Source organism: Phaethon aethereus (assembly GCF_964289735.1).
Source record: "Phaethon aethereus genome assembly, chromosome: Z".
Taxonomy (NCBI): Eukaryota; Metazoa; Chordata; class Aves; order Phaethontiformes; family Phaethontidae; genus Phaethon; species Phaethon aethereus.
The window spans coordinates 10,891,556-11,026,989 of NC_138577.1; the positions used below are offsets into that span (position 1 = coordinate 10,891,556).

Below are 135,434 nucleotides of genomic sequence, written 5' to 3' on the forward strand. Positions count from 1 at the left end.
TTCGTGTTAAGAGATCCTTGTTTCTGTGCACCTTAGAAATAGACAAGTAATTCTGATGCCTCACAGGGTGGGCCCCTGTACCATGTTCAGGAGAGCTGAGGTCAGTAGGATTTTGTACATATGCAGTGAACCCCAGAATAAAAGAGAAAAATAAAAGCCACCAAAGTGAAACAGCCAGCAGTACAAGAATCATGGAGCATGGAGGAGTCTGGAGCAAAGCCCTTCAGACTGAAAGGGGGATACCAGTCCAGGGAGATATGTAGGGCTGACTCAATGTGTAGGGAGCCTGTGAGCAAGGCCCCAATTCAGCAAGCCACTGCCTAAGCCAGTACACTGCAGTAGGGCTTAAACAGGTGCCCCCAGGCTTTGCAGAACTGGTACCTGAACTACTAAGCCAACAGAGGACAGGGGAACTTGCTCGAGCAAGTCCCAAGGGGCAGAGGGTGGCAAGACAAGAGCGAGACTGGGACAAAAGCCTGAAAACAGTGACACAGCATTTTGAACAAGAGTGACAGAACCCAATAGAAGTTAATTATCCAGACCTTTTTGTAATGGTCCCTCAATCACACCTGCATCAAGAGATGCCCAGAGCAGCCAACTGAAGCTGTAAATCCCAACTGGCCTGTTACAGCCCTGCACTTCAACAACCACCCAGGTGGAAGAAGCTGCAGACAGAGCCCTTTCACTGCGTCCTCCCAGCAGGAAGCACATGGAGGCGGCCGGTGGCAGCTATAAAGTTGTAGTTGTAGTCAATCGCAAAAACAGAGAGACAAGTGCATTGGTAACCTTGAGTGATGACAGGGGAGAGAGAGCGACCACTGAAGAAACTCGTTCTTCCTCATGCTATCTTCACATCTCATCTGACGAGGGATGACCAGCAGTTTTGCAAGCTCTGGGCACAGCTAATCTGCAGTCACATAAGCATACAGCACAATGGAGCAAACCCTCAAGGCTTCCATTGCTCAAGCACTTCATTACCAGCTCCTCTCTGAGCATAGCCAGCCTTTGGCATTACTGCTGGCCAAAGCTCATTATAACAACTTTTGCCTCTTGAGCACACGATTAGAGTTTAGCTCTGATCACTACTGTAGCATAGTTTTTTCATAATCCACCAAATACGCAAAAGACAAAAACTGTGGAGAAAGCCTTTAAATGGGATCCAGTCAGCAGAAAGTGATGCACCCTCCTGTTTTTGACTTCAATGAAACCTTTAGTTGTGACATTGAGTAGCAGCGAACACCACCAGTTCTCCGGTTGACTATACCAGCACTGATCAGTTTATCAAACACGCTGGGTGCAGACACAGGGCACCTCCACTTGCTGATCTGTTGACATCCACTGTACAGTATGGATGTGAGGGAATTGCAGCTTGTGTAGCCTGTGCAGGAATGGAGTCTCCACTTCTGAGGCAGCCAGCCAGACACTGAAGTTTATGGTAAAAGCACAGAGTGATCTTCCTACAGTGAGGTACAGGTTTTCTTTTTTATTATGACTCGTATTTTTCACACTAGGCAAGCAGCTTTCAACCAATTGTTAAAGGTGAACTAGGAAGAAATGTTGAGAAGAGGAAGGTGATAAAGATTACAAAAAAAGGTTAAACAAATCTCCTCTACTCTGAAAAGCGACTGTTATAAAAACAGGACTTTACTGAATTTGAAGAAACTCTAAAGTTAGCAAGAACTAAAAAGAAAACTCCAGATTAAGTCTGCACTGGGGTACAGAGAGAACAGATACAGTTAGCATAGGAAATACACATACATTAGAGATCCTTGACCATGTATTAACGTCAATACACTGATGACTAATCATGCCAATTCACAAAAGAAAGGTAGCCTCATGGATCAACACAATGCAGTACTGTACTTCAGTTAATTATGGGTATGCATGCCCACTGAAGGCCACAGCAAGTTAAGAAGTGTTCCTGTTTTCATGCTCTTAAGAACAAATTAACCTTACAACTGGGAAGGGACATCTTGTATCAATCACACCATCCTCTGCTATCTGCATGAGACAAACTCAGCCCAAATTCCAGATGTCAGTCTGAGTTTAAGAACAAAGATATCGTTTGCCAACTCAGAAAGTAAAGCCAAACATGTAATGTCTAAATCACTTTTCAGAAAGGAGAAACTATTTACAAGGTAACTCTGAACACTGAGCCCTGTGTGCAGACAGGCTGGTTTTGCATACTATCTGTGGTTTCCCACTGTTCCATTTGCAAGCTGCATCAATAATTTTGAACAGTTTTACCTTACAGTTAAAAATGTGCACTGTAACATTTGAAGAAGGCTGTTACTACTTCACTTGACAGCTTCTGTGATAGTTCAGGATCCAGTTCTGTTTCTGACACAGTTCATGACAGAAACAGTAAGCTGAGAAAGGCTCTGTTAAATGGGTGGAATTGCAAGAGTTGTTAATGAACATCAGACCCTGGATTCAGAACAAAAGACAGCAAGTATCAGCAAGTCCTGATTTTTTTTCCCAAGGCTTTGGATCTTATTAAATATATTTGGAAAAAAACCACAGTTCACTGTAGGACATCCAACCTTCAGGCAACAAGTTGTGATCACCACACATTGTAAAATACCTTGTGTAGTTTGTGCATCATATACATCATAGGCAATGGGGAAGATCCAGCATTTGTAAAAATGTACACAGTAACAGAAGCAAGCACTGATAGATGTCACAGGTAACACTGATCCCAAGACAAACTAGTGCATTGATTTGAGTCTATACCACATCCTGAAAGGAACGGAACAAGTCATGAGTAACAGTACAAACCTGTTGCAACTTCAACACGTACATCTTAGAAAAAGACAATGCATGTACCCAGCCCTAAGACAGTGACAAGTTTGTGAGAACTTGACAAAGATCGAAGTACCAGAAGAGGAAGGCACATTAACCTCCGGTTGGTCCATTTCGATATTATTTTTATGAGTCAGTGATTTATATACCCTGAGACTGTGGGAGGCCTTGAAGAGGAAAGGAGACCAGATGAATGGGCAAATAAAAAGTACAAGTTTAATGAGATTAAGATTCAGCACCTGAATTTTCCCTTTTAATAAGGGAATCTAGAAAAGCAGTTCCTAAGAAAACAACCTACTGACTCCTAGATTTTTGTTCTGAGGTCAAAGAATCAACATCTGTGACTACAGAGACATCACACTATACTGCAAGGGTTTTTACACACCCTCTCAGTTTCAGTCGAATGACCAGAATTCATATACAACCAAGTGTTTTACTTGGTGGTTTTTTGGGTACAGAAATGGTCAGACCCACATCTTCCCAACTCTGCCAACCCTGGCACCCTGTTTTGTACACCTAGATTTGTGTGCACTTTCTTAGGCCATACTGCTCCCAGCAGGATACTAGAGGGAAAGGCTGTTAGAAAATGGTACTCACTTTTTAATTAGGAAGATTACTTTCTGTCAAAAGCATTCTTTGAATTAACCAAGTACCACAGAGTTTTGATAAAGAAACCCAGCATCACAAGCAAAAAGATACTTCCTAATTTAAATCCTTGAAAATTAACATGAAGAAAAAAGAATGATCAGGATACCTACTTGATCTCTCTGAAAATGTTTCTGATGAAGCCCTTTCACAAGTACCTCCTGAGGAATGAGCAATTATCCCCTCTATGTTTTTAAATTCCTCAGGAGTCCCAAAAGCAATACCAAATACTGTTGGGCTTTCACCCTTTCTCTTGTGACCCCTTGCCCATCCTCACTACACACCAGAGTGCCCGCTTGCAGAGCCAAGGGAGAGCATACACACAAGATCCCTTCAGACAAGATGTGGCTGTATTCTCCTTTCCACTCTTCCACTCTCCCTTGTCTGCAACACAGACAAATTCCTGGTGTCTGTGCTTCAGAGACATTCAAATAAGTTACTGAAGGCACTGCAACACTCAGAAATGCATTTCAAGTTGAGGTCACACCATGGGCTCTGGCTGTGGAGTGGCCAGCAGCGCACATGGGGATTTTCACTTGGCTTTAAGCTGGACAGCATGTGCCTGGCTAGTGCAGGAGTCCAGGGCTCAGCACGGGCTGCCCAGAGATCAGCTCTGCCTGCACAGACAGCTCTGCAACAGTGTTCCTGGGAACGAGCTGTATCCCAGTTCAGTAATTTAGACATAGCAGCAATTGTGACCAAGGTAATTAAGATCCTCTTAGACACCTTCCAAAAGTGGGTTTATGGAAGATAAGGGTATCAGACCACCACAAATAGATCTCAGAGCTCCCACCTAGCTGCTGAAAGATGCTGCTGCTTTGCTGAGATGCAGCAACTGACAGCCCATCTGTTCTTGTTTTTTTGCAAACAGAATAGGTGACCTCCATGAAGATTCTAGGCAAGCCTCCTTTATTTCACATCTTCACCAGGTCAGGGACGTTAGTTCATAAGGTCAGTAAGTGCCTCTCAGCTGAGGGGCAGAAATAAGACACCAAACCACCACTTGACAAAACTGGATCATAACTTTAATCTGTTACGTCTGCAGCTACAAGCTATATACAAAGCAAGTGCTCGGGTGAAGGAAGACGATGAAATTCTGGAGAATAACAACTGATACATAAGTATCTTAATCCTTCAGATACAAAAAGCTGCCAAAGACTTGAAATGGAGGCAGCAAACATATCCCCATAATGAAGTTCAGGAGCCCCCCTCATTAAGGGAGTCATAAGAGTCAACCACAATGTGAATGTAACCTTTGTGGACAGACCAAATCCAGTAAGATCATTGGGCATTCTTGCAATGAATCTTAAAAATGGATCTATGTGGAACATGAACAACTGAGACTAGGAAAAAACACCTATTAACTATTCTTTGGTAATTTACTCACCTTGGACTAACACCAGCAGCACTGATAAGGGAACCAAACAAATGAACTCGCTGCAATCCCAGAAAGCACCCAAGGAGAGCACTAGCAATTCTCCCTGGCTGACTTGACTGCACAAGGGAGAAAGCTGGAGGAATTACCAGGAATTATCAGGTGAGCACCACCCTCATCGCTATGCTCAAGCAAAAGTAGCTTCTGCTTCCTTAGGAATGTCCATCACATAACACCCAATTGTTACTGAGGGATTGCTACCCAGTACTTACAAGTTGGGTATTACTGTACCCATAATTAAGTCACTAGTTTGAATACCTGTGATTATGAATACTGAAAATGTAACACCCAAATATACTGAAATTAACATGGTAGTCTACTGTAAAGAGCTAGAGTGGTAAAATTAAGTGCTTCCAACACTCACCAGCAGCACAAAAGATCCCACATGACTGAAAAGTCAATACCTGGACAAAAAGTCCAAAGGTTTGTTAGGATTAAAGTTCTTTTCTCTCCTTCAAGTGCCTAATGAGCGATAAACCAGAGTCTGTTTCCCCCAGATAGACCGTTATTGTGTAATGCCATCAGTCAAACATGTACGAGTGCAGCCACCCAGTTCTACAGTCTGAGCCAGCCTCAAAGCCAGCCACTTTGATGGGAAACCCCTGCTTTTCTCACCGTGATCCTGGATTTCAATTCTGATATCTAACCCAGTAGGGCAACAAAATCCAATCAAGTAAGAAAACCTGGTTTCTTCTCCTATCACTTGTCTTTGGACAGTTGACATATCATCACCTTTCTCCACCTCAATTTCTAACACTGGACCAAAAGTGACATATGACCAACCCTACAACATCCTCCTCTCTAATCTGGGGAGATTGATTTGATGGGTAGATGATTTGGTGGATGAATTAGAGGCTCTGCAGAAAGATCAGCCTCCATGTTTGGAGGCTGAAGTTCAGCCCATACAAATACCCTTTTTTCCCACCTCACCCAGACTTGGAATATGCTTTAATTAATAGATCAACCTCAAGGCTAGGATTTCCAGACCAGGAGTTTTCCTTTGGCACTGGTGACTGTTGTCAACAACTAGTGACTGTTGTTTCAGCAGAACTGGGGACACTCAAATAGACTCAGATGTCTATTTTTTTTTTAAGCAAAGAAAAACGAGCAGCACCTCAACCCACCCCCCCAAAATGCAGAACATGTTCCCTGTGACAGACTGATCTTACAGAGTAGCTGCAGGAGCAATCTTAGAAATACACATCCTGCCATACTTCACCAAGACTTGTTTTTCTCTCCATACTTCCACTTTTCAAAACCCCTAAAATAACCAAAGCAGTATGCTGCCATCACAGAACAACACAGGCATCATTACAACGTCTTTAAAAAACAATTAACAACTCAAATTTTATTTAGAGACCTCCTTTGCTACCCCATGATATATAATTTGCCCCTTTTCAGAGAAAAGGCTGAACAGCCACACACAGAGTGCTGTGAACTGATTCAGTTTTAAGCAACCAACCCACATGGGAAATAGAATTATGAAACACTGCAAGAAGATCCATTTGTGAAGCACCCATATCAGTGCTCAGTGTGAGGAAGTTATACTTCTGGGTCTGGTGCACATCTGGGAGAGGTCTTCTTTTGCCAGGATTTCCACCCACATGGGAAGGAACTGCATTCCTTGCAGGATTTCCATCTATGCCTCTGCTACCAAGTGGAAACTAAGCCTGAGGCTCACTGCTTGGCATTACTGATGAAGATACTGAATATAAAGATGAGAGGGATCTCAAGGGCACATGCAGACTAGCTTTAGGCAGTCTGACAGGAACTGCATAAAGGACTAGAGCTATTGTGCAGTAGTGGCTGTGATCTCCAGCAGAGACAGGAGAACGGAGCATCTCCCAGCATTGTCTATCTTCTCAGCTTCAACCAACTGCCCATTTGGCACCAAAGCAGTGAGGTACAGGCACACTCTGCTCTACTGGTGACAGGAGCAGCGGAAATGTATTCATCCCATCAGAGGACAGAGGCATCAGAAACAAGCTGAGAGTTAGGTGCCTGCAAAAGGCTAGCAGGTGCACCCTGGAGTCCTGCATTTTAGCTGACTATTAGGTAAGACCATCACCCTGGAATGCACAAGTTTCACAGCTGGACCTGAAGGGCATCAGACCTATTCTCCCCATTCAGTCCCACATGAAGTTCAAGGGACTTTAAACGCAGAAGGCAGCAAGGGATTTAGGGAAAGACTGAGACTCTCCTATAGCAAGCAGGATGACAGCAGATGCTAGCGCAATGTAAGGTAACAGCAAATTATCTTGCTACATGGAAAGCTTCTAGCTTGTGTTAAGTCTGAGATGCAGTCTTTAACGTTAGAGAAAAAAAACCACTTTATTTATTCCATTGGCTTATTAGAGAAGATGGCCAACCAGAACAGCTAAAACTTTAGGGTGAAGTTTCCACAAACTGGAAATCAGGGTAAAGTTTCCACAAACTGGGACAAAAAAGGTCCTGGATTTTAGGCAGTTTATGAAGAACCCATGAGCTACTGCAGCAACATGCTCAGGAAGCTTCGCTCAACTGGAAAATGGATAGATTTAATTCATTTTGAATGACAAGAACACTCATGTCCCTAGTCTCCATTTCCTCTCAGCACCTCTGCAGGCTCTCAATGTAATGTCACCCTGCAACAGCCATGCTTCAGAAAGCAAACTCCAGTTGTGCAAGCTAATACCTGGGACAGGCAGAGAAGGAAGAGAAGATCAATTTTTCCTCCTGGCACTGCTGAAAACTACATTTCAAATACAAACAAACTTTTGAGAACTCCTGTGCTTCTGCAGTTTGGGCTTGCTGGGCAATATCCCTGGGGTATCCATCCCTGGGCTCCAATGAGTACATCTTAGAATTACTGTATTCCTCTACGTATAAACAATGTCATTAGACTTGTACTTTTAAAAAATAAGATCAACCCAGGCCAGGGCCAGGCTCTGCAGATAAAGTAGTAGCTTATCTCTTATAAATATTTTTAATATTTTTTAATTACAAGTAGTCCTCACTCCAGGTAATGTAACTGACACAATGTACCTGCTCACACGCAGCCCCTAGACTTTCACAGAAAGCCCAGGAGCAACCACTCTATAAGAAAGGAATCCTACCTCACAGCAAAGTAGGGGAGGGGGCACGTGGCCAAGATAGCCTAAATGTGGGGGAAGAGTCATTTGGAGTAAATACAATAAAAAGGGGTTTCAAAAACCCTTCATATAAAGGATCAAGGAGGTTAAAGCAAAAAAATGGTTCAAAAAGATGTACAAAACTGTTGGAGACCAACAGAAAACTGCCAAAAAATAACTTGCATTTAAATCAGAAATCAATGGCATCACACAATTCTCTTGTTAAAAAAAAGGAAAAGAAAAGTGGAAATCTGTGTAAAGATCAGCATTTTATAAAGAGATGTCATTAGCTCCAGAGACCAGCGTAGTTCCCATGAAGTCCTGATGGAAGGGGGCCTCCTGCCACAAAGAGTTTTGTTCCAGACGAGTCGTAGCAGTGGGTGTAAACAGCATTTGGGAAGAAATTTATGTCAGAAAAATAATTCCTCCAGGTTTCATCATGATTCTGTTAAAGAAAAGTTTAGATTGTTATTGTTGCCAAACAAACCCAAAACCTTGTTTCACAAAAGCAGAAGGCAGCTTCCAGAGCCTAAAAAGGGATCTTTTCTGTGACTATTCCCTGAAGCTTCAGACAGGTCAACCTGAAGATACTAGAGTTCCCTGAAGCTTTTTCCGAGGACATTTGGGCCAAACATTGAAGGGGCAAGGTGAAGAGTAGGGAAGATAACAACTTTCATTCATTTTTAAAGTTACATCACAATGATACAAAAGATAATGGAGAGAAATTGGACAAAGCCATTAACTGCTTTATGATAATATATAGGAAATTGAACTCAAGTGCCTCCATGCATTACCTCAGGAAGACAGTTTCTAAAATTGCACACAATTAAATTCTATCTCTCTAACTTTTGAGTACCACACTAGAGTAGCACGCTTTTGAAGGAAGAGAATGTATTTTGTGTTTGAGGTTCTGAGAAGTGGAAGTTAGATGACATTTGAAAATACAGATAGAAAATCTAGTTCATTTATGAATTAGTGCATAAGGAAAGCAGTCAGTATGCCTTACACTCAAGCAACAAACCATTCAATACTTTTTCATAAAGCTTTTGTAGAAGGCAATTCTGCAGTACTTCTTGCTTTTCATTATTACAGTCATTGGTTACATGACCACTATTTTACGGGACACATTTCATACAACAGTTCCCATTGCTACACAAAGAACTGGTTTGAGTCCTATGGCACTCCTGTGTAAAAGGTCTCCTACAGCTCCAAGCTACTCACCAGCCAGCCTTTTCCAGTAGTCAACTTCAAAATTTCACTTCCTCCTAATTTCTGCTTCTGTCCATAGCAGGTACTTGGGGGCTTTTCATCCAGGAATCTCTGGGCTCTGATATCATAAAACAATAAGGAACCTTGCCCCGTTCCCACTGTGATGATATGCTCGTAGAAGCTCACTGAACGAATACCTGTCAAACAGAGAAGGGACATACAGCACAGTAAGGAAGATGGATGCATTGGCTCTGCAGTGCTGTTGCTAAGATTTTCTTTAAGAGGAACTACCTACTACTATTCTCCACAATACAGAAGCTTTCCCACTGCTATGGAGCAGTATAGATAAATCCCATCAATGCTACTGAAACAGCAGCTTCAATTACATACACCACTTCTCCTCTGGGGCCATCAGCTACACTGGTGGTATACAATAAGAAGCTTCATCCTCAGCAGGCCCCAGCTCTGCCAGATAGCCATTTAGGGTCAAGAGCAGCTTTGTTCTGTCTGCCACGAGTCTCTAAGTGAACACACCATGAGCGAGTACACGGCAGCATCAGAGGAACGAGCATCACGTTGGTTTCCTCCATGAGCTCACACCCTATCTAGCTATCTGCCAAGTTGTGACAAGTGACCATGTGAGGAAAATTACTGTCCCAGCAGCCACCAAGTGCATTTTGCTGATCAACAAACTAGCTGTAAGCAAGTATAACCATAATAATCACAGGTCACTTTGCTTCTAAGACAGATTGGGCTCTTCAATAATTCTGAAGCTATCCTTGCTCAAACATTCTCATGCAAGCACACCTTACTCTTTGTAGCTGGCACTTTCAGCACTTCACCCAGCAATGAAAACAGACTTAAGAATACTACAACCTAAGCAACACCATGTTATGTCAGCACATGGGAAACTACAACAAGTTTCAAGTCCAAACAAAACATTCTAGCACAATTCAGTTATGCTATTAGATTGAGTAATAGGAGCACATTTTGTTTTCACAAAATCTGAATCTGTAGCCTCAGCTACACAAGGATCCCTTTGAAACAGTCTTGGGAAGACTCTCTGTGTAGGAATTTGCAATTTGGACAATGTCCTGTCATCTCATCTCTATTTATTGTGCAAAAGATTTGTTCTGTGTAAGCACTATACGCTGAACAACTCTTCCACACAGATTAAACCCCGCCACAGCTATGCTTTTCCATCCTGCACAACATAACACCAGGTTATAAACTCCAGGGCTTTTTAAGCCCTCTTTAAAGTGCCACCAAATTACAACCTAAACAAGCATTCAAATAGGAGGAGAAAAGGAGTTATGCCAGCTACATCCACATGCCAACAGCTCTCTCTGCACCAAGTGGAACTGGACGTCACAGAATTTGTAACGTACCGGAATACACCCAGCAGGACATGTGACATCAGACATCTGAGAGGTGTGGATGCAGACAGGGAGTTTCCCCTTGCCCCTTCTACAGAGTTCTAACTAGAAACACATCCTCATCCTTCCGCCTCCACAGCGTGGTGTTACATCCACAGCCACCAGCATCTGTGACACGCACTTAAAACAGGCAAGGCCACATTGTTGTATTCCAGTTGTGAGGTGAAGTCTTAGCCACAGGCTTAATAGGTAGGAAATCACTGCACAAGTCTCACACCTGCTGAATTAGATTTATCAGATTCATTTAAGAATCTCCACTTTAATTCAGAGAACTACAAATGCAACTGAGCAAACTGGGGACATCCCTCCTCCTGCCCCTCTCATTACAAGGGCTTGGCTCTGGCAAATACATGCAGGAAGCTTTAAGCCCCCTGCAGTCAGCAAGAGCAGTCACTGGGGTAAGAGGAAAAAGGCATGAGAGGGGACTGCTTCTTAATTTTGCTCCAAAAGTGCTCTTCACAGGCAACCCAGCAGAACACTTAACAGAAACAAGTGATGGAGTATGAAAGCAGATGGCATATACTTTTCAATGCGATTTTTTAATAAAAAGCTATAAAACGTAGAACAACTGTGGATCCTTCTCCAATCAAAAATTAATTGAAGGCATCTATGATGTACCCACTACTAAGAGGACGTTTAGAACAGGTTTTCAAGAAAGCACTTCAAATTGGCTCCTAAGGGGCTGAAGTACCTTAGATTAATCATTCCCATCAAACTAAAATCACAACCTGTGCCTAGAACTGATCACCGTAAGCTCTTTAACATAGCCAGCACTCTGCCATCTCTGGACCCGGACCATTTGGGTCAGCAAATTGAGTCTCACTCCTGAGAGGCAAGGAGGCTCTACAAATCCCAGAAGGAAACAAAGACGCAGTAGCATATCCTACACAAGGAGTAGACCGTAGAGTAGAGTCCGTGCTGTGCAACTACATTAACATCGCTACCTTCAGGACATAAAGTGAAGGGCACACAACACTGCACTGCATGCCAGCCAAGCAGAAAGGAGTTGCTCTTGCAGATCAAGAAGTGGAGTCCAGGGCCTGCACTTCCCTGTACAGCTGCTAAGAAAAGCATCACTTAGAAGATGCACTAGAAAGCATTAGCTACCTTCTCATGTAGGGCAGACAGGGTGACATGGGGTAAACACCAGCACCAGTCCAGTTGTACTAAGCAACAACCATTCTCTGACCTGCTTTTGTATCCAGCACTGGTGATCTGAGGTTAATGTGGACTTACAATGTTCAGCAGGTGCATTTGGAAGAAGAACAGGCAGTCAGGTTAACACTTCAAAGCACTTAAAAGTCAACACAGATTTTAGTCCACAAATCAATGAACAGCCTACTTTCTAGAGGTGCTGCACCGCTTCAAGTCCCAATGAGATCAACAGAAAGTTGAAACACTCGATATCTTGGGAATTAATATTACTTAATGCCTCCACCACCATGCCAAAAAAAGAAAAGATCCACCTGCTATGCAGAACAGAAAACAGCACTGAACAAAAGCCTTCTCCAGACACAAACTGGAGATGCCCCAGAGATTCTACCTACACACAGATCATCCCCCTGGCAGGGATGATCACATACTCAAGGCAGAAGCTTTTAGCCACCAGCCACCTCTGGGCACCACACTCCAGTGTTTTGGTATTTCTCCCCTATGATACTGAAGGGTGACAGGGTCAGGATCTCCACAGAGCCCTCATCGACAGCGGGTCAGCACAAGGGCTGTTGCTGGTAAGACGTTCAGTTTGACAACATGAGCTGGTGAAGCACCTTTTCTCATATTATAGAAACCTCTTCCGTACTGAAAGAAGCAGACCCGGACATTTATCTAGGCAGCGCTGTTCAAACTTCAGTAACCACATAAGTAAAACTTTCCTAATCCTTGCCTACATGCATTTTCTTTTGATAACTTGCCCAATGAAGAGATGACGCCTAGAGCCAAGCTAAATAAGGACTGCAACTTATTAGCCTGGGATGAATATGGTTTAAAATGAGCATCACAGCACAGTGCCTTCTCATGCTTGAAAATAAAGGGTATAGGAAGAAGCTTATGGGACCAGACACCCTACAAGCCCTCATGCTTGGCTCTGGTGTAAGGTTCAATTTGACATATTGCATCCATATCAGAAAAGGAAAACTACACTCAAATCTCCAATTATTTTTTTAAAAGAGTGAGTTTTCATATATTTCAAACAAATAAATACACACTAAAAATTAAAGAGTCTCACTCAAACTGTAAAATTATAAAGCAAGCATTCACTCACAGCACAGACTCCCAATATGATAGCGTAGAGCAGGCAACATGCTTTTTTCCCTGTTCACCAGAGAAAAATGCAAGAATAGACAGTATTAATAGTAGCACAAAGACTAGATTTGCTTTGAGATCAAGTAAAACAGAGTAAGACACAGTAAAATTTAAGTAAAATGTACACTTTTAAAAGTCCAGTGATATTTGGATGGTGTGCAATTTAGTTGATCATGAAAGCACTAATGTTGTATATCATTAGATTTCAGAGTTGCTTTTAAGTTTGGTTTGTTGGTTGCTCAAAGAATACTGTCATTAAAAAAACCCTATATATACTGTTAATGATTTAGTCTATCACATGAAAAATCCTTCCTATTTATTAAAAGCTTATCTTACTGCTGTCTGAATTGCTACTTCTGCAAGCAAACCATTTGAAGCACCCTTTGACAAGTTTCTTACCACTGCCTCGTTCTTTGGAACAGACGGATTTAACATTGTGAGAAGGCTGCCTGGGATCCAGAAAGGAGACATGTGCCTGTGATCCTACTGCATACACTGACCACTCCTGACCATAAGCCAAACACACGTTCTCCCTGCAGTATGGCAACTTTGTGGAAAGTAACTGGAAACAGAAAAAATAAAAATCAACCCGTTATGAGAAAAGAGTTAATAGAGAAATCCTGTAAGCTATGTTCAAGGCAGTTGTAGTGAAAAAAACCAAAATGCAGCTAAAAAATAAGTTCACCACAAAAACAGAACTCTAAGGGAAAAGCAACAACCTGATGCAGAGAAAAAAACCTGAAGGAGATAGGATCCCTTATCTGAACGAAACTGAGATTTATAAAGTCTGAAGCCAAGTATTATGCAAAGAACAATGAACATTTTGGCAAATGGTTTTAAATCTAAGCTGCTGTTATTTCTTCAGCAGATGTACATAGACATCCCAGCTGAAAAAGTTTACCGCCTACACTGGCATAGATACATCTAGGTTTGATCTGCAATTAAACCTACTTAAGTGCCACTTCCTTTATGAATGCTGCTTATCAAATACCCATCATACTCTACTGAACTGTTCACTTCAGCTCACCCAGAACCGGAAGAAAGTTAAGAGCACTTCCCACCCTCCAAAATAAGGGGAGTGGGGAGTTTTTATCCTCAAGTTCTAATTTTTAGGACATTTTATTTTACATAAAGCTTTTAAGTGTTTTACAAACACTGCTGCTCTTTCTTCAAGCATTTAAAGGAGATGAAGGACAGCGATAGCCTTTAACTGCTAGGCAATTTTTAAAATTTAACACAAACAAACAGAAAAGCACCTTTGATAGTGTGTGCTCTGCTTTCCAAAGATGAAAATACCCATCTAGGGACACAGCTCCCAGTTCCTATTAAAAAAAGACAGCAAGAGAGTTAGTTTCTGAATTATAGATGTTCTTACAAACTCTCACACTCTACTAGGCAGGCTGCATACTCCAGATTGAACTCATCCAGAATCCTGTACTTGCTTATCAAGATAGGTTTCCATTTTATGCTGATCTTGATAGAACACAATACAACACAAATGTCCCAGGTATAATAAGAATTAATAAAACAGTAAATATCAAAAAATAATTCTCAAAAGTATAAATTTTGTTAGATAACAAAATAATGAATTATTAGACAGTACAAGCTAGAGTTGACAGTTCTCTTCAGCAGCTCCCACACTGATTCTGACCCTGCATCAAACATTTCTTTCCAGGCACTACCCTTCTGAAAAAGATACATGAAGTTTCCCTCACAGAGGGCTAATTAACAGCTATAGTGAAAAACAAAGCCCGCAGGAGGACCGTGCTTTTGACAGCACACCCACCTTCACTTCAGACGTTCTCTGTCCTTTGAAGGGCAGAGAGAAAAGGAGGCAGAAAGAAAAGTGGAGGATGAATTGCTACTCCCATCTGCCACAGTACAGTTCACCTCTAGCAATAACAAGAGATCAGCATGGGGGAGGTTAACATTTACTGTTTGTCAAACGCCAACAAAATAACACCAAAGCAAGCATTGGTGCTTGCCCGTGTGTCAGTCACCTCACTTGCTGAGCAATCCAGTGACGATTCACCCATCAAAACAGGAACTGCTTGAATGTTAGCTGGTCTTCACAAAAGGGGAAGGAAAGCAGCAAGAGCACTCAAGAGTGGGATTCAAGGTGCAAGAGATCTTTTGGTGCTTTATCTGCTTCTTGTAAACATCCCTTGTCTCACCCACTTTAGAGTGCAGGTCTAAAAATCAAACCCACAAGTAAATTGTTCCTTCTGAAAACACATTTTTTATTTTTCTACTGGACTTCTCCATTCACTTGGGGCAGAAGCAGACATAGCAGATAAAGACAACCATCTCATATGAGAAGGATGCAAAAGGATCAGGGAAAAAATATTAGGTTGCTTCCCCAGTATTCTTGATTTAGATTACTTTTTTTTCCTAATACATATGAACAGTTCTAGGACTTCTCATCTTACTGACCTTGTTCTTATTGTTGAAAGCCAATGCTCGGACTTTGCAGTTGTCAGGATTGGTGTTCTCCTTGGGGATATCCTTCAGGGCCCTGTGTGTTATGTGGGCATAGACAGGAACCTGAGAGAGGTTACGCCTGGAATCACTTTTGGACAATACATCGTCTGTGACTTCCCAGAGACCCATTGAACCATCCCGGGAACCTGAATAAACAGTCCATAAATAAATAGTCCATTTCACATATAACTCCTCTTTTTAAAAAAGGAATAAACAATAGGGTCTGAAAGAAAGGAAGGATACTATTAAATTAATCTAACTGAACACACTGTTGGTGCCTATATATTTATTAACAAAAACATGATTTTACTGATCTCTAAAATTCGTAACATTGTGAATTCGTTGTCAACTGGTTTGTCTACATGGTTTCCAAGCAGCTAGATCACCTCATCTGTTTTCAAACTAATTAGGATGCATCAAAAACTACAATCCTGTACAACAATCACTGTTAGAAATTCACACGTAGAATAAACTCAGAGGCGACTGAATAGCCTATGCATTCAGCCTGGCTTACCGAGGCTGAGATTGACAGTCCATTAAAGTCAATATAAAAACCTTCAAGCAAACTCAGTTGAGGTTATGCCAACTTGGGTTCATTTGATTTCTGCCACTAAGCTTATGGTATGTACACACATTTGTGAACTGAACAGAAACAACTATTTCAAACCACAATTTGTCCCAATTTGTATCAAGTCTATCATTTAAATTATTTTTCTTAAACCCATGCAACCTTTTGTTTATAGAATGTAACAGGAACTGAGGCTGAATAAGCAAGAACTCATTTTATTTTTCTACTGAATTTGAAGATATTAATCCAAAATATGAATCAATAAGAGTGACAATACTGGATGAAGCAAGCTGAAAGTCTTTGGTTCGTAGATCAACACAGGCTTAATCCAAGGGCCTATACCCATCCCTCCTGGTCTTACTTACTTCTGTCTTAACTCAGCTCTTCTTGAAGGTATGGAAGAAATGAAGCTGTGAGGGTATTGTTTAGTCTCTGTGAGTAGTTAACAAGGCCCAACCTTGAGGGAAGGAACAAGACAACCACAAAGGGAATGCAGCGACTGAACTTTGAGTGAACGATCCTATTTAACATCTAATTAACATCTAACTGGCATAACAGAAACCCACCATGGGGTAGGGTAAGTCCCCCATCCACAGAAGCCCCTTCCTCCCTGAGCATGTGCAGCAAAAAAAGAAGGATGCTGTGGCTTTAAGTGGAGATGAGGCTTGCAAGAACTAATGGGAACAACAGTGACTGAGCTAACTTGCACAAATACTGGTAACTGTTGCTCGAAATGTATAAATGTTTTCCATGTGTTAACCAAGGTGTGCTGGCTTTGTGGACCTACCACGTAGCAACCAGCTCTGTGCAGATTTGAAACTAAAGCAAGTATCTCAACTCTCTGCATACTAGGTATTTGGAACAACAGTTTGGGCAATCCGGGCGGCACAGCCATACAGCCTTGCGCAGATCATCTTGCGGACTCTGACAGTGGAGAATCTGACCGGACAGGACTCCAGCGCGCACTGACCTATTGATAGGGGACTCCTCTGAATTTCCTCCCAGATCCAGGCAATGAGCAACTCACTCTCTGCACAGCAGGTGAGAGAACCCGTATTTGGGACAACGCTCTGACAGATTTTACATATACCTCAATTTCTTCCCTACACAATGTGAAAAAACACATCCCTCCTTCTCTCATAGGCAATTCATGAGAAACATTTCATAATTTGAAGATGCCAGAAAAAACTAAGTATCTGTATCAGACTATTAAATTTATAGGCTTTAGCACATCACAGGGAATAAGCTGCAAAGACAGTTATGCAAAACATCTTGTTGCAATACAATACGGGTAGTTCAGCACAGCAGAGATGGCTTTGCCCCCTTACAGATACATTCAGTCATTTGCCACTATCACAGCCAAATACAAAAGGAGCTTCCCAATGGCACTTCCATAGCAGCAGGCAGCACATGACACCACACCCTGCCACTCAATTTACATGCTGATGGTTTTTAATGGCCCCTAATCTTGTTTGTTATGGAGACTGAATACTCCGCAGTAGAATTTCTAAACATCTTGATATACTTTAGGAGGAAGCTGTCCCTTGTAATAGCCCTAGCAGGGAAAAAAGTCAGCCTGTGGTGTTCAACTGGTTAGACCTGAAGCCAAGAGGTGTTCCATCACTCTGATCATTTTTTTGATCAGCTGGTCAGCTTTTCATCTACCAGTACCCCCAAGTCCTTCTCAGCAGGGCTGCTCTCAATCCCTTCATCCCTCAGACCGGACTGATAACAGGAGTTGCCTTGACCCAGGGGCAGGACCTTGCCCTTGTTGAACCTCATGAGGTTCACAGAGGCCCATTCTTTGATCTTGCCCAGGTGGATGGCACCCTGCCCCTCAGACGTGTCAACTGCATCACTCAGCTTGGTGATATTTGAGTTGGAGGTCTGCAAGGATCAATTTTTATATTAAATTCAAAATCTAATTCCAGGATTGGTGCTTTTTTTTTTTTTTTTAAATCTTACTGAACTAACAATTTGAGTATTTGATTTTTAGGTGAGACTGATTTTCTGTCACCTGCAATTTGACATCTCCTTGTACAGAATACTACACCCTGTCAGCACAGAAAGATAGTAAGCTACTACATTAATGCAACAGCTTATTAGTATTGCTACCTTTACCTCAGTAATACTTCATGAAGTTGTACTCATTATCCAACTAGTTAGTAAAAGTCAGTTACTGACCTTTTGTATTACAGCCTTCTGTATGAAATGCCATAGTATATGTGCATATACACACAAATACATACATACACACACAACTGTACCGATAGCTTGACAAAACAGTTTTCACAGGATTTCAGGAAACAAATATTGCTCTGCTGTATTCCAACACCCCTCTTGAAATTATCCTTCTTGTGTGGAATCCTTCCCTGCAACTCACCGTGTTTAGAGATCCTCTCATGGCAACACCTACTGGAAGGGCAGTAATATTCTGTCTAATACTAGAAGAATCAAATCTACACCAGGGCCATAAAAATAAAACAAAGTGAAGCAGTGTACTAAGATCAAGAAGGTTTTACATAGCCAAGACGTTTCAAATGTGCTGATAAAGGACCTTGCCTATAAACAATCTATAAAGTGCTATACATGACTATAAAATTCGAGGCGGACACACACACAAAAAAATTGACTTTACCAGAAACAGCCATGGTATCACTGATCCATGCAATTGAAAATATCCAGTCCTTATGTCCATCCTAAAAGAAAAAAAACAAAGACAGAATTTTCTGTGACATTACAGAATCACAGAATCATATAGTGGTTTGGGGTGGAAGGGACCTTTAAAGGTCATCTAGTCCCATCCCCCTGCAGTAAGCAGGGACATCTTCAACTAGATCAAGTTGCTCAGAGCCCCATCCAGCTATATATATTAATATATATACATATTAATCCTCAAAGCCAAGTTCTGCCTCTGGAATAACACATACATGAGCTCCACTGGAGAAGGGGAAAATCTGAACAACTCTTATCATCTTTTAAATTTCTCAAAAGAGCTTTTGCACTAAAACTAGTTTCAGTGGTCCACCACAGTGGTGGTGAACCAGTGGTTCACCACAACTAGACTTTAACATTTAGGATTCTGATACATTTTCAGCACTTAAAAGTAATCTGAAGTAGACCTGAATGCGAGTGAGGAAAAAGAAATCTGATCTCAGAACCCTGAGAATCGTCTCATATGTTTGTGTATTCACTCATATTTAAGATATCTTGTCAAAAAAAGACAACTTAACCAGGAATGTTTTTAAGCTTTCAGAAATTAACTTGCTACTACAAGACTCCCAAATCCTAATTTTGCTCTGAACCCAGGCAATACAATGTAGTAATTCTTGGAAGTAACAATAAACCTTCCCCAAATACTCCTACTTACATCTCCCACACAGACAGGATCGAGTGTAGGCAGACGATAAATTGCAAGACTGTTGGGGTTGTCTCCACCTGTGGCCAGAAGGGTCCTCGAGGAGTTGAGCTCAATGGCATGAATACCACATCCCTGCTGGTTCACCATGCCGGGTTCACGATCTTTCAGAATAGGAATCTTGGTAATTTGACCAGTCTGGACATCCACTACAAATAACTGGGGAAAAAACAAAGAGATTGAAGTCATCATCGAATAAATAAGAAAAACCAGATGGTCAAATATCCTCCCTATTTTGAATTGACATTCCTTTTAAGTTGGAATCCACAGATGCCACAAGTATGGCTGAACGGCATACATGCATTCTTAAAACAAGTAAACTAACTTAATTACAGTGGGTTTTATTTCAATCATCCCATTTGGTTTTCACAACAATAGAAGACAGAAATTTTTCAATTTTAACAAAACCCTTGAATTTAAAAACTCTTTTCCTTGTTCAATACCATGACAAAACAATACTGTGTTCCAGTTTCCCTGTACAACATTGAGAAGGAGACCCACCTCAAAACAGCCAGTAAGCCACAGGGGCCTTAGCACAAGTCTCCTGCCTCCCAGATAAGATACTTACTGTGAAGTTTTTGCTTTAGCAAACTGACACTTTATAAATTTATATAATTGGAGTTTATTTTCTGGTGACACAAGAATAGTAATTAAATCTAGTACTGCCAGTGCAAACATCTACAAAAGATATCTAGCTACATACTACATCCTGCAAAAAGACTAGAAGTTGGAGCTCTGTCACTGTCTCCTTGGCAGAAAACCCAATTACAAGTGAGAGCCTTACAACTCTTCAAACAGACATCATTATACCCAGAGTTATGTCAGTTCAAATATATATGACCACAGGGTTACAATCCAAACCAGAAAGAAGGTTTAATTGTCTGCTGAAGTGCACTTTCATTTGGGAGGCTCTTGTGCTGGATCATTTCACAGATGCTTTTCAGGGTGCAGCTGCACTAACATTCAGATAGGTGTAACAGAGGGGACAAAGCCCTGTGAAGGAACATGAGTGAGAAGCAAGGAAATGGGAGGATCTGAAGCTGACTTGGTACTACGGAAAGTGATGTAGAATCACAGCCCAAGATTAGAATTAAATTCCACACACCCACCTTCCCATCCCCCTGCTTAAGTTTCTTCCTTCTATAACCAAAGAGCTTTGTCTCAAAGCATCTGGAAGTGAACTGAAGATGGAGAAGACAATAACAAAAATAGAAAACTCAAGGCAATTTAAAAAAGACACACCTCAAGGAAACTGTTCTGAAATCCTTTGTCAGACATTTCTAGAGGGACAGAAATCTAGGGAGTTATACATAGAAGTTGGTTTTGGTGAACTGTCAAAGACTGTAGTTCTGTTCTTTAATAAGTGTAAAAAGAAAAACACCCAAAATTTAGCAGCATATCTATTACTCAATGTAATGAACTAGCAGAACATTAATGTCAAGTCAGAACCTGATAAAGTATGGTATGTTAAACTCATTCTGCAGAGAAAGCTGAAATCCCTATTTGTGTGTTGTGTCTAGAATTTTGCATAATCTTCAGCCTGCAACTGATCTTTCTCTGCAGGGAGCAGTCTTGCACAAACAGATGACTGTTCCTACAGGGACTGAATTTTCATGTTGTGTTCTTTATTTCACATGCAGGTGTGGAGTCAGGCAACAGCTGAAGTGCAGCTGAGTAGGAGGGAAGCACTCCTCACTTCTCCCAAGCCTTACAATGCAGTTCCCTGCCCCAGACAGCCAGTAAAAACATGATGCACAGAGCAGCCCCTCTGCCCTAACCAGTTCCCTGAAAATTAGCACCTGCATTGTAGGATCAGGACCAGTAATCCCCTCTCCTCTTATCCATCCTCGTCTTTCCCCTATGAGTGCATATCCTCTTTTCCTCCTCAGTATTTCCTTCCAGCAGAAAGGCCCAATTCCCTCCCCTACCCTCCAACTACTGAAAAAACCCCACAAAATCAAGAGTTAAGTATCCAAGATTACGGCTTGCAAGTGTCATCTGCAAGTCCTAAAGCTGGCACCAGAAGTGCTGATTAGGAAAATACATCCACAGCTCAGGATGTCCACGGACTGAGAAAAATCATGCTTCAGCTGTAAAAGATTCACACTTTGAAGATCATCTCAACATGTATGAAGACTGAAATTAAAAACCATTTCACATTCTCCAGTCTGACAGCACTGTCATACGTCCGTGTTTGATATGAGGTTAATAAAGACTTACTCTAATGCAAAGTTCCTTTAGCTAAACTCTAAACTAATTGGGCTGAAAAGGTAAAGAACTTGGAAGCACATAATTCTGAAGCATCAGATTCTCACGCTTCTGCCCTGAATCATCCACCTCAACATCATTTTGCTGTAACAAGTTTCCAAATTAAGATATTCTGAGAAGCAGCAACATGACATATTTCTTGCAGTGCTTTCACTTGCTTGTACCCCACTATAATCCATTGTCAGCTCTTGAATTGCTTTGTCGTTGCCTCACTTTTCCCCTCCAGTTCCACAGTATTACTGTGACCAGAACAGCAACTGCTCTTAGGGCAAGAAACTTCACACAGTTCAGGGACTGGCTTTGTAGTTTCATCAGTGAAGTTTTAAGCAGTAACTTCTTTCCTTGCTTGGTAAGGAACTTGGCACACTGTGTGTGGTTTAAAAACGACCACCACCATCCTAGAATAAAATCATCAAGCACTATCTGCGTATGTTAGGACTCTTGCATCACCTGGGGCAGGACACAAGGCCAGAAGCTCACACTTGCAAGCTGCACCATTGATTGCCAAGAAATCTTCCCTATACATCCAGCAAACAGAAGCCAGGAGAAGACAAACAGTTGTTAGACACTTCTAAAGCCAAAAATGGAGAAATGTTAACAAACAAGATAGGCACCCAGATAAGAATACAGAAAGTTTTAATACCTTTTTAAGAGTTCTAAAGACACTACAGTAAACAAAGTACAAAATACCTGACTGCTTTTAAACAAGTGCAGACAAAACCGCAGCATACAATGATACCAATCCGAAGGAAAAACAAAAGTTGGCCTACTTCTTCCAAGCAAACTGGTACTTTTGCTACTCTTGAAATAAGTACATCTGCAAATAACTCCAAAGCACCCTGGACTCCAAGAGTCTTGACAAAGTCCTGATAGCTGAACTATACATTAATTTTTTTCATCTCAAGCAGGAATAAGAACTTCTTTTCCAGCTAGTCATCATACAGAAACTAAAAACCAGCCACAACATTTTTTCCTGGATGCAGTAAACTCCCACCAACCTCCAAACAGTGAACTGTGCATATTTGTCCCTTGATTTTAAGCTTTGCACATAATTTGGTTCTTCCTGCTAGTAAAACGTATGCATGTCAGCCATTAGCGTGCCAAATAACTTGTCATCCAGGATTTACCAAACCAGTATTGCTTTGGCCATCTGCCAGAAGTCCAAGGACCACATGCCATCTGTAAGGAATGGAGTAGACTCGGCTATCATGTTCTCTGCAGGACAACCTTGTTCTAACAAGGAAACAGGCTGGATAACATGACAGAGACACATTAATCTTCCTTTTTTTTTTTTTTTTTAAGCAATTCAGAGGTACAGCTTGTAACAATGCTCTCACTCAAGGATCAAGGCAGACAGGCATGGCTAGGTACTATAGTTGTCACAGCCATCTGTGAATCTTTATGATCTGGCCCTACTTTTCACACCCTATCAGATTACTAGCTGTATGCTTATTTTTCCTTGGTTTGCAGAAGTAGTGAGAAGTCATTTTGGCAAATGGCTCCCATACAGTTACTATGTGGCTGTCCCCTTTTCAAACTGCTTACAATCAAGTTAATCAAGAAACTGCCCCACTTCATTAACTACGGAGCTTCATTAATCAACTTCCCAAAAGTAAAGACTGTGGAAGGGAATTGAGTATCTGAGAACCAGAGTGAACCACAATATCCATCCTTCTCATATATACAATACTGAGAGCGGGACAGCTTGCCAGGTTCTTCTGTCTGACCTGCCTTTCAGAGACAACAAACAGTTTAGGGGGAAAAAAACACCCCAGCCAAGCAAAGTTACCAATTCATTAAATATAAGTGCCCTTCCCATGCATCTTTAACTGAAAGTATTGACTTTATACAGCAAGAGTAAAAAGCAGGCCTATGAAATGCCATTTCAAGGCAGCACACAGACTCTCTCATGTCCTCTGCTGCAGGGGCAGCAGCAGAGGACAGCAGATGAACAAGCAGGCCTATCTTTTAGTTGATCATACAAATCAGTTGGAACAAAAACAAACGGTGCCACCACGAGCTTCAGCAGGTTTTATTACAGAAGCAGGACATACGTAGATTTATGAGGCACAAAGAACATGCACAAAAGACTGCTTATTCTTCACCCAAGAACTGCTTCACATACTACTCTCAGAAAACATAGGCACAGTCCTGTCATTCATACTAATATTTGAAAGAAACCAAAGATAAACACATCGCCTAGCTAAAAATAGGAGTCACTAAGAGAGAATCAATGGTGAAGAAGTTTCACATTTGGCTTAAGCCAATCTTTGAGAATCCACGTGCTTCTCCCTCACCCACCCAAACAGTCTCACTGCTTCTGTGACAGAACTAGTGCTCAGGTAGCTGCAAGGTCAGCTGGATCACATCTCTGCCTTTGGTGAAAGCTAACCCTACAAGAAAACCTGTCTGAACACAAAGCAGCCAGCTGATCCAGCTGACTCACCAGCCACATGAACATCAGTGCCAGTAAGAACAAGCAAGTGGGATCATCCCATTCTGCAACAGCGGAACTCCAGCCCAGTTTAAGCCAGTCCCAAAAATTTCACCCACAGCCAAGCTGGAAAATGACATCATTGTTCTCCTTCAAACTTGTTTTTGCTAACAAAACAACAAAAGCAAGACAATGCTTACAGTGTCATTACACCAGTACCATTGCTGGTCACACTGAGTAACACTGTTTGTTTTTTTCCACAGTTCTTAGTCGTGTCTTTTATTCAGATTGTAAATATCTTTCTTTTCCATGTTCATAAAACACTTGGCATAAGGTTCTTCCATTCTATGGCAATACAGATTTACTAATACATGCCAAGCCCCAAAGAAACATGGACTCTTTAAAGACTAAGCTATCAAACTGGTATATCTCCTTTCCAGTGGAGATCTGAACATGCACTTATCATAGCACAAAACCTACTCGCAGGTTGTGCGGTACAGGCAACGCAAGTGGATAATGGCCGCACATGTCCTCCTTTAAAGGGTCCAAAGAGAAACAATCCGGGATATGAAGAACCATCTGAGAAGTGAGCAGCCGTAAAAGCAGCCACCAAGTTGACTGACTCTGAATTCGTATTTCCAGAGACAAGACCACACAGTCAGGCATTCCACCTTGCTATGAAACTCTGACGCACTACTAGCTAATGGGCACACACTTTGATGTCATTGATTTTGCTGCCAAAATCACATTTTTTATTTGTGTCTTGTCCTCCATGTTTAATTTCAGGAGGCTAGAACAGTTAACACATGTCGACAGATGGCAAAGGATGGAAAAGTGAGAGACTTAGCCTGCTAAAGGGCATCTCTACCACCCACACCATACCTGGCACGGAAACAAACAGACGCTGCAGACAGACATGGGTATCACATGCAGTTGGCAGAAAACCAAATAATCTTGAGAAAAGAAACAAACACCTGGCTATTTACTTACAAGCCACTGAAAAAAAGGTGAACGGAAGTGTCCGTTACAAGCATCAGACATTTATTTACACTGACTTTCCCCGACTGTTCAGTGGAATCTAAGTGGAATTATAAACTGCAGGAGCATGACTTCTCATTCCCTCTCTGGGATCAGAATGAGCAGTCTTCATGATTTTTCATTACATGTGCAAAGCCAGAAGGTATATTAACTTGCAAAGCAGTAGAAATCATTTTCCCCACAGAGAGACCATATTCATGGGTGGAGGAGTAACTGTGCATTGTATTCTCACCACTACAACCCCAGGACTACAAGACTAGGTTACAATTGTATGAGATGCACAGAACAGACGTTGGGTCTGCTGAACAAGTTAAAAGCCTCTAAGAAGAAACAAGAGCTGGTGATTTACAGCAGGGCGACCAAGGCAACATATGAATCCACCAAAGAATGAAAAAGTATCAGCTAGCATTCAGAAACCAACACATTCATGTCTTGGAAACGCCACCTGAGAAAACAGAAGAGAGCATTTGGTAAGGAAGTTTTTAAGCACAAATACATCTACCAGGCCTGCCTGGGCAAAAAAAAAGGCAAACAAAAATATTAAATTCCAGGCAATTACGTTCTCAAGCAACAGGAAACTAATAAGCTTCTTATATTTAGGGAATGATCTAAGGCTCTTGTATGTTTTCATCCTCAGCATCACAATTAGCAGAAGAATTATGTCCTGAACACATACACAGAACTCAGGGAACGAAAGAAGGTACAAAATTATTATTGGAACTTATTTTTAGAAGCTTCTTCATAGTTTCTTGAAACAGTAAAAAAAAAAATCCATAAAAAGAAAACTTCAGCAACCTTGTGTTCAGTGTTTTTCTTTGCCATAAGCTTGCCTCCTACATTAAGTTTCAAAGTTTCTCTAGGAAGCTTTAACAGAAGACATTGACTGCAGACAGTATCTTCTTCTGAGACTTCTTGGTATCAGCCTTCGGTAATTAAGATGCTGTGGTGACACACCCTAAATGTCTGCACCTCCCAGAGTTTGCCTGCTCATTCATTTGAATTTGAAAAACATTAAGCAGCGCATTGCATACAGGATCAAGGACTCTTGCAAACATGAATCCTGTCTAAGAAAAGCCCAAGTGACTCTGTTTGGATTTTTATAGACACCTGAATGCTTGTATAGGTTCCATAATTCTAAATCTATCAGAAAAAGCATGCACCTTTAAGAAACACAAATATTTGATTTACAGCTGACCAACTGTGACCGTCAAGATCCACTGGAGAATAATAAAGTTATTTCATATACACAGTCATATCAAGGGGTATTTTAAAGGATAAAAAGCTACCCCAAATAATTAAACAAGTTATAATCCTCATTAAAAATGAGGAATTCACAGTGAGTTCCATATTCTTTTCAGTCTTTATAGGGACTAGTACTGTCAGGTGACTAAAAGCAAACCTACTCCTCTATGACAGGAGTGTATTTATGTTTTGTTATTAAAAATAGTGAGTCCTTCTGGCACAGCATAGCCAAGGGCAATTTATAAATTAAACGCTAAAAGCTCTCAGTGCCACACTCAATCTTTGGTTAAAATAACTGCTGTGGTTTTTGTTTTTCTGTTGCATTAACTTTTAATTACGTGCAATTCCCATGCAGCAAATGCCATTAAAGTCAACAAAGTTGTTTTAGATTTACTCCCAACTTAAATGCCACAACTTCAGCATATGCAAATCTTCTTTATTAGGTAGCTTACTCAGGAGATGAGAGAGAAAACCTTATAATTAAAGTGTAGAGTTTAACACTGTATTTGTTCAAATGTAAACACAAAGCAACCAAGCTAAAGCTATTACGGTATTCATATTTCATATACAATTTTTCACAATGCTGAAGTAACTTCTTTTATAATCGTATTTTGCTTAATAAAAGATGACGTCCATCTGTAACGTTAAGTCTAGCTGTGGAAGCACACACTTCGTTGCAATGTATGCAGTGGGAACAATACGGTTATGGAAACAGTATCATTGAATCCCTCTTCAGTTCTGTGATTGTTTGTTCCCAAAAAATTTTCTGCAAGGTTGCATTAATAATGGACTTGCCCATTTATCTTCACTGCAGAAGCGCTGGAACTACACAAGTTACAAAACACAGCAAAATCAGTGCAGCTCTATAAAACATGCAGTGATCTTGCTAGAGTAAGCAAGATTTTTGGGAGCTTGTGTTTCAGCAGGAGTTTGTCTCCTGTAAGGCGTTCCACGAACAGTGCTGGCTGCTGACCAGCCGAGGCGATGAGCACATGTGGAGAAAGAAGGCAGACAGAATCTATTTCAGGCTTATTCTTGTTAAAAGACTGTTTTGTTATACAGCTAGGCCCTGCTTCTTAAGAGCTACTGCATGAAAGCCTCGCGCTCTGTAACTATGAATAATAACTGAACATCTGAAATGAAAAAAAAACCCAACACTGTCCCTTGCAAGTCAAACCACTGAGCGTGGCTTCTGTGCAAAAAAATCTTGAGGCAAAGAGGCAATCACACCAACTGATATACTTTGAGGTTTAAGACCTGCTTGATCTACACATGCCTTATAATGCTTGACTCATTTCTGTGGCACTAACCAACTTCCAAAGAACAAATTTGGGATTTTGCACTAATTCAATCAGAACTTCATGCTTGAAATTGCAACCTCAACCAATGAAGTTGCGCTACTAACTCCGGCAGAGAGAACATTACCTAAGAAGTATGATCTACATTTATTAATCACATAGGACATAATGAGTCTGAGGAGGTCTCCATTTTTGCTGAAGGATATAATGGTACATAAACAAGAGAAGTTATATTAACAATTGAAAACACATTCAGAGTGAAAAATCACAAAGTGAACAAGCAAAGGATAATGCTGAAGAACTGAAATTCATTTTTTACATTTGGAACATTTCTTGCTATTCTGACAAATATCTAGAGTTCAACCACAGTTTTTAGTTTTGTAGCAACTTTTCAAAACCATCAGCACAGAACCATACACAAAACCAAACCACGTAAGACTGAGCATATGTAAGAAAGAGTCTTCCTAGGGACTTCTGGCAGGCATGTTAGCTGCCATTTAGAAAAGCTAGTGTTGTTCATTAACTTTCCATTTGCAGGAGAAGAAGAAAGATCCAGTCCTCACTGTTGCTCTCCATCCCACAAACAGATGTAAATTGCTCTGTGTGATTAGACAGATGCTGCATCGAGGTACAGGCCTCGCATTCAGCTTCGCAACCATCTGCACAGTGACATATTTTCAGATGACAACGGGTCATCATCAAGCATTACCTTCATTCAAAATTAATTGTGTGCGATTTTGACTCTGCTCCTAATTACTTCCTAATATTTTCCTTGGCAGCCTACATACTTTGATTATGGTAAGCATCATTTGGGAGTGGAACAATTAACAGAGGGACGAAAAAAAAAGAGGTGGCACTCACGGTGTTGCATTTTGTCCCACACACCACTTGTCGGTGATTCAGCCACTGGGAGGCAAACACTTTATTGAGGGTTCCAAGGCGAAATTCTCTCTCCTTCAGGAGGCTGGGGAGCTGCTGGGCTGCGTATCCGTGCAACAAGCGGTGATAGCTGGAGTCATTCTGCATCCTGACCTCTCTACCTTTCAGGTAGTACACCAGAGACCTTTTCACCGGGGGGAGTCTTTTCCTTTTGTGACCCGAGTGATCCCACCCATACTGTGGACAGTAAACATGGAAATTAGACAAAGCGCCTAGAAGAAACTTAAGACTCGACCCTTCTAAATTCAAAGACATTCCCCGGAAAATACTGAAGCCTTCCAAACTACCCTGTGGATGCAGATTAACTCGGAAATGCTGACATGACCTTCAGCAATGTAAAATTAAACATAAATACTTGCTAAAAAAGTAACACTGCGGTGATACTAGGACCAGCCCACACCGGTTCGGCACCGCCGAGCCCCCACATGTTCACAGACACAAAAGGAAGTCGAGCGGCGATATAAGTTGGGAAGGGCAGCCCGGCAGACCGCCGCCGTGAGCTCAGCGAGTTCGGGGTGACACCGCGGGGGCCGCCCGATACCCACCGGCCTCCCCCGACCCGGCCCGGGGTGCCCCCGCAGCATCGCTCAGCCCCGGGGGCGCGGGGAGCCGGCGGTTATCGGGCCGAACGGCTGTCCTCAACGGGGGCAGCGCCGGGCGGGGCGGCAGGAATCCGAGCGAACCCCCGGGACAGGGAGCGGGGACGCGGACGGGCAGCTGCCTGCTGTATCGCACAGACTTCCATCGCCACCGGGGCTGGGACTACCCCTCCTCACCGCCACTACTCCCGCCTCCCCCCGCCCAGGACACCCTCTCTCGGCAACGGGACCCCCCCTCGCCGAAGCCGTGCACTTAGACACGGCAACTCCCGGTCAGGGTCACCCCCCGCACCGGGAACAAGAGCTGCGCACGACCCCCACACACCCCCCGGCCATATACCCGTTCACCACTCCCCCGGCCTACCTGCTCCCCCTGGAGCCCCCCGGCGGCGGCCGCCGCCGCTTTCCGCTTCCTGCTAACTGTTTTCCGGGCCATAGTAGAAGGAGGAGGAGGAGGAGGAGGAAGAGGAGGAGAGGCTGAGAGCCCGGCCCGGGCCCCACATGGAGCAAGAGGGGGAAGCGGCCGCCGGGGGACGGGGCATGTAATTGCGGGGAGCCGGGCCCAGTCACTCCGCCGCAGGCCCCGCCGACTGCGCTTCACGACATTTTCTCCGGGATGGCTTGTGTTGGTTTTTTTTTTTTTACGACAGTCGCGTCGCACCTTTGCGGCGGCTCCCCCACCCCACCCGCCAGGCTTGTTTCCTAGCAACCGGAGGAGGCAGGGCGCAAGAGCTAGACCGCCCCCTTTGCGGTTGCCAAGGCAGCGGGGCCGGGCCCCCTGGGGCGGAGCGGGCCCCCTGGGGGCGGGGCGAGGCCCCCTGGGGGCGGGGCCCCAGGGGCGCGGCGGCGCCCCCTGGCGGCGCGGCGGCGGAGCTTGGCGCGCCGTGAAGCGATTAGCCGAACGAGGGGGTGCGGCATTCAGCCCGTGTTGCAGGGGAATTAACGGGCACGCGGGATACTTGTCTTTCGTTACGCCGCTTTAAAAGCGATGTGGGTGGGTGCGCGCCTTTCCTTATGTCCACACAGGTGATACGCACTTTTTTCTATGCTTATAGAGTAACCCAGACCCAAGGATGGCCGTTTGGCAAGTGACATTGCAGAGAAAAGCAAAAGGACGAGGAGGAAAGAGTGTGTGACGTGCAGGCAGACTGCAAAAAAAGCCAGCTCCTGACCCCCTGAGATCCCCTGGTGCCTCAAGTCACGTGAAATCAGCAAACATACTCTTCCTGATAAAGGCGGCATTTCTTTTATGCCTTTTTTTTGTGTTTTCACCTAAAAAACCTCAAAGACAAGAGTACTATGAAAAGCCAAACAGAAAAAAAAACCTTGTAAAAGAACCTCACAGACTTCCCCACTCCGCCCGAGGATAAAAGGTCCAAGGGATAATTCTAGTTTGGCTGTTTTCAGTCGCGATTTGCCATGATTAATCCCCCTCACCACATCCTCCCTCACAGACACAGACAATTGCCAGCTGCATTTTTGACCAACCCCCCCCATTTCAGACCAAGGCCCTCTCAAGAGGCTGAAAACCCGCTGCCAAGGCTGCTCCTGGGGCAAGCGCTGTGCTCCGTGCACCCCGGTGGGACAACCCCCCAGCCGCGCTGGCTGGCGTCGAGGCGGCCGTGGCTGCCGGGGAACGGGGCTGAGGCGTGTGGGGCGAAATGCTCACTCTAGGGTCGCCTCGCCGCCGTCATCCAGCCCCCGGGGGAGCCTGTCGCAGCGCCCAGGCGGGAGAGCGACTGCAAGCGCTGCCGGAGCCTCCGGGAGGGGGCGGCGCCGGGGGTAGGCCCGCGGCTGGGGAAGGGGCAGGCGTCATCGCCCTCCAGCTCCACCCCGCCCCTCGGGGAAAGAGGCGAGGCTTCCCTCGCCTTTGCCCCGCCCCTCGCCCGGCTGGGGTGACGTCACCACGAGCACCTCCCGATTGGGCCGGCAGGGACAGGTGACCTCGCGGTGTGACGCCAGCGCGTCGCCGGGGAGTCGTAGGCGGAGGGCAGGTAGACAAGATGGCGTCGCCCGGTGGTGGGGCTGGAGGTGGCGAGGCGGCGCGCGTTTTGTAGGGGCGGGCGGTGGGCAGTGGCCGCGGGGACAGCTGGAGCCGCTAGCCGGGGGCCGCCAGGCGCCGCGCAGGTAACGAGCGGGCCGCGGCCGGGGGTGCCGCTCCCTCTGGTAGCAGGGCCTGGGGCGGGTGGAGCGCAGCCGGCCGCTCCCTGGGTCTTCCGTCCCGCCGCCGGGCTCAAACTTGGCCGACGCATCTCCTCGCCCGGGCTGAGGTACTCTCCGCGCCCTCGTCGTGATTCAGCAGATGTGAAGCGCCGGCGGGGGGGCTGCGGGGCGGCTGCGGGGCCGGGGAGGGGCGTTCCGTCGGCCATGGTGGGGAGCGAGGTGGTGGGCGCTGCCTTAGCGTGCGGCCTTGCTCCGCCTTCGCGGCCTCTCGCTGCTGCTTTTGAAGGCAGCGTTAATGGAGGTGAGAGCCTGCAGGGTCGGCTCAGAGGGACAGAGTCCTGGTGCTCGGTCCTGGGCTGGACGTGGGGAGCTGAGGGAGGTCAGGCAGCTGGGGTGACACTCCTTTCCCTACACTCTCCTGCTTCCCAGCAGTTTTGGGGGGCTGCCTGAGTCAAGGGAATACCTTTCTGCTTAACAACCCTTGATAAATTTGTCTTCTAAGAGCTGATTGCTGTTGAAATTTAAGTAAACGATTAGTGTCCCTGATCTTCAGAATCAAGTTGCGCCCCATGGTAACCTAATCTTCTGGGAAAAACTGAAACATCTTGCTTTTGTTTTGGGGAGAGAGGCATGTGTGTATTTTGTAAAACCTGCCTACAGGTACTTTGTTAACTTCTGGCTCTTCCCTTGAGAAAACCATAGTACTCATCTTCCCTGTGCCACTTGTGACTTAGATTTGTACTGTGTTCATTCTTTGGTTGCATCTTATTGTAGGCTGAAGAGCCAAAGTCTTGTTTAGTTCATGGGTCATAGTCCTCCACATCTCTTTTTATGCTTATTACCTGTTTCTGGATCTTTTCCAGTTAGCTGTTCTGCTTTTGAACGGGGAAGAGGATCTCTTTTTCTCTGCGTTTAAGATGCAGACATACCATGGATATATATACACTGGTGTGAGAATACTTTGGTTTTGTAGTTTCTAACTTCCCGATATTGCCTTGTGTTCTGCTTAGCTCAGTGCTTACCAGAAGTAAAACACTTAGCACTTTTATGAAGCTATATTGTAATTCAGGAATTGTCAGTTTTGATAGCTCATAATCGTGTAATTCTAAAGAGAAAGTTAGGATTGCTTTGGTTTTTTAATTAGTAAAAGAAATTACAATAGATGGAAATGAGTAATCACCTTATCAAGTGTTTTTATTCCCCACGTCACTTAAATTCCAAACAAGTAGAAATAAGGTCTTCCAGAAATCTTACATTGATGCTGTCTCATTAAAATAGAGATAAGCAGATGGACTCTGGCACTTGGCTGTGCAATTAATATAGCTGCCATCCTGGACTCAGTGAAAATGCATTCATGTCAAATTTAAGCATATTGAGGTGGATGTTACTGAATGATGAGTGAGTATTGCCAAATTAAGGAACAGCTGAGTTATGACTGGTGATATAACTTCAGTGGCTGTGCTACTGATAGAAGGCATAGTGCGTCTCACCCTGTTACAGGGTCAGGAGACTTTTGTGGGAGCTTGGTGAGGGGAATCTTATACCAACTGTGATCTCGGGTGTTCAGGAAAAAGAGGAAGAAGCAGTACTGCAATTAGCCAGACCTCTTAACCACCTTCGTTCCCTTATCATCCTCAGAGCATGGGACTATCTGCCCCTGTGCAGGCACTCCTGAAACTGCTGGCTTCCTAGGACTCACCCTGCATATCTGGCATCTCTTCTCTGCAACAGCGTTTTTTAGGGAAGAGGGGAAAAAACTGTTTTGGTCACCTCCTCTCCTTTTCTCCATAAAGAACAGAGCTATGTGTGTAGCACTGTAGTAGCTGTGGGGAAGGGAATGGGGCTGAGACGGTACATGTGGTAGCAGCATAGCAGTTGGACTCATTTATTCAAGGCTGTGCGCAGGATGGTATTATATTGCGGAACCACAGTAGCACTGCTGCTTAATTACTTCAGTTTTTTGTACACACAGAGCTGTGACTCAAAGGTGGCAGTGATGCTTTAGATCACCTTTGCAATAGGTGACAAACCTTTTAGGCAAAACCTTAATTCTGAGGACAGGAGGAGAGAAAACATGTATTCTTTAAACTTAGCTTTTGCAAGCTCGTGGTTTTAGTCTCAGAAACAAAAACAAAAGTGATTGCACCTTTCTTGGCTCATTGGCTGGATCTGGCCTGCAAGTTTGATGCTTCTTCCGCCACCTGTTGAGTGCACTGCGGAGCAAAGGAGTCAGGAAGAAGTTGCTTCTGCTAAGGTCAAACACTGCATAAGTCAAGGGAGAGCTGAAACAGTTACCTGAAACTTCAAAGGTAAAACCAAAGAAATCTCAGATATAAGATATGTGAATGAATAAATGTTAGTTTCTCTTTAATGAATTGAACTTCAATTCTCAGAATATTTGAAGAGGATACTGATCAGTATAGAACAATATACTGATCAGCTGGGAGACTTGTATAGTTTATGTTGATGGATAGAAAAACTTTAATTGTGAAAAATCATCAAAAACATGTGGAAGAGCTCAGTCTCCATTGTTCACATGGTGTTTTGCAGAGCCTGGTACTTGTTATCCTAGAGACAAAAATCTCTTAACAGAACAGGAGTCGGATTTCTGGACCAGTCCAGCAGACCACCTCATCTAGCTCTGTCACAATGTCAGCCAGAGCTGGTGCTGGTGGCAAAAGTGCTATAATGCCACAGAAGGCATCCCGTTACTCATCTTACTCCTTTTTAGTTGTATAAGTTTATGGTTTTGTGTTGCTTCCACAAACTTCAGGGTTTGATAATTCAGGACATTAAATACTGTTACCAGTATCCAGTCTCTATATCATAAGCTTTTGATATCAGTCTGTTTCTGTATTTTATGGTTGGTGCTGGGTAAAATATTTTGATAAATTTATCTGTGAGAAATTTAGTTTTACTTATTAAACAGAACTTCTGTCCAGCCTTCTCGGACTTCTTTTTTCTAATGTAATCACTCCCAGTCTTTTCAGTCATAAATTTCAGCATTTCAGCTGTCATTTTAGAAGGATCTCTACCTAAAGGCATTACTATCTATTTAAAATTGATCTGTGCATTTCAGATCAAGGTCAGTAAAGAAGGTCTAGTGGAGCTGTAATTTAAAAGCTCTGGAAGATGTTTTTTGAAAACTATTGTTTGAAGGGAAGGCGAAGAAGGGTTGTTTACAAATTATAAATAGCTTGCTTGTTTGAAAAAGTTCATCTTCCTGGGTGTATTGAAGGTTGATTTCTCTTCCCTGTATTGTGTTTGCTTGCTCTGAAAACTAGGAAGGCAGTGCTATTGATCTTACAGTGTATGCCAATCTACATCGGGATTGCAGTTGATCAACACAAGCCTGAGCTCACAGTTTTTCTGTTAACTACTTAGGTAGGTAATCCTCTCTGGTATTCAAGTGCATTGCTTAATGCTTTGACTCTCTGACTTGGTTTGAATAAGCTCATGTTCTGTGTCCCTAATGACCTTTTGCAGTCAGTCTAGTTTTGTATTGAGGTTTCTAAGAGAAATTGAACATCAGGGGTTTCTCCTTCTCTTAAATGATCAGATTTATTCCAAATCCTTGCTTGTATAGGAAAGGCATTTTCTAAAATGTTAAGAAATATTGTCTTTCCTGTGCTTGGGAAGTTCTGAAAGAACAGCTTGTATGTCCAGATTTGCTTGTGTGGTGGGTTTTTTTTTTGTGTGTTTTGTTTTTGTTTTTCTTCTTTGAAAGCTACAAGGTCTTTTCAGAATCCTTTAAGCTTGCAATATACTTGAAACACTGAAGTATTAAGGAGGAACAGAATATCATTGCAACTTGGCTTTCAATCTTCTTTTCTAGAAGGGAAAGTAGATTGGTTCAATATACCATGTTGCATTAGTAGTATTACAGTTCCTAACTAACTGACCAAGTTCAAATGGAAATTCTGAGCTTGTATTTTCTCAGCTGCGTTTTGTGTCAGGAACTCTTACACCAGAGTAACATTTTAAATGGGGAAATCAGAAGAACATGAGTCCAATGAAAGAAGTAGTCAGTTCTTCAGCTGGAAGATGGTCTGAATATGAATATACTTAAGCTACTTAGCTATTGGTAGTTGGTATCATGGAAACTAGTAATAAGAGTTGTGAGCGCCTGGTTGGTCTGGTCTACATTGCTGGAGATCAGCATTCATGATAACTATCTACTAGATCATGTGAAAGATTTGATGTATGCCCTTTCATAATGTATATGCTTGTGCTTGCACCATTTGACGTCTCTAGGTTAGCAGCAGATGAAGCAGTGACTGAAATGACTGGTGACATTTATTCGCCAAGGTTGGATTTCTAAGAGTATGCATATTACCAGTTGTGCGATGTCAAGTGTTAGCACTGTGCTTAATCGAGACCTAGAGATGTGCTTTTGCGCTCAAGTTGATTTGCTTCTGAACTCTAAAGTAAAACTAGATTCCTAGTTTGTAAACTCTCTGCAAAGAAATTATTAAAACATATCTATTGCCTTTTCAGATACAGCAAAGCTACACTGGGTTCCACCCTAATGACTAATACCATCATGTGGTGTCCTTGCACAGTAATGTATAATAATTTGAAATAGAAATATACAAAGCACATACATAGTAGGGAAAGGAGTTTATATGCATAGAATCACCATTAATCATCTGGAATAAAGTTGTGTGTGGTGAAAAGCTTTTCTGTGCTTTTATGCTGCATTCCCTCTGAGACAAGAATGTGTTCTTAATCTTTTAATTAAGTATTAGGTCACCACAAGCAGTTTGTTGCCAGTCTGTTTGACTTCTTGGTAGAAGAAAGCTGAAAGATTATTAAGTTCCATTCTGTGTTTATAACAGTATAAAAAGAAAGGGCTTTATTGTGCTTTTCAGAAAATACCTTTAGGTTCTTTATTGGGAAAAGAGGGAGGGAGTAAGTTAATGTATCCCCTAAATCAGGTGTGAGTTAGAGTTTTGCAAATGAAAATGGCTGGAAAAATTATGATAAGATAAAATAACTTTGCACTTGAGGGTGTAATGAGCCATGAAGATTTTGGGGTGCAGATTTCTATGTTACATGCCTCTCAGATCTGCAAGCTCCTTATAGACCTAGATTTGTTAATCAAGCTGTAATTCTATCAGTGGTCATTGGCTTCCAGGGCTCTATACCGGCAACTACTTTTACAACTAAGCATATGACTATTTGAAGTATCATCTTCTAGCTACTGTTTGGAGGATAATTTTAAGAAGATGTTTGGGTAAGAAAATTCTTTGTCAAGTTTTCATCAGCCAAATATTTGTGTTAACATTTTAATCTGAAGAACTGTCAGACCTTGAATTGGCGGGACATGCATTTCAGGACTCTCACAGCTGATAAGGAATCTTGTGTTTGCACAAATGCAAATGCAATTCTTTAAAGCCAGTGAACTGCCTGTGGAAGAACAATTGCTACATTCTGATTAGTGCCTTAGCCCCGGGGCAATTTTCAAAATATCTGCACTTACAGCCTTCCTTCTCGTTCGTGGAAGGGTGATTAATACATGATTTCTGTTGACTTACCTGGAAATCTTTTGATAGCTGGTAAAATGCTTGTAATGTATTCCTAGACCACTGAGTGCCTGTGCTTAGTAATGTACTTTCTTTGCAAAGAACATGTGAGTAAAGACAGTAAAAAGCTTGTTGCTTTTAACTAACACTATTGGATTTTTCTTCATTTGTATGCAAAGGTAAAGCTAGCAAATTCAAGTATGGACATAAATGTAATACTATTCTGTAATATCTTCTATATAAAGATGTTCAACTAGAGAAGCCTTAAATACAGCCTAAAAAACCCACCAGCGTATGAGATGCAAGATAAATGAACATAGACAAAGGTGAGGAAGTTGAACGTGGCATGAATGGCTAGGTGGTCTAAGCTACTTTTGGACCTGGGGTTGGACTGTAGAAATACACATTTGGTTGACAGAATGGCTGTCGCATCTGTTTGTGTGACGTGATAATGTCATCCTTTTCATAGCTAAGCTTCCATATTGCGTATGCAAGTAGTACACAGTTCTGAATGACTGTCTGTCTCTTGGGATGTTCTGTATGTGCCACAGTATTGGACTGATGAAGAAGTTCTGCCTTCTACCTCTCTGCCTTCTCTCCCCTCTCCTAAGGAGTTGAATGCTTGAAACACACCAGTATTTAGTGCAGGGATGTACTATACTCTGGATAAATTGATTGTACCAAGTAATGTAAAGATCTTTTCTCCCAACTCGAAGGGAGAGAGAGAAGTTGTGTATCCATTTTACTACAAGCCTTCTTCAAGGCATATTTCTCCTGTAATTTGACGTTACAGCAGGAATGTAAATGTGATGCTCCTGTTCTGTCGTTAGGCAGCACTGGGTTTATTTGCTAAAGTGAGCTGGATTGAATCAGGCATATGGATTATGAAAGAGGCAGGCTGGAATTGATTCTCACATTGCAGGAGAAAATCTGATACCTCGGTTGAGGAATGGTCAACCCATAGTCTGTCCATTATCCTTCTTTAGGAAAAAAAAAAAATCTTCCTGCTTTGTCATAGTAATGATGGCCCACTGAGAGAGATCTCTGTATTGTTAGCAGTCCCATGTTGTTGCCAGTCTGTAAGACATGTGGAGATGAAGAGCTGTAGATACGACTGTATGGTCATGGGGCAATCTCATCCAGCAACCTATTCTGGTCTAGTTATAAAATAGTAAGGCTAGATTGCTGAAGCTGAGTCAGATCTGTCAAAATGTCCTGAGGAAACAAAGCTAATGTGTCTCTGAAGACTGCTTTTGCACATAAAATGAGTGGTTTCTATTTAGTTATTCATTGCTTTAAGTGTTTCAGGGATTGCATTCATTACTGTCACTGCTGCAGAAATTTCTAATATGTAGGAAAAAAGTTTATACAACTGAGCAAGACTGGATATATAGTATATAACAACATTGCAGACTTAAATGAATTTTGAAGTAGTAACTTAGAAATAAAGTTTGGACTAAATCCAATTTCATATTATCAATCCAGAACATTCTTAAGGCTTTTATAGTAAGATGAAAAGCTGAATATGAGTGATTTTGATAGGGAAGATTGAGGGGCTAAAGATATTGGTCCAAACCTGAGAGAATGCAGTGGGATTCTTGGGGTAGCTGTGGATTTGGAGTTCAGGAAATGCAGGTTCTGTTCCGACTTTGTTGCTGGCTGAGCTGGATGGTTGTGGGCTGTCTGCTTCAGCTTTGTGCCCTGCTCCTCACACCTGTGAAAGTGGGATAATTTTACTGCTGGTTAAGTGCCTTGGCAGCTATTTTGAAGTCTCATGCAACAACTAGGTGGTGCTGAGGGTATAAGGGAATTTTGGCAAAACTGCTTTTCTGCTCTGGGAAAGTTAATGAATGAAAACGGTGTGTGTAAGGGTGTTCAATTCCTGGCCTTATGAATATCATGTAGCCTTCTTAGGCTACATCTGAAAGCAGTGTCTTTCTGTGGCCATGGTTTATTTTCCATTCCATTTGAGCATGAAACTAGTTCAGTCTTCATATGGTTTTACCATTGGGAGGCTTGTAATTGTCCATGTGTCTGTCACTCCCAGCACCCTGTGAGTTTCTGGATTTTGCTCTGTACATTCGTGATAGAAAGATCGTTCTGTGTTTGTAGTGAAGTGCAGGCTTCCAGTCTGCACTAGTCCTTAAACTCATCTGCTCCAAACATGAACTACATGTGTAGGATTGCAATGTTGGGAGGGCAAACTGAATTGCCATACACAGAGAGAAAGCAGACCTTTTTGCTTTTTTTTAAAGTGAGGAAACGTAAATCTTTAAATACATTTTATGTGGAAACAATTGGAATTAAGGTAGCTGTTATTTTACGATGCTTAGGGATCTACTGAGTATCTTGTCTGAATGTAGCTGGTGACCGCTGCATAGCAGGGAGGGAGGAATGACACCTGTGACATGGAAAGGCTTTCTGACACAATATGTGAAGGCGAGTGTGGCAACTGGAGCATCCTTGAAAGCTATGTCTCGGAGTCTGGGTAGTTACACTGCTTTCCTTCTCAGAGGGTGATTGTCTATGTGTTTGTGTATCTTCACTGCTAGTAACCTCAACTGTGGCAGTTGCACACAAAGTACATCTGTTAAACAAAGTTCATTCTGACTTTGTCTTTAACTTGTTGCTTGTGGCTTCCATTCCTGAACTTTTCAATCCATTGTTTGACTATAAGATGAACCATATTTCCATTTAAGCAGCCCTAAATAGAAGGGCCTTTGCTGTTTGAGAACTCCAAAACCAAGAGATTGCAAGGAAGATGTTTCTACTCAGGACTGGAGTGTTGCCTTCAGGTGATGTTGGCCACTGAAGTCTTCTAACATACAACACAGCAAGCAGCTCATTTACTTACCATAGTCTGTTTTTGTAATATATCCATTATAGCTGAGGGCAACCTTAGTTTGACTTCTTTGCTCAAAGGTAAATTTCTACTTTTCTGCACTAAGCAAGCCCACACAATTTAACTTCCTGTGTTTCCAACGAATTCAATTCCAGAAGTCTACTCGAGATGGGTACCACCACTTTGCTGAGCCTGTTCAGGTGTCTACTACTGTTTTCATGTATCATAGTTGTGGGATTTTTTTGATAGCCAGCAGTGATACTTCTGTTCCTTTGTGTTTGTAAAGAACAGAACTTAATCTTTGCTAGCAGTTCTAGTCTTCTCTAATGTTAACGAGCCTTTTCAAGAAATAATTAAGGTGTAAGTATTCACCTTAAAACTGTTTCTTGCTCTTTATGCTCCAGTTCTGCACCGATTCCATCTTTGTTTAAAACAAGTGGAACTTGCTAACTTAAAATGGGACTTCTCGTAGTGGAATTTAATTTGGTGTTGACGACTGATAGTGTTTCCCATCTAGGTCATCTTTTTAATGCAGTCATTCGGTCCTGTTTGCACTGTGTGGAAAAACATGAAAGCAGGTTTAACTGGTACTATATCCGCAGATGAAACAAGATTGGTTCTTATTTAGGCATTACTGCAGTGGGACCATATTTTTGTTTGCTTGATTCACTTTCTTATATTTCAATTTAATTTCTTTATGTATTTCTGTATATGCTTATTTTCTTGTCTCGGTCTTGATAAGGGTTGGATGAAGACAGATACTTGTTGGTGTAGCAGGAGTGACACATGAACTGAGGACAAAATGAGCTAGCATTGAGAAGCTGAAACTGTACCAGTGACATGTTGATGGGTGGAAGTAAATGCATAAAAAAGTCAAGTAAGGTGGGAAGAATGTCACATTTGTAGCACCTAAGATGGAATTCACAGTTCTCAAATTAGCGCTGCCAAGACAAAGGCAAACTAAGCTTGAGAGGTATGTTTTGGAAACAGGAAGGTTTGAGATGGTGTGAGTTTTATGTTGTCACTTGGCAGAAAAGTGTTTTGGTGAGCATGCTATTCCAGGTATGCTGTGATTACCTCTTAGCTGCTTCACTAGTAGGAAGCTTTTAGAACTGCTTTCATGTATCTCAGAGTAATTTACAGTGAATAGGGGTGTTTCTGGAAAACAGGCAACACTCAGAGGTGGAACTGAAAGAGGATAATTAGTTGGACATAAGGAAGAATTTTTTTACAATGATGGTGGTGAGACACTGGGGTTGCCCAGAGAAGTTGTACATACCCCATCATTGGAAGTGTTCAAAGCCAGGTTGAATGGGACTTTGAGCAACATGATCTAGTGAGAGATGTCCCTGCCTGTGGCAGAAAGGAGGGTGGAATAGATGGTCTTTGAAGGTCCCTGCCAACTCAAGCATTCCATGATTGGTGGTTTCTAAATCAAGTGAATTAGCAGGGAACTTTGCATTCTCAGAATGTGGTACGCTCAGTTGAGAGAAATGAGGAATGTTAGTGGAAAACAGGGATGTCAGATGTCTGGAAGAGTTAAGCACTTTTAACCACATTGTGAGAGGGATCCTATAGAGAGTGGGAGAAGGCTGCTGGTGGCCTTATGTGTATTTAAACTGCTTGGACTGAGGGTTTGAAGCAGTGGCTCCCATGCCGAGTTTTGGGTTTTAGCCTGCTTGCTGCAGGGCAGGCAGAGTTGTTTTATAGGTGGAGTAGTTAATTTAACAGGCTGTATTTTCTGTCAGTACCATACTGAGTTTTGCTGGGAAAATATTAAATGTGTGGTGAGAGTGGGTAGCGCATGTGACCCTGGTATAAGAGGAAAAATTGATGAATCTATAGTAGTCTAACACTGGTCCCATTATTCTTGTACAGTGCAGTAGACAAGTATTTTGGCAGAGTTCAAATATATGAAGTGGCAAGTGATGTTTGACCTGCTGGCAGATTTTATTTTTCCATTTTAAAACTTATGTCCAGCTTGATTTCTTGCTATATGTTTTTGTCTGTTTGTAAGTAATTCCATAAGCATTTGTATGTCACCAAATTTTTAACCAAAAACATAAGTATCAATAAATAGTACCGCTTCTCTCTTCTGAGCTTTAACAGGGAAAAGGTGACAGTTGTATAGCTTTCTTTGGAATTGTTTTTTCCGAACTAGAGTCATTTAATCATGGTAGTGTGTTTAAATGCATTAAATTCCAATTATTTAATATTTATCAAAAAAATACAAATTGCTTTCTGCAGTAAAATAATTTGAGTTCTTCTGTCGGTATTGGGAGTAAGTCCTACTATGGTCAACAGAATTGAACTTGTTCATAGGTAATGTAAGATCAGCTACCTGTACACCTCCCTTGGTCAAACAGTGCAAGACAAAACAGCTTAAAACCTCACAGATTCTGTTATTTTTGGATTAAAAAGGGCTTGTTCTGATTAACGGCGAAAGATGTTTGTTATGTTGGCAGCTTTTTCGGAATGTTTGTCTAGCTTTCCTCATTCATAACTGGGACAAGTCTGAAGTATTAATAATGTTCAAGTACTTCAGAGTCAGCTTGTTACATGTAAGTATCACTGCAACAAATAGAGCAGCATTTTAATTAGCTTATGCTGCTCTGGGTTCCAGGCATACATTTTAAATGTGCAGGATATTCCACTGTTTTTTCATACATCTTTATCAAAAGAACAGAATAAGTGGGATATTTTGTTGAAGCTAGCAACTTTCTCGAAATAGCAGTCTCTCTCATTTGAGAATGGTTGTATTGAAATAGTAGTTTTTTTCTAAAGTCCTAGGATTAACTAGAAAAATTAGTGCACATACCTGGCTCTGGCTAGTGCTAAGATTGCTATTAAGGATTTGACTCATTCATAGTAGTATGAAGGCTTGTGCTAATTAAGTTGAAGTAGCTGGATTTGTTGTTACTAGTTGTTTTCTGTCTGACTATTTTAAGTTCTCAGAAGTGGTAGGTATTTGCTATCCAAACTTTAGATACAGGAAAATAGTTGCTGTGCTCATCAAATCTGGAACTTGTTTCACTACTGCATTGTGAGATTATTGTAACCCTCATTGGTGGTACAAGTGCTGGATCATCTTTTCTGTCTTTCATAGAATGTAGGAACTGCACAATGTATTTATATTTTTAGCCCATGGTTTATCATGCAAATGTCTGTCTTGCTTCTGTTGTATCTCAAGGAGCGGAAGATGGTCCTGCTAGTTTATCATCCTTTCCTTGGTGATGTTGTAGCTTCTAAATTAGTGAAGCTGATCTTGAGAAGCCAAAAAAAAAAAAGTAAACTTTTTTTTTTCCTGTTTAAATGATCTTTAAATAACTTAGGTAACAATCGCTAGTAGGAACAACATGCTAAAATCCACATCCGCTCTCAGACTTGACAAAACCTGGGCTATCTTCTTGTTTGCCCCCCCCCTTTTTTTTTGGTTTGGTTGTTTGTTTTTTTTTTTTTAAATCAGGCTGGCGTTAGATGTTAGTTGCAGGTGGTTTTGTCTTGTGACAGGGGTCTCTTTTTTGGAAAGAGCCCGTTTTAAAAAGGTCACCCATTTGATGCAGCAGTTAAATGGGAACTTAGAATAGGTGCATCCTTGTACTCTTGTTTGGCATGTCAGTCTCTGACCAAAGGAAAAGCTTGCACTGATCTAAGTAATTTTCAGTTTTCTTATGCTCTTGCCTATAAAACTTCTAGTTCTAGAGGTTTGTGTGGTGTATAAGCTTCAACTTCATTGGAAACTTGTATGGCTGGTAACTGGTTCAGTGGCTGAAAAACTGGCGCATTAGTGTACTACATTTTCTCAGCCATTGTAGGGTTTTTTCCTTATTGCTGGGTGAAATGTATGGCAAATTGCCTTATGTCCCAAATACAGTCAGGATGCTGAAGGAGGAATCGAGCTGTCTGTTATGAGTTTAGACCCTTAAACCCTTAAGCAGCCCAACTAGTATGTACTTTTAAGTGCAGTGTCTTTAGTGAACAAAGCGGGACATGACATGCGGATAGCTGCATAACTACAGGTATCTAGTATTAGTGCAGTGAATCCATAAGGAACAACAGAGTGAGAGACGCCATGCTCCTCTGAGAGCGTGTGGAAGAACTGCCTTCCGCTTTAACTTCCCACTGATTGATGTGTACTGAGCAGAAGGTTTAATTGCCCACTATGTCATATTAAGCAACGGCACCATTTGAAGAATCAATTTCTCCTAATGTTTGTCACTGCTAGGAAGATGCTATCCAACATCTGCATCTAAAGCCCCATAATGGATATTATTGCCATTGCTAAAGTGTGTTGTCTCAAAATCCAATAAAGTGATATGCACACAGACCTACTCTTCAGGGGTTCTTTTCTCCCTGTCCTTCCTACTCATGTTTTCTGGAAACGTTTTAAAAAGTGTTGATTTATTGGTTCCTGTCCCTCTGCCCCTCAATCATTGCACCGGAAATAATAAACTAAATTAGTCTGATGTTAAAGGCTGTCCTTCAAAACTTAGATCTCTTGTCACAGTTGTGTGGATTGTTGATTCATGAGCTGTGTATGCAGTAGAGATACCTCATCCCTTCTTCCCTGCACCCCCTGTTGTCAGTAAAATCCCTGCTCTGCATTTGGTTAAATGCAGGGTGACTACTTGTCTTCATCTCAGGGCATAAAAGTACATGTCATTGGATTTGTTTTAGCCAGTGGCCATTGAAAATTGAATGGAAACTCCATACCTGTATTTGCTTCAAGGAGGCTCTGGTGTGTTCTTGTTGATCTTAAAAGAGACCAAGGACCTTAATGTACCTTATTTCCTAGATTGCAGTAGAACTTGAAAGGAATTACTATAGATATTCTTAAAACTTTTTTTTGCTATTAAGGCTAGTGAAAGTGATGCTTTTTACTCCCCCCACCCTGCAGGACGTGTAGTTGTAACATGTCAAATCCAGTTTTATGACTTTACCCAAAGAGCCGTGGTCAGTGACTCAACATGATTGTGCTTTATGAAAGGGGAGTACCTCCATGCAGCTGACTGTGTTCATTGTTTGCAGAACTTAGAGGTACAAAGCCAAAGCACTTGCTGCAGATTTTGGGGTGATGTCATCTATTTGGAGACAGCAGTAAATGAAAACGGAAGCTGTTTTGTATGGTAGTAAACTTCTGTGATCAGCTTTTTACTGTCAGTCTGCGTAAGAGATCTCAATTGTGTAGCAATGATTGAATACTTAAGTGGGAAGCTTTAATAAGAAAATCTTAACTTTTGTTTTATCTTAGCAATAGGCACTGTCTACTTCTGTTTTTGTTGTATGAGGCTGTACACAGAATCCTGATGTTGGTTATAGCCTTTCACTTGCACTGAAACAAGCAGTTGCAGTGAAAACTTAAACTACTGTCTAAACCTGGAATATATGTGACACATTAGAAATCAATCACTTGAATCAAACTGCTTTTCATTGTTTCTCAGTGTAAAATCAGTTCATGAATGTAATATAGGGACAAAAAAAATCTCTTTTTGAAGTTTTTTGTCTTTCTGTAATTGTCAGAGAGAGTGGATGCATGCTCAGTTCTGTGTACTTAGACTACACAATGTATATTAGCAGGCAAAATGGAAGTTGCAAGATCAGGTCTCCTATGAAAATCATAGATGTGCTCAATTGATTATGGTTGGTAACTTGAGGCATTTTGGTTTCCTCTGACCCATAAAAAGTACGTTCCTTATTTACCTGAGTCTTAGGTGGAAGTTACTTCAGAGAATTCATGTAGTCTGGGATCTAGACTTACTCGCACCCCAAAATGAGGGTTATAGCAACCAGAGAACTTTTTTTTTTCCCTCCCCAAATAATTAAATTGGCTTGAGTTATCACTGAGAAAGCTGTTCCAGGTACTATTAGTGATAGGATGCTTCTAACTTGACCAGTCAGAGCTCTTTCAGAAGAAAAGGGGTATAGCTGTAAACTTCAGGGAAAACACCCATAGGAGGAACATGGAAATAATAATTAAAAAACACGTCAACTTCCCAGCAGCTCCCTGTGAGTCATTCTCAGTAGTAATTGTTTTTTCTCATCTGTTGATGAGTCTGTCCCTTTGGTATTGCTTGACTGTACCAAGTCACACTTCTCTGTGTTCTCCTTGTTGTCTGGCGGCATAGCTAAGTACTTGTTCAGGTTTAAGTGGTGACGTGCCAGGTGGACTGTCTTGGTCATCTCTATGCTGTCTGTTCAAGCCTTTCTAGCTTGTCATCTCTCTCTGTGCCAGTTGTTTCTGTCATCAGTTTTGTCTTGTTACTTCTGTTAACTACATTACTGTGTTGTTACTTTGTTGTTGTTTCACTGCTGTGTTCCCCCCCCCCTTCCTATCTTCACTCTGAGGTCCTCTGCCCTCATCCTGGGCTCTGCTATACTGTGTTCCTCTGGCTAGCTTGTTTAAAGAATGTTGCCCTATTGCCTGTATGTTTTCAAGTGAAAAATGAATGTACAGAGAGGGAGGGAAGAGCTCACATCTGGTTGCTTCAGTGGCTGCTGACAGGTAAGTAGCTTATAACTTTTAGGTACTTGTAGGCCACCTCTTCAGAGAGGTGGCCAGAACCAAGGAGGTCATGGAGCTAAGGAGGTCTACATTTATAGGAGACGTTGTAGGTGATTACAAGAAAACCTTGTTGCACTATGTGACTATCTTGTTTCCCTAGCCCAGGAGAGGAGTTGAAGTTTACATGCAGTATGTTCTTTATCAATTTAAAAAGTGCCGTACAATGTCAAGACCAAAATTTTGCCCCCATGCACCATTTGTCCTGTAGTCATCCATTAGCTGCTTTGGAGTAAAGCTTTGGGAGCAAGTTCTTTAAATTTCTAAGAGTGATAACAAAGGTAAGCAAATGTATACTGCACAGTGTAACAGCTTTGACTAAGCAAATACAATCCAGGCCCAGAAGCATAGCAGTAATACCAGTAACCTTCTAACTCGCTGCAAACATTTTTTTTTTTCCCAGCCAGCAGAACAAAGCAACAGCAGGATGCTTGTAACAGTGGTCCCTGAATAGCCTATCAAATCTGATTAGTCAGAGGACACTATTTTAATTAAACCTTCTTTGGAAAGGAGGTGATGAAATGTGGCTGGCAGCCTTTTCTAGCATTACTGTGTGCCATGCTTAACAATGCTGCCTGCTGACAGTGCCTTCTGCAGTAATGGTATCTTAAGAAGTGCATGCTCACTGTGCATCAGGAAGAGCTAGTGTGCTATAAATTCAAATGCTAGCTGAATCTGAATTGTGACTGTTTCTCTGGAAATGGTGCGCTTCATGATTAGCTTGCTATTGATGTGCCATAGCTAGTTCTGTAGTTAAAATAAGGTCTTGCATGTTGGCAGAGGAATCATTTTTCCCACTGCACCTTGAAGTTAATGCAGGTGCCTGGTGTGCTTTAGGATTTTACTACAAGATTGCCAACAAAAGCAAGATACTTACTGCTTATGTGGGGTATTTTGACACTGAGGACATGTCCAAGGCTTTATGCAGCTCCAGATTGATATCCTACTGCAAAACTCTCTGGATGCTATACGTGCGTATCTTCGGTTCTGTGGGATTCGCACCCATTGCTACTGTCCCTGGAGCAGATTGATAGTGTCGTTGTAACTCAGTGTTCAGGTACTTAAGATCAGCATGTGAGATGGTAAACTTAGTATGTCTTTGCAACAGCCTGCTGGGAGAGGGGATATAAATTATCGTTCTAAAAATGATCTCTGAATTTTCTTTTCAATGTCTGTTATGTAGGTACAGTCTGGAGTAATCTGCTTCTGGTGAATGAGGCACACAGCATAAACTGTATTGCCTGTAGATAACTGGTGCTGCATTGAAAAAACTCCCTTGTCAACTGAGTTGCCAAAGTGAGGAAATTACTTCCTCTCATCAGAAGCTTTAAAATCCTGTAGAAATGGAGCGCTTGCTTTTCAGTCTGAGGTAGTAACTAGAAGAAAAATTAACTCGGAGAAATTAAAGGAGATGTGTAGAGGCCTTGTTCCTAGTTCAGCTGCACTGTAATAGTAGTGGATGATGGGCAGTCATAGTACATGTGCAGATGGTGCCTCGCGGTCTCCAGTGACATACAGGGGACTGGTGAGGTATGTGAAGACTGTGATTTCACATGTGGCCTGGCTTTTCCAATAATAACAAATCAAGTTGACATCTTAATTGCTACTCTTACAGAGGAACTAGCAACATAGGAGCTTGCCTGACAGTGTGATCTGGGTCTGAAAGGTGCACCCTATTTCATGGGGTGTGGTCTGCAGTCTGGTCTCCCTCTCTGCAGCACTGGTACTGGTAAAGCCCATTCAGCTTTAGTAGTTGCCATGCAACTGTACCAGGTGGTCTTGTGGCTTTGCCCTTGACAGCCACAATGTTTTGTTTGCTTCTGAGAAGCAGTTACCGGCTTGTGCCAAAACCAGTTCTCTGGCTTAGTGGAGTGGTTCTGGACATCATGCCAGTGTTGAGAGAGATGGTGAGATGTGCTGAGAAGAACCTGACAAACATTGAGCAGAATGATACGTGGCTTTTATGTACAAGATGTACCTGGAACTGCCCAGCATGACTCACTTCCTCATAGCCTAGTGTCTGATCTCTGTGTCTGATGAAGTCTGGCTGCACCAGGGTGGTCGTCTTCGTACAGCTTTGGCTTTAGCTGTGTGCTGAATTCCCATTACCCAATAGGGTTGGTTCACCTATTGATTTCAACATAATGTTGAAGGAGACCTTTGCACGGCAAAAGGTACTTTAGGAAAGTACTTGAAACTGGGTCTTCCCAACCCCAGTCATGTCAGCAGCTGCCAGGAGGAATAGCTAAACTGTCTGTGTAGTCCTCACCTTATGGCACCCTTCCTCTAAGGTAACATTTGCAATTGGAATCTGCGATGGAAACAGTGAGGCGAAGAGTTAAACTTTGATTGAGGAATGATGGGTGTGAATGTTCAATCTGCTCCCAGGTTGTGCTGTGAGCACTGTCAGCCGCTGGTGGGAGCGTACCAGATAAGTTTGTGTTTTTCCAAGGATGGCTGTTGGGCATTTCAGCCTATGGGCTGGAGAAAGAAAAGGCAACTCTGATTCTTTGTCATGTGTAATGTACTTATTCAGTAATTTCAAAGAATTACGCTGTGGTGTCTTGAGGTAGATCTTGTAATGTATTTCAAATCTAGGAAAAGAACAAGTTATGTTCTTGAACACACCATGAGCATCCTGGAGCAGGGTTTTAGCTGACAGCTAATTAGACAGCTAATTCTATCTTAAAAACAGCTCTTAGGACAGGCCTGCTCTGTGTTAAAAGCTGGGTAGGCACTTTTGTGTTTGACATCTTGGCCATGTAGGATTTGCATCCAAATTTTAAAAGTTGTTAGTAAAATTCTGTGGGCAGTGGATGAGGACTATTGTTAGTGTTCTTTCCTTTTGTGTATACAAAAAGGTCTTCCTAATGGTACCATTTATCGTATACCTGTGTCTGTGCATTACCCAGTGTGTCTAGACAAGTGCCACGCTGGCTAACTGACTGCATACCCAATATGATAGTATCTCTTTTTAGAGTAGCAGGGATTAAACTGAGGAGGATCAGTGTGGTATTTCCAGTAGGAAGGGCTATTTTTAATGCCAGGGGAGGCAGGGTGTGCTCTGTGGGACTGGGACAGCGCAGCCTCTGAGCAGAGTCATGTGGAACTCTCTGCCTTCCTCATCAGCCTGTCTGCTTCTCGGCTGTGGTGGTTTTTTTGTTGTTTTCATTTTGCCATTTAGATTGTCAGGCCCTGGGCTAAGTTATTTGTCTGCTCAGTCAATTCTTAAGGCTATAAAATAGGTTTGCTTATCTATCTTGGGAGCGGGATAAACACCAAGTGTCTGCAACGTGTCCCATGATCTACAGCTAAGACTCTGCAGAACGGCAGAGAGTTATGCTGTGCCACATGTATGAAGTTGTTAAAGCTGTTTTAAAATGTTTTTCAGGTTCTAAATGGCTTCTAAGAAGTTGGGATCTGACTCTCATGGTAAGTGAAATTTGGTATCCTTGTCTTTTCACCAGGATCAATCCTACTATTGCTGCTGACTAATGTCCCAGCCTAGACAGTCCATTGAGACTAATGTGTTTAGACTCTGAGTAGTTTTTTTATTAGGAATGAAGTGCCCTGGCTTCCTTCTTGCATAGCTGCTTGCTGATGCTGTGCCTGTTCTCTGGTTAAGCTGAAATTCAGCCTGTAACTGTTCCCCACTCCTTCATGGTAGAATAATACTTTCCCCCACATCCCCCTTCAAAATCAAAGCTGAGCTGCAGTTGTGATACTCATCTGATGTTTGCTGAAGTGGACACTAGATATGTAACTCCTTTGTATGGAAGTCAAGTGACAAGTTGGACTAAAAGTGGAGCTTTTAATGTCTCATTGAGCTATGCTTGCTTTTTGCTCAGCAGTGAATATTTTCTTGAATTGGACTAATCTGGTGCAGCAGGCAAATGAAGAAGAGAATTTCTGTGTAATGTCATACAGATGATTGGTATCATTAAAATTATTTGCCTGTATATGTGCTTATAATTTAGAAAATGAGTTGTAATTTGGAAGGATTAATATTTCTGTGGAACATTTGTTGTACATAATGTAACTTCTTCAAATTAGTAATAATTTAAGGTAGTACAGGGAGGTTCATGTGAAATCACAGAACCCCTAGGTTGGAAAGGACCTTCAAGATCATCAAGTCCAACCATTAATCCAGCGCCACCACGTCCCCTAAACCATGTCCTGAAGCGCCACATCCACACGTTTTTTGAACACTTCCAGAGATGGCGGCTCCACCACCTCCCTGGGCAGCCTGTTCCAATGCCTGACCACCCTCTCAGTGAAGAAATTTTTCCTAATATCCAATCTAAACCTCCCCTGGCGCAACCTGAGGCCATTTCCTCTCATCCTATCGCTAGTTACTTGGGAGAAGAGACCAACACCCTCGTCACCACAACCCCCTTTCAGGTAGTTGTAGAGAGCGATAAGGTCTCCTCTCAGCCTCCTCTTCTCCACACTCAACAACCCCAGTTCCCTCAGCCGCTCCTCATAAGACTTGTGCTCCAGACCCCTCACCAGCTTCGTTGCCCTTCTCTGGACACGCTCCAGCACCTCAACATCCTTCTTGTAGTGAGGGGCGCAAAACTGAACACAGTATTCAAGGTGCGGCCTCACCAGTGCCGAGTACAGGGGCACAATCACTTCCCTACTCCTGCTGGCCACACTATTCCTGATACAGGCCAGGACACTGTTGGCCTTCTTGGCCACCTGGGCACACTGCTGGCTCATATTCAGCCGGCTGTCAACCAGCACCCCCAGGTCCCTTTCTGCCGGGCTGCTCTCTAGCCACTCCTCCCCAAGCCTGTAGCGTTGCATGGTGGTGTTGTGGCCGAAGTGCAGGACCCTGCACTTGGCCTTATTAAACCTCATACAGTTGGCCTCTGCCCATCGATCCAGCCTGTCCAGATCCCTCTGCAGAGCCCTCCTACCCTCCAGCAGATCAACACTCCCACCCAACTTGGTGTCATCTGCATACTTACTGAGGGAGCACTCGATTCCCTCATCCAGATCATCAATAAAGATATTGAACATGACCGGCCCCAGAACCGAGCCCTGGGGAACACCGCTTGTGACCGGCCGCCAGCCGGATTTAACGCCGTTCACCACAACTCTCTGGGCTCGGCCATCCAGCCAGTTCCTCACCCAGCGAAGAGTAAACCTGTCTAAGCCATGAGCCGCCAGTTTCTCCAGGAGAATGCTGTGGGAGACGCTGTCAAAGGCTTTACTAAAGTCCAGGTAGACAACGTCCACAGTCTTTCCCTCATCCACTAGGCGGGTCACCTGGTCATAGAAGGAGATCAGGTTGGTCAAGCCGGACCTGCCTTTCATGAACCCATGCTGGCTGGGCCTGATCCCTTGGTTGTCCTGCAGATGCCCTGTGAGCACTCTCAAGACCAACCGCTCCATAATCTTCCCCAGTACAGAGGTCAGGCTGACAGGCCTGTAGTTCCCAGGATCCTCCTTCCGGCCTTTCTTGTAGACGGGCGTCACATTGGCAAGCCAATTTCTAACATGATTTTTTATGTTATAAAAACTTTTGCTTTTAGAAACTCAGCCTTGGTCTTCCTGGATAAGAGGGGTATAGAGGGTCCTGGGGAATTCCATTTTTCCTTGAGCTTTTTATTTAGTCTTGCAAGTGTAAAGCTGAATTACAGAATAAGAAATACCTCACTTAATACATGGTTAAGGATTAATAAAAATGGCCTATTAAAATGTAATTTTTAGATGGTATCCTTTGCTGTGGCCCAATGATTGTGCTGCAAGACAATTAATTTCTTTATTACATAACTGCCAGCTCTTCAGCAGTTTTTCTCTTGTATATGTGAATAGTCCCTATGAACACTCTGAACTGCTTGTCTTTTGAGTCTGTGTTTGTTTCTCTTCTGCTTCCTAAACCAGACTAGCAAAGACACTGCTTGGAGCTAGAATTCAACCTATCTTAAATATTTGTGAAAAGAGTACAGTGCGGTGGAACATGCTCCTGGCTTCAAAATAATAAGATCAAAACAAATGGTGCTGTAAGCTGGCTGGTTAACTTGTTAACCCTTTTGTGTACCCTCTGTTCCTAATGATAGCAGTGACACTGTAACAGTGCTGTTTCTGAGCAGTAGTGGAGCAACTTCCTTGGCTTATGTCTTAAGAAATCAGCAGGGCAAATGTTTCAGTCTTCGTCAGGGTTGTTAAGAATTAATCCCTCCAAGTAAATCTTGGCTTACTGTAAAGCATCCACAGCTACCTTTGGCTCAGTGTCTCTGGCAGGCTGATGAAATCTGTCAATATAGTTAATGCATTCCTTGTACTTATTGTTGAGCTGCTTACTGGAGGTTAGAGGACTATTGTTGAACCACAGAATGGCAGAGGTTGGTAGGGACCTCTGAAGATCATCATGTCCAAACCCCCTGCTCAAGCAGAGCTACCTAGAGCAGGTTGCTGAGGATCATGTTCAGATTGAAGGTGAAGAAGGTATGGATGGAGAGGAAGGAACTCTTTTACTGTCTTGAAGGGTATTAGCATACACCTTTAACTATGCCTAAGTGTGTAACTTCAAATGCTCACCTGTAATTTGAATAATTGGAAGTTCAAGCTTAGGTTCTAGTAATTCGTGCATCTAGAAATGCAGCTCTTGTCTGTTGTGCAAAAGGCGTGGGTTATACCAAGTGCAATACTTTAATATTGCTGTTGTATTGTCACTATCACTATAGAACTTACAAGCTTTTAACTCCAGTTTCTGAAAATTACCTAAATCTGGTTTGTGTGACCACAAAAACTAAGTTCCACTTGGTTTCAGCACATGTCCCCCTTTATAAGCAGTAAATGGTTTCATCTGAAATGTTTCCATTTTGCTACCAAACTTGAGGACACTTCTATGAGTTGGCCAGTGGTTTCTGCCTTACACTGAAGTGGTCAGAAATCTTACTCTTGTAGTAGGTCCTTGGGCCAGAAATATCATATAGTGTGCAGTGTCAGAGATCAGACTGACAGGTACAGTTTTGCCAAGGCTATTCTCAGAACTTCCTTTTAACTGCTGAAAGGATGAAGTATCTAACAGCCATATTAAATAACAGTTTAAAAAAAAATAATTGCTTCACTTGAACATGTGACTATTGAAACAGTAGCTTGCATAATGCTTCCTGTACGTAGGTTTTGCTTATTGCTTTAGAATTTGCCATTTAAAACAATTTGCACCCCTACCCATCAGTGCATTCAGGCAGAAGGGTCATCCATTTACAAAAAGAGGAGGATTCTTGGGTTTCTGGACCAGATTTTAACTTCACTAGACAAGTACTGTTCTGATTGGGCTGGAACAGAAGGAATGCTATGTGCATCAATGTTTTGCTTCAGAAGGACTTTTTGCCATCAGGTGTCCTAAAACACTGGATGTGTTTTTTAACATGTGCTTGCGGGTTTTGTAGAAGTGTTGTATTCAAGATGAGGTTATAGCAGCAGTCATTGTTAAAAAAAATTCAATATACAGGGAAGACACTATAAGGTTTTTATTCCTTAGTCTAGCTGTTGAGGTAAAACTGGCAGCTGCCAGTGCAGCCCATGTAGTCTACGTGTGTTTAGGTTTTTTTACTGTACCAAAACAAAGAGTATTGCTACGTAAATACCACAGTGTGTGCTTGTACCCTCTGAGGCTAGTATCTATTTCAGGCAAACAAGAAGGCTGTGCAGGGGGAGGTATCTACCACTTGCTGTGTCAATAGGTCTAATAAGACAAGTATTTGCACAATGAGCAATTTTGGGCTCTTAGATCGGTGCAGAGAGGTAATCCTGCTTCGCTTGGGTCATCCTGGTTAGAGCAGGACTCATGCCAGTGGAACTAAGCAGGGCATAGTAGCAGCAGCCTCTGAGCAGTCGGGAGATCGGGTTGTCTCTGACCTGACCATGATTTCACACTCTTGGTGCAAAAGCTGCCACAGTTGCTATTTTTGCATAAGCAAACTCTTTGGCATATCCAGGTTCTCGAATTACCAGCTCAAATACGGTTTGGTGGCTGTGTTGCAAATTGTGGTATTGGTGGCCAGTGAGGTGCCATCTGGATGCTGTGCTGTGTAATGCTTGAATGAGTGCTTCTCAGTAAGGATCAGTGAAAATACTATTATATTGTGCCTGGAGCATTTTTTCATCCTGGTGGTACAGGTGGGATGTAGGTTATTCAGCCTGATGGTTTCAAAGCTGGAGGAAATACCACCTGTGCCCTAACAGGACTCTGGGACCAGCCAGTGTGGTGCATAGTATGAGAGCTCAAGTGATGACAACACCTAAATGTTTAACTCCAAATTAACAGGATGTTCCTGTTTTTGAAAGCTGCTCAGCCTTTTGGAGCCTGTGGCTGCCTTGTTGTAGATGAGTCAACAGTGAAGGAGCACAAACAATACTTAAACTGTCATTCGAGTATGAAAATGGGTCAGATAAAAATGGCAAGTCACAGCTCACTCAGCAAGAGGTTAGTCACTGAACACCATCTTACATGTTGCCACTAAATCGTTTTGGATCTGCAACACTCAGAAGGAAGTTACAAATGAGTGTTAGAGGAACACTTCAGATTGTTATACACAGCCAGAAACCTTGCCTGTAGTTCCAAAAGGGTTAGGCCAGTGATCCAAGAGACGCCTTTCAGTTAATCAAGAAACTGAGTGCAATTTTTTTTGTGAGTTTTGTAGTACTTCTTCACAGCAGTTCAAGGAAAACAGACTTATAGTCTGGCTCCTTGGAGGTGTTTGATCTCTGAATGATTCTGCCCCACGAGTTTGCAGAATGCCTGAAGACTTCTGTCCTGAAACACATTTTAAATACTACGTGTAAGTCATAAATATAAAGGACAGATGGAAGACCATGAAATAGGTCTGAGGCCCCTCGTTGCAGTGATCACAAACCAGACAGGTGATTAAGTTAGATTGACATGTTTCAGAAAATCAGAATTGCTATGCCAAATAGTCTTGAGGTACTTCTCTGTGTTTTGGTTAAAGTGGAGTTTCTAGACTTTGGGCCACTGTGCCCTTGTGACCGCTTCTGCCCAAATGTTACTTCCTAATTGTATGTCAAAACCTGGATTTCAGTTTGTCTTAGCTGCTCTAAAGCTGTGTCATTTTTAAAGCCTATTTTGAATATGACAAAAAGTGATTAATCTTATTATAGAGGCACAACAGACATACAGTGTTCAGGAGAGCTTCAGCTTCCAGTTGTGTAGGCATAGTCTTGTCAGAGGGAAGCTAAGATGTTGGGTATATTGACTTCAAAATCTGTTCAATTGTTGTATTGTGTATTTGTTGGGGTTTTTTTTTAATAGTTATGGCCTAGAACATCAAAAATAAACACACAAAAAACCCCCACCAATACCAAAACTGATGCAATGAAGTCCAAGCAGATTCAACGTGTTTCTGATCAAGCAACTTGGTATTGAGTCACCTAGTGTAGTTGGGGCAGCACAGATAAAATAGCTCCCAAATACAGAAATGTGAGTCTTAATTGAATGTGTTAAACTTGCGAGGTTTTTTGATATAATTTCTGTTTTTGATCTTAGGGCCTTTCAGTTATCTTGATGACGTCCCATTTAAGATAGGAGACAAATTCAAAACCCCAGCAAAGATTGGATTACCCATTGGTTTCTGCCTGCCTGATTCTAATCAGCTTGTCCGAGAAGCCCAGGTAGGTGATGTGTTTTGCCATTCTGCTCTCTTCCCCCTCACCCCTGGCCCCCAACATGTGGTACTGTAAATTGCAAGTAGTCACAGTTTGCATATGTGTTCAAATGTTAGTCTTGTTGGTCCTGTAGAGTCGTATTTGTATGCCAGGCAGCAGTTGCAGAGGATCTTTTAGAGCATATAGAAAGACAAAAATATGATAGGCCATACAAAAAGCTTCTGCTTCTTATCACTTTAAAAAGCCTAATAGCATTTATTTTAGTCTATCTACTTCAAAAAAACAACAATGTTTTTGTGTAATAGTTACAGGTATAAATGTTACTCTGACTAAATTTGAGTAGCATTTTTACGAGGAAAAATGGTAAGACCTGATACACCCATGCTATAGCGCACTTGCAGAATCTTGGTTGAGGGTAACAAGTGTTTCTATGACCTTATTGTATGGGTTCCTACAATAGCATGGTGAAGAAATAAATTTCCAGTTCTTGTTTTCTCTGCAGTTCTCAGTGGGAATTATTTTCCAGCTGTAGGGCAAACAGGTTACAGTTCAGTACAGATAGCTTCCAGGTCTTTGAGAAGCATGTCTCTGTTACCATAAACTCTTGGCAGCATAAAATCCATTGCTTTAGTGTAATTGTTGAAAATCTAATTTCCAAATGCAGGTTGTGATACAGGAAATCTAATTGAACTATATTTTCTCATTTGGATCTGTGATTTTCCTTGACCAGTGCCAACTGATAATTGTTTTCACTTCAGCTGTCACAGATTGCTGTAGATGGTTCTACTGTTTTTTTCTGCCCTGTGTGTTACCATACATCATGGCGTTTGCATTATAATTATTAAATGATTACCTGATTGTCCTGTTACACGTATTTCCACCCACTTAAGCTGATGTGGGGGAGCTAAAGGAGACTCTTAACATCCTATTGCTGGCTTCATTGTGCTATGTCTCCATTTTCCTGCCAAGCTGAGGCTCAAGTATAGCATGCTGATTGGACTGTAATGGCTTGCATAGTATGATGTCATTATGTAAAATAGGCTTCTTGCAGTGCAATTTGACTTCTTTACATCTGTAGTGAGAGCTGGTTAAAAAAAAAAAAATGCAGGGAAGCAAAATTGACCAAAGCCATATATTTTTATACAAATAGCTCCCAATTTTTTAGTACTAAAAAAAATACAGCTTTGGCCAATTTTGGCCATATATGACTGTATACATATACACTCACACAAAACTTGACAGCTCTGCTCAAATAGCAAAGAGTGTGTAATGAGTAGTGCCCAGTACTTCTGCCAGTGAGTTGTTTTTCAAAGGTACCTTGCTGATAAATTGTGTATCACTCCTGTTGGAGTCTTGGAGCTAAGGGAAGGAAGAACTGTTAATACACTTGAGACGAGAGGTTTCCAGGGTCTCACTGGAGCCCACTGTAGGATGGGGTGTTGCGCAACTCATAACAAGTCCCAGAAAAGCCTAGTAGAGGCCTAGCAAGCCTTGCTGGCTTGTTGTTCTTTAGAGCTAGGGATTTGTATGACCTAGTAGTCCCGTGGCAAGAGCACTCTTGTTTGGTTATGTACCATTACCCTGGCAAGGATTTCTTATGACTTCTTGTGAGTCACAGGTAGGTTATACCCTGGATGTAGCTTGTAGGCTGTGTTTTCTGAACATTTTGTGAATATTCAAAGAGCATTTGAGGCTGTTCATTCTTCATAAGATATTAGAGCTTTAGGTAGATCTAGTCTGTTCAGAATTTTGTCCTCTCAACCAGGCCGCTACGGTGGCCAGTAAACTGGTAGCTTACAAAATGCCTTACGAAACTGAATAGCTTACAAATGCCTTCCTGTGTTAAGCTGGCCCTGAGAGAGCTGATGTTAAATGAGAAAAGCTTGCGGGAGCCTGTCATGCCAGTAACTGCAGCAAAATCTGTTGCTGCAGGTAGTTGTCATCATCGATGTGGCCAGTATATCCCTTTTGGCTGGTGAGCTACTGGCACTGGTGTAAGAATACCAATGCCTCTTAAACCAGTGGGTGTAAAACTCGTGATACCAAGTCCCTTAGTATTTGTGGAACTTGTGCGCGGGGGTTAGTTCAGTGGTGCCAGACCTGGGTATGATTGTCCATCTAGTAATGCATTCGACTTCCCCTTGCTATTGTCTATTCTGCTGGGAGGAGAGGTGAGAGGGATGCAAAACTGATCTTGGAATGATCAGCAGGTCTAAAGTGAAATTAAGTGTAGGAAGGAGACAAAGTATGATATTCTAACCCAGACGGCAGCCAGATTTTGCTGCTTGAGGCAAAATGAACTACTTCTGGTGTCTTCTGGTTTTGCCAGTCTGTAGGTTACAAAAGATGCTGTGGAAAAAAGTTATGCCTGTCCATGGTAATTCATGTAGCTCTTACTCTATATTACTTATGTTGCTGTTAGAAGTAGTGGCTATGATCCTTATAATTTTTTTTTTTTTCTCTGCTTTCCCCTCTGCCCCTGGTCAGTATGACTTCTCACTGGAAAAGAAAACAATCCAGTGGGCTGAAGATATCAAAAAAATTGAAACTGCCCAGAAAGAAGCTGAACGCAAGGCAGAAGAATCGCTAGCAAACTCAAAAGCAGCTCCAGAGGACAGCAACAAAATGGGGTTCTCGGAGGGACCTTGCCCTGAGGCCATGCCACCTCCTATTAACCCCATACTTGCTAGCCTGCAGCACAATAATATTCTTACTCCCACACCAGCCAACAGCAGTGCTGTGAAGCAAAAGGTTCTCAGTCCACCTTGTCCAAAAACAGACTTCAACCCAGCTGATTTTGAATGTGAAGAAGACCCATTTGACAAACTGGAATTAAAAACTATTGATGATAAGGAGGAATTAAAAAATATTCTTGAAATTCATGTTGGTACTACTGGGCCAATTGTTGCCCAGCTGTTAGATAATACTTTGCCCAAAGGAGGGTCTGAGTCTGTGGTGCAAGACGAGGAAGTTCTGGCATCTATAGAAAGGGCCACGTTGGACTTCAAGCCCCTTCACAAACCCAATGGCTTTATCACTTTACCACAGTTGGGAAACTGTGAAAAGATGTCCTTGTCTTCCAAAGTGTCCCTGTCCCCTATCACTTCAGTGAGCAATATCAAATCCCTATCCTTTCCTAAACTTGACTCTGATGAGAGTGATCAAAAATCATCAAAGCTCACAAGCACTTTCCACAGCACTACCTGTCTCCGCAATGGCACTTTGCTCAGCTCTTTGCAGACCTGTGCTCAGAGTAAGGCTAGTGAACTGAATGGACACCATATGGTTGGTCTTTCCGCCCTAAATGAGGACAGTGGCATGGAGACATCGACATTATCCTCTTCATCCAGGCTGCCTTACCTGGCTGTGTCGACAGTTTGTACAGAAGACGACTCATCTCAAATCACAGCAACTATGGTAAATATGCAGTGGATTAGATTTGGGGTTGCTGGGGAGATGTGGAGGTGCGGAGGCAAGTGTTGCTTCTAAAATGTCCTGTGGCTTTTGGTTTTAGTTTCATTTAATGGGAACAATGTGGAGATCCTCTTAATTTACACAGCAAATTCATCAATCCAGTAGGTCTTCATGCTGGCAGTTCTGAGACTCAGGTTATTACTCTGCAGGTTTCTCCAAAATCTGAAGTTTCTAGGTGTGGTGGGCTGACCCTGGCTAGACAGCAGATGCCTGCCAAAGCTGCTCTATCACTCTCCATCTCGGCTGGACAAGGGAGAGAAAGTATAACAAGTAGTTCATGGGTCATGATAAGGACAGGGGGAGATCATTCAGCAGTTACTGTCACAGGCAAAGCAGACTCAGCTTGGGGAAATTAGTTTAATTTATTACCAATCAAATCATAGTAGGTTAATGAGAAATAAAACCAAACCTTACAACACCTTCCCCCCACCCCTCCCTTCTTCCCAGGCTCAACTTCACTCCTGATTTTCTTTCCCTCCTCCCCTCCTGAGCGGCACAGGGGGACAGGGAATGGGGGTTGTGGTCAGTCCATCACACCTTGTCTCTGCCGCTCCTTCCTCTTCAGGGGGAGGACTCCTCACCCTCTTCCCCCTGCTCCAGCCTGGGGTCCCTCCCACGGGAGACAGTCCTCCACAAAATTCTCCAGCATGAGTCCTTTTAGTCCCGCAGGCTGCAGTTCTTCATGAACTGCTCCAGCCTGGGTCCCCCCATGGGCGCTGTCCTTCAGGAACAGGCTGCTCCAGCCTGGGTCCCCCACGGGGTCACAAGTCCTGCCAGCAAACCTGCTGCAGCCGGAGCTCCTCTCCCCACGGGGCCACAGGTCCTGCCAGGAGCTGGCTCCAGCGTGGACTTCTCACGGGGTCACGGCCTCCTTCGGGTGTCCCCCTGCTCTGGCGTGGGGCCCTCCCCGGGTGTGGGTGGAGATCTGCTCCCCCGTGGAGCTCCATGGCCGCAGGGGCACAGCCGGCTTCCCCAGGGGATGCCAGGGAATCTCTGCTCTGGCACCTGGAGCCCCTCCAGCCTCCTTCTGCACTGACCTTGGTGGCTGCAGAGTTGTTCCTCTCACATATTTTCACTCCTCTTTCTGGCAAAGTTGTGCAGCAGTTTTTACCCTTCTTAACTGTTCTCCTAGAGGCGCTGCCACTATTGCTGATGGGCTTGGCCTTGGCCAGCAGTGGATCCACCTTGGAGCCGGCTGGCACTGTCTCCATCAGATATGGGGGAAGCTTCTATGAGCTTCTCACAGAAGTCCCCTGTAGCCCTCCTGCAACCAAAACATTGCAATGCAAACGCAATACATTAGACCAGTTCTGGTGATTTTTCTTTTAGGTCTTCAGCTGTTGTTGTTTGTAGTTGCACACATTTGAGCTAAACACATGAGATCATCTTTGTACAGTCTTATATTCTGGCTTACCGGACTGAGATATATTGGATTCTGAAGTGCTACTAAGTTTTGAGTTAAATCTCTTCTAGATTCATTCCTTGGCTTGCTTATTTATTTGCTGGAAGTAAGGGGATATGCAGGCTTTTCAAGGAATAGAAGCAATAATACATTAAGATGTGCTGTGTCATTCAGAAAAGAAAACAGTGCTTGCAGATGACCTGCAGTGAAACAAATGTCGTTTTTTTTCTTTTTTTTTTTTTTTCTTCCTGAGATCCTTTTAAAATGGTGGTGGTCTGAAATCTGGTATTTACCCTCTTCCTTGTGAAGTGGGGTGGACGGATTGCTTGGTAGATACCAAAACCATTCTTGAAGATCATCTCAGATCACTTAACGTTACAGTTAGTTACCATACCGCTCTGAGATGGGAGGTTGACGCTTTGTTTCCTCAAACCTAGAGCAAGTTCTAAAATTACTTTGAGGACACTTAACTGCACGTCAGCTGTTGTCTTTGTCGCTTTGTGAGTAAAAGCAGAGATTTGAGTAAGCTTGTGGGCTTTTTTTCCAAAACCCAAGATCTGGACACCAATACTCATGAAGCCTAGTAAAAGCTGTATAGTCAAATCCTTTAGCTGGCTCTAAAATAATCTGGTTTCTTCTGTCCAATATAAGTAGTGGTTCTGTGGTCTTACTGGCATACTGTGGGGTTTTTTTTGTGTGAAACCATGTGCTCTCCTGTTGTTCTCTCACGTGTTTTCAGGCTTAGGTAAATGCACTATTACTTGTGAAATACAGTATTCTGACAACTAATGTATTCATCAGGGCACAACATAACAGCTGTTTGTTGATCACCAGAACAAATTTAATACAGTAAGCTTTGACAAAATCATATAATCGTAGAACGGTTGGGGTTGAAAGGGGCCTCTAAAGGCCATCTAGTCCAACCCCCCTGCAGTGAGCAGGGACATCTTCAACCGGATCAGGTTGCTTAGAGCCCTGTCTAACCTAACCTGGAGTGTTTGCAGGGATGGGGCATCTAGCCCCTCTCTGGGCAACCTGTGCCAGAGTTTAACCACCCTCAGTGTGAAAAATTTCTTCCTTAGATCTAGTCTGAATCTACCTTCTTTTTAGTTCAAAACCATTACCCCTTGTCCTATCACTACAGGCCTCTTTTAGTTTAAAACTTTTAAGTTTTGGTACTTAAAGGAGGCTTAGAAGAAAGATGGGGACAGACTTTTTTAGCAGGGCCTGTTGCAAGTTTGATTTAAGTACCAAAGTTGTTTTTTTACCAAGTACCTTCCCCCCCCCCCCCCCCCCCAAGTTACATAAGAGTAAGCCTGTCCTTTTTAGAAAGCCTCAGGACAATTATATGTCCCAGTGTATGCCACAGTAATTTGATGTATAATTTTTTCTCACAAGACTAGAAATCATAATTTTGGGTTTGACGTTACCATTAGACTTTATGGTTTACCAGTTAATTTTTTACAATTTTTTTACTTCTAGAAATTTCTCACAACAAGGGTGGTGAAACACTGGCACAGGTTGCCCAGAGAGGCAGTGGATGCCCCATCCCTGGAAACATTCCAGGTTGCTTGGACGGGGCTCTGAGCAACCTACTGTAGTTGAAGATGTCCCTGCTCACTGCAGGGACTTAGACTAGATGACCTTTAAAGATCCCTTCTAAATCAAACTTTTCTATGATTCTATGAATTCAATGTAGAATTTTTTGGATGGAAATAAACCTGTGATTTCTCTGTGGCTCCACTGATTCTGTTTTGGGTGGTCCCCTCTCCTCTTTTTTTGAAGCTCACTGGTTTGCTTTTTGCAGCATTGGTAGAGGGAGAAATGACTAGTGAAGAAAACAGGTTGAAATTAAACAAAGCTGATCAGAAATGTGACTAGTATAGTGCATTTTATTTACAGAAATCTCTGTTTATGGGAGGATGGGGCACTCCTGGTGGACCATTTAGAACATGCTGCTGCAGGAGTGTGGTGTGTGTGGGGACACCAGCTGCAAGCAGGGCTTCTGGCCATTATAGGAAGTCCCTAAGAGTAGGCACAGTGTGCAAGCACATACTGAAAGCACTGCATATCTGCTTCTTGAAGGGCAATGAAAGACAGCTTTGAGACATCAGGGAGCACGGCTGCTGAGTGATCAGTCGTGGCTTTGTCCTGTGCCATTCCTTTAGGTGTTTCCCTCCACCGCTGGAAGTCACTGACCACAAGCACAGGTTGTCAAGCTCGAGTAGAGGGAGGAGGAGATGCTGGTTTTCCCAGACTATTGAATCTCTGCTGTCAGAAGCAGTTTTGGTTTTCGTGGCTGCAGCATCAATAACAAAGCATCATCTTTCAGTCTGATAACCAGCTGATTTCAGGGCTACTCCAGACCCCCATTCCAGTGTATCCCATGTTCTAGTGCTTTTTGCTCTGGCAAAAGTGCCTGGATAGGGTGTGCGCAAAGAGCTTGAAACCCTTCTGCCACCAAGAGGAGAGTGTCCTAGTGTAAACCGGTCCATCAGACTGAATATAATTTCTCAGGTTTTGTCTCCTAGAAGATAAATTCTTACCTTGGAGATGAAAATGGTCAGAAATGCAGAACAAAACCTTGTTAATGGTGGTTTGGGGTTTTTTGCAAATAAATGGTATTTGTCAAAATCCTAATAGATTTCTCAGAACTGTTTTTCTGTAAACAGGTTTTTTTGGGCCCAAAGGCAGCCTTTCTGAAAAAAGTAAACGAGCTTTCAAACTATGTTGCCATATTATGTATCAAGAAATGCAAAAACCTGAGGTTCTTGGTCCACAGTGATTTCTTGCAGTCTTTTCTATTCCTATTTAAAATGCAGGGTGACTTTTAAATGGATGAATTGAAATGTACAGATGTGGTGGGGCAAAGTTCTGCCTTTGCTCTGCTGTTATCTTGGGCGAAGTAGTATAAAGCAGTGGGGTGGTTCTGCAGAAACAGAGCAGGCTTACAGCAGGGAACGTTACCCAGCCTTGTTAGCACGCAGGGAATGGGACCAGGCGTTGGGCATTGGTAGAAAAATCACATGCTCTTTATAGCCAGTGTGCCATGTTGTGCATGTTTGGCATATGAAATGCAGTGCTTTGGAAGTAGAAATGGGGTGTATGTTTCTCCTGCCCCTTCTCATGGTCAAAAAGTCAAGAGAAGTCTCTAGGCAATGACTTCAAAATTATCACTCATTCAGGCTGCACTGGGTCAAGAGCTGAAAGGAGCCAAGGTGTTACACTGAGCTGTATGAACATGTAGTCGTTACAGAGATGGAATAAACAAATTTACAATTATTATGAGGGGGGACACATCCTTCTTGGAGTATAATCTGTTTGTAGAGCGCTGAGAGAAGAAACGATCCTTACGATGGCTTTTCTGTAACTACACACAACTGCATAATGTCTGCATATCACATGTGGAAGCCTGATCAGACCACAAGTCTCCCTAGTGCAGTAGACTTATTCCCAGATCTGTCCCATAAAACCCTTCTCTTCCACAGCTGTAGCAAATTCTGCTCACTAGCACATAATCTTTATAGTCATCTTATTTGTGTGCTCTCCAACAGGTACACCCAGACTACAAGGAAACAGAAATCCCTGTGGTAAGTTCCCAAATACCTGCATGCTAGCACTGGATTCTGTTTTGGAAAATCTCCACAAGTAGTGTTCCTTTGAATACAGAAAATCACAGGTGACAAGTAAACTTGGGCTGAAAGAAGCAATCTTCGTGCTTCCTCTGAGGTACAGGGTTTGGCTCTGTCATAAGGACTTCCACTGTTGCAAAGGTTGGGTATTGAAAAGATGTTAGTCCCACCAGCAGGAGAGGGTATATTGTGAAGAGTCTGTGTTGTTGATTGTTGTTGAGGGTAAAGAGAATATGGTGGGAGTCAGACTATGTGCGCTGCTTGGTTTCATCCTGACAGTGAGTAACTTCCCAAGGGAAGTGCAGAAAGCCGCTCGGATCAATTATGTGGGGTATTCTGGTTCTGCACTAGCCAGAAACAGGATGTGGGGATGCAGAAGATGACCATCACCTCTGCCTCTGGGTTTTCCCCTTAGGTAACACACCAAAATTTCCCAGTGTCTAAAGTGCCCAATAACACCAGCTGCACAAAGCGGTCAGGTGGCCCTGCTCCTGAACTACAGCAGGCCCTCTCCGCTAGCGAGAGGCAGTGTGTAGAGACGGTCGTCAACATGGGGTACTCGCCTGAAAACGTCCTGAAAGCCATGAAGAAGAAGGGACAGAACATAGACCAGGTAAGAGCTTGTGCAATGGAAAAGAAACCCTTGATTGGATGCTGATTCTGCTGAGAAACAACCTTGGGTTTACACAATGGATGGGGGGGAATACTTCTGTTCTAACAGGGGGTTGCAGCCTGTAGCTCACTGTGGTATTAACCACTAGAAGAGTTGTCACCTGGCAGTAAAGGCTCCCAAAACCCAAGAAAAGGGTGTCAGTGCATGTTTCTGATGAGAGACTGCTTGAGTCAGCCACACCTCTGTGCTGAGCTTGGGATGGGCCCTTGGCTCCATGTGAAGCTGGGAGAGGTACAGAGCCTTCCCAGGAGCCACAAAACCATCTGAAGGAAGCTTAGCAAGGCTCTATGCCATGCTTAGTGCCACGTGACAAAAAAGCCACCAGCTTCCCTTGTTCTGAGCACAAGAGGTTACGATGCTGACGTCTCTCCTTGTAGAGAGACTGGTCCCTGCAGGCTTAAGACAGCCCTGAAAGCTTCTCACAAGGCACCACTGAGCGACTTCGTTTTGTGCGCTCTACTTCTGGTGCTTCCTGCCTCGTGCGTTGCCTCAAACACTTGCTAAAACCAGGTCACAGAGCATAAAGCACTGCAGGGTGAAGGGTGACTCTGGGTCTTGGATCCCCTTCAAACAAACATCTTAAAGCGGGGAGAGCATGGCCAAACTTTCCGTGCTGACCCTAGGTAGCCTGTGTGCTGCGCAGAACATGGCCTGGTGGGACTGTGCCTGTTGCCTGGGGAGGAGGAGTGTCCCAGTGACTTCTGCTTGTGGAGCTAACCTGCTTGTCCACTACCTATGCATCGAGAGTGGTTTAAGCTGTGTGCTGGGCTGAACTGTAGTATCAAATGGAAAAAAAGTTCCTTAGGAGGGTGGTTTTAAATCCTGCTGTATTTGCAGGCTGCATTCTTTTGCCTTCCTAGCATCATCTATCTGACCCTTCCCTGTACCTCTCAAAGCTGAGGACGGATAAGAAATTTGGCAGTGCTTTCTGGGGGTGTGAGCTGGGATTTGCAGCTCAGACACCAGTACGCCGAGTTGATGTTAAAAGGCTGACTGCTTTCAGACTGCATCAGCTCTTGGGGCTGTCTGAGACAAGCTGACACATCTCGACTGCTGGACCTACAGTTTCATTTTAAAAACTTGTACTATAAAAAGCACAGTTAAACTTCTTCTCAGTGATCAGGCACGGAAGGCTAAAATAGGCTTCTGAGACTGTGTTGACTAGAGTGGAAGATGATGTTCAGAGCTGGTGGGAGAGCACAGGAGGACAGAAGGTCTTGTTTGTTTTCTCTAAACAAGCTGTTGCATAAAGAGCATCTCAACTCTGCTAGGAAGGACTTTATCTTGGTCCCAGATGAAGCTTGGGGTAGAGTCATAGTTGGCCCCTCTGCGAGTACAGAGATGGTATTCAACCGTGCGCTGCAAATGCCATCCCACAAACTTAGTTTCTTTTCTTCATTCCGCACAGGTTTTGGATTACCTGTTTGCACATGGACAGCTTTGTGAGAAAGGCTTTGATCCACTTCTTGTTGAAGCAGCTTTGGAAATGCACCAGTGTTCAGAGGAGAAGGTGAGGATGCAATGTGCTGCAGAATAAAGAGAATGGGCCATGGTGGGGAATTCCAGCAGCAGTTCCTCTGGCTGATGTAATTCTGGCTTTCATGGTAATGCTGCCTTGTTTCCAAACTGACTGCTGAAGAACATCCTTGCAGTGATAAAGCGAATATATGTTAAAGTGTTCAAATTCTTCTGCATTGTTTTATCACTCTCACTTGCATGCGTTTTTATGAGGACGGGATTTTTAAAGACCTTGTTTATTCTGGTTGTAATGTTTTGAATGCAGAGTTCTTTTGTAGGCAAGGTGTGTGGTACAGAGACAGTTAATTTCAGAAGCAGCAAATTATCTTTCAAACCGTGCCAGCCTGCCCTGGCCGTGAATTTTCTCCCTTGTACAAACGCATCTGCCTGGCTGGTCAGCAAACAGGGTTAAGGCTCGCTCTGGAAAAAGCTGGAAAAAGTTTTTTGGGGTCTGGTTTGTTTCCTGGCTGCTTTACCAGCACTGAAGGTGCAGAGATGGGAGCAGGTAGCCAGGGCAGAGGACATCAGGATCTTTTAAAGTCTGATAGCCTGTTGTGTGCCAAGTTGTATGAAATCCTAAGAGGTGCAACTCAGCCCCACCCCTCACACCCCCCCCCCCCCCCCCCCGCCAAAATATATATGCCCTCCCACCTTTCTTGGACTTAGTGATGAGTTTGCAAACTGAGGAACAACAGTGTGAAGATGGGAGAAGTGACTGATTTCAGGAAACACATTTGCTATTAGCTTAACCCAATTATTGGAAATGGCTAATCTCTTGATTGCTCATTTCAGCCTGCTTGCTTGTTTTTGGTTTTTTTTTTTTCCTCTGGAGTGGAGCAGAGGCACTGTAAATGGCAGAGGGTTCATAAAAGTCTGATCAGCTTATTTACTTCTTGTCACTTTATTTTTTCAAAGCTCAGGGAGGATTTGTGGTTCACGTTGGTAGTGTTGTGCACAATGGGTCCAGCAGGGTTTGTGCTAATCCCCTGGGTTCACCCTGGATCTGAGAAGCCAACTGATAGCAAGGGCTACTGTACTGTTCCCAAAGTCAAAGTAACTTCAAAAAAATTCAGAGGCAGCAGGAGCTTCTGGATGGGGGAGCAGGGTGCCATTAAGCAGCATTTTTGGGAGCCCAAATTAGGCCAGGCTGATAAATTTCCTACTGGGAGAGACAACCCTACAGACTGTGCTTTGGTGCCCTTGCAGAAGAGGATTTTGGAAATTCAGGACTGTAAACACAGGGACTGAAGGTGAGGCCCCATGGGCTACTGCACCCAGAGCTCTGTTGGATTTCTCCAAACAGAGCTGGAATGGGCTGTACTTGGGGACGAGGAATCCACACCGTGTGGTGCCCAGTCGCTGAAGACTGGCTCTGTGCTAAACCTCCACCAAGCACTGATCCTCTTTTCTTTTGTAAATAATGGACTGTCTGTGTCTTTCAGATCACAGAACTTCTCCAGCTAATGAGTCAATTTAAAGAAATGGGCTTTGAACTAAAGGACATTAAGGAGGTCTTATTACTACATAAGAATGACCAACACAATGCTTTGGAAGATCTAATGGCCCGCGCAGGAGCCAGCTGAAAACACATTCCTGGATTCTTGGCGTGCAGCGGAGCAGGACCAGCCCCACCACCTTCACATCCAGTGTGACTTGCTCTCGGCAGGAAGGAGTCCGGCTTTTCACAAACATGGGAGAGTGACTGAACAAGCCTGCCTGCGTGCATCATGCCAGCATTTCTCTTTCCACTGAGAGCCAACTTGCTTTCTTAAATTAAATTTTTAAAGTGTCCTTTCCTAAGTTTCCTTTTTCCAGCTTGGCCACGGAGAGTTTAGACAGCCCAACCTCTACTGGAATTGTACATAGGTGGAGACAGGAGTGGTATTCCCCCCTCACTGTTGCACTGGAGTTGGACAGAAGAATTCCAAGTTGGTTCTGAAACTAGAATGCTTTGGTTCTTTGAAGCTGCTTTCACCGTGTCTGCTTGTACTGAATTACTTGACTGTGTCACAGCCCAGATTGACGGGTTAAATTTGACCTTTAGTGCAATGGAGTTTTATTTTTTGGTTGAAAGTTAGTCTCTGACTTAGTAAAACACTGGTTCAGAAACTGTCGCTATGCATAAAGAGAGAAGCTGTTCCGCTTGTGTTTTTTTTTAACCCATGCATCCAACACTTCTGCCAGACATGAGCATCCAATGCAGAGTTGTGTGTAAAGTTCTCTTAAAACAAGTAAACTGTGAAGTCTGCCTGGACCGGCATCTCGTGCTGGTTCTCGAACCTGAAGGCAGAGAGCTGGAGCTCGGTATTCTTAATCCCCCAGGCTTGTAGGATATTTAAGACAATGCCCTGCTAGGAAGTCAGTTATCTTTTTGTTTTACGTAATACTCAGTGTGATGCAGGAGGTTTCTTTCAAGCACTTTCTTTAAAACAAATATACTCACTGCATTAGTTCAATTTCTCACACTGCTATAGAATTGCATAATAACATCTAGTACTAGAAATCAGGGTTTGGGTTGGTTTTGATAGTTCAGAGTATTATGTTGTACATTGTTCAAGTTCTTTAATACATAAAATATCAGCAGTCTTGAGGAGTCTTTTTATTTGCTAAATATTTTGATTCTGCAGAAGAACAACTAATAAAACCCTCAAATGTAACTCCCAGTGTCATGGTTCCCATCTCTCATGCTCTTTGGCTTCAGCAGATGAAGTACATGCTAGATCCTGCCTGCCCAGGTGCTGCCCGCTCTTGTAGGCACACGTGAATGCTGTCTGTATTGGGCAGAACGGCCAGAGGTCTCCGGGCAGACGCCTGAAGTGGTGAAACGTGCTGCTTTTTTCTGTGGTTTATTTTTGTTTTGTCGCAAAAACCAAGCCTAGGGATCCTGACTCATAGTGGAGCATGGAGCTGGGACCGTTGGACTTTGGGAGAGGAAAACGGCTCAGCTCATTCGCTCAGTTTTTCAGGAGGTTTTAGCTTATCTGGATCCGAAAGAGATGGCATTTGTCTCCATTATGTTGTTAACTTCATGTGACTGAAACATCTAATTTGGGTCCAGTGTTAATTCCTGGAATTCTCTGTGAGGTACTCAACTATGTTAGTTACATACCCTTACTTAAACCAAAATGATGCTGAAGAGAGATGGTAGCTGGCAAGTATGTAGAAGATAGGAGATGAATGATGAGTAGGACCAAGGCAGAGTGCCTTGCATCGTATCCTGTAGCATTGAGCTTCACCAGCTTCTAGTGGTGGGGCTGAAATTAAAACTTGCAGAAGGACATTCAGCAGCTGCTGTTTCTGTGGGTGCAGGTAAAGCAGCTGCCCACCTTTCCTTCCCAGGTGAGAAATGCGACAGTTTGAATAAAGGAAATGGAGTTCCTGATTAATCACAAAAGTTGGAAAAGAAAACTCAAACTGCTTTACTGTCACTGCTGAGAGCACTCAGTTGTGTTGCTTGTTTCAGTTTTCTCAGAATCAATAACCAAATGAGTTTCAGTCTGGTAGCAGGTAGCCCTGAAGGGGCAAGAAGTCTTTGCCGGCAGAGAAACAACTGTTTAGACCAAACTTCTGAATAAAATAATCTCTGGTTGTGCTAATGTGTGTTAAGTTTTTTTCACAGTGCCCCCACAGGGGCTGGCTCTTAACCCGACTACAGTAACCCCTCTGCTTATGGAGATAGTTGTAGAGGTGAGAGCAGAGGGCTGAAGACAGGAAGTGATACCTGTGAAGCTGGTCTCCTCCTTCCAAAGAGACATACCCATCTGTGCCTTCCCTGGTGACACTGGTCTCGCTTTGGCAGTGAGGCTTCTGGATTTACGTCCCTGGGTGCCTGAAGGCTGGAAGCGTGTTTCTGGCACGGCTTCTCACAGAAGGAAACACAATGGAGTGAGGGAATTAACTGGATGGCTTAGGAGAGACAATTCTGAAAAAACGTGTAATAAGTGACACAATGTGATGAGATTTGAATATTGATTTGGGTGCCGTGCATCGTTAGTGACTCTGGTACTGTCATTCTCTGCTGTCAAGTTAGGAACAAAGCTCAGCCTGGATGTGGGGAGGTCTTGCTGCCTGGTGCTAGCTGCTGCCAGATACCGAGGTCTGGATGCCTTGGTGGAAAGGCTTGTGAGGGGAAGTGTAGAGGCACAGACACCTGGAGGTGCCTCCTGATGGCTCTGGAGAGCAGCAGCCAGGTAAGGGCTCTGATCCTGAAGAGCCGTCAGTCACCCACACAGTAGCCGGGGCCTCGCACTCTGCCTGCAAATGGCTGGAGACCTGGTGGGATGAGAAGGTGCAGCTGTGGTCGCTGCCTTGTTTTGAGGGTGACTTCTTTCTGGGATCTGCCTGCCAGGCAGCAGGAGCTGCAGCATGCCCCGAGGCCCTCTTCAGCCACCCTTGTGGCTCCTGTAGTGGCTTGGTGCTGCTGGAGCAGCCCTGCACAGTGCAGGTCATCAGCACCTCTTCCATGTGGCCTCTGGCTGGGCAGTTCTGTGCTCGGGGGCCCAACGGCGTCTGCCAGCAGTGCTTGAGGACAGCTACGTCAACAGGCCAGGTTTGGAGGGGATCTTGTACTGATTCCCAGCCCCACTTAATCTTTTACAATCAAATGAAGGGGTGTTTTGATCACATTTACTTTAAAAAGGATTTTACCAGAGTTCTGTAGTAAATTGAATTTTATTTTAAATAATGTAAATTATTAAAAAAACAATCATCTGCCGTGAGCATTAATAGTCATTGTTGCACCAGAGTACAAAAGTGAACCCATTTTAGTTCTGTGTTTATTGGATTGTATGTGGCCAGGCTCTCTTAATCTCTTAGACAAGCTGTAACAACAAACAATTTCACATACGTTCCCCAAGTTGAAACGAAAACCATTCCTATGAGATGTTGGTGCAGTATCAAACAGCAGGAAAGGGATGGCACTTTTAAAATGCTCATTTAGCATACTTTCACACGAGAATTAAAGCAGCATCTAGGTAATAACCTTAAGAGGGAGAGAAAAATGTTACCATTCTTGACAACAGTGTTGGTAGTTTCCGTTGCATACTAGGAGCCCAGTTTTGGTATCTCCTGGGCATGCAGCACTTCAGGCATGTCCGTAGTCCTGTTATGGTGCAAGGGTGGGTGGATTTTCATAGTCGGGGCTGCTTTTTTAAAATTTATTTAAACTTTAGCCAAGTCTTATGTTCAGTAGGAAAAAGTAAAATTCTGAGAACAGAATGATAATGAAATCTTACAGTTAACAATGTATAGTCTTGTGGGTTGGATGGAAGGCTCCAGTTTAAAAAAGATTTTAAAAGGTTTTAAAAAGACCTTGGAAAACAGCTTTTTTCTTCTTGTTTTTTTTGTCATTTCTCAGTGTTCCTGGCCGTTCCTCCAGGGACCAAATAGTTCCTGCTCTGGGAGCTTGCACTGGGGCTCAGATCTGCCAGACAGACTTGCCTTTTTCACAGTATACAGGACCGGAATCACAGTCCAAAGTGCCAAATTTAGTAGCTGACTTACATCCCATCTCCTCTGCTCAGGGAGATTTTTGGTCACTCATCTGTCTTGTTACAACTACCTCTGAAAATACCGAGGTTAGGATATGGCCCTGTTGGTTGTGCGAATGGTTCCTCCTTGTGTGTTGCTTTAGAAATGGCCAACTTGGGTAAGAGACTGAAAATGCCTGTGAATGTACTTTGTTGAGCTGCTCTTTAAAAAAGCTGAAAGTACAATCGACTGATACTCGTCTCCCAAACATCAGGGTAGGTGGAGGGGAGGTTTTCTTCCCTAGCTGGGCATCTCATTTTCCTGTGACCTGTGCATTCATCCCACAGTCCTACCTCTTCCTTGGCTCTAAACAAAGTTGCAAAACTCCTTAGCAGCTCCCCCGTCACCCTGTTTTCTGTATGCTCACTGAGAAAGTGCTGGGGAAACTATCGTAAGTCCGCACATCCATTTATGCTGGCAGGAGGTACAAGGGCTACCCAACTGCCACGTGTTCTCTTCACCGTATGCACAGGAAAGCTCTCCCTGGCCCCAGGAGTTGGAGGGAGGCTTTCTGAGATTTGCTTTATTTAGGCTAGCTCGGTTTAATGCCTGCTTTTCCCTCTATGGTTTCAAGAAGATGCCAGGTGTCCCACTGCTGTATAGCTCTCTGGTGGCAGTCAAGGACCACTGCTCTGTGCTGTGCACAAATACCAAAATCCTGCTGACATCAAGAACCCTGCTTCTGGAAGCCTCATTTCTCTGGGCAAGGAAGGCTTCTAAAATGGGAGCTGTGAGACTTGGGTTCAGGCGTGACTTGCGGCTGGCCTGTAACCTGGACACAGGAACCATCCTGAGAGCCATAAACTCAGGCCCTGGAGGGACTCTGCTGCACAGAGTAATCCAGTGTCAATTGCAAGATGGAGGGTAACCAGTGCTAAAAAAAAATAATCCCAACAGTCGGGGCACTAATGTAGGACTTCTAATACGAGTCCTCCTCTTGTGTGTCTGTTCCCCAGGGCTTTGTTGTGTGACATTCCTGGGAGTGTTTGCACCAAATACACAATCCAGATAGCTGAGTGTCGCTGCGATTACTGTATTGCTGCTCAGCCCAACCTGGGCTCCTCAGGGTAGCTGTAGAAGCAGGCAGTAAAATCCACAGCTGGTCAGACAGCACTGTTCCCCTACCCTTGGTATTTCTGGCTGCTGAGCTGGCTTTGATTGAGGTACTACAGGCATTACTGAGGAGACACTGAGATGGCCAAATGTGCTGCAGGAGTCCTAATTTTGGAGTGGGAGTGCTCACGCAGCATGGTGTCAGCTGAGCGTGTTTCAGGGTCATTTGTGGCTTCAGCGAGTGGACTTGTCTTGTGGTTTAGATGTGATGCATGCAGCACTGGAGCTTTTGCAGGGCTCCAGCTGATCATTCTGTAGTTCTTGATTCAAATACCAGCTTCACATAACGGCACTCTTAGCAACTTCTGAAAGCCTACTACCTCTAACCAGACCCTCTTTTGATGTGGAAAATCAATTCTGTCATCCTGGACAATGAGCACACTACAGCTGTGCCATAGTGCAGAGATCAGACATTGTAGGGCGTAAGCTGTTGGCCTCTCACTCTTGGCAGCAGTATGAAACCCACATGCTTATTAACATGCTAGATGAACCTTTGGTACAATGTCCCTACTAAACTAGCCATTGCCTGTGACTTAAGCCACCTCTTTCTGGAGCTCTGGAGTGTTCGTCCCAAGCAACGAACAAACGTGACAATAGCCTTCCTTCTTCTGAAAGCGACAGCACTTCTTGTCCTCCCTTGACTTCCATTTACTTACAGTCTAGTTAGTGTAATTAACAAAAAGTGGCTCCCTCTCTTGCCTGGCTTCTGGTGGCAAACATGTTTCTGGGTAGCTTTTGAGCATTTCTGTTCAGACCTGCATCTGGCTTCAAAGTGGTTTTTCGTTGCCTCTCATTTTCTTGGCAGCACTTTAACATGTGAGAAGCTGCTATGAATACTGTGGACAGGACTGCCTGCTGCTTGGTGAGGTATTTAAAGGCTGCTAAATTGTTATTTTTAATGTGTCTTACTAGTATTAAGGCAATACAAAACCTGGTGGTGCCAAGAAGTGATCTCTCATTTACTCAGAATTCTCTCCATCCTTATCTAAAATATACACTAATGACAAACATCAAACCAAAAGCTATCCCCTACCCACCCACACTCCACATCACCACATGTAGCAAAACACTGGCTGGCTGTTTCCATAGCTGTTCTTGTGCATGTGCAAGCAAAGAAGGTCTAAACTGTTGGAGGTGTTTGTAGGGGCATGTCAGTGCCAGGACAGGCTAAATAGAGCTGAAGCTGGGCTCGCATCGTTTGGATACACTTCGACTTCAGTACCAAGACTTCATCCAGCTTGGTCATAAAATCCAGAAAATCCTGTTCAGGAATGAAAAAGGAAAATTTAGGGAACAGCAGTAGCAGCAGGTTGGAGAAAATCAGAACATTTTATGCACTGCAGCAGTACATAAAAGCATGCTTTCCATTTTGCAGTGTAGTAGATTAAATCAGTGTGTTTCCTTATTAAAGTCCTGGCCCTCACAGACTGCCTCTAAATACTGAGGTTATCTTAGTCCAGTAGGTTTATCTGTTGGTGAAATTACAGCTAACACAATGGTTTAAAAGTAAAAATAAAAATGTATAAAGCACCTGTTATCACCCTTCTACACAGATTAGCTTTTCAAAGGTTTCGTATAGGGACTGGTCATCTGGTGTGCAGTTTTACAATGTACTGCACTCTCTTCCTGACACCTCGTGTTGGGTCTAGCAATCGTGAAGATAAATGGTGAGTTGGGCCACTCATTGATCAGACATAATAGCCCATTCTTGGGAGATGGAAGGGATTGTTTCACATCAGGTCACAGGTCAGTCCAACGCCTGCATGGCTACAGGTCTGCTAGATCTGACATGAGAAATATCAGCAGTGTACACTGCCTTGGCTGAGGGGAACTCTACCTTCCATAGCAACCTGCCACACGGATAAACTGTGATATGAAACCGTGATTAAACGTGAAATAGAGAGAGTTGTTTTTAAGCAGGGCTTATATTAATAAGGGAGCACTCAGACTTGCTCTGCTTTCCAGCTGAGGAGAGCAGGTTCACAGGTCAGTGTCTAAGATGCTGGGAGGTGTCAGCATCCTCAGGGCTAGGGACTTCAGACACCACCACATGAAAATCATTCAACAGCTTATTTGGCAGGACTCCAGCTATCTATCTTGTGCACTGTATCTTTGTCTTGCAGGGACATTGGGACTGTAATGAAGACGAGCCCAGCTGCCGTGGCATATTTCTCTTAAGCACTTTAAATACTGCTTCGTTCATTATGTGGCCAGCCTTGGCAGGAGTCTCTCCTGTGGCCAAAGTTTCATGGCTGGAGAGGGTGCAACCATCCGAAATTGGAAGAAGAGGAACTGATACGGGAAGTCTAGGCTGAGTTCATTGCCGAAAGAAAGGTCATGCTGTGAAGTAACACCACAGGATGTAAGTTATCCACACACTGCTGGGAGGTCTGGCAAGCTTGTCATAATTCTGCTAGCCAGAAAATGATTGCTTGCAGCAAGGGGCAAATAAATGGGAGGGGAGGGTTGGTGTCCAATAGACTTAGGAAGAACAATCTGAAAAGACTTTAAAAAAAATAAAAAGATTGTTTTGTATCACTGCATTCTCTGTCACAAAACTAATACAATTCCTGGCTCTTGCGCTGCTTTGTGAACTTCTATATGGTATCATATAGATATCTGGTAACATATCACAGGCAGCTGGGAATCACAGCAAAGAAGCCACATGGTGGCTCCATTCTGAAATCCCTGAGGCAAGGGTCCCTGTAGCTGTACTTCATTGCTGAGCTGTGATAGGAATTGAAATGGTTTGATAATGTAATAATGGAGCTTGGGTTTATTGATAAGATGAGGGAACTGGGAAGGCAGGAGGTTCTCACCAGGAAATGTTAACAGTGTGGGTAAGAGATGAGACTTCTCACACAGCTGTGACATGCTTCTCTCCGGATGCAGGAGAAACAGAGAATGGGGATTGCCCAGCTAGCAATGGGGCCATGCAGGTGCCAGTCTTTAGGTCTAGCCTATACTACTGTCATCTGAGACAAGGATAAGCCAAGAAACGCTTGAGTGACAAAAGTCAAGAGCCTGTGAGGGCACAAGTCACAGTGGTTAGAGCACTGGAGTGAGAAGGGCCAGGGGTGGCACGTCTGCAGCGTGGTAGGCAAGGGATTCCCAGAAGGAAGAGGCAACGCGGCACTGTGCCACCAACTACAACATCCCAGTGTCATGCTTTAGTGTTCTCCGTGGTATTGACTTACTTGCTCCAGCCTGTAAGGAGAAAAATGTCACATGGAAAGACACCCTGTTTGGTACAGTCTGGTACCCACGATGCAAAATAAGAGAAAGCTGTTTGTTCAGAGACAAGCAGTTCAGAGTTGGCCCATCAGTCTCCTTCTCCCCCACAGACCTGTCAGTGTGGAGACTGGCAAAGACACAACGGGTACTGAAAATGAGTGGCCTCTCGTATGACTCGGGGAGGCATCAGAGAATGAGAGGAAGGACTGACGAGGAATGTCTTGAATCACTAATTGAAGTTAATAATCTCCAAGATTAATTTATGCAGGTTCAACAGGCACAGAAATCATCATCTGAAACACTTACCGTTGCTGACATCTGATTTATCAAGCACTCTTCCTTGAAGCACAAGGATGCCATTTCATCCAGCTGCTGCTGATGGGCCCGAACTACAGCCTGTCTGTATATAACATAAAATATACCACTGGTTACACAGCCTGCTGTGCTACCTATAATTACTGTTGGCCTCAACAAACCTTTAAGAAGGAGGAATACCCCAGAGGAAGCTCTGCTGTCCTGTGTCCCTGGCATTCAGAAAGTGCACACCAGTGCTCCTTGAAGTGCAGTGGACGGCACTAGTTTGGGGTTGAAGATGACCTTGATGACTGAGGATTGCTCAGAGAGGAGTGACCACAGCCTCTCGTTAGCATAGGCAGCACAGGGGCACATAATGCTTTTTACCAGAAAGAAATCTAGGAGCAAAAAAAATTGCCTAATTAATTGGTGAAATGGCTTACAACCATGAGGCTTTAAGTCATTCTGGTAAAAAGCAGGCAGAGCAGGAAGGCAGTGCTGCTGTTCATTCCTCTGAGCAAGTTTCTCTGACCAACAATATATTTTCAGTCACGTGAATGCAGTCCAGTCCTTGGGAGCTGACAGTGGCAGCTCATAGTACTTTGAAACTTTACATCTACATCTTCTGTGACTGCCCTGCTGCTCTAGCTGTTTTTCTTTCCATAGGGATGGAACAGCTAGTACCTGCTTCTTGATGGGAGGTTTTGATACATTTTAGGTACTCTACAACTTACAGGAAACCAACTAGTTACTGAGAACTGCAGTTTGTATTACAATATACACCCTAGGAAGCTCTGATAGAATTGGCTTCCTGTGAGATTTTAAAATATCACTGAATAACAAGCAATCAAATATTTATGAGGTAATTATAAATTATCATTAATCTTATTAATTAATTATTTAATAGATTGATTTCCCATCAGTTTTTAAGGTACATATGAGTATGATATACAAATAAAGGCAAATGTATCGCATGTCTAGAATTTCTAAGCTTCATAGCAAACTTCAGTGATGAGCAAGACTTACTGTGCCTTTTCTAGAGCTTCCCTCTGCCATTTTCCAGTCTCAGATGTAGCACTTGGAGAGCTGCTGTTGGACATGCCTGAGGGGCTCTTTGCATTTGCTAATGGCTTATTATCTTTGGTTGCAGATCCTGAATCCGCAGCAATAGTCTCTTGTGTAAAAATACTCTGCATTATCTTGTTTTTTAGCTCATTGCTGAATGATGACTTGGCTGGCTCTTCAGACTGGCTGAAGTCATCATTCCTCAGTCCTGACTTGGGCTGCAACAGTAGGCTGCTTTCTTGAGAAGGGGACTGAACTGCATAACCTATATTTCCCACACTGAGAAAGCATGGTGCACCTGAATAATAGTTCTTTTCAGGTATATCAGCATTTATTTCCTGAGCCATAAGCTCAACACTAGGTCCTTGATTTGAGTTAGATTTTCCTGAATTACCTGTATTATCTTTAACATCAGCATCACACTGTCTGCCACCTGAGTATTCTTTGCACGTTGAGTTACTGAGAAACAAACCACCCTCCCTCTCTCTCCTGAAGCCTGTGGGTTCAGCTGTGGATGTTTTTGTCAGGTCACATCCAACAAATAAACTGTGAACAACTCCTTGCCTTGGTGAACCTGAGCCCAGAAGGCAGCAGCATGGCTTCACATCATGGCTGGCAGGTGAAAGCCACTTGTTCCCTATTTGTGGGGAATGCAGCATGGCACAGTGTCTTCCACCACGACGCATTTGCTCCCCCAGTTCCAGCATGCTGTCCGTCAGAGCTCTGCTTCTTGTACACTGCCAGCCCTCTTCCTCAAACCTTTTCTGGGAGCCATGTACGTTCCTGTCTAACATCTGCTTCACTCGGGGGGACTTCTCTTTGTTAGAAGACGCTCTTTCTGTATTAGTTGTTTCCTCATAGTCAAGAAGGGATACCGTGAGAGGGGCCATTAGCTCAGAATTGAATTCTGAAGAACAACTGGAAGATCCACAATGGTTAACTCCATTTTTTTGAGCTTTCCACTTTATGTCTCCTGCAGGGGCACCCTGTCTATCTAGAGTGCATTCTTCCTTCCCTTCATGCTGGAGGTCAATCTCTTTGCACTCTGGATTTCCCGATTTCAATACAGAAGAAACATACGGGGTTGAAGCATCCTTTTCTGGAGTTAAGATGGCTTCACTGGAGTAAATGAGACATCTGTGTTTGGATTTGTACTGTCTGTGATCGGCTAGGAAATCTTTGCCATTTTTCCAGTTACAAGCAGGATCTTCCTCCAGGCAGTAAGGTTTTTCTGCAGTATTGCTTGGAGAGGACTCAATAGTTAAGTCATAGCTCCAGTCTGATGGAGTTTTGCTGCAGCCTGCATTTTTAATGGCTTCCTCTGTCTTTGGGCTGCCCTCGCTATAATCCCAGCTGTTGTCTAGTTCGTGTTCTTGCATGGGTATTGCATATTTAAAAAATAAATCTTGTCGCTTTTGGCCTTTTTGCTCTTCCCCAGTTCCTTGTTCTCTTTGATGAAGGAAAAATGAATGTTGACTGCATTTGTTGGTGTTTCTTCTTTTCACGCTTTTTTGACTACAGACAGGTGAGAAAGAATCTTCACTGAAATCACTGTCATCCAGATCTTCCAGCTGCATCCCCTCTTTGCTCTGTACTTCTGTGGGAGTAAGGCTCATCTCTGGATTCACTTGAATCTCCTGGGGCTTGTATTGCGTTAGAAACCTGTCAAGAGGTTGATAGTTCAATTTTTGCTGTAGAATAGGTGGCTGCTGAAACTGCTGGTGATAAAGACGTAAATGCTCTTCCCTTTCCTTCTGAAATGGAGGCAGATTTGTCCAGGTTTCAACACACTGTTTAGCAAAGGTGTTCTCCCACTCCTGTCTGCCATTGGAAGGCAGATTTCCATCTCCAAAGGAAAAATCATCTCTAGAAACAAGCTGTTTCTGAACAGGTTGCACTGTCTGGACTTTCAGGCACTGGACAGGTGGTCTGTCTTGCATGTACTTGTCTCTCTGGCTGCTCTCTTTTGTTTCTGCCGTGGCAGCATTTTTGATGATGAAATCCTTCACAGTGGGGTTCTTTTCAGACTGGGGAGACAGATCATCAGTTTTCTTCTTCAGGGGGTGCGATAGCCGTAGGACTCCCTTAACTGGGCTAGCGTGGTGGAACCATGGTGAGCTGGGATTTCCTTTGTAGGCATGTCCTTTGTTGATTCCCCTAGGGATAGAGGTGAAAGGGACACTTGGTGGCTGGAGTGCTGCAGGACACGCCTTTGTTTTTGTAGCACTTGAAGGATGCTGGAGGCCTAGCTTCACTTTCTTTGGAGAGCTCTTTTCCCCAGGTGGCAAAGAGGGGGAGTTTTGGACGCGTTTTGGAGATACGTTTCCAGCTGTCCGACGGCTGTTTGTGACAGGGGTAGAACATTTAATCCCTTTCTTCAGCTCTTTGACCCTGTAAATGATGCTGGCTTTAGAAGATGTCATGCTTTCAGATAAATAACAGTGTCTTCAGAACAAACTAATGCTTTCACATATTAAGGCTAAACACTGAATTCAATGTTATGATTTCTGTTTTAATTGTCAGTGATTCATGCAGGCATCAAAAGCCCTCTGCCAAAATGCTTGAACTTCTGGAAATGTCTATAGCAGTATTTTGAAGTGCTTCCTTGAACAGTGCATAAAAGGTCAAATGATGAGTGAAGACTGCCTCTGTTTCAGTGTAAGGGTGTGGCATTTCCACACTTTATAATGCAGCATGGGACAGTGCCAGCTCAAAACAAGCTATTACTCTCCACAGCACATCGTAGAGCCCCACAAGACATAAACCAGGGCTTTTGGAGTAGGTGCAGTGGAGCTTATTAGCTCAGGTGATAAGTGTACAGGGCTACAGTGTTTCTGGATCAGACTCATCAGTGCAACTGTGAAGAGCTGCTTACCTGGTGTCACCCTATTCCCTCAGTTGTTCCCTTTACTCCTCTTCCCCTTAAGCATCTCTCGTTCTCTTAACCCCAACGTTGCACAGCCTCTAATTTACCCCCTCCTGTGTAGGAGGGAGGGTGAAGGACTTGCACACATTCTAGGCAGAACTAGAATGCAAAACTAAAACAAAACTTTTGATTGTTGCGGTTCGTAATCCTGCAGTTACAGGGACCACAGTGACATTTTCATCACTATAAGCTGTCATCAGGAAGGATTTACAAGACCCAGAGAACTTCAAGACCAAATATAAGAGTTGGAACAGGTAAGGATTTTATTTGCATTGTGAAAATTGCATTTCTTGCCTAAATCAACATTTGCTAAGCAACCAAAATAAAATGTAACCACAAACTTCATAAATTGCTTTTTTCTTTGTGTTTTTCACCCTTGCAGGATTGAGTTTCATCACTTACCTGTCAGCATATCGTAAAGTGTTCAGGGTATGCTCTGTAGCTATGTGGCTAGGTGATACGTTGGCTATCATACACGTCTTGGAATTGCCAATGAAAGAATCCTTTAGTACCTAGGGTTGGAAGGAAAAAAAAATAAGATTCTTGGCAATTCAGGTACCTTGCATTTCCTGTAAATTAGCAATGTGTACAGAGGCAGTTTAACATGAGTCAGGTAATGTTAAAAAAGACAGTCATTGTCTTTTTTTTTTTAAATGTAGTTTTCTCAATTTGTCTTGCAATTCCTTGTTTACATTTTAAAATTAATACAAGCATTAATCATCAGGGCTCTGAACAAGCCCTTGCACCCGGTGCAATGAGGGTGCCCATATGTTTTGAGGAATAAATCGTATGTTACAACTGGAATGAAGAAATATTGATGAAATCTCCCATGACTGTTACTGCACAGAAGATGCAAGATTGGTTGCAGAGTGGGTGGAGATGAATGGTAATTGAATGAGTTTGGAAAGTAGTGTTTGGGGGGTTTGTTTGGTTTTAGTTTTTGGTTTATTTGTTTTTTACCATGCCAGTCCCCAGGACTGACTAGGGGAACTCGCAGTTGGTCTTAATTCTGTGATTACCTTTAAAATTAATGTTTGCCAAAGTTATGCATTTCTCTTTTCTTCAGGAGTTTAATAGCAGTTATTGAATTATGCCCTTCTTTTAATGTATTTTTTTTGTCCTCATCAGGGAAGCCTTGACATTTCTTTCTGCTTGTTTTACCTGAGTTAATTTACTTTGACGGAAAGGAGTATGCGCATGTTCCTGATCCAATGCCCGAATGCATTCCTTTAGCTACCAAAAGAAAAAAAAAATAAAAACAGGGAAAAACATATCAATCACACACTGGCAAGGAACTGAACTGCATCAAACCTAATCTGCAAATGTACTACTTCTCTCATGCACCTTTGACTCCTACTACGTGATGTCCCTTGCAAGGGAAGTTTGCCGCTGCCACGGTCACAAATGGCCAGCTTCAGCTAGTTCAGGTACCAGCAGCAGTTTAGCTGCACTCAAAGAGGGCAAAGCTGCAGCACAGAGCACAGCTAGCCCTGTCTGACAGCTCTGCAAAACCCAAGAAGCTGGGTAAATACACACATGTTTAGCACACACAGAGCTCCACACTGCTCTGGACCTGCCACTGCCTGCACCATAGCTACACACACCATTACATGTACCCCAGACTATGCTGCAACTTGCAAGGTAGGTGTACCCTAAAACCAGAGCTTTTTGAGCTCCATCTGTTACAAATATCTTTCATCTAAAAGATCTTCCCCTTCCAAAGATACCCCAACAGTTTGGACAACAGCAGTGCAAATTTCTTACACCACTCTGGCAACATGTTCATACCTTAGTCAGAGATAGCACAAGCTAATAAGTTGTCCTGGTTTCAGCCAGGATAGAGCTGGTTTTCTTCACAGAAGCTAGTGTGAGGCTGTGTTTTGGATTTGGGATGAGAAACTGTTGATAATGTGCTGATGTTTTGGGTTGTTGCTAAGCAGTCAAGGACAGTCCAGCTTCTCGTGCTGGCCTGCCAGCAAGAAGGCTGGGGGTGCACGGGGAGCTGGGAGGGGACACAGCCAGGACAGCTGACCCAGACTGGCCAAAGAGATATTCCCTACCATACGACGTCATGCCCAGTACATAAACTGGAGTTAGCCGGGGGGCGGAAATCGCTGCTCGGGGACGGACTGTCAATCGCCGCGTGGTGAGCAATTGCTGTATTGGGTATCACTTGTTCTTGTACATTCCTTAGTTGGTATTATAATTGCTGTTTCCTTCTCTCTTTCTGTCCTATTAAACTGTGTTTATCTCAACCCACGAGGTTTTTTTTCTAATTCTCTCCCCTGTCCCACTGCGGGAGGGGGAGTGAGTGAGCGGCTGCGTGGTGCTTAGTTGCCGGCTGCGGCTAAACCACGACATAAGTGCATATTTCTCCCCAGTCGGACTATAAGCTGCAGTCTAGATGTCCCATCTGTGCGTGGGTACACTGGGCTCTGTTAGAAGGCAACTGATCTCAAGCCACTTCCTCTTCATGCCAGTGCAACGTACCAAACCCAACCAAAGGGAAGAGCATGGACCAGCACCCAACAATTAGCAGTGAGGGTAGCTGGGTTCAAGCTCACGCTCAGAAGGTAGTATAGATATAGCCTGTCTGTCTAAACAAGTATGTCACTGTGACCTTTGACAGGCTAATAAGAACTATACACAAAACACTAAGGATGAAAAAACAGACTGCCCAGTGAGGGGAGGTACATCTACAGAGCTCCCATTAAAACTAACAGAAGATAAGCAGCTAGCTACACCCATGCCTTTCACAGAATGCATCAGATCTTCTTGTTGTTAATAACCATCAACAGAGGTAGCCTGTAGTCTTGAAAAAACATCTCTTGGTTTATTACCAGCCTTGGACAAAGATGTCATGTTCAAACTCAAAGGTGTGCACTTTTTTGCCATGTTTCCATTGGAATAAGCACAATAGCATCACACTCCATATCAAGCCTGGATGCTCTCTAAAATTGTCTGAAATGGACTGTATAGCCATGAGAAAAGTCATTTAGAGCAAATATCGAAGGAAAAATAAGCAGATTACAGTATTGTCATGGTGACACTAGCATGAAGCAGCTATTCTACATTCTACATACACCCACTTACAATGACACTTATTCTCACTTTTACTGCATTTTAATAAAAATCACACCTCTAATAAGTAAGAGATCAAACTGCTCTAATTTTTTATTCTGCTTCTCATAATTGCAGTATCTGAGTATCTTCTACTTGAAATTAACATGAATATTCAAACCAGCAACAAACTGCATGGGTTTTAAGGCCTGAAGAGAGGTAAAAAATTTCTTCCTTATATCTAGTCTAAATCTGCCCTCTTTCAGTTTAAAAACATTACCCCTTGTCCCATCACAACAAGACCTGCTAAAAAGTCTGTCCCCATCTTTCTTATAGGCCCCCTTTCAGTACTGGAAGGCTGCAATAAGGTCTCCCCGGAGCCTTCTCTTCTCCAGGCTGAACAACCCCAACTCTCTCAGCCTGTCCTCACAGCAGAGGTGTTCCATCATTTGAATTAAAGGTGCAAAGTCTTCTGCACAATTTATACTTAGAGGCACTTCTGCTTTATCTTAGATGGCATTTCTCTGCTCCTTGTCCCTCTTTATGTGACTATGTACACTTATAAAAGACAGTTTGCATTAAGAGTGCATTTCTTCCTGTTCCTTTGTCCCCACACGTGAACTTCTAGTTTCTATGCTCTTGAGTATTTAAGTAAGTCTTTACTCCTGATTTGAAAGAAAAGTCTGACTGCAAGTGGTGAAAATAAGCAGCAGGAACAGATGTGCTTTTATGAAACAAGAATGGCAATCCCAAGCCAATGTTTTCTCGAAGTAAAAGGGACAGAACTTTCTATATAAAATACGGGACACTAATTATACTATATCTAATGTTCTCCATGCTGTGTTTACCTGGCTGGCTGTGAGAATGTATTAAGAAAACTTTATTTTCATCACAAAATCTTTTCCCTCTTAAATTGTCTTTCAGGCATGAAACAGTTTAAACTGGACACACTTAGTACTTCAGATATTTTTTTCCCCTCCATGGAACCCTTACATATATTTTTCTGTGATTCATTTTTATCCTAAAACACATGCTAATAATTAAATACAAAACCTTCCCCAAACATGCTAGTTGCTTACTGCTAAAAGACTTTGGTTTATTTCTGCTCCTTCCATTTTTGTTTGTCGATTTGAGTCTCTGGCATCAGCTGCTCTTTCACTGCCAGCCAAGTCAATGAATGATATCCTAGAAAAAACAAAGTTGCATTTATCCTAGGGGCTTTTTCTTATTATTTTCCTTTTTTTTTTCAAACCAGAGGGCTGCAACAGATGGCATCAGAAGAATGATTAGAAACAACTACTTTTGAACAAAGAGAAATAACCACTGGAAATATCTGAGGCATCAAAATAAGCATAGCAGCAGGAGCAGTGTCAGAGCATCCTGACACTAACACAGTCATAACAGAAGGTGTAATTGCATGGGATGAGAGTGCTCCACAGTTTAATGGTTAAGCTGTTTAAAGTGCAACACATTAACCTCTCCAGATATCACTGTGCTTGTACCTTCCTAAGAACACTGCTTAAGATACAGTAAATTTCTTGATTCTTCTTCCAAGTAAAACAGACAATGGCCCTGCCAAATGGGAATTCAGGGAAATAGGAACAGAAATTTCCAGTGTAGTAAGAAATACGCAGAGCTTTCAGCGTTCCTTTTCCCTTCCTTCGACAAACTCCATACTCTTTCATGTTCCCTAGCTGTGGGTGCTAGCTGCTGTACTGACTGTTGCATTGCATCTTTGTCTTTGCCCTTCTTTTTCTGGAATAGCCCTGGCTTCTCTTATACGCATATCCTGTGATCCCTTCCCCACTCCAGCTCCACCTCGCTTTCAGTAACAAAAAAAAAAATGGCACATATGCCACACCTACATAACCACATACACTTATATATCTAAGCCTCCTATTCTGCCTCTTCCTCTCTCCACCATTTGCAGCTCTTCCTTTTTGCCTTGTATTTAAAATAAGATTCTGGGAAAAAAGATTGCCTGGTAGCTGCTGGAAGGGTGTGTCATCATGTTTTTTTGACACTCAGCAGTAAAACAGATGCCAAGACCTCTTTCCTCAGACCTATTTCTTGGGGTTGTTTAGTCTGGAGAAAAGATGACTGAGAAGAGGCACAATTACTGTCTTCAAATACATAAAACGGCTGCTACAAGAGGAAGTAAGCTGCTCTTTTTGTTTGCTGAAGATAGCATCAGAGTCACACTCTCAAATTGTCAGGGAGATTTAGGTGAGGTAGGATGATTCCTCTGACCAAAGGCAAGCATCTCTAAAGGAATAATCTCCACCTGAGCTAGTCATCCCAGGCTCCCTTTGTAGTCAATTACAGGACAGAGGTCCTTTGAGGGGCAAATCCATCTGACCTAATTTAGGTGACTCTGCAGAATGGTGTGAACTGGATCTCAGAAATGACTATTTCTTCTGACTTCAAAGGGGACAAGCTCACATGTGGATATGCCCATTTCAGACATCTACCTTTAACCAGATTAATGCCAGACAGCAAAAGGTCTCTAACACTGAAGATGAAGGGATGGATTTGATTGCCAGACTCCTTCACTGGACATTTTTACAAAAAGTTTGACAAAGCTCTCACAGATGTGGCTGAAGTGCTCTCCCTGAGAACAGAAGAAGGACTGTGAAACTTCTCAAAATCTCTTTGAAGCCTGTCTTCTGGTATAACTCACAGCTGTCCACTAACTCAACACCTCCTCTTTGTTTACCTCCTGGATGTCCCCTGGCTTGACTTCCTCATCAGGCCTGAGCAGTCCCACTTCTAGTCTTACCTTCCATATGTCCTGTTGGCTGTGTCTTTAATTTGGATTTGGATGATAGCATGGGATCTAGAGGAATCTGAGTTGACTCCCGTAGCTCCTGTGCTACGTTCTTTCCCCCCTTTCAAAATCACCTGCAAAATAAGGGGAACAAAATCCAAGCAAATAGTAAATAAAAGCACAATCTCTCAGAAAGAGATCTTCTCTTCCTAACATGAGGTAACATTAGGAGGAATGGTTCATTACTGTCTTAAAATTTGGTGCAAGGCAGATGTTAAGTTGGATTGGATCCCTTCCAATGTTTATTTTAGAACTTTGTATATGGACTTGTTTGCAGTGACACTACAGAGCTTAGGGAACATACTGCAGGTAAGAAGTTGTTGTATCGCACTTTCACGCAGATTTGCAAAATATCCAAACTATAAAATTAGAAACAAAAGTACAGCAGTAATGAAAGAAAGTAAGACTGCAGACATAACTTAAGAGACTCATGGGATTGACTGTTTGTTATGTTCTTTTAAAATTTCACTTTTCATGTAATAGATGGGTACTGTTATCCAAAAAATTACACAAAAAATACAAAGTTCTGAAACCTTTCTCCATTTCCATAACCAAAAGAAAATGTGCCACAGTAAGGAACAAAGTTAAAAGATCAATTATACTCAATACAACAATAAAATAAGAAAACAAGGAAGAGGCAAGGCAGAAGGATAAAAGCTCATTTGGCTGAATATGAGCCAGCAGTGTGCCCAGGTGGCCAAGAAGGCCAACAGCGTCCTGGCCTGTATGAGAAATAGTGTGGCCAGCAGGAGTAGGGAAGTGATCATGCACCTGTACTCAGCACTGGTGAGGCCACACCTTGAATACTGAGTTTGGTTTTCAGCCGCTCACTACAAGAAGGACATTGAGTTGCTGATGTGTGCCCAGAGAAGGGCAACAAAGCTGGTGAGGGGTCTGGAGAACAAGGCTTACTAGGAGCAGCTGAGGGAACTGGGGTTGTTCAGTCTGGAGAAGAGGAGGCTGAGGGGAGACCTTATTGCTCTCTACAACTACCTGAAAGGGGGTTGTGGCGAGGTATGTGTTGGTCTCTTCTCCCAAGTAACTAGTGATAGGATGAGAGGAAATGGCCTCAAGTTGTGCCAGGGGAGGTTTAGACTGGATATTAGGAAAAATTTCTTCACCGAGAGAGTCGTCAAGCGTTGGAACAGGCTGCCTAGGGAGGTGGTGGAGTCACCATCACTGGAAGTGTTCAAAAAATGTGTGGATGTGGCGCTTTGGCATGTGGTTTAGGGGACATGGTGGTGTTGGGTTAATGGTTGGACTTGATCTTGAAGGTCTTTTCCAACCTTAATTATTTTGTGATTCTGTGATTCTGTGAATATACAAATCTGGATAATTCTCTTCTGCAAACTTGTAAGGACTATTGCAGAAAATCTAGCAGCAACTGCAGCAGGGCATACATAAAACAGTCATTAATTTTATTTCTGGTTGTAAGAACAAAAGAAAATATTAGCTAGCAAAATCAATACGTTCTTATTTGACAAATGTGCATTATTCATGCCTTTCAGTGGCCAGTTCTCAAACAGCCACCTAACCAACTGCTCCAGCTCCCGAGCATTATATTAGTGCTAAACACAGATAATTTCTGAACCAAAGCCAACATCAGTGTATAGTGAATAACTAGGGATGTATTCAAGACTCTTCCCATACATCTGTTGCAGACTATTCAGAAGCTCTGAGTCAAGCCAGTGATATTTCTGCTTTTAAAAAGGCCTGTGGACAATATAATTCATTTTTTTCCTGAGATACCTGTGAGAATAAAGTTATTTAATAGCTCTTCTGTGTGTGGGATGTGAAAATACAGAGGAATGTGTTAATCAACCACATAGCAAACTTACACTCTAATTTGCAGAAGCATCACCAGCATGTCCCAAAGCTTGGAGTTAATGGGAAGATGAGAACAAAACCAAATGGAATATAAGTGGGCAACTCCATGCCAATTTTAATGAGTCAGTTACACTGTCAAGCACTTGCAATTTGCAATTCCTTACAAAGAAACAAATTAAACTATGCAAAGCCAGGCTAAATAGAAAGCAGAATTAACCAGCTTGCTTGCTGCAGGACAATACAGAAAATTTGCCAGTGCCCTTTTAGGGCTCAGCCAGGCAGGGAAGCAGAACTGAAGCCTTGCTTGAGCTGCATGTCAGCTACCATTTAAAGATCCTAATTTTACATGATTGTTATCACCCATAATTTTCTAAGCAGTGTCTTAATCCTAATTCGACTCAATGTCTCAATTTTGAGTATTTTCTAATTTCTGGCTCTACTAATTGCCAAATTTGTATCTTTCTTCCCACATCCACATACCTTTTATAGCAAATATTTAAGTTCACAGAAGATAAAGAAATCACACTGGGAGAATATACTTATCCAGCTTTCAGGGTCCCTTGCTGGGACACTATTTAATTTCTGGAATAGTGACAGCAGTCTGTTTCCTGGCAAAGATCTTTCCATAAGGTGTGGCAGTAGAAGCAACAGCTGTAAATCAACAGCTTGCATATCACTAATACAAGTCACAGTGACACAGAAGCTTACTGAGTAAAGGCACTTTTAATAGCGATCCTCAGCGCTTTGCTGGGGTTGCCAATTTCAGAACATTAAACAGGAACATACACGCATACTACACAACAAATAACAATATCTGCAAATGACATATCTCACAAATCAGCAAATAAGGCTGTAGAAGACAAAAAATAATGACAAATGTTGAGGTTACCTCCAACAGTAGATCCACAGAGTCCACCTGAACTTCCCGCAGTCCAACTATTTGAACGACATGCTTGCTATCTTCTCTTGCAAAAAGTCTGAAAATGAAACAGTACAGAAAGGAGATTTCTGAAATCTCAAGTAGCAGCAATGAAAACACATGTCAGTGCTATGACACTGTGAAAAAGCAATCAAGGCTACTGACTGGGGAGAGGCACCACTGTCATTCATTTATTTGAAGAGCTGAAGAGATATTTCATTTATAATGTGTACCACTAGCATTTCACTGTTTAAGAGACATTACCAATGCAATTCTGCTTGTTCAGGAATATAATAAAGCAGGGAAGTAAATCATCGTATTTACATTTTAGAGTTCCTGTCTCTTTAAACTGCATCTCAAGCTCTTCTTGGAAGTTCAGACTGTAAGTTATGCTCTGTTCAAGTTCTCAAGATTTTTGTACAGGATTTTAAAGCAGGTCCCATCCTGTAGCCATGGAGTCAGATTTCAGAGCACCTCTGCTATGAATCACACAGAAGCATTATAGTATAAAGGAAGAATACAGACAGGGGAAAATTTAATCTTCCCCTTCACTGACATGTAAGACAGCAGACATGCAGAGAATATAAGCACACTCTTTCTTCCATAGTAAATCAGCTCCTTACATAGCAGATTACACCACCTGCTCCTTAAAGACTGTTTTGGAGAAAGGGAACATGCACAGAAACAGGCCCTTCCTTTGTGAACAGATGCTCATTTCCCCAGGCAGAGAGCCTCCCTCTTGAGCCCTCCAGTGTGCTCTACAGATAGTGTTCTCAAGGCTGCTAAAGGCCTCCAGCTGACAGCTAATGCTCCTTCAAGATCCCTATGAAAAGATTTCACTGTTGGAATTTCACTGCTTAACTGACTGTTACTTTATTTAGAGATTTCAGACCACAATGACTTTTTTTACCCCAAGTATGTACTGAGTTGCCCGAATTTCCATTCTAGGTGGAGCTCTTATAGGAATATACATCCATCTGAATGAGTGTGGGGCTGTAAGTGCCACTGCTGAGGGTGATGGCAGCATCACCTGCAGAGGCTCACTCCGGTTGAGTCACTGGGCTGCCAGGTAAAGGCACTCAGGGAGAAGGCAAGCAGACTCTGCAGTGTCAGGCATGACAAGTGGGAAATCAACGGGATCTTCAGAGACTAGAGTGGCAAGAGCCAAAGCCCCACTGGCACAGCAGGAGGGACAGCCAGATGTTACGTCTCAGCAGGGACTCCACAATGGTTGGCATAAGAACTTCTGGCCACAAAAAGGCTCCTTCTCTACCTGTGGATGTTCAGCTATTATATTATTATAGTGTAAAACCAGCATGAGCTCATACCTTAACTATAGGTCTTCATTCTTACTTATTCTTCCCCCCCAAATGGTAAAAACTTGGAGCCCCTATCAATGCCACAGTATTCAGTGTAAGATTCTGCCTTCCTCTCTAAGTAGCCCCTAGGAACAATCCTAATTAAATACATAACATTTACTATAAATGGTAATATGTTAAATGTAATTGCATGAAAATGTAACTGATGTATAAACAGTAACCAACTGATTCATAACCAAAGATTTATAGCAAAATATATTTTTATTTAAATACCTCTTCCTTCCATTTAGCAGGTCATAAAGCTGCCCACAGTAGATCTCATAAAAACTGATCAAAACAAGGAGATCTTTCCTTGACTGTGATGCTTCCAGGTGTCTAAAGATGTCCTTGGCCGCTAAGGCATAGAGTCCTGGGTTCCGGTGAGTACCCATCATAGTGTAAGTCTTGCCAGCACCAGTCTGCCCATATGCAAAGCAGGTTGCATTGCCTCTGTGAAGATAACTTCTATTTTTAGTGTCACATCTGATTTATTCATATCCATTAAAAGAGATTCTGCAATGTCTATATCTATCTATCTACCTATCTACCTACAGCAAACCTTTAGCAATGAGGTTTGGTTTACTTTCCTATCTGTGAAAACATCTTGCAAAACATTTAACAGTGATTCCCAAGCATGTCCTATGGAGAGCTGGGTGTCACAGAGTGCTGGCTCTCATCCTTCCTTCCAGATGCCAAAAAAGCATTTAAGGGAACTAAGAATTCATTATTATTCTTCCAGCTTTTTAGCCACTACAGAAGTATCATAGGATTATGAATGGGAATCCTAGTGATTATGAATCACAGACAAAAATGACTGTGCCATGAGATGCAAAACAGCCACAAGTCAGGTTCTGTATTAACACATGTTGTACTTGATGAAAATTAACACCCCAGCACTATAATTTACTGAGCAAGGTTACTTAGTCCCAGCTGCAGTCCTGCATGCGGATAAGTTATTGTGGCCTAGGGGAAGGTCCTGCTCTTCCCTTCCTCTGATCCCAGCTGTGAGACCTTCCCCACTGACTCACTCCTCCCTGTGCTGGCTCTGATGTTTGACTTCAATGCACTGAAACAGCAGAAAGCTTTCCACTTTTTTGCAAGCTAATTTTCTGCTATTTCAGTGAATTCAGTACCTCACAGAGGATCACAAAATACACCTAAACTGCCTTCATGTAACCTATGGGAATGTGTCTAGTGGGAGGTAAGCAAGAGGATCATCCCTTTTCAGTGGCAGAGAGCTGTTTGGCTTACTCAGTCCAGCTAGCGAAATCACAGTCTTGGCTTGTGTTCCAGATTGCTCCAGCTCTGCCATCATATCTCCTTAATATTATAATGGAAAAACACATAAAATACCAAGGAGGTCTCAGAATACAGCTCCACTGCACTTCAACCCCATCTAAGTTGAGGTTACTGCATGCCTACTTCTCCTTGCTCTTATATACAAGCACTGAACCCATCAAGCATTGAGAATTAGCTCACCATGGTGTCAGATTAGACCAATGCCAGTGAAAGGGGTGCAGCAGGAGGGACAGAAAAGTTAGGGAAAGCTGAGAAAAAAAAGTGGCATCTCTTGGTGGCATTACTGGATTAGCTGTAATGTGAACTGTGCCTTTAGTGATTATTATGCAGTAAGCTACAAGCCTCATTCTCCTTTTTCATTTTCCTTTTCTCAAGACCATGATACCCTCTGTCTCTGCTGATGATACTTGGAGATTTTCAGTATCAGAATGCTCCATCTTGTTGATTTTCAGCACGGATATGTAATTTTTTCCTTCAAAGACTCAGAAATGTAATTGTATTCATGCCTGTTACTTTGCATGAAAGTAAGACCACTCATGTAAAGCCACCATCAATTTCCCATTAATCAGGAAGTACATAATTATGATTAAACCTCTAAGCAAATACAAATCAATAAAATAAAAATAAATCACAAGGTTATTAATAATTTATATTGCCCTGTGAACTCTACAAATACATGCAAAAATATCTCACAGCAGTCTCATGAAAGAGGTAATATTATTCCTCTAGAGATGAGTGTGCTATGCCACACAGAAGCCTTTGTTAGAGTGAAGATTAGACTTCAGAAATCCTGGCACACATTTTTTTGTTCTAGGCCAGCCATGTTGTACCTGAGATCCAATTTTAACTACCTCTGTGATTTAGATTTCTCACCAAATGTGAGGAAAGTTTTCCCTGATTTATTTTGTTAAAATTGCGACCAAAGACATTCTAAAAGGGGGAAGGTACGTGGCAAAGTTGAAATGAGTGTATTTTTCAAAAGATGAAAAGCATAAAAGGAAATTTAAAGCAGTATATGAAACTGGAAAACAAAAAGGCAAAAAATAACAAAAGTAAGCACTCATGCCCTACCCGTTAAAAATATGCTGAATGAGAGGATGAGCTGTCTTCATATACACATCCTGATTGGTACATGACTCCCCAAAGACTTCATCAAAATAAAAAACATGCTGAAAAATAAACATGATCTTTACATGAAAATGAATATGTTTCACTTCCCCTTCACCCCCATTCTAAAGTAAATTTAAATACAAAAGTCTTTCCAGTGACTTCATATGGCTTTGGATCAGGTACAAATTGATGTAGCACATTTAACATGCAGCATGACCTATGAAGGAACACATCATTAGACTAATCAAGAGACTGAGGGTAAGGAAAAAAAAAGGAAGCAAAGATGCTTTAATTTCCCATCATTCTGAAGCAGAACATACCACAACCTTCTGACAAGGGAGGAAAAAAAAAGAAAACACTAATTAAAGAAAACCTAAAATGAATCAGCCTGCAGAGGTACAATAACACTTTAACAGTAAAAAGAATTCAGAGTCAATCCTTGACTCTCTCAAAATTAGTCCTCAGTTATCATTAATTGTCTCTGTTCTACAGACTTAAAACCTTTTTGTGCCAGAGAAGACAGAAGCTATTCCTGAGCAAAGCTCGATTGCATTATCTCAGAAGGGGGCAAGAAAACCCAAAACTTCCCACACTCCAGATCTGACCTGAAGCAATAGGGTCTCTGGAAACACTGCAACAGAGTTCATTATGGGCTCCTTCTAGGTTAAAAATAGTGTTTGCAGGGACAGTCACAAACATCCTATTTTCAAAAGAGCCTCCATGGAATGGTGTCTAACATTGCACTCCAATAAATTCCCTGCAGTGTAAATTAAGGTGATAGATCTCCAGGACTGAGAATCATTTCAACGCTGCACAAACCAACCACACTAGTGCACAAGCAGATTAAGTCAGGGAGTCTCAGAGGGCAGATGTGCTTTGTGATGGGCCTGCAGTTTGGGTCCCCCGGCCATGAAGCTGGAATATGCCCCACCACCCCCCATTTGCTCTGTACGTCTTGCTATCCTTTCTACAGGAACAAAGATGGAGGCAGGGCGAGTAGCCAGGCTTGGAAGCAGAGAAGTTCTCCTGAGTCCTATACAATAGGCACAGCCTTTGCCAGGGCATATTTTTGTTTGGACTATATTGATTGATAGCAATATTTCGTATGTCTGTACCAACATAACAAAATTAATAGTGGTTATTTTAGCACTGAGATACTAAGATGATAAGCACCATGTAAGTGCCAAATTTAGGTAGTCAGATGGAGGGAGTGGGGTGGAATTGCTGCATGTGTCACACCGTAAAAGTTGGTACATGAACTGGGCCCAAGAGAGCTGCAAACTGAATTTTTACTGGATACTCTGAACAGTTGTTCCTAGGACATAGACTGTAAAAATAACACCCAGTAGAGTGAGAATGGCTCGCTGCTCTCTAGAAATCAGTTCTGTTCCTGGTGCTGTCAGTCAAAACTGAGAATTTGAACTATGACAGCACAAGGTATTTGGGATTAAGAAACAAAGAACAAAAGGGAACTTAATTTTCAAAAGCATTTGAGAACAAAGGAAGGGAGGGGATGAGGGTGTATGTGATTCACTGAAACAGACCTACAGTGCTGAAATAGCAAAAAGGGAACTCCTCACTGAAGTACCCTGGAAAGCTGTCAGGAGACTCCATAGCAGGCAATTCTGCAGCAACAGCATGTAGCAGAGGGTTTTATTTTGCCACATGCAAAGAAGACTGCAAGAAACATGCATTTGAGGCTTGAAATTCCAGGCTTGGGTTTTCTGCCACAGGCTGGCATAAGTCAGAATTAATTCAAATATAGTTATGCTGAACTCATAGAAGAGCCCATCACCTATTTCAGTGCAAGAAATGCAGACAGCTCTCTTCTGTTTCCCCCCATTGAAACTCCAAGTACAATTTGCTTTATCGCACCACACAAGTGACTGCCCCATAAACACAACATTCAAGTGGAGCATGTTACCTGTAAAATATATTGAGTGAGATCAACTGCCTCCTTCTTCTCATGAAGAAGTAGGGTTTCTTTATCTTTCACTGTGATGATATTAATTTCTCCACGTCGCTCCTCTCTCAAGCCTAGAGGACGTTTTCGGACACACACTCTGATTTTTTCACTCTCTGTCCACAGAGTTTCTTTCTCAGACGTACTGGATCTACAACAATAGTGTAGTTTTACATTTTAAAATCAGGTTACTACAGAATCTAGAATATGCATTTTTGACTTGGTTTGTTAGATTTAGCAGAGAAATGTTTCTATCTTTAACAGCTTATTAAAAAAAAACCACCTCACCTCTCATCGTTACATGGTGAAGTTTCTGCTGTTTTTTTCCTAAAAAGACTTTTGTGCACATCTGTTAAAAGAATAGTTGTGTTTATACAGCTACATTCCTCAGCTTGTTGCTGGACTGGCATATTTTCTGTTCTCCAAAAACATATGATTGAAGCTGGCATAATATACAAGTTAACTTAATGAAATTTAATTATATCAAATATTTAATTATATTAATTATATCAATTATTTAATTATATTAAATATATAAAATAATTTATATCAAATATCAAATTATTCACAGTCATGATTAGTCACTTAATTACATATGATAAAAATTAACAGAACTTGAAAAGGACAGGTTATAATATTTAATAGCTTTTCCTCTTCTACTGACTTTCATTCTTCCTGTTATAGGCTGTCAAACAGTTTACACCTAAGTGACTCAAACCGGGAAAAAAAGACAGGTTGTTCTTGAACAAGTTTTTAACCATGTTCCTATTCATCTCAAAGAAAATTTGAAATATTGATCCTGTCATTGTCTCCCCTTTGGTCTTATATCCAATTTGTTTCTTTTATCATAAAAAAATTTCATTGTTTCAGACCACTGGCAAAGTTGTGCCCTTGTGTTTTGGCAATTATATTTTAGTTACCTTCCAGACACCTCAGAAACATGAGGTCATTTCATTCATGTTTCATTGATTAACTTGCTGTGTAAAGCATTTTGTGATGCAGCATACAGAATACATGTGAATTTAACCAAAATGTATTTATTCTACCTTTTCCTTTTTAAAGCTGTCTTCAGCCAAATAAGTAATGATTTTCAACCTGGATTTGAATGTCAATTTGTGAGAAAAAAAAAATTTTAATCAAGCCTCAACTTGCTCAAAAGTAGTGTTTCTGCCTTGGTGTCTGAATGCCCTTCCAAAACCTCTTAATGTAGCAGCTGAAAACTAACATGTACTAGTTGCCTAATAAATTAAAACTGAACCCACAAGTTACTCCATATTTCATTACAACTACTAGCTTGTGGTTTCATTGCTGTTGTGCTGCATGATTCCCCAGAAGCATATGACATGCAGATACAAATTTCAAGATGTGGTCTTGAAAGACTACACACAAGTAATCTTTACTTTGTAACAGGAGTCCCTTTAATTTTAGCACAGCTTTCCCATGCAGACCAGGATCAGGCCCTGCATTTACATGGAAAATTCTTTCCCCTGAAAAGAAAGGCAATGACACTTGAAATAAGATGCTTGATAAGCTAGTGTGAGTTTATGGACATCACTAGGCACCAAATGTTGTCCAACAAATGATCAGAGGCTCTGAAGTTTAATTTTCATCTCTGAGGCTGGATTTGGTCACTTACAGAAAAAGCCGGTTGTGCTCTAAGAGCCTGAAGGAAGAAGGACTGATTGCAAGATTTGGAGAAAGGAAAAACTGAAGACTTGGAGGCTCTGTTTATGAGAAAAAAGGCATAAATTTTTTCTAGTAGATAGGCACATTGAATATTTTATATAGGAACAAAATGCATTTTAATTCTATATGTTGCTGAAAATTTAGATTTTCTGTTAACCTTTCTTAAATAGAAATCATATTTTATAACAAAATGTATTTTTTTATTAACAGAAAAAACAAAAATCTCTACACATCACTAGAAACCTGATTAGACAATAGGTCTGAAGAATCACTATGCCTTGTCCGCTACAGTCAAAATCAAGCCATTTGCTGTGGGCAAGTGCAAAATATATTGAAACATATAAAAAAAGCTCTTTTTCTTTCTCCCATCTGAAATCATGCCAGTGTTTTCCAATGTTTCTCACAGATGACACTAGATTGGCCTTCGCAGTCATCACATCACAAGGTGACATGGGAATGGATGGATTCAGTGAAGGAGTTAGGCACTTGCAAAACAGGAATCACAAACGCAAGCGTCAGCAGACTGGCCTAAGCCTGGAATGCACAACACAGACTTTGCGGTCAAAATAGGAGAAAGAGAAACTTGGGCATAACAGGAAGAAGATGCAGAAAGCCCACAGGTTGAACCACAAAGCATCAAGGGAATAAAGTGAGAACAATGGACAACGTGGCTATATCACAGGATTAAAAGTCTTGAACTCTTCTAGCTAAGACACCTAAATAATTCTATGATTGTATGATTAGGTTGTATTTTGTTATTGTTTGCTTTCCAGCACTATGAATCCTGCCCTTTTAGTTGCACCTTGGCTAAATTTCTAGAGGAGACAGAGAATGCACTAAGATGTCAATATACGTAGGAGGTTAGCTTACTTCTCTGGAAGGTGGTAAGAATTTTTTACAGCAAAGGGGAGTTATAAACCCGGTCTTGCATTTCACAGCTTAATTGCTCTAACTACTGTCACCTTAGTACTTCTCCATTGTGGCAACATCATCTATCCCTCCAGGCTACATGCACACTGGGAGTTGTAACCGACACTCACCCCAACTCTATGGATCCTCCCACACACCAAATCTTTCACCACAGCCTTTCCAGACCAAGGCCCAGCCTCAAACAGCTACCTCTCTTCACTGTGTTTTAAAACCAAACTGCCACAACTGCATTGCAATGAGCTAGATGCTGGTAGTATGTGTGCAGAGGGGTACATGCTCTACCTGCTGAATCAGGAAGAAGTTATTTTGTGCTTTAAAAACGTTTCCAGGGTAGATTCACCAGTGGTTCAACATAACCATAGCTCCTCTGTTACCAACACTGGGAAGAGTACAAAAGTTACAGATCATATGCTTGGGGAGCAGCTGCAAGGCATCCCTCTGTATGCCATGCATATTCATTCTGTTTCTTTCTAAAGCTCCTGTTCAGAAATTTCTTTATAATAGCCATCACAGCATATGTCCTTTTTACTGGGAAAAACTTAACAAACCTATCAACAGGCAATGCCATATTTTGGAAAAATAATGTTTTGCGAGGTAGTCTCGTGGAAAGAAAAAGAAAGATTGGTCAAAACACCAAGAAAACAAAGTCTTATACCCTGGACAATAAAGGCTATTCTCAGATAACTTTGATGAGTAGCAGCTGGTGAAATTCAGCCAATTCCTTCTACCAGACTTGAAGAGTTGCAAGTGCTTATTAATATCTCTCTTCTCTCTAAGATTTTGCATTGCTCTGTAATGTTGGGATTGCTTATTTGGAAGTGATGAAGACAGCTTCTCCTCCACAATGAAGTAAGAATTAATTATGAATAACTTGAAATATAGTAAAATAAAGGTGACAAATTATTACCTGATATATGAATGAGGCAGTCCATAATTATACCCTGAAATATGAGTTATTCTTTGTATGATAGGAGCTTCAGAATCCCCCAGGAGAGGAGCAATATCATCAGAAACTGTTGGACAGCTCAGGTCCTTTTTTGTGCATACTCCAGGAGTACTTAAGTCTCTTCTAGTTAATCTGATCAGCTCTGAATCATTTGGTTGAATGTGTCCCAACATTTCCCCTACATTGTTCTCTTCATTGGCACTGAAATCAGTTAAACCATATGATTCAGATTCAGAATCTTTAACTGTTCCATCACTTTCTGCAAAGGAGGACTCAAAACGCAGCTGTCTACGGGGACCTGATCTGGTCACTTGAGGCTGAATGAAAAGGCTTTCACTCAGTTGAAAATCTTGCTTGCTTAAGTCTGCAATGTCTTCCTCTTGCATAATTTTGATTATTCTAATGAGCTGAAAGAGCCGTTTGCGGTCATTCATGTCGTGGACCCCCAGTTTGGTATAATCTTTCATGGAGACTTTGGCAAGTTCATCAATCTTCTGAAGGCCAAAGGCAGCAAAATGGGCATAGTATTTTTCAAGTTCTGCCTCACGAAGGCATTCATAAAGGCATGATGCCATCTTCAAGCTAAAGTCTACAAGAAATCAATAATAATAAAAATAAATATTAGACTCATGAAACATCACTTCTGACAAAGTTACTAATGAAGAAACTACACATTTCCTGATGCCATTACCTGCAGTTAGGCTAGAAGCTTGTTAAACTCCAAGTTTACAATACTCTAGACTGCCAAACACTATAGAATGTAGCAATAACAAAAAAAACTAAACATGAAACAAAAATTTTATCTGTGAAATTATATTTTAAGATTATAGACAACACAGAATAACGTGTAAGGTATGCACAATGCAGTGTTACTTACTGCTGCAGAGTTCCTACACGCCTGGTGTCTACTTGATGAATGCCGCAGCTACTGAAACCCTGTCCTCAAGCTACAGAATGTAAAATGCCTAATTTTAGATACTCAATTTAATATCAGAGCATGTGGTCTAATGTGGTTCAGCTATCCCTGGTTAACTCACCAAAGGAGAAGAAATTGCATTTGTCCTCACCTCAAGCTGAATAACTAAGACCATTCATCTTACAGATGAACTACAGCAAAGTTGCAGTTTTGTTGTGTAACTTTCTCTTGTATGTCATAAATCTTGTGAGCATTTCTAAGTGTCCTTGACAGAATAACCAAAACATTCTGTGAAATCCACAACACAGAATTTCTCTCAATCTATATATGCTATTGGAACGCCATACTTGCATTCTTGGGAAACCCAAAAAAGCAACATGCATCACTGCAAGGTATGCCAAAAAAACCTTAACTCCTTCACTCATGTCTCCCTAGCAATGCATTGTGCAGCTGTCTGTATCCAGATGGATTAATATCTGCAGATATTTTTACTTGTTCCATAAAATGGAAAAATGATAGCACTTCAAGTATCTGTTGCCCACTGCCTTCTTACATCTTTGTTCATTCTAGGACCTTGGCAAACACAGCTCTTCCTTACTCATGTTTGGAGGTTACTATAACATTCAAGAAAACCAAGTTATTTAAGACTAGGTTTTTCATCCTGTAATTCAGGGTAAGTTCTTTGACAGGATTTTCAAGCATCTTTACAGTAACATTATATAAGAAAATAAGAACATCAAATATCACCCCCAAATTTTATTCCATATCATTAAAATTAATTAGCACATTATGTTGAAATAATAATAACAAAACAATAAAGATTATATTAAAGTGCTGGTTGTATAAGGTATTACAGAGGGCAAAAGGTCCAGTAGAAGACACCTAAAATGAGAGAGAAGCTAGAATCTAAGCTGTAGACAGCAGTTAGCCATAATAAAATCATGAGATTCAGTAGTAAGAAATTTCAAGACAAAAACACTGGTATGTAGGTGGACTTATTTAATATGTATGTAATGCAATTCTGAATCTTGAGGTAAAGTCAGAGCCACTGCTCATATTGTTAAATCCTGTGAAGGAGAAATCAAAATTGACAGAGATAATAGCAAACCCAAAGATCAGAGAGGCTAAGTAGGCTAAGTATGACACATGCACAAGGGTTTTCACAAGCATTCACAATGGGCTTGTATCAGAGTCTTTTATTTATACGTTTCTGTATTGTTTTTTCATTAAATATTTTTCTCCATGCTTTGGAAATGTTGCTGGTTTCAGATTCATCAGTGAGTGGAAAAAACTGAAACTCTTCAGAAGAAAGACAAGTTAAAATATGGTTTTGAAAGAACTATAAGAGAGGGATAAATTCAGCTGATAATCTTGTGTTAAAATTCAGTAGTGCCCAGTGATAGGACATGGGGCAACGGGCATAAACTGCAGCACAGGAAGTTCCACCTCAACATGAGGAAAAAGTTATTTATTGTGAGGGTGATGGGGCACTGGAACAGGCTCCCCAGAGAGGTTGTGTAGTCTCCTTCTCTGAAGACCTTCAAAACCTGACTGGCGGCATTCCTGTGCAACCTGCCCTGGGTGATCCTGCCTTGGCAGGGAGGTTTGACCAGGTGATTTTCAGAGGTGCCTTCCAACCCCTACCATTCTGTGATTCTGTAATTTGCCAAGTTTTGTAACAGGTAAAATACCACAGGAACTTCAGACTTCATTTAAAGAAGGTTTATGTTTTTTAAAAGATGCCTAGCTTGGTACATTAACATATAAAACTAGTACAGGACCTGTGTAACTGTCTGTATGCACTGCCATGGGAAACCTCTTTTGTTTGATGAAAGGAGCAGCTAAAACACCTAGCTGAGACACCAGTCTCCAAGTGCTGAGAGTCTGTTAAAGATGAAAACAATACAGCGAATTTCTTTCATCTATTCTCACTCTGTATCTTAGATTACACTTGCATCTCTATATGTGCTTAAGGTAAATACAGAGTGGCCAATGACCATTGCAAGAACTAATTTGGTGATAACCTCTGTTTGAATGATAATGTTGAGCATATGAGAGAGAAAATAGGAAAAAAAGAAAAAAAATTGAGACACTGCTCAAAACACGAGCAGCAGACAACAGGAGAGAACTAAGAATTTTAAGCTCAAGGTTCTAATCAAAATTTAATCAAAACATGTCTAAATAGCTAGAAATGACTGTACAAACAGATTTCCATTATCTTGGATAACAAGGGACTCAGATTCTCAAAATACAGAAAACCCAAGTAATATAGGTACTGCAATACATAGGAGAAGGTTAGTACCGAGACATGTAAGCAGCTGTGCATGGCTTATCGTTTAAGGTTCTGTGCCATGTGAAAGCTACTAAATGGCTTCTTAATGAGAACTGGCACAGGAAGTAATATAACTGTTTCTGCTTCCCCAGACATAAGAAATCTAACTGGATCTAAGTGGTTTCAGGACATAACTCCAGTGTTTCTCCATCCATGGAACAGCAATTTCACAACCTAGGAAAACTGAACATTGACTAATAAAGGAGTAACAAATTAACCATGAAAAAAGATTAAGCAATCATCATGGTGGTGGGTTCCAGAATTTCGATTACTTTCAAACTCGGGAGGAGACAACTTTCTGAAAGAAAGTTCTGGTTCATACACAAGAGAATTCAGGGGAAACTGCAGTTGTCAGTGAAACTGTTCTGGCCTTTTAATCGGTGATGCTCTAAAAGAAAGGAGCACCTTTCTCATCATTAAAAGAACACTTTAATTCATCCAACACTGTAGTATTCCTTCTGTCTGAAGACACCATTTCTAAAACAGATACGTAATTCTTCAAAATAAATTGGCTTTGTAAAGAAATAACAGGAATATTGGTAGGTTTTCAAGAATCCTAAATTGTAAATGATAATGCCATCTTCTGGCAAAAAAAGAGAAGACTCTTACTTTTTTACAATAAATAACAGTCACCATTCCTGCAGTTATTCTCAGGATCTAATATTGTTTGTTCACCTGAGAGAACATTGTGTTCTGGGGAAGAAAAATATAACATTCTTCAGTGTGATAGCTTCATAACAAAGCCCATGTCATCTTCCCTGCAAAGCTATGGGTGACTTCACTGAAAAGAGGATCAAGACAATAGCCAACGACTTCTTAAAACAGTTGGATATAACATATGTTTTGAGAAAGAATTGAGTCAGTATGGAGGTATTTTTCTCCGTGAGCAGCCAGTTATAAGGTCAGATAGTGTTAGGCCTAAGAAAAAACTTTTAATTCAATCTCTGTTACAACATCGCTTGTAATTCTTCACTGTTCAGTGGCTGGCAGAAAGACTCAGCTGCTTCACTTTGAAATCTTCACTTTCCTCTCACACAAGGCACCTGCTTTTCCTCTGACAAGGAGCTGCTGAAGCTGGTCGATGAAACAGTGAAGACAATGAAGTTCAGAGCATCTTTACTTACTAATACACAAGCTAGCAGTGAGGGATAAACAGTTAATGCTGATACACCTTTGTGCTGGAATATGTGTGATGTTGGAACAATGTGGGATGTCTGTGAACAAGGGACCAGTTAGCCTATCACCTTTATGTGGCAAGCCTGAGTTCTCTACAACTTATTTCTTATGCAAAAAAGCTTTATAAAGATCTTTAAAGCCTGCCAGATGCTGGTAATGCATAAGTACTTATTGTAAAAAAGCATTAGAATTTAATATAAAGGGACTAACTCAAAGCACAGAATAAGATCACAGCTTGTCATCAGAAAACTCCTCCCATTTCAGTAATAGAGGTTTTTTAAAGTTCATAATGCTGGGGGGAAAAAGTCAGGCGTAAGTAGTAGAAACGAGCAGTTACATTTTATGCATTCTGAAGGAAATTAACTCATCACAAATTACGCTCTAGGCGCTGATCCGCCATTTTAAAACGCTTTTCATTATTAAGTAGCTCTTACACAGATCTTATCATCCTCAATGCACTTTTCAAAGCAGAGAAAAGCCTGGCCTTCAAAGATACTTACTCAGCAAGTGTCAGTGACTCTGCATAAAATAAATCACATAAAAACCCTACATAGACTGTTTTAAGAATAAGGTAGCCTTAGACCACTATATCTTGATCCCTATTAACCTCTGATTAATATATTAAAGTTCTGAGTGCACTGTTCACTTGAATAACACTCACATGCCCTTTTATCCCATTGTAGCTCACTCATATTTACCTGACAATTTTAGCTGACATCCACTGCTATTCGTATCATTGTATCCATATTTTAAACTAGGGAAATTAAGTCATGGCAAAGTGAAGAAATCTTATGTGGCACTCCTACAAATGCAAACTAATGCAACTATACATTTAATCAGACAAACAATCCAAAGGTAATCATTCTGAATCATAAACTCTGGTCTGATCTCATTAGGAACAATTTTCAAGGGCATCTGATAAATGTAGTAATTGTTAATCAGTGTACAAAACCTAAACAGCACCTTGTTTTCCTGCCTATTGCTTTGTATTATGTAAACCATTTTGCTTTACAAGTACCTTCTAAAAAAAAAAGTTAAGAACTGATAAAATTTGAAAACACATGTAACAGGTAGGTACATTTTCTCTCCTGACCACAACTATAGTAGTGTATTGTACTCCTTACTTGTAACGACGTTACCTCAAAGAAGTCTTCAGCACAGGCTCCGTCCATGCCAAAGTGTTTGCTGTTTTTTGAAAGAAGCAGAAGACCAGAACAAAGCTGATCTGGCAATCATACGATAGAGAAAAGGGAGACTCCTGTCACCAGTCATCCATCTGTATTTCTTATTCGTCTGAACATTAAGCCCTTTTTCAACTGTGATCCAAAGCCAAATCTGATTTAGCCCTCCAGATGTGAATGGCTAATTTGCTTTTCCAGAGTACCACACAAAATCCTTTATCTTTAATCATTCTGACCCCATTCCTTGGAAACTAGGGTATCCTGTGAAGAACGGGGTCAGGATGTGGTTGCACTTTTATAAACACAAGCTCCATAATAAGAGATAATCTGTATTGTAACACAAGTTTGTAATTTCAGTTTCATGCAGTAGGCAGGGATCTATGAAACAGTGTTTGACGTTGCAGTAGATCCCTTTGTAAGATCATAGGATTACACTACACAACTCCCCGTGCAAGTACACAACACGGTATTAACTGTTCTGTTCCTCATTGGAGCGAGCGTTGCAGCAGCCTGTTTTTAAGATATGAGGAACAAAGCTGAATACTAGCAAGACTACTGCCTATAGTTTCTGTATAGTAAAAGTAATTGGAGAGAAAGGATTCCTTTTAATGTTAAATGACAATTTTACAGTTGAACCATGATGCAGGCCTTGTCCTTGCAGCAACACTCGCTTTGCTACTGAAGTACCTAATACAGAGTTGATTAATACAAACTACAATTAAATCTGTTTCAAAGAACATTGAAATTAAAAGGAACAACCAAATATTGGGGTTTTTTTGTTTTCCAACAGAGTATTTTTCAGTTGGCAAGAGACCGCTATTTTTTATAATCAATCCTTCGTACTAACTATAGCCTGGTGACCTCAGCAGAAGAGACTCCATCCTACAGCTGATCCCTGACAACTGCTTAAAACAACAGCTGCATGGAAATGGGAAGTGTCTAATATTCAACCGCGTGCTAAGAAAATAATCTATGAGTTATATTGGGATGCTGATTATTTGAAAATTGTGCCCGAGCTTCTCTTGCCAGTAAGATTTACCAAATGGCTTTCGATATTTATTTTATAATTGTATCAAAACAAAACGCTGTGCATCTGGAATTACACTGTATGACTGCGGGGAGATGTAGTCACTGAATTTAGCCCAGTAGGCATCTATAGCTTCCCTCGCTGAATTTAGTTGCAGACTAAGGAACTCTGTAGCTTCATCCCCTGGAAGAAGGGGTGCAGAGCTGAGGCAGAGGCCTCACACCCAGACAGCTGCCGGGACCCTCCCGCAGCGGCCGCCTCGCCCCTGCACCCCGCTGTCTGCAGGCTTTCCTCTCATACTTCCCTGCGCTATTCCACCCCGGATTTTTTTTTCCTCTCTTCCCCGCACACATAAGAGCCGGGCGGGGCCCGAAGGAGGGGGCGGCCCAGCAGATCGCACCGCAGCCAGCTCGGACTGGGGCTGAGAGAAGCCGGGGCGCTGCCCGCCGTCCGGGGAGAGTGATGGCCCCCGGGACAACTGCCCGCCCTCCCTATCTCGGCGGCGCGGCCGTCCCCTTCACCTCACGGCAGGCACCCCCGCCTCCGCCAGCCGCTGCGCTCTACCGGCCCGCGGGCCCGCAGCCACTCACCGGCAGCAGCAACTAGGCCGCGTCTCCATAGCAACGACGCTTTTCCCGCTTCAAACGCGCGCGCTCAGCCTCGCGCCCGCTGACAGCGAATAGGACGAGGGAGAGGCACGGATGGGGAGTGTCCCGGTGAGGAGAAACCAATCCGAAATCTGTACGCCAGTCTGGGCGGAGCCGAGAGACAGGACGGGGGCGGAGGGAGGACAGTACGAGAGGGGAGGAGGTACTGCCTACATGTGAGGCGCTGTGATTGGTTGAAGCTGCCTTCCGTCGTGCGCCGTGCTCCGCCTACTCTCCGGCCCGGACGCGAAGGTGAGGGCGGGGGGTGGAGGGTGGCTGAAGTGAGGGTGGTCTGTGTTCGGAGCGTCTGTGCCTGGCTCCCCCAGTGTCCCGGCATGCATCGGGCTGTCCCGATGCCATGGTCACGGCCGGTTGCGCTCTGCCTCCCCCGGGCCGCCAGGCGGTCCTCGCCTCAGCCCGGTGCTGCAGGGTGGCCTGCCCGCTGCGAGCGGCCCAGCAGCTCCCCGGGGCACGAGGGGACACCTTCTGTGGGCGGGAGGGGAGCGGAGCGCGGCCCCGAGATGCCTGGCAGCGGCGGAGGGGCCTGGGGGCCGCTGGCCTGGCGGCCCTCGGCAACGTTTGTCCTTCCAGGCTCTGGACGTCCGGGCGCGGCGCTTCCAGGCGCGGGCGGGAGGTGGTGCCGTTCCCCGCCCTGGGCGGCTCTGCGTTCCGAATCGGGCGGGGTTGGTCCCTGCGCTGCCCGGGGCTTCTGTGGGTTGGCAGCAGGGGGTTGTCTTTGTCATGGCTGATCAGAAGCTAATGGAGGCGGTTAAAGAGGGGTTAACCAGGGGAGCTGGACACTGGGGCTGGGTCGGTGGTGAAGGATTCGGTGCTGTGGTTTCCCACTTGAGAAACTGGAGGTGTTGCTGTGCCTCACTGGGCATCCCAAGGGAAAACCGTAGTGTGTGAATTTATTGCATACTGAAATGTGCGGCTCTGTGAAAAGGCAGCGCTTTGCCTGGAATTGCGACATGCTGGATTCTTTAACGTGGATTTCTCATCTCCATTGCTTTCTCTCTATGTAGGACCTGTTGTGCTGGCTGTGTAGCTTATTGATTACAATATTTGTCACTTCAGAGGTGTGTTCCTTTCTACTTACATCAAATTAGTGCTTAACGGATATGTATAACAGCCTCATGTCTAGCCCAGACAGCAGAGAGCCTGTCTTTTGGTATTAATTTTGCCAGCTCTGCCACTGGCATCTCAAGGAGTTCTCTGCTGCAGAGGACATGTGTTGGGCAATTATTTCTGTATGCCACTTCCAGTAATGTTGAGGTATTATCTTTGCATAGTGCCTCTGGATTTTTGCAGTGGAAAAGCTTTGGAGTGTTAATCAGTGGCTTTCCTTATGCTTTCGCTTTCTCTTTTTTTTTTTTTTTACCTCCCTGTGGTGTGGTCTGTAATACATCAGCAGCAAAAAATACCATGCAGGTCATATTTCATACTTCTTGATAACCTTTTTTAAAAAGTTTTTAGATAGGTTCTTATTTTCTTGTTTTAAAGGGAGAGGACTCAATTTTTTAACAATTCAAAGGTAGTTAATAAGATGTAGTTTAATTGTGTAGTAACTGCAAAGGGATAGATGACTTTTGACCCATGCTGAGATATGTTTCCTGGCGTATTTATACGACTAGTTTGTTTGAGCTCCATGTTGTATGTTGTTCCTGGTTGATCCTCTCTGCTCTTCCACAGCTCCGTGAACTTAACAGAGGGATATGGCTGTGAGGGCTTGTGGCTTGATCATCTACAGGAGGCTGCAGTCAGCACCATCTTCGAAGGTCACTGACGGTATTGAATACCTCCTCCTTCAGACATCCTATGGGACCCATCACTGGACCCCACCCAAAGGTGATGTTTGGTCTGATAACACACTTCAGGGTCGTTTGTGTAGGGAGGGAGTGAGATTACAGACTGAACTTTGGCTGAATGCTGCTAAGGTCAGCTTTGAGGGGCAGTTAAACAGTTGACAGTAGCCGCTGATTATGCTGTTTGTGGAGCTGAGTGGGGAGTTTTGTGGCCAAAATTCTCTGCAAGTTGTGACTGTATAAACTATTGGACATGACTGATTGGGGTTGGGAGGGAGGTCACCCAATCCTCTTCCTCAGATATCTGATCTTTCTGGCAGGCATTGAGCAGACAGCTGAAGTTACATAGCTAGAGAAATTTTTACATTCTTGCTCAAGGTCTGACCCACCAACAAATACCACCACTGCCAATGCACTGTTGTTTGACCCATGTGTACTCAGAAAGATTGCAGGTTGCAGCACAATGTTAGAAGGCAAACTGAAATTGGTAATGGCTTACTTTAACAGACCTTTCTTAGAAGATGCAGGAGTTTCTTTAAGTTCAGGAGATCATTGATGAAGAGCACATACCTAATGCAGCAGAGACAAGAGGGACAGCTAAGAAGTAACTTTATCAGCCATCTTCACCTGAGCCATCCTCACTCATCAGTGAGGCCCTGAGTAGGAGACAAGCCTGGCGCCCCAAGACCTGTAGCAACACCTTGTAAAGACACATGACACAGCCAGTGTTTGGTAGTACATAGTTGCAGCCCTGGTACCGGGAAAAGTGCAGCACAGAAATACTTCAGGTTCCTTGTAGATCTTACATGCTGGTTTTTACCCTCTGAGATTTCTGCCTGCTAGTTTTTACTTCTTGTTTTGTAAAATGCAGTGCTCTTAAAGCACATTGCAGGAGCAGTTTGTAAACAGGAATTTGCAAATTGGGAAAAAAGCTTGTAACAGTATCAACTACGGTCTCCTATTAAGGGAAAGAACAAAACTTTTCAAACCTCCCCCTTTGTCCACTTTACCAAAAGCCCAAGGGAGCAAAGTCTGCAGCCTACTGGAAAGCTGAAAAACATGTGCTGGGACATGATTAGTTGCTGTGAGAGGAGAGACCCATATGGAAAGGTTCGCTGGGAACACAGGGATTCTGGAGAAGCGATTGAAATGACTTGTAGGCATTTCAGTAGGGAGTGAAATGACTCATAGGCATATATATCTCACTCATTCAGAATCATAGAAAAGTTTGAGTTTGGAGGGACCTTTAAAGATCATTGAGTCCAACCCCGCTGCAATGAGCAGGGACATCTTCAACTAGATCAGGTTGTTCACAGCCCCGTCCAACCTGACCTGGAATGTTTCCAGGGATGGAGTATCTACCACCTCCCTGGGCAACCTGTGCCGGTGTTTTACCACACTCACTGTGAAAAATTTCTTCCCTGTATCTAGTCTTAAGTCTACCCTCTTTCAGTTTAAAACCATTACCCCTTGTCCTGTTGCAACAGGCCCTGCTAAAAAATCTGTCCCCATCTTTCTTCTAAGCCCACTTTAACTACTGGCAGGCTGCAATAAGGTCTCCCTGAAGCCTTCTCTTCTCCAGGCTGAATAAACCCAACTCTCTCAGCCGGTCCTCACAGCAGAGGTGTTCCATCCCTCTGGTCATTGTTGTAGCGTCCTCTGGACCTGCTCTAACAGGTCCCTGTCATTCCTGTGCTGAGGACTCCAGACTGGATGCAGGATTCCAGGTGGGGTCTCACCAGAGTGGAGCAGAGGGGCAGAATCACCTCCCTCAACATATTGTTTGAGGTTTTATAGATCAAAAGCCACCATCTGATGGCAGCTTTTGATAGCAGTTTGGTACAGATTTGGAGGGCAATAAATGAAAGGGAGCTATTACATTATATGTTGTCTCTCATATGAGTGGTCTTCAAAGGCAGCCTCAGGTTGTATGATGCAGTAACATAACTTGTATAGGATGCAGACTTATATTTAATGTGTCAGGAGGCAGATTGAGAAGTTGTAATCATCTCTCCAAGAGACTGCAAAAAGCAATTTACAGCTACAGCTGTACGTTGGTATTTTAAAAGTTCCCTAAGCAGCTGCAAGCCTGATGGGATTAAACTGAACTTGCTTAAATGCCCCCACATCAGCTTCATCAGCCTCATCTCTGCCCCTAGAAGGGTGACTTTTCAGCCGAGACTGACAGGAAAAGGATGTGGGGTTTGTTTTCCTCCTCAGCATATTGGAATCGTGTTAGTGCAGGAAGATCTGGAAGCTGTGGATTGAATCACAGAATCATTAAGGTTGGAAAAGGCCTTCAAGATCAAGTCCAACCGTCAAGCCAACAGCAACATGCGTACTAAACCATATCCTGAAGTGCCATGTCCACATGTTTTTTGAATACTTCCAGTGACGGTGACTCCACCACCTCCCTGGGCAGCCTGTTCCAATGCTTGACCACTCTCTCAGTAAAGAAACTTTTCCTAATATCCAGTCTAAACCTCTCTTGGCGCAAGTTGAGGCTATTCCCTCTCATTCTATCACTAGTTAGTTTGGAGAAGAGACCAACACATACCTCGCCACAACCTCCTTTCAGGTAGTTGTAGAGAGCAATAAGGTCTCCCCCTAGCCTCCTCTAGACTGAAAAACCCCAGTTCCCTCAGCTATTCCTCATAAGCCTTGTTCTCCAGACCCCTTACCAGCTTCGTTGCCCTTCTTTGGACACGCTTGAGCACCTCAATGTCCTTCATGTAGTGAGGGGCCCAAAAATGAACACAATATTTGAAGTGCGGCCTCACCAGGGCTGCAGTACATGGGTACAATCATTTTCCTACTCCTGCTGGCCACACTATTTCTGATACAGGCCAGGATGCTGCTGGCTGCCTTGGCTGCCTGGGCACACTGCAGGCTCATATTCAGCTGGGTGTCAACCAGCACCCCCAGGTCCCTTTTCTGCTGGGCAGCCCTCCAGCCACTTCTCCCCAAGCCTGTAGCGTTGCATGGGGTTGTTGTGGCCAAAGTGCAGGACCCTGCACTTGGCCTTATTAAACCTCATACAGTTGATCTCAGCCCAGCGATCCAGCCTGTCCAGATCCCTCTGCAGAGCCCTCCTGCCCTCGAGCAGATCAGCACGCCCACCCAACTTGGTGTCATCTGCAAACTTACTGAGGGAGCACTCGATCCCCTCATCCAGATCATCGATATTAAACAAGGCCAGCCCCAGAACTGAGCCCTGGGGAACACTACTTGTGACTGGACGCCAACTGGATTTAACTCCATTCACCACAACTCTGGGGGCTCGGCTGTCCAGGTGGTTTTTTACCCAGCAAAGAGTACACCTGTCTAAGCCATGAGCCGCCAGCTTCTCCAGGAGAATGCTGTGGGAGATGCTGTCAATGGCTTTACTAAAGTCCAGGTAGGCAACATGCACAGCCTTTCCCTCATCCACCAGGCGGCTCACCCAGTCATAGAAGGAGATCAGGTTGGTCAAGCAGGACGTGCCTTTCATGAACCTGTGCTGGCTGGGCCTCATCCCCTGGTTGTCCTGCGCATACCCTCTGAGCACCTTCAAGATGAACCGCTCCATGATCTTCGGTACAGAGGTCAGGCTGACAGGCCTATAGTTCCCTGCACCATTCTTTCCGGCCCTTCTTGTAGATTGGTCTCACACTGGCAAGCCTCCAGTCATCTGGGACCTCCCCTGTTAACCAGGGCTGCTGATAAATGATGGAGAGGGGCTTGGCAAGCTCTTCTGCCAGCTCCCTCAGTACTCTTGGGTGGATCCCATCAGGCCCCATAGACTTGTGGGTGTCCAGGTGGCATAGCAGGTCGGTAACTTCTTCCTGTTGGATTATGGGGAGTTTTTTCTGCTCTCCATCCCTGTTTTCCAGCTCAGGAGTCTGAATACCCTGAGGATAACTGGTCTGGCTATTAAAGACTGAGGCAAAAAAGGCATTAAGTACCTCAGCCTTATCCTCATCCTTAGTGACAATGTTCCCCGCCATATCCAGTAGGGGATGGAGATTCTCCTTGTATCTCTTTTTGTTGTTAATATATTTGTAAAAGCATTTTTTGTTATCCTTTATGACGGTAGCCAGATTGAGTTCTAGCTGGGCTTTTGCCTTTCAAATTTTCTCTCTGCTTGACCTAACAAGATCCCTGTACTCTTCTTGAGTTGCCTTCCCCTTCTTCCAGAGGTGATAAACTCTCCTCTTTTCCTTGAGTCCCAGCAAAATCTCCCTGTTCAGCCAGGCCAGTCGTCTGCCCTGCCAGCTCTTCTTATGGCACATGGGGACCGCCTGCTCCTGTGCCTTTAAGGTTTCCTTCTTGAAGACTGTCCAGCCTTCCTGGACTCCTTTGCCCTTCAGGATGGTTTCCCAAGGGACTCTCTCAACCAGTGACCTGAACAATCTGAAGTCTGCCCTTCAGAAGTCCATGGTAGCAGTTTTGCTGACACCCCACACACACACTTACTTCACTCAGAATTGAGAATTCTATCATTTCATGCTTGCTAAGCCCAAGACAGCCTCCAACCACCACATCTCCCACCAGTCCTTCTCTGTTTGTAAACAGCAGGTCAAGCGGGTCACCTCCCCTGATAGGCTCACTTACCACCTGTGTCAAGAAGTTCTCTTCCACACACTCCAGAAACCTCCTGGATTGTTTCCTCTCTGCTCTGTTACACTTCCAGCAGGTGTCCGGTAGATTGAAGTCCCCCACAAGAACAAGGGCTAGCGAATACGAGACTTCTGCCAGTTGTTTATAGAATGCTTCATCTGCCTCTTCATCTTGGTTGAGTGGTCTGTAACAGACTCCCAGCGGGATATCTGCCTCGTTGGCCTTCCCCCTCATCCTTACCCATAAGCACTCGACTTAGTCATCACAATCGTTGACTTCTATACAATCAAAACTCTCCCTAACATACAGAGCCACCCCACCGCCTCTCCTTCCATACCTATCCCTTCTGAAGAGCTTATAGCCATCTATTGCAGCACTCCAGTCACAAGAGTCATCCCATCGTGTTTCTGTGATGGCAACTAAGTCATAGCTGTCCCTCTGCACAATGGCTTCCAGCTCCTCCTGTTTGGTGCCCATGCTGCGTGCATTGGTGTAGATGCACTTGAGCTGGGCTATCGGTTTCAGCCCCAAAGCCAGCATGCCACCCCTAGGTTCAACTCTAGTGAGCCCGGTTTTATCCCCTTCCCCCTTCAAATCTAGTTTAAAGGCCTGTCGATGAGGCCTGCCAACTCATAAGCTAGAATCCGTTTCCCCCTTGGAGAAAGTTGCACTCCATCTGCTGCCAGCAGGCCTGGTGCCGTGTAAACCACCTCATGGTCAACCCCCACCATGGATTGAGGTGCTGCCAGCAGTCCTTTTTTCTCCCAGTAGGTAGACTTTATTGCACAAAGTTGGAAACTTGCTGAGCTTAGTCTTGAGGTTAGCAGCAGCAAGGTGAGGTGACTGACTGTCACTGCAGGAGAGCAGGAGGTTGCTGTAGTGTCCTTTGAGTTGAAACCGAATCCAGCTCTCCAGCTTTTTTGCTACCTCAACTCATTGCACGTTTGGTGACTAGAGATCATGACTATCATAAAAAATAGTGGTTACTTACTGTTCATGAATGTTCTGTGGGCATTTGCTGTGGGTACTGTAAGAGTAATCCAGCTGTACAAGGCCAAGTGGATTCTGTTTCTCAACTATTAGTAGTAAGTCTCAGCTATGGAAATATATACTTTGACAAAACTCACAGGGAAGTCTGCTGCCTCCCTGGGGCCTGGGTGAGAGACGTCACCAGGAAACTCCCTGGTCTGGTTCGGCCCACTGATTACTACCCGCTGTTGGTCATGCAGGTTGGCAACGATGAGGTTGCGCTAAGAAGCCCAAAAGCAGTCAAAAAGGACTTGAGAGCACTGGGGCGACTGGTCAATGGAGCGGGAGCGCAGGTAGTGTTTTCGTCAATCCCTTCAGTGACAGGGAAGAACGCTGAAAGGCACAGGAAAGCACACCTGATCAACACATGGCTCAGGGGCTGGTGCCGTCGTCAGAATTTTGGGTTTTTTGACCACGGGGCGGTTTACACGGCACTGGGCCTCCTTGCAGCTGATGGAGTGCAACTGACGCCAAGGGGCAAAAGGATTCTTGCTCATGAGCTGGCAGGCCTCATTGAGAAGTCTTTAAACTAGATTTGGAGGGGGGAGGGGATAAAACCGGGCTCACTAGAGTTGAACCTAGGGGTAGGTTCAACGTGCCAGAGTTGAAATCGATAGCCCAGCTTAGGTGCATCTACACCAATGCACGCAGCATGGGCACCAAACAGGAGGAGCTGGAAGCCATTGTGCAGCGCGACAGCTACGACGTAGTTGCCATCACAGAAACATGGTGGGATGCTTCTCATGACTGGAGTGCTGCAATGGATGGCTATAAGCTCTTCCGAAGGGATAGGCAGGGAAGGAGAGGCGGTGGGGTGGCTCTGTATGTTAGGGAGTGTTTTGATTGCATAGAAATCGAAGATTGTGAAGACCAAGTAGAGTGCTTGTGGGTAAGGATGAGGGGGAAGGCCAATGAGGCAGATATCCTGCTGGGAGTCTGTTACAGGCCACCCAACCAGGATGAAGAGACGGATGAGACATTCTATAAGCGACTGGCGGAGGTCTCGCATTCGCTGGCCCTTGTTCTTGTGGGGGACTTCAACCTACCGGACATCTGCTGGAAGTATAACACGGCAGAGAGGAAACAGTCTAGGAGGTTCCTGGAGTGTGTGGAGGATAACTTCCTGACACAGCTCGTGAGTGAGCCCACCAGGGGAGATGCCTTGCTGGACCTGCTGTTTACAAACAGAGAAGGACTGGTGGGAGATGTGGTGGTCGGAGGCCGTCTTGGGCTTAGCGACCACGACATGATAGAATTCTCGGTTGTGAGGGAAGTAAGGAGAGGGGTCAGCAAAACTGCTACCATGGACTTCCGGAGGGCAGACTTTGGCCTGTTCAGGTCACTGGTTGAGAGAGTCCCTTGGGAGACAGTCCTGAAGGGCAAAGGGGTCCAGGAAGGCTGGACAGTCTTCAAGAAGGAAATCTTAAAGGCGCAGGAGCAGGCGGTCCCCATGTGCTGTAAGAAGAGCTGGCGGGGAAGGCAACTGGCCTGGCTGAACAGGGAGATTTTGCTGGGACTCAGGGAAAAGAGGAGAGTTTATCACCTCTGGAAGAAGGGGCAGGCAACTCACGAAGAGTACAAGGATCTTGTTAGGTCAAGCAGGGACAAAATTAGAAAGGCGAAAGCCCAGCTAGAGCTCAGTCTGGCCACAGTCGTAAAGGATAATAAAAAATGTTTTTACAAATATATTAACAACAAAAAGAGAGGCAAGGAGAATCTCCATCCCCTACTGGATATGGCGGGGAACATTGTCTCCAAGGACGAGGACAAGGCTGAGGTACTTAATGCCTTCTTCGCCTCAGTCTTTAATAGCCAGTCCAGGTATCCACAGGGTATTCAGCCCCCTGAGCTGGAAGATGGGGATGGAGAGCACAATGTACTCCTCATAATCCAGGAGGAAGCAATCAAGGACTTGCTAAACCACCTGGACACCCACAAGTCTATGGGGCCTGATGAGATCCACTCGAGAGTACTGAGAGAGCTGGCGGAGGAGCTTGCCAAGCCACTCTCCATCATTTATCAGCAGCCCTGGTCAACAGGGGAGGTCCCAGAAGACTGGAGGCTTGCCAATGTGCCGCCCGTCTACAAGAAAGGCTGGAAGGAGGATCCTGGGAACTACAGGCCTGTCAGCCTGACCTCTGTACCAGGGAAGATTATAGAGCGGTTGGTCTTGAGAGTGCTCACAGGGCATCTGCAGGACAACCAAGGGATCAGGCCCAGCCAGCATGGGTTCATGAAAGGCAGGTCCTGCTTGACCAACCTGATCTCCTTCTATGACCAGGTGACCCGCCTAGTGGATGAGGGAAAGACTGTGGACGTTGTCTACCTGGACTTTAGTAAAGCCTTTGACAGCGTCTCCCACAGCATTCTCCTGGAGAAACTGGTGGCTCATGGCTTAGACGGGTTTACTCTTCGCTGGGTGAGGAACTGGCTGGATGGCCGAGCCCAGAGAGTTGTGGTGAACGGCGTTAAATCCGGCTGGCGGCCAGTCACAAGCGGTGTTCCCCAGGGCTCGGTTCTGGGGCCGGTATTATTCAATATCTTTATTGATGATCTGGATGAGGGGATTGAGTGCTCCCTCAGTAAGTGTGCAGATGACACCAAGTTGGGTGGGAGTGTTGATCTGCTGGAGGGTAGGAGGGCTCTGCAGAGGGATCTGGACAGGCTGGATCGATGGGCAGAGGCCAACTGTATGAGGTTTAATAAGGCCAAGTGCAGGGTCCTGCACTTTGGCCACAACAACCCCATGCAACGCTACAGGCTTGGGGAGGAGTGGCTGGAGAGCAGCCCAGCACCTGGGGGTGCTGGTTGACAGCCGGCTGAACATGAGCCGGCAGTGTGCCCAGGTGGCCAAGAAGGCCAACAGCGTCCTGGCCTGTATCAGGAATAGTGTGGCCAGCAGGAGTAGGGAAGTGATTGTGCCCCTGTACTCGGCACTGGTGAGGCCGCACCTTGAATACTGTGTTCAGTTTTGGGCCCCTCACTACAAGAAGGATGTTGAGGTGCTGGAGCGTGTCCAGAGAAGGGCAACGAAGCTGGTGAGGGGGCTGGAGCACAACTCTTATGAGGAGTGGCTGAGGGAACTGGGGTTGTTTAGTCTGGAGAAGAGGAGGCTGAGAGGAGACCTTATCGCTCTCTACAACTACCTGAAAGGGGGTTGTGGCGACAAGGGTGTTGGTCTCTTCTCCCAAGTAACTAGTGATAGGACAAGAGGAAATGGCCTCAAGTTGCGCCAGGGGAGGTTTAGATTGGATATTAGGAAAAATTTCTTCACTGAGAAGGTGGTCAGGCATTGGAACAGGCTGCCCAGGGAGGTGGTGGAGTCGCCATCTCTGGAAGTGTTCAAAAAACGTGTGGATGTGGCGCTTCAGGACATGGTTTAGGGGACATGGTGGCGCTGGATTAATGGTTGGACTTGATGATCTTAAAGGTCCTTTCCAACCTAGTGATTCTGTGATTCTGTGAAAAAGGAAACAGCTTGAATTGCAGTGCTGAGATTCATAGGAAAAATATTTTTACTCAAAGCCTCACTGTATTTGATCTCAAATATCTGAGACATCAAGTGCAACATCAGATTCTGTTTTCTGCACAGTTGCTGCTTAAAATAGAAGCATATTTTAAATTTGCGATTGATGTCACTTTGTAAGAGGTGTTTAAGCTTCTGATTCACAGACAAAGAAGTGAGTGAGACCTGTTGGGAAAGCAAAATGAGCTTCCCACATACCCCAGTTCTAGTACTAAAGGGTGGCTTTGGGTACCTGAGCCCTGAGGAAAGGTTCATCTCTGTAGTGAAATTACAGCTATATGCAGGCAGCTGCATAGAAGATAGAGTGACACCAGGGGCAAAATAAAGCCTAACTTTCCCTCTTGAAGTCTCCCAGCTCCTGCTATGTTGCTTTTTTGAGATCTTGCTTGGCTTCTATTTATGTTCTGGTCTGGGGTTTTCATGAGAAAACCAAATCTGACATTTCTCAACAAAAGTACAAACAGCTGGGAATATGTTATATTTATCCGTTGTTTGTAATGGCACCTCTCATTCTGAGCAACATAAAATAAATGATGTGTCCTAGACGAACTATGCAGCTGCTGAAAGGACTGTCTCTTAGGGTTGCTGTGTTTCAGAGGGGAATATGGGAGAGAGACAAAAATACCCCTAACTGCCTAACTGAAACCTACCTTTTAAATGGCATTTGTTGGTGCCTGGTCCCGTTGTTTCTGGGCTGTTGGCATGAGTAAGAATTCTGCAGAATTGAGCCTTAAGCTTCTGTGGGAGGAAAGGGGTGGGAGAGGACGAAGACTCTTGCAGATGAGCTGTCTCCCTTCCCTGAGATAAAGGGGAAGCATTCATGAGTCATGTCCGTATGATCTAATGTGGAACATCCCTGGAAACATTCCAGGTCAGGTTGGATGGGTCTCTGAGCAATGTGATCTAGTTGAAGATGTCCCTGCTTATTGTAGGAGGGTTGGACCAGATGATCTTTGGAGATCCCTTCTAACCCAAACCATTCTGTGGTTATGGGTGAAGAGTGCTGCAGAAGAGGAGAGGAGCACTGGGAAGAAAAGAGGTCTAGTGCTGACAGGCCACTGGGAGTTTCAGAAGGTGTGGTATAAACAACGATCCTAAAGCCATGAGACAAAGATGAATCAGGACATGACACTTGGAAAAACAATCTCTGTTGTCCGATTTCCGTTTGATTCTGTATCGTCTACAGTGTACTCTTATCTGTGCCTCCCAGTGTTTCCTAGTTGTCAATTGAATAAACAAAACCTGAGTTTCCTTCTCAGAGACTTACTTTTTGACCTTCTTGACAGGCCACGTGGATCCAGGAGAGGATGACCTGCAGACAGCCTTCCGGGAAACACAAGAAGAGGCTGGTCTTCAGGCCAGTCAGCTCACCCTCATAGAGGGGTACAAAAAAGAACTGCACTATCCTGTCCGTGGCAAACCGAAGACCGTCATTTACTGGCTGGCAGAAATGAAGGACTGTAACACCGAAATCAAGCTCTCAGAGGAGCACCAAGCTTTCCAATGGCTGAAGCTGGAGGATGCTTGCAAATTTGCGGAATATGAGGACATGCAAGCAACACTGAAAGAAGTACATCAATTTCTCTGCTCCAAAGAGTAACTGCTTTTGTGAAGCGTAAGGGGAATTTTTGAAGAAGCATAGCCTGCTTTTTTTTTTTTTAACCAGGAGAAGAACTATATGGCTGCAGAAAAGTAGCTTTCTTTTTTAAATCTATACAAATTCAGTGAAGAGCTTTTAAAGAGCTTGTGCTTTTGTCTCCCCTACCTAATACAAAAAAGCGTGGTCTGATTGAACCGTGAACCAGAGATGTCTGATCTGAAACCCAGAGCTACCAAAGACTTCCTCTGTCCCTGTCTCCTTTTCTTTTTCCTTCCCTTCGCCCCTCCTTGAAGTGCTGAACAAGAAGTCTTTCTGAAAAATCAAACACTTTATTCCTCGACTTTCTGAAGTAGAACTACAGAGTTGAGAAAATGAGTATACGGAGATTTTTAATGACAAAATGTTTAATGCAGAAGTTGCACCTTGCATTTCAAATGGGGAAGCAGTAGTTCTGTTCCCAACTCCTCCACTAATATGCTGTGATAACTTGTCAAACCATTTCATGTCTTGTTTGTTTGTATCATGAATTTATGTACATCACTAATGTACTGTTATGAAAACATTTTTCATCAAAGAGTCTTAGTAAACTGTTGATGTACAGCATGTAAATGGTAAACTTGAAGTTCTTCTTCTGCGTCTCTTTTCATTTTTTGCTTTTTAACAGACACCTTGGCTATACATTATTCAGGGGGTTGGGAAAGGGAAATCTGTCTGCCCAATATATCATTTTCCACACAGAATATCTAAGCTAATGTGCAATCTTCTGTCCATTTGATAGCATCTGTGTTTCTGTGGCTGCAGCCTGCACCCATGTGTGGGCAGTAGGGCCATGTGCACTGCCAGTGCTGTGCTGTGGATACTCGTGCTGATGATTGCGGTAGCCTGTGGTGGTACTCATGAGCTCGCCTGCATCAACTTTCTTGTGGCCTCTCTTTTGTCATTGACATCAGTGGGAGCTGAGGTTGGCAGCACTCTGTATGCATGTTCAGTTCATAATAATGGTTCATAGTCTTTTGGATGTTTTGGTACATAAATACCAAAAAACATCACAGTATTATTAAAATTTTTAGGTGATGAATGAGGTTTTCTGAATCCCAAGGAACTTTGGGGACAATAAGTGTCTCTTCTTCCCTAGGTCTCCTCTAGCCTTTGCTGCTTAGGCACTTGGACCTTGCAAAGCAAATCAGTGCATGTGAAAGTGGGTTCTACTTCCACGTTGTCTTTCTCCTCGCTGCAGGAGTGAAAAGAGGGTCATCAGCATCACATCATCCCTGGAGAAGACCTGTGATTGGTACCAGAGACGCAGCATAACTGGACTGAGAAATAGGGGCAGCAGTTTAGTACTGTGCTAGTCTCCAGTTACGTAGCACTCATCCTTTGGTGCACCATATGTTAATAATGTTAGTACCACTGTGACAGTGGTGTCTTGCTCATCATTCTGTAAAATGATTTCTGTAGAGTGATTTCTGTAGAGTGATTTCTAAAAGCTCCCTTATAGTGCATCCTTTTTTGTATCCTGTATATATATATACACACACACACACATAAAAAAGGATGCACTATAAGGGGCTTTTAGTATATATACACACACACAATTTCAGTGCTTCCACCACTTTACAGTCAGGTTTTATTTTGATTATGAACACTGTTTAAAAGCATTGCGTTCAGGTGATGGCAGAGAGTGAACAAGCACACAGGTTGTGCAATTGCTCTGAGCATTTCTCAGGTAGCTTTAGGAGCAGAGGATGGAAGGTGTCTCCCACTGTCAACTGGTCCAGCCCCAAGGCGGAATCTGCTATTTTGGAGTCTTTCCTGATGGATATTTGGCTAACATGCTTTTTAAGACCTCTCGTGATGAAGACTCACACCTTCAGCTCCTCTGTCCATAGCTTGGCAAATTTGGTCTCTAGCATCTAAGGTAGCTAAACCAGTGAGAAATAACTAGAAGAGAACAACCAGTAAAAGAGAGGGGAGAAAAATAGTTAAAAGCCTGTGCTGCTTCACAGTCTTATTTTTTCATTATTGTTTGAACTACCATTTAATCAGTGCTATGTAAACAATGGTGTTACTGCCTTCATGTTTATAAGCAAGATTAGCATATTCAGTATGAATTATAGAATCAGTAACAAGTCATCTGTTCTGTCCATTCAGCAGTAATGAACGTAAGCCCTTGCTGCTTTGGAAAGCACAACATTAGCTGAAGTCCAAGTAAGCGTTTGCATTTTAATGGCACTGCATACATAGTGTTCCCAAAATGTGTCAAGCTTTTGGAAGGTAACAAGTTGTGTGCACTGTAAGGCAATGTGGTCCTTGCACAAAATTTCAAAGGTAGTAGAAAAAGGTATAAAGGATGTAACTGTGATAATTGGTGAGGCACTGCGTGTGCATTTTGAACGATTTATGTGCAGAATGTATTCCCACAAATTTTGTGTGTAAAATGATGCTTACACATTTGGAAACTTGACTCAAAAGTCTTTGGATTTATTTTGAAGTGGAAACATTGGGAAGTCAGAATTTAATTCTAACTGTGGTATTTGTGTTCACTGCTCACCAGTGAAGAAAGAGTTCTTCCTCTGCCCATGTCTACTAGTAAAATACTTTCCCAAGGAGTGTGTAGGAAACCCACCAGTTAATAATTATGGAATAATCTGCCTGGAAGACATTTATTTCCAACCTCTATGATTTTTATGCCCTGAACCAATAAGGTTTGTATTTTCTTTCTTGAGACCAGTTAAGTTTTTGGTCATAATAATATGCTGTGGCAGCTAACTTTTTACCAGGTTGTGGATCTATGTTGAAAATGTTTGAAAAATATGTTAAGAAATATGTTTCTATGTTGAAAAATACAACTCTAAAAAAATATAAAATTCAGAGAGTTGAATTCCCTGGAGACCTTCTGCCTTAGGTTAGATAGAATCCAACTCTAGAGAAGTCCAAGCTCCACTGAAATGGCACAAAAAGTTAATTTAGGTAAAGTGAAAAGTGTTGTTTGAGTAAGAGACAGGTTAGGATATGGTATCCTTTGCACTGCTGAACAAATACACTGATGCAGCTCATACTTGTAATTTCTTGGTGTTAGTATTTCTTTCTCCAAATAATTCCTGATCTATAGCTGTGATTATGGTTTACAGCATCACAAGATCAGGGAGAAGGAAAGCAAAAATTCATGAATACTAGGAAAACACTAAGACATTGCAAGTTTCACTGAGAAAAGATCAGGATTGAGTGTGATGGATCACAGGTAGTTAGGCTCATACAAGAAGTGTAAAGGCTGAAAACAGTCTTACTCCTTTCTAGAAAAAAACCCTACATTACTGCTCTAGATGGGAGCAGTATATCTGTTCATTCACTATTCCATATGACTATAGGAAATCAGAGACTGAAGCTGGTATAAAATGGCTGGTTAAGGTAATATCCCTGACAAGCATCACCTTGTATGTAACAAGCACAACAGTACTTGTCATTCTACATTGAAGAAAGAGGATGTGTGTTATAATAAGGTCAAATACATCATAAATATGGAAATATTTTGTGAGAGACATACTCTCTCAGCAGGACTGTTGCAGTGATGCAGAGGAGACGATGGAGTGCTACCTTTTAAGTCAGAAAAGTGACTTGCTGTTACTTAATTGATAACTTAGTGGGGGGAGTATTTTGGCAGATATCTGGAGGAGAATCTTTAATCTTTTGAGTCCTGAAGGCAGTGCTTATTAGTTATATTCTCACATTGACAAAGTAACTGACAACCTTCTGTGTCTGTTGGCAGGTATTTTTATCTTAAAAAAGATTTAAGGATCACCAGGACTTCTGTTTTTCACCTTACACCTTGCCTCCAAGGATTTACTTTCTCACGTGCTCCATAACTCTAGAATTTCAGGGCAATGGACAGTTGCAGCTGGCAAGAGTCTCAGCTTCATTTAGCTAAGTCTGGGTTTTGTTACGGGTTAAATCAGCTCTGGAAGAGCTAAGCAGCGTGTGCCTATACAAACCAAACAATCTGCTCTGCTTGCTTCAACCTCGTGCTGTGCAAGGAGATTGCTCTCAAGTGTTCAAAAAAAAACCAAACAGCGCTTACATCTCCCTGTCAAAACAGCAAGGCCAGGGAGAAGACTGGCTATGGTGGCACTCTTCACGGTGGGAAGAGTGACACAGCATGGAACAACAGCTCCATTATTTTGGACCTAGTCCATTTGATAATTGGCATTAGCAAAAAGGGGAGTGATAGTCCCATCTTTCCACTCAATGAGGATCTCCCCATGCCTCAAAGATGGGGAGCGAGATGGTGGAAGGTACGGCTGGGGCCCTCTTCGTAAGGGAGACGGCTCCCGTAAGTCAGCTCTGCTGCTGTTGGCTGGGGAGCTTTTCAGAGCAGAGAGGATTTTCTTCTTCCTAGGAGATGAGAGAAGAAGGTATGTAACTGCATCTGCCTGTCTCTTGGTTGCTTCTCCATGCGAACTGGATCAGCAATCAGTGTCCAAATTTCCTAAACCTTCAGGGATGGTGTGACATGTGTAGGGGAAAAGGAGCCAACATTGGTGGCTGGATTTGGGTGGGATAGTGAGTGGGAGGGAGAAACAGGGTTGCAAAGAGAAAAAATCATCAGGGGTGACATCATGGGTGAACAGAGCCATCTGCTCAGAGCTGGATGCTTCAGGTGTGGGATTGGGAAGGGTGCCAAGATCAAGACTTTTGAAATACTAGACAGGGAAGCGGCAAGCAGAATGAAGCTTAATCTCACTTACTTGTTGTAATGAAGATTGAGTGTCAGTATTATTAATCCCAATATGAATGCCAAGGGGCTGAGGACCAGCATAGCCGTCTTCCAGTTGGTGCCTGAAAGGATATAATAGAAAACATTCATGCGTTTGCTGTTCCTATCCCCGTTCCTATGCAATAGCCATGATTGCCACAAAAAACACCTGTAATGTTCCTGAAGACTAGCAGATAACAGGAAAAGTGCTTTGTCCATGAGATTACAGCTGCTTTACACTGCACAGCATCCCTCCCTTTTTGGCCACAAAAAGGTTTTTTTTCTTGCTAGGAAGACCATTACTATTCATGCTTCTCTGTGCTGCAGCTCCCTGATATGAAATAAGGGCTGGGGGAAGGCACCAGTGCTAGTGGGCATCGATTTCTCCTGGTGAGCTGGGACAAAGCATTTGCATGTTTTCACTTACTTTTGTGCTCCAAGCCTGGAGAGATTTGTTTAATCTTTAAAAGGAGTTTTTCTGACAGGCAGTTTGGTGCCCTTGTTCCCTAATGAGCATCTTCAGCAGGACCCAGGGGAATGTAACTCTGTATGGATGGAAAGGTCAGGGGCACTGACGAACCTACCTGGTCTCTTCCTCCTCTGGCTGATACCTGGACCTACCTGCAAGCCTGGCCCCAGCATTTTTCCCTCGATTTCCGTGGTGCTTTTTAGAGTGATTGTGGGACACACCTGGGCGAAGAAGCAGAGACTCAGGTTAGCAGCTTCCACTGTTGGGGTGGAGGAAGCTCCAACTTCCTCCTGGGGCCACACTGTAACTGTGTAGCCCCTTAGTATGGAGCCAGAAGGGAAAAGGGAACTTTCTCGTTCCTCAGCATTCCCCAGCCACAGATATTTTTGCTCCGAGAACATCTGATGACTGTGCCTCCAGGTTAAGACTATGACCATATCACTGAACCCCTTGCCAAGGCAAACATCTGGACATGTTGTGTGAGAGCTAAGCCTTGAACCACTCAGTGGTACACATGGAAGTTCTTCAGAAGTACTCAGGTACTTACCAGCACTGAAAATACTCAGTAATCTCTAGATGCTGCCCACACTTTCCTTTCTGCTGTTCTCACATATGCATTCAAAAAAGAAAAGTGCTCACCGTCGTTTGCTGGGAGGTATGCCTGTTTGGTCTTCACTGGAGACACTGTGCTGTTAAATCTGTTAGTCAGAGGTGGGTCAGTCAAACCCACAGAAGAGCCTCTGTCCATGGCATCGATCTTTGATGAATCAATGGTTTTAGCTTGAAGGGGAATAAAGCAGATATGTGTGATTATAATTTACTTTTTGTGCAGAAACATGGATATACCAGTGCCTGGCAAGGGAAGAGAACCCAGCCCTGCCACGTTAGTCCTCTAGCCTGCAAGGGAAACAGGACATGGTGCAATAGCAATCACCTCCTCCTGTGCATCAGGGGCCTGTGATTCTCACATATTTCAAAGATGAAATGAACCTCTCAAGACTGAATCCACAGCCAAAGCAGAGCTTGTTTTCTGGTAGTGAATAAGGTCATGGTCTAAAAAGTATGAGTGTGACACCAGCTGTTAAAGGACGAAGTGTGAGGAAGAGACAAGTGGAAACATCACAGGTATTACCAACATAGCAGATGAAGAAATGGGATCAAAATGGTGGTGAATAGTCCATACTCCTTGCAAGGTTCAATGGCATCCTTTGCCTTGCCAGTCTTACTGCAGAAGTAGGGTACGTGGGGTAGAAACTACTGCTAGAGGGGAGGCTGTGAGAAATCTTGTGGCAGCAATAGTCACCCACCTTCTGCACGGATGAATGTGGCAAGATCGAGAAACTCATATCTGTAGGGTTCCCTGCATCTTATCCCAACCTCATACCTTGCTGTGGCATGAGCATCCACAGGTACACAGGTGTAATTTATTGAGCAAATAACCCGCCAAAGTAAAAGTTATCTGTCAATGGTCAACTGACATTTCAATAAGAAAGGCCTAAAAAACCACAACAGGACTCTTATGTTATTACTGAGTAGTCAGAGGTTCCCTCCAGTAGACTCTGAACCATGGGGTTGATAGGAAAATTATCAGTTTACACAAGACACTAACTGGCACAACCTGATTCAAACCCTGCTCTGCGTTTACCCTCGCAGCCTTATTTGGGGAGCCTGGCTCCCAGGCAGCCCTGGGCTGCCAGGAACATTGCCTTGGGGAATGCAAATGCCCTTTTCACATGCCTTTTTCCTGTATTTTAAATGTTCCACGCATTTCCTAGCCTATATTTAACTAGCTTATTACGGTACCTAATTTGTATTGGCTCTATTTACCTTAATGTTAAACAAACACTAACACTTGTGACTACTGGTCTGTGATAATGACATGTTAACACTCTAGTTGGCTAATTAAAAACCTCAGTAAAAGGGCCATCTTATCTGCAAGTCATTATAAACGCCAGCTCTCTTCTGGTCCCTGCAGTGGAAGAAGGGAGAGGAGGGGAGGATGGGGAGAGGAACTGACTGTGATTTTCAGGTCTCAGTTCTGCACACAACTGTACAAGTGCTGAAACCACCTTCCTTTGCATAAGGGAATAAATTAAAGGGGAATCAGACTGGACCATGAATTATCAGTAGTTGGCAGTGGGCTTCACAGGCCATCTGACAAATGATGACAGTCACATCTTGGTGCAATGACCATGTCTGATGTCTGTTAGTCTTGTGTACAACACCTAAAACTATGACAGGACCAGGGTTTCTGCTCTTTTTGTGTCCAGTCTAGGCAGAGGATAGTGAGCACTCATGAAGGCAGAGATTAGATTCTTTTTAGCAGAGGCCAAGGCCATGAAAATTATAATATAAAACAGATTTTTAATAATTTTTTATGTCATGTTCTACGTTTTCTTAATGCAAAGAAAGGGCAGCGTTTTAACTACCTCCCACTACTTGCTGTGTTCACTTGCCTCTTTATGGTTACATCAGGCACCAGGAGCAAGGTTCACTTTTGAGGATCATGAAAGCACAGTTAGAACCATGGTTTAATTAATGATAGGTGGACTGTTGGGGTCTGGTAGGAGATAACTGTAACGTGTTGATTAGAAATTGAAGCAACAGTTTCTCATTTCAAATATAGCTCTTTCTCAATAATTCATACAAGTTTAAAAGAAGTTTTCAGCTTCTTGTTAGCAAAAATGACATCCCAAAGTACAAAAAGCCCCTTCAATGTCTTAAGCACCTGACTTTATGGGACATCCTTGGTTATTTTGGACTTGGGAGGCTCAAGCAATTCCAACTATTCTTAGCTCTGGGCACTGATTCAGATATACTTTCCAAAATACTTTTCCCCGTCATCGGAAATGCAGCTGGGGTTTAGAGACCTGATCCTGTAAGGTGTTGTGTGCTTTCTGGAAAATGCTGAACAGCAGCTACTGGAAACTGCTGGTACCAAGTAGCTGGGCTGACTTAGAGCCATTTGGTATCTCTCCAGATGGGGCCGAAGTGAACATGAGTTAGAATGATGGTTGTAATCCTGGTGTTAGGTGGCTTGGATGACAGGTAAGGTTAGATGTTATCTGATGATAAATCTACATCATCTTACTTTCATAGATCCATGCATGTGTGTCTACAGCCTGTGGCATTGGTTTGCTGGGCCTTGGAGCTGCTGTTCGGGCAGCAGCACAGATGGTTTCATCTGCTAAAGTCTTCCACCTGCTGAATTTGTCCTTCTCCCTTGAGACAAAGACCTTGTGGCCTCCTTCCTTGGTGCTGAGGTGGAAGCCCAAGCCCTGCAGAGTCAAATGTCCCTTCTTGCTGCAGGACCATGCTTGGCGTTCCCAGTCCCCACAGGGCTCCAACTTGACCAGGGCATACTCCCGCGTCTTGTGGGCTGACAAGCACTGCTTCGTTTGAAGGCTGACGATGGTCCTGGTGGTGCGGTCCCAGCTCCACTGCTGCTGCCAGGAGTGCACCTTGCAGTCGGTCAGGCTGATGCCATTGGTCTCATGGTGGCAGACACAAATGCACTTTTCCAGCCGGGTGTTCCTTATGAGGAAGCCTTGTCCCTCTGCTACTGCGGTACAATCACAGCATGGTTTAGTATTGCGCATGTCTGAGGCAAACACATCTTCTGAGCACCAGACATTGTAAATGCCCTGGAGAAGGGGAGATGTAACCCACCAGTCTTTTCCTGGATGGGCATGCCTAGATAAACAGTTCCTCCAGCTTTCTAATTCCCCAGAATGGCATTTCTTTAAGACATGAGGTGTGCAAATAGCCAGGAGCAATACTAGAGAAACATAACGACGACATACGTAACCCATGTAACTAATGGGGAAAAATTCACCATCCTTGAAAAGTTGTACTGTTATGAAATATTTGCCTACATATATATTTAATTCAGCATTTCAACTGGTTATAGCTTTAAATAGGTATCCATCCTTCTATCCCTCCAAAATAATTGGATGGTTTGGGGTTTTTTTGCCCCTATTTGGATCAGGTTGTTCTTATAAAAAAGTAATTGAAACCCCTGAATTCCCCAGGTGCTATGCATCTGGGACCACTTAGGCCACCTTGGGCTACTGTTTCTGGTTAAGTGGCTTCTGGTGACATTACAGTAACACTGGGATAAAACCATACCCCATCAGAAGTCTGGAAGTACTTGGCTGACACAGCTCATGTAAGTATTGAAATAAACTTGGATTCAGCACACCTGACATTGGTCTGTGCTCCCCAGGCAGGATGGTACCATTTCTAAGGGTCTTTCTGTAAGAGAGAGACATTACAGCCGCCCCACAACAGACACCCAGTTTGAAGCAATTTATGCAATTGCTTGTTGCTTTTACCAGCAACAGGTCCCAACATCTGTGATACCTCGGGATGGATATCACCCTGTTAGCTGGACAAATGCCCCCACTTTCAGTACAAAGTCATCGGGTGTGGCCTGTGAACATCCTGAGCAAAACGTTAAATGCTAAACCATCTGTCACTGACACGACACAGGTGTGCCTTCTGCTGTGTATTTTATGCCTGAGACAGAGGGATAGGAATGAAAGTTTAAAGTTTCTGCACATTCTGAGAAATCTTTTAATTTCAGTTACAATTAACACATAGTAACTCCCAGGTTTTACGGTGACTTTTTTATCTCTTTTCCCCAGGAGTCGGAGTTATAAGAGCCCCATCAGCCTATAGTATTGATCATAAAGGGTAAGGAGAGACTGAAAAGTGATGTTAGACAAGAACACTGATGTTATCTAAACAAGCGTTTCTGCACAGTTTCCCCTTGCAAAGCAAAGAACAATACTTTTCCCTGGCAGCAAGTATTTGGCTCAGTACCTGAAAAAACTAATGACAGTGTAAACAGAAGCCTGTACACAATACCAAGCATATGAACAATAGCTTAAAAGACCTCTTATGTTTTCTCTCAGGAAATTCTAGGGGTCTGGTAGATTAATAGTGCCTGGTGGCTGTTAAATCAGAAACATCTTGGGGCTTTCTGCTCAGCCTGAATGCATGAGAAGAGGAAGCCAGAAATCACAGTACAGCTCCGCTGCCGGCTCCGAGATGAAGATGGATGTGCCTGCACTGGGATATTCAGTTTCGTGGACCTGTGATAGCCACTGATCCAGGCAATTCCTGCCAAGCCCATGTGCCTAAATGGAAATTAAATTTCTGGGGAATCTGTGGACAGCTTGTGAGTCCTGTCCTCTTTACCCCTTATTGAGGGCTGGATGGAGGGAAGATGTTTAGTGCACCTTGGACTTGAGTTTCTGCCCACTTCCAAAGGCAGGAGAAATGTCTCATATAGAATCTCCCATAATCTTTAGAAAATCCAAAGGGATGAATACAATCTCCCCCACCATGTTTTTTCCTAGGACCTGGAATCCAAGGATTCTCACCTCTTTTCTTCATCTTAACTGGGAGAAACCCATTTCCAAAGTAATGATTTGAGAGTTGCATAAAAATGTAATAGGGGAACATAAGACCTGTACTGGGTCAAATAAAATATCTGCTGAGACCCATGTCCTGTCTCCACCACTGGGCATTAGCACTTACTAATAGGGGTAGAGGGTAAGAATCAGAGAGGTAAAGAGCTCACTCAAGACAGCAACGACATCAGTGCCTCCTTCCTAAAATGTATGAATTAGTTAAGAGGCTATGACTGGGTATTTATGGTTAAAATGGTTTTGCCCATGTGTACTACATTGTATTTTTCAACTCCGAAGTTCAAAAACCATTTTGTTGTTTAGTCAGTATCATGAGTTCCTTCTGCAGGTCCACAGAGTCAGCTTTGGTTTTAATTATTCTTAATAATTTTGTGGCATCAGCAAACTTAATTACTTCATTGTTCACCCCTTTTGATCTTTGTCAGCACCTGCTGATACCTTCAATCTGCTGTGATCATTGTGAACTTATTCAACCTCTTTGTTCTTTGTTCCAGCCTGTGAGCTAAGTCTCTCTCTTACTCCATGAGAGTGGAGTTTCTTAAGGGCCTTGGTGGAAGAATCTTATCAAAAGCCTTTTGCAAACACAAGCACAAAGTCTAGATCAGCTCACCACATTTATGCGTTCATTGATGCCGTCATGGATGTCAGGCATTCCCACTACAAAAGCTGTACTGACTTTTCTTGTAGTTATCTCTCTGTCTGCAAGTGCTGTTCTTTGTTTCTACTGACTTACCTGATGCTGAAATCAAACCTAGTGACCTGTGTTTCTCCAGGCTGTGCAGAAATCCCTCTTAAGAGGGACATAATTGCTGTAACACAGTCCTTTGGTGCTGAGATTGCTTGAAGGAAGAGTTACATACTCCTTAGAAGTTTAAAAAATACTGTCTTTTAGTTTCCTGTAACTCAGTGTGAATGCCACTTGGGTTGGTCATTTGCTACAGATTATTTGTCTTTTTTTTTCCTAAAACTTCCTCTGTTGACAATTTTGTTTGATAACACTCTTCAGACTGCAGAGAGTGACTGCCATGTGATGACCTCCCTGACCATGTCTGAAGTGAGCACTTGAACCAATAAACCATTCAGCCTTTTTACACTGCTCTGCTTTGGTTGCCCTTCTTACATTTACACCAGATATTTATTTGCCTTCATACCCCCACCAAGTTCCTACTTCAGATATGTGTGAAAACTTCTGTTGGTAGGTTTTTTTATGCGCTCTCTATGTTGCTTCTCTAAATCTTTTTCTCCTATGTTTTATTATGGGTTTCATTATTAAACATGCCAGAATCTCTACTGGCTTTTCTTTCCCTTGCTTAGCAATGACTGTTCATTTGAAAGTTTAATTTTTTTTATTGAATTTTGAAGAGCGTTGCTGCTTAACCCAGCCAGCAGATTTGTGTTTTGTTCTCTGTGTACAGTCACTGATGGGGTACATTCCCCTCTAAAGAATCACCGTGTTACCTGCTCGCTAGCAGCAAGCACTGCATGCCCCAATGTTATCTACCAGCATTTTACACTTTTAATCTGCCCCTTTCTTGGTTTTATGCAAGTCTTAGTTTGCAGAAACTCAACCCACCAAAGGTCCAGGGCAGATACATGTGAGCTGAGGAACCTCAACACTGCAACTGAAGTGCTTTCCTTTGAGATTTGTATAGCTCCTCAGCAGCATATGACACCAAGTTATTAATGGATTTTTATCTTCACACCATTCCTTACGTCCAAAAGTATAACCGCTATTTTATAGCTTGGGAACAGAGGTCTAGCTAAACTTTTCTTGGTTCAATATTACATGGGATGGTGGCAGCAAAGCTGGGGTCATAATCCTTCTCGTCTGAACTGTCATCCAAGTGTCTTCCCTACCTACAGTGACGCTGAGCTCTGGCTGTCAACAGCAGGATTTTCCTTGTGGTGTTTTGCGTGATCCTTGCCAACCAAGATGTGAGCCTATGTCTGTCATACAGGTTCACCATCCACTACCCGTGTGTTATTGCTTTCCTGGGGTTGAGATATGACTATCTAAGTGAGCGACTTACAATTAGATACAGGTAACTGGCAGCAATCATTGCACATGCCCCACACAGTCATAAGGGGAAGACCCACAAATAAAGCTGGAGTATATTTACTTTGAGATAAACATCAAGCACAAAGAATCCTTACGCAGGAGGCAATATTGCTTTTTTTTCCCCAAAATTGCCAAGTCTCAGTCTCCAGCAGCCCTGCAAATAAAGGCCATCAGCCCTAACATTTTGGGAATATTAACCTGGAGCAAGCAGAGCATCCGATGTACTCTCTGGGGAAAGGACTCAGTGTCTCTGGAAAATGCCAGCCTTAGCCACAGAGCGTGAGTAGATGCCTGCTTTGAGCTGCTCATACTTGAACATTTTGGCCTTTTCATATTTTTAGGAACAAAATAAACAATTTCTAGCAAAGGCGCTTGATGCCAGCTCATTTGTCCTATGATACTGCCACTCTGTCTGGTTACAAGAAAGAAAAGCAGCAAACATAGTCCCCTGCTTCTCTACACTATGGCCACCCTTGGGACATGCTGTTCCTTGCAGGATTAGGAGAAAAACCTATGCAATGTTCCTAATTAAGGTAATGCCATCAGGAAAGTCTTGGTTACCAGGAATCCCAGTCTAGCTGGGAAAGTTTCTGCCATTTCTAAGCAGTGCCTGGGATGGCTTGATAAAAGACATTTGCAAATCATTTGGGGATGGGTTGGTTCCTCTACAGACTCTGGAGGAAAGGGGTAAGTCAGAGCTGAGCAAGCACAGGTTCCCAAAACACTCCAGGTCACCCAGGAACCTCAACATTGGCTTTGGTCTCTTTTTCCCTCCCCAGTGGGGTTCCTAACTCTTTGAAAATCCTTTAATTAGCTCAATTTCTCTTGCCAAGTGGGTGTTTTCTGTAGGGAGAAGATGACCACTGAGTCACAGTGAGGAATTTACCTTTTCCTGCCCCTACCTGTACTTGAAGGCACGCATCCATCTGCAGCAGCCACGGCACCTCTCATAGGGACTGCTTTGTGGGGACATCCCACAGCCCAAGAGAGCTCCCAAACACGGCTCTTGGGTGCCACCATATGACAGTGGGTCATCTCGAATCACCCAGGCCATGGCAGCAGTGGCTTGAAGAAATGTCTCCAAGCTGTCTCTACTGCTTCCACCCAAAATGAGCACAGCACTAGGGGTACAGGCGTACACTTGGAGCCAGCAGTGCCATAGCCTGAGTTATGGTGAGACAAGACAGAGAGTTTCCTGCTCAAGCTAATCTGCCTCCACTGTTCACTGCTGCAGGTGATCGTATCTTCTCTACGGAGCATGCACTAATGGAGACTGACCCACACCATTCTCATATACATTACCTGTGTTTGCCCCCATGCATAACTCTCCCTGAGTATCACCTCTCCCAGGATTTAGGGTCCCCATGTCTTGTTGGACTATTGGGGCTTCAGGTGGGAAGAGGATTTGGAAGATTCCTATCCTCTCAAGTTGCCCTGCCAGCAATTTTGGCTTCTATTCTAGCTCTAAAAACAGCCATGAAGGACTCCATCTCCTACCAGAAATGGCCCCAGCCCAAAAGAAGTAAAATTAACCAGAGACTTTGGGGAAAACCATCTTTAGCTGCTTAGACACTGTGGTGATGCACACAACAGTTCTCCCTACCCTGGTTACTGATTAGCAGACCCTCTCCCTTCAGGCAAGCACAGCATGTAACCTCCCTTGCCCTCCTGCCATCACTGCTGGGCCTCACGCTGTTAATGCAGCTACCACGTTTTCTACCCAGATATCTTACTCAGATTCAAATTCAGGACTAAATGTAGAATAGGGCTTTTGTAGCACATCTGCAAAACCAGACTGTCTAGAAAGACATTGGATGAAGGCAGAACGGACTTTCATGTGACTAGCCATAGCAGCAGGACCAATTAGCTGCAATGGCCTGAAGTTATCATACCCTGCCATGAGCAAAAACTCAGCCAGATGTCTCTTCTGAACAGAAGAAAAGTTGTTTCTGAGCTGCCCAGGGCATGGCAGGCTATTTCTACCTCCTGCAGAGGCCCAGGTAGAAATGAGAAAATGCAGTGGCAGAAGAGGGAAGTTCCCAGTCAAGGCAGGAGAGTTCCCCGTGCAGGTGGAGCTCAGAGCAAGATGTGGCCCTGTAAGATCACTTGCAGGAACACTGCATTGGATCTAACTGAAGCAAGCAGCTTGGCGTGCTGTCAGGTGTGGACAAACAAGGCTTGGAATAAGTAAGCAGGAGCAGACTTGAATGTAGCCCAGCAGTAACTCCTCATGAAAAGATCTCCCTCCATCCAAGGGAGCAAGCCCCTCTCTGCTGTCCACACAGGAAACCAGCCCAGGGCCATGGGATGAAGAAATTAAAAACAGCTGGAAAGAACTTGCTGTCTGTAAGAGGGGTGTGGTGACCCAGATGTGTTTGGTCAAAGACAGGAAATCCAGATGTGCATGGGGTAGTGGTGAGATTGGTGCTCTGTTGTCTATTTTGCCTGACTTCACGCCCAAGACAATCATGGCAGGAGGTGACACTAGGTGTTCTTTTGCAAAACACACTGTTGGCTGGAACCAACATGAGCTTTATTTTACCCTGGTCCTCCCCCAGCCTACAACTGTGCTTACTTGGATGTGAAGTTTAGAGACACCAATGTCCATGACAGGTTAGTGGATGTGGTCAATCTACCTATGGAGAGGATGATGCTAGATGGAGCCTGGTGAGTCCCTGTTGGTGAGCAAACAGGTATCTGCCCATCAGGCTCAGCAGAAAAGGCAGAACTGGAGGTGGGTGAGAAGCTACCTGGCAGCTGGGAGCTCTGGGTTTATGGGAGCATGACTTCTATCACTTCAGGCAGCAGATCAGCTCTTATCAAGCTGTGTCATTTTTATAGCGAAATCAACAAAGCCTACTGGTAACTGCCAGTAATTAGCTGGTAAAGAGCTTGTCAGTGCAAGTACCTGATTACAAATACTTCTTGGTCTGCACTCAGATTACTTGCAAGTAACATGTCTCTCCAAGACTAGTTCCAGCTGTTGCTTCTGGCAACCACATTGGGCTGTGTTTTTTTCCCAGACATTGCTGCTTTCTTAAGAATATGTTGCTTTTGGTTGACCAAGAAGGCTTCATAGCTTTCCACATTGCCGCAAGGGTCCACTTTTGACCAAATGTCTCAGCAAAGGCCTCCAAGGGACCACAGCAGGCACAGGAAAAGAAGGAAGGTTTTGGCATGGAAAAACGCATGAATAAATGATGGGAAGCAGGGGAGGTTGGTGAAGTCAATACAAAGGTGAGGCATGTGGGGGAAACCAGTCCTTAGGAGATATGATGGAGGTCTATAAAATCCAGACAGGTCTGGAGAGGATGGGCAGGAGCTGACTGGTCATGGTTTGATCCCAGATGGGACAAGGGGCCCCAAGGGAAGGCTCACAGCATGGAGGAGGTGGCTCTGCACCCAGTAACTCTGCATCCTTGCTGCCAGGGAGACCCTGCACAAGCCAAGGGAGGAGATCTGATGGCTACTGAGGAGCTGACCACGCCAGGGTCAGGAAATCCTATGAGAAGAAAATAGTTGGGAGGCTGGAAACTTATATGGGAGAAGAGAAGTATCAGATCAGCTTGGCCTTTCTGCCTCTTCAATGTGAAATGCTTAGGGCTGCCTCAGAAAAGTGGGGCACAAGGGAGCTGGCCCTGCACATGGGCTCAGGGGGGAGGAGAGCTGCCCCTGGGATAGGGGATCGGGCCAGGATGCCAAGCAGAGCCACTGCCAGTCTCACACTCAGTGCATGAGGATCGAGAGTCAGCATTAAATGCGGTATTATTTCAGCAGTTTTCTTCCTGCTTTCTGCACAGATCCTGCTGGTGCCTGTCTTCCCACCACCCACCGTACCTCACTGGGTTACCTTCAGGCTTGACATCTTAAGAAAGCACTTCAGCTCCCTCCCTGCTTGCAGGGACTTTCCAAAGAAACCACTGTCAGAACCAGCTTAGGCAATTCCATGGTTTCCAGTTTCCAGCAGGAAACTGAACTCTCTAAGGTCTGTCGAGAGCAAGCTCCTCTGTCCTGCTGGGAGACTTAAAACTCAGCAGCCCCAAGCAGATGGGATGGGGAGAGACTGCTGCAGGGGCAGATCAGCCCCAGGCAAGAACATGTTTGCTCTCTGCTCTTTGAGTTTGCTTTGGGAATTGCCAGGGAT

The 135,434-nt window shown here is 43.3% G+C and overlaps 4 protein-coding genes across 4 annotated transcripts; 2 read left to right on the forward strand and 2 right to left on the reverse strand.

Moving 5' to 3' along the window:
- Positions 1–7,934: 7,934 nt before the first annotated feature.
- DCAF12 (DDB1 and CUL4 associated factor 12) lies at positions 7,935–29,662 on the reverse strand (the record flags this gene model as incomplete). Its single annotated transcript, XM_082013638.1, has 9 exons — positions 7,935–8,437; positions 9,214–9,398; positions 13,341–13,503; positions 14,198–14,263; positions 15,375–15,568; positions 18,629–18,689; positions 19,361–19,567; positions 28,550–28,804; positions 29,591–29,662. The coding sequence occupies 9 exons, from the start codon at positions 29,660–29,662 to the stop codon at positions 8,279–8,281; spliced, it is 1,362 nt and encodes a 453-aa protein (XP_081869764.1). The 3' UTR covers positions 7,935–8,278.
- A 20,051-nt stretch (positions 29,663–49,713) lies between these two features.
- Positions 49,714–68,236, forward strand: UBAP1 (ubiquitin associated protein 1; the record flags this gene model as incomplete). The annotated part of the gene is made up of 6 exons (XM_082013116.1): positions 49,714–49,747; positions 55,836–55,960; positions 58,442–59,371; positions 64,878–65,075; positions 66,544–66,645; positions 68,096–68,236. 6 exons carry the CDS (start codon positions 49,714–49,716, stop codon positions 68,234–68,236), a joined length of 1,530 nt encoding a protein of 509 aa, XP_081869242.1.
- A 6,179-nt stretch (positions 68,237–74,415) lies between these two features.
- KIF24 (kinesin family member 24) lies at positions 74,416–99,314 on the reverse strand (the record flags this gene model as incomplete). The annotated part of the gene is made up of 12 exons (XM_082013679.1): positions 74,416–74,556; positions 76,836–76,929; positions 77,850–80,279; positions 81,217–81,326; positions 81,976–82,047; positions 84,954–85,059; positions 86,654–86,775; positions 89,418–89,505; positions 91,040–91,255; positions 93,176–93,273; positions 95,139–95,328; positions 98,701–99,314. 12 exons carry the CDS (start codon positions 99,312–99,314, stop codon positions 74,416–74,418), a joined length of 4,281 nt encoding a protein of 1,426 aa, XP_081869805.1.
- A 7,532-nt stretch (positions 99,315–106,846) lies between these two features.
- On the forward strand, positions 106,847–118,943 carry NUDT2 (nudix hydrolase 2). Its single transcript, XM_082012802.1, has 2 exons — positions 106,847–107,866; positions 118,264–118,943. The coding sequence occupies exons 1-2, from the start codon at positions 107,734–107,736 to the stop codon at positions 118,575–118,577; spliced, it is 447 nt and encodes a 148-aa protein (XP_081868928.1). The 5' UTR covers positions 106,847–107,733; the 3' UTR covers positions 118,578–118,943.
- The last annotated feature ends 16,491 nt before the right edge of the window (positions 118,944–135,434 follow it).

Bases quoted from the DNA above. Each gene is read 5' to 3' on its own strand.
- NUDT2 (XM_082012802.1), top strand. From the start codon at position 107,734: ATGGCTGTGAGGGCTTGTGGCTTGATCATCTACAGGAGGCTGCAGTCA. The intron at 107,867-118,263 runs GTGATGTTTGGT...CCTTCTTGACAG, and splicing joins TCACTGGACCCCACCCAAAG to GCCACGTGGATCCAGGAGAG.